The sequence below is a fragment of the Natrix helvetica genome (assembly GCF_964273705.1).
Source record: "Natrix helvetica genome assembly, chromosome: 1".
NCBI lineage: Eukaryota > Metazoa > Chordata > Lepidosauria > Squamata > Natricidae > Natrix > Natrix helvetica.
Genome location: NC_138548.1, coordinates 32,089,051 through 32,193,342, shown reverse-complemented (window position 1 = coordinate 32,193,342; position 104,292 = coordinate 32,089,051). Strand labels below are relative to the sequence as shown.

General features: G+C 40.3%; 1 protein-coding gene across 4 annotated transcripts; it reads right to left on the bottom strand.

Annotated features, from left to right (window-relative positions):
- Positions 1-19,461: 19,461 nt before the first annotated feature.
- LRRC9 (leucine rich repeat containing 9) lies at positions 19,462-99,529 on the bottom strand. Of its 4 annotated transcripts, none has more exons than XM_081957290.1 (33): positions 99,462-99,529; positions 96,367-96,460; positions 94,745-94,963; positions 93,122-93,262; positions 92,164-92,227; positions 90,988-91,058; positions 90,174-90,356; positions 88,415-88,600; positions 86,739-86,947; positions 79,480-79,611; positions 76,960-77,136; positions 75,474-75,585; positions 74,086-74,200; positions 69,543-69,716; positions 67,926-68,053; positions 67,124-67,336; positions 62,811-62,930; positions 59,967-60,158; positions 58,340-58,465; positions 57,546-57,677; positions 56,391-56,568; positions 54,910-55,130; positions 53,409-53,531; positions 52,270-52,400; positions 50,537-50,645; positions 44,226-44,365; positions 39,550-39,686; positions 37,336-37,553; positions 36,006-36,074; positions 32,276-32,401; positions 26,449-26,632; positions 22,913-23,050; positions 19,462-20,292 (listed from the first exon to the last, which is right to left on the bottom strand). In XM_081957290.1, exons 2-32 carry the CDS (start codon positions 96,421-96,423, stop codon positions 22,932-22,934), a joined length of 4,506 nt encoding a protein of 1,501 aa, XP_081813416.1. In that variant the 5' UTR covers positions 96,424-96,460; positions 99,462-99,529; the 3' UTR covers positions 19,462-20,292; positions 22,913-22,931. The 4 variants fall into 4 exon arrangements, with proteins under 4 accessions (XP_081813416.1, XP_081813418.1, XP_081813417.1 ...); XM_081957292.1 differs by having other exon boundaries at positions 57,573-57,677; XM_081957291.1 differs by having other exon boundaries at positions 67,148-67,336.
- Positions 99,530-104,292: the final 4,763 nt, after the last annotated feature.

Here is a 104,292-nt window from a genome sequence, read left to right as displayed (position 1 = left end):
TGCCGAATTCCTGGGCTGGATCGAATCCTGAGATTCTGAAGTAGCTCTCTTCGTGCTATCTGTCTCTCGATCCCACCTTCGTCGCCAATGTTAGATTCGAGCAACGAGAGAACAGACTGTGGACACGTAGTGACTTAACAGCTCTTTATTAGTAGTAATAGTGATCCAGCTTGCTCTGTGGCCGGAGGGTTCCCCTTTTATAGGAATCGGGTACGCCTCTCGACCAATCAGAACGATACCTGTTTCCCGCCGTCGCGGCGGACCAGAGAGGAGACTTGCTGCGATATATGCTAATATCTAACAACGGGTCTAAGGGATTACCAAATAATTGGGTGCCACTGAATGGGGAGGCTGCTAGGCACCACTTGGTACGGACATCTGCCTGCCATGGCTTGAGCCAAAGCAGATGCCTGGCCGTGACCGAAGAGGCCATGGCTTTAGAAGTGAATCTAGCAGCGGTAAGGGAAGAATCAGCCACAAATTCAACCGCTGCCCTGATCTTGTTGAGATTCCTATGTGATCTAGTGTCAGTAGGAGCGATGTGCTCCTGAAGCTGTTGAATCCAAACCAAGGCCGCCCTGGAGAAAAAGGAAGTGGCCGTAGAGGCCCTAACAGCCCAGGCCCCAGCCTGATAGTTTTTGACTAAGATTTGATCTGACCTTTTCTCCTCAGGCTTGAGTATCTCCTCAGGGGCTCCAGAGACCACAGTAGGTGAAGACAGGGCTGCAACCAGTGCGTCCACTGGGGGAGTCTCAAAGAACTTGGTGAGGTCTGGTGCAATGTTGTAGAGATGTTTGTCAAGGTTGGTCGGCTGTGGGCCCGTGCCTGGAGACTCCCACTGCTTCTGGATGACATTCAGAAAAATCTTGGGAACAGGGATCACCTCTTTTTCCACCGTGGGTTCGGTGAATGGGGTATTGGGACCCTCAGTTGAAGCCGGTTCTGCCAGTTTATCCTGTGAAGTAGAAGCTGAAGCAGAAGGTGGTAAGTTAGCAGCTTTAATGGCCTTAAGAAGAAGGGATTTGAAACGATCAGTTTTGAATAATCCGATAAAGGCAGGGGTATCTGGGGTGACCACCTCATCATCAGACAGGTCTGAGTCCCACAAGTTATCTTGGTCCCCGCCAATTGAGGCCTGAGAAGTAGAGACAGAGGGATCAGGTTGCTGACCTGCAGCAGAAGATTTATGCTTATGGCCATGTGATGGAGCAGGTTGGGGTTTCTGTTGTAGGCCAGCAACCATGACCTGTTTAATGGTTTCAGCAATGATGGTTGCCGTATCAGCAGGAGAGGTGTACATGGTGTGTAGGTGGGGGGGGGGGGCAGAGCCGTATGTAACCAGGAGGGAAGCCTGGTCAAAAGTGTGCTCACTATTGAGAGGGACAGCAAAGAAATTGCCTCAGTTGTCAGGTTCCATCGAAGACGAGGACTCCGAAGGAGACAATTCCCCTTCTGAATAGGCCAAGGGGTGGGGTCAGGGCCCATGGGAGACAAGACAGGTGGAGCTGGGGACGCCACTTGGTGATCCTCAGAAGGAGGAAGAGAGGGCTGGGCTGTTAGAAGATGTTGTTGTTTTTGGGTCCTCTGAAATTCTTTCTCAAGGGCCTTCTGCCTGCACTCTTCTGCCCTGGTAGTTGCTTTAGAAACCTTGGCGTTTACTCCTGAGGAAGGGTAGCTTGCCTCTTCCTGCTGCTCTTTGCCCCTGTTGGCCCTGCCTCCTCGAATCCTGCATTTGTATCCATAGGTGGATCAGCCATTTCCCCAAACATAAATCAACACCCCAATAAGATAGGCAATGGTCTCACCCGTTTGCTGGCCAGGTGCTCCTGATCCAGTCCACCTGGGGTGATCCTGCGTTGCTGGGCACTCCAAATGGAAGCTGTAGCGTTTGCGCCTTTCTTAAAGCATCCAAAATGGCCAACTTTTTTCCTCTGAGGCTTTTCCGAGCCTCAAAATGGCCACCGCTATCTTTGCGGGCGTTTCCAACCCGCGAAATGGCCACCAATACTAAGTGTAGCCAGGCGATTGCAGAATGGCCACCGGACTCGCCTGGAACCGCTGCACGCAAAACGGCCGGTCCCGTGTCCCTCCGAGTGCCCAGAATCAAGGAGCACTGTGGGGAAACAGCCGTGGTGGCGTAGCTTGTGAGCTGGCCGATCTGATTGCAAGGCAGGCTTCCTGAGTGAACTCGTGGCCGCAGGCAATCAGACGGCTGAGGAGAGGCAGCCAGAGATCAGTTTCGAATTTCCCTCCAATTTGTAGAATAAAGGATTATTTAAGGAACAAATTTAAAAAAACAACAAAAATGTTAATGGAAAATTCATCAATTAAAGATATAATTAAATAATTTGGAGGAGAGATCAATTCCCACAGCCAGTCCAGGTTGGACTGAGTCTGAAACTGGGGAGGAGCCACAAGGGCCCGATGACATCATAAGTGTAGACTCAGTCCGATTGGTTAATGGACGGAGCATATACAGTCTGGCTGCTGCCTCTACGATAACAGGAAAATTGAACCATTTATCTGTCACAACCTTGGCAGAAATAGCTAGCAAATTATGCCCAAACTTGGCAGGACTGTGCTAGACCAATTGGAGCTCTTATGGTAGAATCTACATTTCATTTATGATGCATTTTAACCGCAGAATATTTTAAGAAATAATTACAAATAAATCACATAATCAGCTGCATAAATATATTAGCATGAGCCAACAATCTTTAATTAACGCTTACTGTAGGCATTACTAGTAGAATGCCTTATTTTAATGCTTAATAGTAGCATAATTAAAGATAGGGATTGCTGTCACGTTTTTTAAAGTTCAGTATTGTTATTTGCTGTTTTGTCTATTTATTCCTTCTTTCTTTATACTTTTGTCTTTTAAAAAGTCTGTACCATTCCTTGCCAAACGATTAACTCTTTGCAGTCTCTGATTACTGTATATTACAATGAATATCTGTCGCTCTGCATTCATGCTTCGCAGCAGTGTGTTTCAATGAAAAGATGTACTGTTCCCTTTCCGAGAGTCTTCTTCCTGTCCTGTAAGGCAAACTCCTCCTAATATTCCATTCCATTCCTATATGGAGGAGCTTCCTGGAGGATGGCGGTCAGCCTCTGAGCTCCGTGTTTTCTCGGGGCTCTTTTTGACCGGGCTGGGTGCTGCTGGTCCTTTAGATGAACTGGAGGACCACGAACCTACCCAATGACCACCCTGGCTTATTTTAGGACCCTAGTGGTCCCCCAGGGTGGCCGGACGGCACAGGAGAGTGGAAGAAAGCAAATCGGTGTTTTTTGAAAATCTGTAGTGAGCCGGGAAATGGCGGTCGGCGTGCGGGCGCGTCGGCTTACTCCAGGAGACTGCAGGCGTCGACGGCTGCTGGAGCTGGCGTCTTGGCAGTTACGATCTGTTTGGCCGGCGTCTGCGGGCGTTTTTGCAAGCCACGACAGCTACGACAGCCCAAGGTGAGACCAGCGACGCCCTGAGCGGCTAGCGACGGGGACACGATGGCGTCCCATACGAGAGAAGGCGGAGGGAGGCGCTGGTGGCAGTGGCGGCCCGGAAGATCATCGGGGGCTCTAAACATCAGTCCCCCGACCCGCTGGACCCGCTGGGAGCCCCGAGCCTACCAGAAGCCCAGTGGAAGTCGTGGGAGGTTTGAGCTGGGCTTGAAACATCGGAGTCGCCGGAGTTGTTGGAGGGCGCCGGAGGCCGGCAGAAGGTTTGGAGTGAATAACAGAGGCCGCCTGAAATGGCGCGGAGGCGACGCTGGGGCTTGAAAGGTTCACGGGGAGCCGTCGACACCACCCCCCTGCCCATTATGGATTATCCGCTTGTCTTTGTATAGACTTTGAGAACGGCCTAACCCCTTACCACCTGGGGCTTGGAAGGACTGCGGGGAGCTGTTGAACCCCCCCCGCCCGCTATGGATCATCTGCTCACTCTCTTACGGATCTTTAAGAACTGCCTAACCCCCTACTATTGAGAACTGTAGATTATAGGCCCTACTTATTTTTTAGCCACTTCTACCTATTTCTTTACCCATCTCTCTCATCTTGTAATCTTGGTTGCCGTTCTGTCATGATTTTTAACGGGTAGACTTATTTAACACCTTTAGCACACAGAATCCATCTTTAGCCCGGTGTATTTATTATTTATTATTTATCATTTATCATGTATGCGAGGTCTGACCTTATTTTACTGCGGGAGTCCCCCCTCTCGCAGTTATGGCCTCCTGCCCTTTCAAGGGCCCACCTCGAGGATGGGTTCATTAACTCAGAGAGGTGGAGGAAGCGCACATTGAGGGTTTTTTTAATTAATTGTTTTTTAAAAATTGTAAGGGGTTCCAGGGGTGGGGTGGGGGAACAGGTCAGGAGGGATGGGAGAGCCAGGCACCTAGGTGTGGTCGAAGGAGGAGGGAGCGGAGTGGGGGAGGAGAGGGAAGATAGCATTCCTGCGCAGGGCTCCTTGATACCAACGGTCGTGGGGAGGGGCAGGTGCGAGGACAGACCAAGAGCGCGTAGTCGGTTGGGAGACCGGGGTTTTTGGTCATTCCCGGTCGTTTGTACCAACCCCTGCATACTAGGTGGTCAGGATCTACAGACCCAAGGCCTGAGACTGCTGTTATGCAACGCGAGGTCCGTTGTCAATAAGGCCCCCCTCACCCACGATCTAATTTTGGAGGGGGAGCCGGACCTCGCAGGAATAACCGAGACCTGGTTGGGCCACGAGGGAGGTTTACCCCTCGTGGAAATGTGCCCGCCAGGTTATCGAGCATTTCACCAGCCTCGGGCCCAGGGAAGGGGCGGTGGGGTAGCAGTGATTATCCGGGAAGACTTGGAGCCGAGAGAGTCCACTGTGCCACAGACATCCGGGTGTGAGTCCCTCGTCGTGAGATGGGGCCCAGGGAGGCAGTTGGGCCTGCTGATAGTATACCTGGCTCCTCGCTATACACCAGCGGCCCTGCCTGAACTCCTCGAGCTGATCTCATCGGTGGCGGTTGAGACCCCCAAACTTTTAGTGATGGGGGATTTTAATCTGCCGTCGATGGGAGAAGCGTCTGAGGGGGTTCGGGAGTTCATGGCTTCCATGACAGCCATGGACCTGACCCAGTTAATTCAGGGCCCTACTCACGAGGGAGGCCACACGTTGGACCTTGTCTTTGTCTCTGGCCAGTGGACGAGTGATCTGGGAATAGGGGATTCAATTATTACTCCCCTGTCATGGTCAGATCACTCACTTCTCCGGCTTGACTTCCCCGGTGCTACACCCCGCTGCGGGGAGGCGGAACCGGAAGGTATTAGATGGTTCCGCCCCAAGCGCCTGATGGAACCAGATAGGTTCCAGACGGAGCTTGGGCCACCTCCTGTGGACCTGACCCGCCCCCGAGTGGAGGACCTGGTAGACGCATGGAATAGTGCGACTACCGGGGCCCTAGACCGGGTGGTGCCTTTGCGGCCTCTCCTGCGGCGACGAACCACCCTGGCCCCTTGGTTTACCGAGGAGCTAAGGGTGATGAAACGCCACAAGAGACGCCTAGAGAGCCGTTGGAGATCCTCCCGTTCTGAATTTGACCGAACACAGGTACGAGCCTATTTGAGGACGTACCTTGTGGCATTAAGAGCGGCCAAACGTCAATATTGTGCCGCTCTTATTGCGTCCGCAGATAACCGCCCTGCCGCCCTGTTTCGGGTGACTCGCTCTCTCTTGTTTGAGAGACCGCGGGAAGCCCCTTTACAGGGCAGAGCAGAGGAGTTTGGGAAATATCTACAGGACAAAGTCGCTCAAATTCGGAAGGGATGGGCCCCTTTCAGTAGTCCAGCTGAGACGCCTGCGGCAAGTCTTGAGGGACCGCTTTGGGAGGAGTTTGACTCGGTTGCCATCGAGGATTTGGACAGGTTGCGTGGACGTCTGCGACCTACCACATGTTTATTGGACCCGTGTCCCTCCTGGCATCCTGGGAGGTTACACGCGACTGGCTCCTGGGCCTAGTGAACGCCTCATTGGGCGAGGGGCTTCTACCGACCGCCTTGAAAGAGGCGGTGGTGAGGCCCCTGCTCAAGAAGCCTTCCCTGGACCCAATGGACCTAGTCAATTATCGTCCTGTCTCCAACCTTCCTTTTTTAGCGAAGGTTGTAGAGAGTGTGGTAGCACAACAGTTCCCACGTCACCTGGAGGAGAATGATTATCTAGACCCGCGCCAGTCCGGCTTCCGACCCGGGCACAGCACGGAGACGGCCTTGGTCGCATTGGTTGATGATCTCTGGAGGGCCAGAGATAGGGGCTGTTCCTCTATCCTGGTCCTATTAGATCTCTCGGCGGCGTTCGATACCATCGACCATGGTATCCTGTTGCACCGGCTAGAGGGGCTGGGAGTCAGGGGCACCGTTCTACGGTGGTTTGGCTCCTACCTCTCTGACCGGACGCAACGTGTGTTGGCAGGGGAGCAGAGATTGACCGGGAGGCCACTCACATGTGGGGTGCCTCAGGGGTCGGTGCTCTCGCCTCTCCTGTTCAACACTTACATGAAACCGCTGGGCGAGATCATCCGTGGTTTTGGGGTGGGATATCATCTGTATGCTGATGATACTCACCTATACATTTCCACCCCGAACCACCCCAATGAGGCCGTCGAAATGATGTCCCGGTGTTTGGAGGCCGTACGGGTCTGGATGGATGACAACCGACTAAAACTCAACCCTTCCAAGACGGAGTGGCTGTGGCTTCCGGCCTCCCGGTTCGACCAGTTGCTTCCATCTCTGGCCATTGGGGGCGTGCAACTGGCCCCCATGGAACAGGTGCGCAATTTGGGCGTCCTCCTAGATGCCCGGCTGTCCATGGATGACCATGTAACAGCCGTGGCAAGGCGGGCGTTCCATCAGGTTCGCCTGATGCGCCAATTGCGCCCCTTATTGGACCGGGATGCCCTACGCACAGTCACCCATGCGCTAGTGACGTCTCGCCTGGACTACTGCAATGCTCTCTACATGGGGCTTCCCTTGAGATGCACTCGGAGACTGCAGTTGGTCCAGAACGCGGCCGCGCGGGTGATTATGGGGAGGGCGAGATACTCCCCTGTAACACCTCTCCTGCGCGAGCTGCACTGGCTTCCTGTAGTCTATCGAGTGCGTTTCAAGGTTTTGATTATGATCTTTAAAGCGCTTCATGGCACAGGACCTAGTTACATGCAGGATCGCATCCTGCCCCATACATCCCTACGACCAATCCGCTCACACAGAGAGGGACTTCTTCGGGTGCCGTCCGCCAAACAGTGTCGGGGGGCGACACCCAGGAGCAGAGCCTTCTCTGTGATGGGCCCAGCCCTATGGAATGACCTCCCCCGTGACATCAGGACTACTTCCGATCTCCGCTCCTTCCGTGTACAGTTGAAGACCCACCTCTTTCAATTATCTGGCCTGGCTCAACCGTAAATTTTTTCTTATTCCTCCTGACAGTTCTTTTAAATTTTTAAATTTTTAAATTTTAAATTGTGTTCTTACAATTGGGGTATTTTAATGGTGACTTTTAATTGTCCAATGTGATGTAATTTGTTACCTCCTCCGTGCATGTTATGTCCTGTATATATGTAGGTTTATGTGTTTGTATACATGTTTTTGTTTTATACTCCATTGTACGCCGCCCCGAGTCCTGTCTGGAAAGGGAGCGGCTAATAAATTTAAATTTTTTATTATTATTATTATTTATTATGAAAGCAAGTGAAAAAATAGAATGGGGTTGTATACTGTTGTGACCTGAATTTGAAGCTGGTGCAAAATACAGTAAAATTTATGGACTGATGGCCTATTGCCTTTAAAGCTCTGAATGATTTAGGGCCTGAGAGATTGACTGTGTTTGCTGCTTGATCACTTAGACATTTGGAAGACGTCCCAACTGCCAGAGGCTCATTTGTTTGGTACATTAGAACCTCTGGCCACAAACGCTTCTGACCACGACCAAATTGGGTTTTTTTGTTAGTGCCAAATTTCCTGTTGTTTACAAACAAGAGCAACCCACATGTGGCCGCTGCATTAATTTTGCTTTAATTTTGGTTAGGTTTGCGTCACGACCAAATCGGGTTGTGACCAAAGTTATGGAACAAATTATGGTAGTGACCAGAGGTTTCTACTTTATACAGCAGTGATGGCGAATCTTTTTCTTAATGGGTGCCAAAATAGTGTGCATGCATGCTATTGTGCGCGCACGTGTGACCACACCAATTCAATCCTCCCCAGGCTACAGAGGCTTTCCTAAAGTCTGGGGAGGGCAAAAACGGCCTCCCCCAGCCCTCCGGAAGGCTGAAAATCAGCTAGCTGGCACACGCATGCACGCCGGAGCTGACTGCTGGTGTGTCAACAAATATGACTCTGCATGTCACCTGTGGCACTCGTATCATAGGGTCACCAATATAGGTATGGCAAAAATGCATTCTTTTAATTACATTTTTAGTTGGTTCTATTTATTTTAATTAATTTTAGTTGTCTGATTCTGTTGTCATGGGGTTCCCCCCCCCTTGTATTTTGTTTTAGCAGTGAAAGTCAGGTTGTATGGCACTTACATTAAGTAGATACCCAGGTTCTAAATATAATGAGAACAACAATTGTGGTTCATTCTTCCATTTTATGTAGGATACAGCCCTAGATGTTGGTTATGATTGCTGTGCAGTGAACATTTGAAGGCTGGGCCAATAACTAAAATCTCAGGAGCAATCATCAAGTACCTTCATTACTGGAAAATTCACATCTATCTTCTCCAAAGTCATTCCTGGGCAACAATTGGCAAGGCACATTTACTGCCAAGTTAAGCCTGTCACCTTAATTCCTCTTGTGTTTTCTGTACCACTTTGCACTCACCCACTCTCACGCACTTTTATTTAAATTTCTTTTTAAATTAAATGAGCTAAAATTTAAAGGTTTGCTAACACAACTCTGCTGTTGTAATGGGCAAATGATTTGCTGTATGTATATAAAAACAAGCAGTACACATGAAAGGAACTGGTAGAACACTCGAAGGTGATTTTCAGGTTTGAAAAGTGAAAGAGCTACACAAACAGCAATCAGAAACAATTAAGAATACTGGAACAAATGCCTCATTCTTTTCTCCAACAAGCCCACAAGGGAAATTGCACTTTCCTTTTCTCAGCCTCATTGCATTTCAAATAAGGCTCCCAGCTAAGTCATGGCAGGTTTCCCCCCCTCCCCGCTCTCTTAAATCCAACTCCAATCAAAAGGTATTGCTTAAAATCTTCCTATTACAGCATGAGTGAAAGGGGTGATTGTCTATCTTGATGAATCTAGAAGATTGTCTTGGATAGAATTGGACAGTTTTTGTGTGCAGAGTGGCCTCGTTATAATGTTATTACAAGCCATGCAGAACACTGTTTTTTTAAAAAGATGAAGAATAACACAAAAGAGGGTTGAATATGTGTATGTGAGCGCATACACGCAGAATCATATGCCTATAATGTGAATATTTTGGTGCTGATGCTCATCATGTAGAAGAGAAACCACTGTACAATTTATATTACATCTTTAGTACAAAAACAATAGAGCTTTTCACTTTTCACTCTTTAACTTTTAAAATTATGAATTGTATATGGAGATAATCTTGTTCTTTGCAGCTAATTTTGCAGAATTCTGGAGAAAAGTATCAGAGATCATTATATCTACCCAATCCTGCTATATTTTTCCTTGGGGAAAAAATTGAGATTATCAACAGAAAGGTTGTGTTAGCCATTCAGTGTCAGCGGCAATAATAGATATGAAATAGACTAAGTTATTTTACATTAGTTTATATGCAGATGGCTGCATATAGTGATGCAGGTGGCTTTGGGATCATCTTGTAATAGAAAATCTAACTTTTAAAATAGAAAATAGTTCTAATTTTTTAGCATACAGTCTTTTGTGCTGATAACTATTACCATATTGCACTTTTTTGTCCAAGCAATAAAAAGTTACCTTGCATTTGTCCTTTCCAAATTTGCTTTTTTGATCTTTGCATGGTTCATATGCTGTTCCAAGCAGTGGACTCTGAAAAACATGCAACTTCCCAAATATGTAATTTGGGATGAAAAGCAAATGTAGATCAATTTATAAACATATATTGTAATTTCATATTAAACTAGGAATCATATTCAATAAAAAAACAAATTTACCACATTCTGAACCTATAAAGTTTGTTAATTTGGAATAACTTGTATATATTAGTATTTTTATGATTTTTTTAATTTTAATTTTTATTTGTTTATTAATCTTCCTGTCAATTACTTTTCTAGTATTAGCTTTGGAAACTCTTTAGTTTACGAGCAAGTTTTTAAATTCTCCAGAACTTTTCATTATGCTAGTGTAAACCAAAACAGGAATAGAAAAGTGTAAAATGTGTGTCTATTGCTGTGGCCACAAATAAGTTTCAGTTTGTAATAACTGAAAGTGTAGAACTATAAAGTAGTTGTCATTGCTTTAGCTTTGTGAAATATGTTGTAGTGGTTAAAAAGCTGGCTTAGAATTAGGAAGGCCCAGATTCAGACTTTACTACTGAACCTGAATTACTAATATTGCTATCCCTTAACCCAAAGTACAAGACAAGATAGTTAGATTATGTATGTTGCCCTGAGCTCCTAGACCTAGAGGAAAAGTGAGATGCAAATCAAATCAAACCAGGCAGTGAAACACCTTGGAATAATTAATTGATTCAATATGCTGACTTTCACTTTTTAAATTTGTAAAAGTTGGAGCTAACTATTTGGCTTCTCCCATTTTCACTGAATCAATGGTACATCATTGTCTAAGTCTTACTTAATTTCAATCATCTTAAAGAGTTTTTTGGATTGAAATTCCACTAATCACGATAATCATCACTTGATTTCGTTTTTAAGAGTTATATTTAGAGGATAGCCTGTTATGATGTTTTGTTCCAGGCGGAAAGTAGTCATTCTTCTGTCATACTTTACAGCTGCCATGCCTTTGTGAATTTGAATCTTATTTCAGCTTCACAAGGGATTCAGTGATAATTCCTTGTTGTGCCTTCCAAAATTAGAGAAATTATCAGAAATGTATGACAGCAATTGATTGATATTCTGAATAGAAAATCTCACTTTGGAGGCTCTAGGTAAATTAGATCTATTTTTATCTTATTCTACACCTGCCCTTTATATTTGGTCAATTTTTCCAGATCTTACAAAACCATGGGAGCTTCCAGAAATCTCAGAAGCATGACCCCACTGCTGCTAACAATTGCAGGGAATCTATTAATTTTAGCCTTATGGTAACATGAAAAAGAATCTGTAAATAATTCTTCGGAGCCACCACTCTTATCTTACTGTTGTAACATTTTTGTATTTTGTGTTCCTCTTCGCAAAAAAAAAAAAAAAGTGTATAGCAGAGTTGTACAATATTTAAATGAAGAAATAAGGCATACAAGTAATTATGCAAGAGAGGAGAATGGCTATTCATGGTTATACTGATTTTTAAAAAGGCAAATGTTAAGCATTGCAAAGGTTCACTGGTCTTATTTTCAAAATGCCTATTTTCCCCCCTCTCGGTTTCGTAATACTCTTTTGCCACACTTGAACTATTAGACAAACTTCCCTTACTTTTGATAGCTTTTTTTAAAAAATAGTTTCATTCATTCTTAGTGAAATGTTTTGGTTTGTTTTTAGAATATAAATGTTTTCTGGGTACCCAGCTTCCTCTTAATATGAGTAATACAGTAATTCTGCTGAATCAGCATTAGAAATAATTGTCACACTCAATGCTGAGATATAGTAGAAAATGACTGCCAGTGGTAAGACTAGATCCATAATTAGTGCAGGAATAAACAGGAATGTTTCTTTTCATAGCTTCTTCTAAATTTGTGGGATATTTAGGTTTTTTTATCTTGTTTATCTGTTACCTAGGACATTTATCATGGATGGATAACGTTATTAATTTGTTAAATTAAGCCTTGAGATATAGTAACAGATCTGTAATGGCAAATTGGAAGAGAAGTCACCAGACAAATAAAATAAAATATTACCAGTTCTGTCTGCTTTTAATGGGGGGCTGCCACTTGAACAAATCTTTTAAAGTAATACTAAGTGCTAGATTTTAGATTAACAATGGCTATCAAGATTTCTATATCAAACAAATCCTTGTCTGGATTTCCAATTGTTGTCGTCATTGGCATGAGACTCTGGCTTCTTATTTGGGTCCGACTGTAGCCATTCCTCCATCTTGATACTGTCTACAACCAGTCTTGACATCCAGATTGTCAAGGAAAGTCTTCCAGTATGTGATTTTTATATGATTGCACGCCATCTGTTCATTGCTGCTAGACACAAAGGAAAGTTGCGTTAATAGTCTTCTTGTGCTCCACTTTCCCCCTCCCTACAGGACATGGCATATTTGCTACTTTTTTCACTTTCAGGTTGAAATACCGAGGAATTAAATTTTTAAATAATTATCATGCCCCCTATATTCTTTTTATCACAAGATGTTTTGGGCTTTTGAGAAGGAAGTAATGAAAGACAAATAAAAGAAGTGGACATTAAATCAGTGTAAAGAAGGTTATAGAGATTTCTTGCATCTTCCATTTGTCTTTACAATCCAATTACATACAGTACCACATTGCAGTTGGCATAACAGGCATGTGATGGAATTATCTTGCAATCAGGTTGCCTTCAAGGACACCAAGAAGATGAGCGGTTTTATTTTATTCCGTCCCCCTTCTTTAAATCTCCTTAGATTTAAAAATGGTTTGGGCCACCAAATTAATTGTTTCAGAGAAAATCCTTCTTTACGGATCACACAGGATAAAGATAGGAAACATGCTTTCTGTAGACGTGAATCAGATGTTCTTTTGGAGTTACATTGATTTTTGCTTTTAATTCCTTGTCTTGCCGACATATACATTAAAAGAATAATGAGGGCTGTATTTGTGCACTTTAATGCTCTCCTTACCGATCCTCGTGTACTTTATCTTTGCATTAAGCCAGTGGAGAGGGCTAACTCCCTATGTCAGGTAGAATAAAAATAATTGCAGTACCATGTAAACAAGAAGAGAGTGGCTGAGCTGACATACTATTTGGACAGCTAAATAAAGTTGCTAAAATAAATGAATAACAGTCAAGACAGAGATGAAGACACTATCCAGGTACTGCACTGATGATAATGATGGTGATGATCCAAATAGGGTCGTCCGATTGCTTAGATGTCGACTCCAGTGATTCGGGTTCCAGTCAAGGATTTATGGAGGCAAAGTTGTAAAATATATGCTGTTTCATGTAGGGTAGTCTTGTGAAATGACAGTCTCAAGTCCAGTAAGTTTAATGCATCTCATCACCACCATCAATAATGCAAGAGAAGAAGTTTCATGTTCTGCAATGTACAGTAGCACATAGCAAAATAGTAAACTTAGCAGCATGAAAGAAAGCATTTTTTTAAATGAGACAAACTCTTTAATTAAATAATGTATTTTTTTCAGTTTTCTTTCAATTTTTATATCCCTACAGCAAAATAATACCAAAGTAGCACATTTAAAATAATTCCCATGCTAGTTAAAATACATAAGCAGAACAGTGTCCTCCAGACACATTGGTAAAAATATTCCTACTATTGTACTCAGCAAAATAAAAGTTAACCTGGGGGGTGATTGGAGTAGCTGCATACACACTCCCTGTTCATGTAAAAATACATTCCACAGAATAAAAGCAATGAGGAAGCACGTAAAATATTTGATAATCTCAACTTTTTTCCTAATAAATGATAATACAGTACAGCAACTACCAAGACAGTCGTAGAACAGGATAAAGCCACCAAGATGTTGACAGGTTTATCACCCACCCCACCATCATTACTTGAAACCCAGAATTGTTTATCAATTGGTATTGTTATATTTATGCAGGCAAAGGAGAACACACCTGCTACCTCCTCCCAGTCCTTGCTCTGACACTAGTCAAGCTATATGCCTGCATTTATATTGTCCTTGCAGGCTAAGTGAGAATTACATATATGCTGCGCTAATACACTCTTTTTTCAGGTCTTCTTAAAATCAGGTCGTCTTCAGTCTTTGCTATAGGCATCAAGGGCCAACTCAGGGTTTTGTTGCTTGATACACAGCAGCTAATGGAGCCCCTCCTCGCAAAGTCATGGTATATAATATCCAAGACCAAGAAAGTTGTTTTGGCAGCTGAGGCAGTAAATGTCACAATTGGGTCTTTCCCCCTATTTGGCAGCAAATACATATAGTCAAGACAAGAATAAAAACCTGCTAAGACAGCTGACTTGGTTTATCTAATGGTAAGGCTGGCTTTCCATAAACAACAATAAACATGGTTGCCACATCGCATCTATGTCGACTTTTAGAAAGCCATGGGACATATTTAGTGTTTTTAAAAATAAATTCCACTGAATGGAAAGCCTGTATCAGGAAGATGTCCTATCAAATATTTTGGACCTTGGTTTTTAGAGGAAGCCCACATGTTGCCTTTGGTAAATAAAATATCCCCACTTTCAGGCCACATGGGAGAGCCAAATGGATCAGTTATTCTCTCTCAGACACATCTCAAAATTTGCATCATGAGGTGACATTTTACCTAATGGTAGAAACATTCCTACTTTCCCTCAGAGCCTTGCTCCTGGTAACAAAACTTGAGATGTTGCAGAGAGGTTTCCTCAACTGAACCCAAGGAGAGAGCTCCTGAGCAAGTTTCAGTGAAATAGAAGTGCAGGAGACATTCTCCCTGGACCATTGGTCCTTTGCCCTTGGCCTTTTACTGCTTATGTCATTATCCTTTGGGCAATGTCACCACCCAGCATGGTTATATAGCTAAACAATTTCATTTTTGCAAAAGCAACATTGCCTAATAATTCTAGGAAGCACCGCAGGAGGAAATGGTGGCTATAAAAATAGAGTTATTTATTCCAGAGAAAGGATAAAGCAACCACTTGAAATGATGCTTTTATCTCTTTTTATAAAAGGAGACAATTCCTTACAAAGTGAATTAAACTACAAAATATGCCAATTTTGATTTCTAGCCCAGTCAACTATCCCACATTTATTTGATTCTGCTTTAAGCCCCTCTATTCTGTTTTTAAGCTCCCTTTTACAGAACTGCAGCTTCCTTTTCACCTTCCTCCTCACAGTTTAACACAGATGTCTAGGCTCAGCCTATTGTTCCAATTGTCTGTAGTTTAAAAAGGCTCTGCAGTATTTTACGGCTTCTATTGTATGCCTGGTTCCCTGAGTGCTCCGCTCACGGCATATTGCTTATCTTGGCTCTGTTTGCTAAACCCATTTATGGTTCTCCCTCCTCCACATTCAGTAGACACTTGTTCATCAGGGAGCTTAAATTGACTTCTCTTCCATTCTGTTTCCTTAACTAAAAATGCACCATTAAGGTTGATTGAAGTCTTTTGAAAACACTTCATGAAAAATGAAAGGACATAAGAAATGAGGCTACCCGTGTTTGCAAATACTTGTTTTTCAGATAAATTGGTGGGAAGAAACCTGAAAGAACAGGGAACTTAACAACGCAATTGATAGGTGCTGATATGTTCCACTTGTTTTTGCACAAATTGGCAAAGCATACATAAAAACATAGCTTGGGAAATGTAAAAATTGGGCCACTCAGCAAGTTGTTTTAAATAAAAGATAGACCGGCTAGAGAAAGCCAGATCAAATGCTTAGATTGCTTTATGCCTTTAGCCCTGAATAAAGCTGTATTTTTTTTTACTGTTTAGATACTATCCTCATCTTGTTTTCAACATTGGATTTCAAAAAAGAAAAAACGTTAAACAATCTTCACAGTGTTTTAATTAAAGTGCAAGTATTGCAAAATATTTCTATGTGAGTAAATTAATAGGAAATAATGAAAAACACAAGAAAAGAATTAGGATTTAAGGTTTTATTTTGAATGCATTGATTCTTATTATGTACTACATGTACTGTAATTGCACAGTATTAAGATAAATGTCTGAAATTTGGAGCATGTTTAATGACAAGAAGGACTAGTGAGAAATGCCAAAAATACAGCTTCTGTTGAATAGTTGTAAGCATGGAAGGGCTTGCTTTTGCTTTTTCCATTGGATTGTTAAAATGTGCAATTAGTATTATATTCTTTTTTCAGAATATAATACCGACCTGTAATTTAATAGGACTTTATAAAATGTATCTTTAAGAAAATATTTGATTAGGAATCAGGTTTGGTAAAGTAAATGACTAAATGCATAGCTTTAGAGAATTGTGGATGGTATCACAGTTATGAGGGGATGTGGGGGGCAAATGATGAAATGTGTATTGTGCTATTGTGATGCAAACTCTGTCCTGTATGTATGTGCGTATGTAATAATGTAATGCAAGTTTTAAATGATGACATTTTGAATCATGAGGCCACATTAATATTTTGTTTTTCTGGTGTCCTATAGTTGTTAGGACAGATGACAATGGAGGCTCTATGCATCCTGGTAAGTAGGATAATTTTCTATACTTCTAGATCTTTAAGCATTTAAATTTAGGGTTAGGGTTAAATATCAATATGCATATATTTGTGATGTATCTTTAACAAGTGAATACTCTCATAATCTTGATATTTTGATAAAACTTGATTTTTTTAAATTTTAAATACAAGAAGGCACTTTTAAAACAAATATTACACACAATAAAAAGACAGAGTGGTGTTTTATGTTTCTTTTTTCTCTGTCAATCAGAACTGAAATAGCCCTTTTTATAGTCTCAGTACAGGATAGTCTTACCACCAAAACTGGGACCAGAATTTCTGCTGCTAAGCAAGTTGGGTGAGCGAATTGTGCCTGATTTTATGATCTTTTTTAAAACCAACATTGTTAAGTGAATCACAAGTGGTGATCGCATGGTTTTGGATGCTGTAATGTTGCCAAGTGCCTGAATTTTGATCATGTCACCATAGGAGTGCTGTCATAAGTGCGAGGATCACTGTGTCAGTTTTTTTCAGTGCTGTTTTTGGTCACTAAATGAGTCTCATAATAGCAAGATTTTTTTAAAGAGAAGCCTAAAGCTTTTTGGCCCTGTGATGTAGATGTCTATGACATCTTTTAACAAAATGTGATGTACTGTAGATGTCTATGACATCTTACACACACAGACACACACACACACAGTGTGTGTGTATGATCTGTATGTATTATGTATAGACACAGACTCAGACAGACTCATCCATGCATTCCAAAGAGCAAAAATGTATTTGTAAATCATCCCAAGTAAAAGAGGAGGCAGCCAATTCTCTTCAATGAAGAGATTTGTAGAGCAGATCTGTTGTAAGATAAGGAAAATGCCTCTTATTGTAAAAGAAAATTATCACAAGGGATTACACAAAGCTTAAAAGCAAGCTAGAGCTTCCAAAGGATAAGTGATTAAAGAGAAAATGGCAGCCTGCAGCCAGCTCACGAAGAAAGCTAAGATGGTTATTTCTGTAAGGGTCTGGTCACCCCTGATCTTTTCAAACTGTCTCTCCGGATATAAGACACACATTGGCGGCATGTGATTATGACTTTTTCCAGAATTTAAAGATTTGTGCAGAAAGCCATGTGAACTGAGGGCAAGTGGCAGCCAATGAGAGACTTTTCGTGATGGTCCCTCACTTGGAAAATGTTCTTGGCAGTCAGGGAAAATTTTGTAATACAGACAATACATTTAAGACCTTCTGCTGCTGTCACTGCTGTACTGTTGTTGCTGTACTGGTTGTGTATTACTTTGGTAAACTCCTTAGATTTTGAACATTGAATACACATTAAATCATTTAAAACAGAAAAGAAAAAAGTCTCCATGTCCATAATACTACAATATTTAAAACAGCTTTCTGATAGCACGAATGATTTCTCCACGAATACATTAATCAGAGTAAATTTGTGCTCTAGAATATATACAAGTTTAAATAGCCACTTGTCTCCTCCCAGACTATTCATTGCCAGTAAATCATTATTTTTGAACAGGTGTAAAAGGAAATAGAGATACTGGATTATGCTATTCGTTGTCAACCATGTCTAAATCTGTCATTGAAAGTCTGATCTACCATTTTTAATAAAAAAATTGAAATCATTCAGAATTGGACTATATTTTATCGGCTGGTTAATTCTATTTCATTCACTTAAAAATAGAAGATCTATCCTGATTTTGCCTTATGAATCTGCTTATCATAAACATTCATTCTGACTAGTTGGTCAGTGATGTAACTTGCTATTAGTGAGAGGTAATTTTAATTTACGTATTCAATTTATGGGCTGACCATCTGCCCTCCCGCTATCCTTCTAGGATCTGATCTCTGCTCTGAGGTCCTGAATGCAAAACTTACATAAAGGTGTACGTACTTGCTACACTTCAGTAAAAAAAGGTTGGTGGCATCAAACGCTCATATTCCTGGTCAGGGTTAATGAAACCCTGGATAAGATACATAACACTATGTTCTTGGGAGCTGCCAGATTTTAAAAACGGGTCAGCAACTGTTCACCTCCTTTTCATTTTTAACAAAAGTGTTGTATTTTATTGTAATTATTTTAAGAATAATATGGGTATACATTTGTAATGAAGTATGTTCCTGACTGTTTTAAGTTTAATTTCAAGGCATTAAATAAACTACATTTTAAGAATAAACATGTGACTGCATACACGTTTGTAAACATACCTAGTTCTGAAGGTGCTTTGGATAAAATGAACTTCCTGACCCCGGGGAAGGTGGTGGCAGGGGGAGACACAGTATCAACCACCCAGGGGTTCCTGAGAGCAATCATTTTAATTTCCCAGAAGATCCCAAGATCTGGCATACAATCCCAGTCATGTGGCATATTAAACTGGAGGCTCACAGGGAGAATCTGCTTGCCCTGGGGGCCTTCAGGCAGATGTCAGCATTGATGAGCTTTACTTGTACACTAGTAAATAAATAACCAACACGATGTACTCAATTTGAGACTTATGGCGCCTAGGTGAATTGTGCACAACCCCTCCTCCCATTATATATATATATATATATATATATATATATATATATATATATATATATATGTGTGTGTGTGTGTGTGTGTGTGTGTGTGTGTGTGTGTGTGTGTGTGTGTTTTTGTATATATATATATAAATAACCTGCAGGAATTGACGGAGCAATAAGCCACGAGAAGAAGGACAAATTAGTTAGCTCTTTCTCTGCCTACAGTTGCCAAATGTTTCCTTATATTGGGGTCCCTGATATAGGGATATAGGGATCTGTTCCATCAATTCTTTTGCCTAAGATCAATTGTAAAGATGTTCACAGCTGTAACCTCTCCTTGACCCCCCCCCCCCAACCATTGGAAAGCAGTTTATATTCAAACTTTCCTCTACCTCATACCTTTTCATCTTACTCAGATGCAACAGAAACATGTTAAACCAGGATAAAATGAAACTTGGGCATATTTTTAGTTCAGCCTATTGTGTGAACACAATGATTTGTGAAAATTCCAAACTGTTTGTCAAACAGAGTTAGGGGTTAATGTTGTGTGAACCCACCCACAGAATCATTTCTAGTATGGCAATGTACCCTTTGCCAGGTTATTTTACTATGCTTTTCTGACAGGCTCCATCCTGTGGTAGACATGTAAGCTCTTTCTTCATGTTCTCTAAAACAAATTAACATATTTTTCTTTTTGTGAAATGCCGAACATGATTCATTTGAGGCATTGGGTCCAGAGATGTTACTGTTTTATAGTAATCATTTCATACAAGCCTTCTGTTTAGAAATCATGCTTTAATCCACAGATGAGATTCCAACATATGGTACATGGACATTTCCCAACTCTTCTTAATTGCACATATTATAGGAATTGATGGGGATATTATATTTTTTCTTTACAATTTCTCAAAAGCCAAAAATAAAATTTTTAAAAATCATTCAATCAGCCTTCTGTAACATATAACTTCATAATTTTGGATATCTTGTTTTCCTGCTTAACACATAACAGAATGTGTTTCTACCCTAAGCTACATAATACAGGGAATCCTGGCATATGGTGACACGAGAAAGAAAGCACTCTGCTAATATAATGAAATAATGAAATATAATGAAATAATGAGAATATTTCTATTAGCAACAGCATATTACATCTGGAAAATCATGGTTTGTAGTGGTCTTTTTTCTCTCCATTAATAAATAAAACTGATTTACAATATAGTTGGATGGAAATTCAAATGCACACAAGTATCAGGTGTTACGTTTTTATGTATACCAACATTCCTCAGTCTGGCACTCAAAATTGTCTCCAGTAATTTCCAGAGGAACAGTTCACTGTCCTTTCACTGCAGCAAAACGAAAATGTATTGTGGCACTGCAAAGACAAAATTTGTGGTGACATAAGCTTTTGTAGAATATATTTCATCAGCTGCTCCGAATATTACCTTGAATTATAGAGACAGACAGCAAATAGTAAGATTAGACAAAATATAAAAAACATTTGAATCTGATTGATGGGGATTCTATCCTATAACAGCTTATCTCCTAATAAATGTTTTTAGAATACTGACAAGACTTTATTGTTATATTCTGAGAAGGCTAAGCAACTTAAAATGTTACCGTTCCAGAGTAAGCCTATTCAAAGCTATTCTCCTAAAACTGTTTTTATTTTTAAAAAGCAAAATTATGAAGAAATCCATATATTTTTCCAACTCAGATGTAGGGCAGTTAAGTTGGCAAAGATCACCGGCTGTTTTTTATGTCCGTATTGGCTACACCAAGCTGTGAATAAAGACAGAATCTCTCATCTCCCAGCTGTTCAACTCGTGTACAAACTGTAAACGCTTCAATTTTTGCAGTTAACTCTTGGGAAGCAGCTGTTTGCCAGTTGTTTTGCACTAAAAAAATGAGGAAATCTACTGCCATGTTTGATTCAAGATGATATATTATGTTCTGAATAAAAAATAAAATAATCTTATGTAATCAACTTGAACGAACTGATAATTCATTTGTTTTGTTCCAAGTCAGCAAAATAGGTGAAAAAGTAGGAAAGCTGAAAAAAGTAATTTTTTTATACAGATGTCAGGACTATGGTTCATTTGTTCCTATAATAATTTAAACTTTTTTTCAGATTTGAAAGAACGTAGTATGAAAACATGAATTAAGAACAGTTTTTATGTAAAAAGGATTTCGAAGGGGCAGTTGTTAAACTAAAGAAAGCAGCTTTTTTTCTCCAAAAGTAAATCAGCCACTGGCACTGGATGGAAAACTGAGCAGTTGGTGAGGTCACTGGGCCTAGTCAAAGCCTCTGATGAGTGATTTTATAAATTATCAAAAACCCAAAATTCTGTGCAAATTTCATGTCAATGGAGATTCTCAATCATCCAGACGATGGTTGCCCCAAAGGTGCTTTTTTCAAGAGGCACCTGGACTTTCTTTGTTTTTCATTGAAGATATTTTGCTTCGAAATGTCCTCAAGGAAAAATGAAGGAAATCCAGTTGCCTCTTGCAAAAGCACATTTAGGACAATTGTCAGTTTCCCACCTCCTTAATCAAGGGTAGCCAATTCCATTCGAAATTAGTTTCCTCCCCAATAAATGTTCTACGTATATGTGTCTGTATATATATGTACTTTTCATAATCTACTCTTCATTAAAAAAACCACAGGAAAAAAATGTTGATTAATTACTGATTAGAATTAACCGTTTATAAAAAGGATTCAGGTTTGTGCTCCCACTCTATAAATTAACCTTTTTTCACTTACACATCAACTACTCCTACAGAAACCTTTCTGTTCCTCCTTCTAGTAGCAGCAGGAAAGAAGAAAATTAGGTGGAGATGGGATGAGCAGAAGGGGAAACTATTAGGAGGAAAAGAAAAATGGGAGATCCTTGCTGACAGGAAATAAGCAGAGGTAAAAAGAAACAGAGGGAAAAAGAAAGTACGTTAGGATATTACAAAAAGAATTAAATTTGCCAGGCAATCTGTTCTTCCAAGCAATAAGTAGTTACAAGTAATCCTCACTTAACAACCACAATTGGGGCTGGAATTTGGATTGTAAATCATTGTTACATGGACCACCACATGACCTGACTAAGTTTTGCTACTATTTTTGTGATGGCTGTAAAGCAAGTCACCACAGTTGTTAAGTGAATCATGTGGTTGTTAAGCAAATCAAGTGGTTGTTAAACAAATCAAGTAGTTGTTAAGTAAATCCATTCTCCCAAATGGGGGTATTTTGTCAGAAATGGGGGGGGAAATTGCCAGAAACTGGCAAAAAAAAAAGTCACAAATCATGGTCCTATGACCATGGGACACTGCAACCTATTGTAAATGCAAACTGGTTGCGAGGTGCTCAAAATGGAATCATGTGACCACAGGGATGTGTGTGCGGAAGTCATAACTTCAAAGGTGATCGTAAGTAACTTTTTGAGTCTGTCATAACTTTGGACAGTTGTTAAAGTGATTGGTCATTAAGTGAAGACTATCTGAGGATCAAGGCATCTATAATTTCTATCATGCTATCATCTGACCTTCTTGCCAATTTCTTTTAGTTTTAACAACTTCTATTCCCATCAGGAGAATCCATATTGGCATCATCTCTGAGTGACGTTCTTGCTTTCCCCTAACAATGTCTCCTTCCAGAAACAAAAACAAATAAAAAGCAAAATGGAAATTCCAGTCCAAATGTAACCCAAGGATTACCTGTAGTAGCTAAAATATTGGACCAAAACAAGATATATTAAATGTCAATATCCTGCTTTCTCAGAAAACTTCCTGAGTAATGTGAAGTCAGTCAGGATCTCATCAGTGTAATCTTCCCATTAGACTGTTATCAGTATAAATGAAAGAATAATGATCGCTATGTTGAATTATTTGGAGGCATAGAGACATAAAGCAGATAAGGTAATTAACAACCTGGCAAACTACAGTGCCACTCTGAGTTGTCGGAGGAGAGCTGCTGAAAATCATTAACGTGAATGAAATAAACTTACATAATTCAGCAAGGATGATCTAGGAGGTCCCATGGCTTGGAAAGTTACCCGATGTACTTTTGGCTTGCCTCATGGCTAATTCAGCATGAATGCTCCGAGAACTACACAATCCCAGAGTTGTGTTCTTTGGTTTCCTACCTGAAAATTAAACTGCAAAATTGGTATTTATCCAAATGTTGATATTTTTTATTATTTAAGGTAAAGAGGAGAAAAGTGAATTAAACGGGGAAAAAACTGAAGTGAATTATAAACAGCTTACTCCAAAAGAAGATAGCTACAGATCTGCATAATTATTTTCTCTAACTAGAACAGCCCTTTTCTTAGGACTGCTATAATTTGGATGACCACTAGTGGCAGCAAAGAACTTATGTATCTTTGTTGTCATTTCATAATCATCCACCTTCGTAGAACCAGATATGGCAGTTCCAATTGCCATACCTAGTCTTTTTTTTGGGGGGGGGAGGGGTTGAATCAGGGTTGACTCCTAGTGACTGCCTAAACTAGTCTCTGTAATTTTCTTGGCAAGATTTCAAAAGTGGTTCAGCACAGCTTGCTTCCTAAGGCTGAGTGACTAGACCAAGGTATCCAGCTGGCTTTGTGTCCAAGGCAGGACTAGAACTCAGAATTCCCTAGTTTTCAGCCCGGTGCCTTAACCACTTTGCCAAACTGACTCGCTCCATTCCATTGGTCTTGACTTAGATGACTTATAATCTACTCAGAGGTGGAACTTGTACTTTTAAAGCTGTGTTATTGTAAATTAACATTAATGCAACATATTTTTGCATATCATTTTATTTAGAAAGCTGCTGGACTGCAAAATGATCCCGGGCTGTTTTCATAATTAAAGGAGGAAAAAAACTCCCCAGTAAGAACAAAAAACACATAGTCAATGTGTTAAATGAAGGTAATTATTACTATGTCTGTATGTTCTAAAATGTGACATTTCGAGGCAGGCAAGCAACTGAATTAAGATCACGGAAAACAGAGGATTGGAGGAATGTGTGCTCTTGTCTCACCCATAGAAGACTCACATGTAAAAATATTAAAAATACAAGTATATATTCAAAAGCGAGATATAAAGGGGAAAGAAAAAACATAGGATAGATTAGTGAAGGTAAGAGAACAAGAAATGATACTAAATTATATTTGGGTTTGTGGAAATACCATCCCAAGAAAACATAAATGTAGATTTGAAAGAGACACCTATAACAATAGAAAAAGAAAGGGAGAGAGGGGGAAAGAATGAGAGGAAGAGGAGGGAAAGAAGAAAGAGGGAAAGAGAGGAGGGTGGAAGGGAGAGAAAGAGAAGGAGAGAGGGTAGGACGGGGAAGAGGAAGAGTAGGAGTAGGGGAGAGGTAAGGAAAGAAGGAAGGGGAAGGAGAGGAGGAAGGAAGAAAGTAGAGAAGGCGGGGGGAGAAAAGAAAGTAAAAATAAGGTGGTGTTACAACAGGCCTAAGGGATGGTAAATAAAGCAACCAAACTGTATATTATAACCCAGAGATTCCCAATCTTTTTCGGTTTGCGGCTCCCATAACACTTCGGATTTTTTCCGCGGCTCCCTTAATAGGTACATCCGATTTTTTTAAATTTTTGACTTTTTAAGGATTTGGAAATCTACTTTTTAGTTCGTTAAGGTTAGGTTAATTGAAAAATAAATTAAACACGAGCTTTAAATTCACAATTTATTGAACATCGTTTAATGATTTAAAATTATTAATGGGATGGATGGGCTTGTTGTTCGCTGCACAACTTCTCAAATCTTGGATCAGAAAAATAGCTTTTGAAAAGTAACTTAACCACCACACTAGCCCAGTGGTGGGCAACCTTTTTTTTCAACTGAGCCAAATCTCGCCAAAACCACGATTGAAATTTATTTGGAGAGCCGCTCTTGCTTAGCAACCAAAATTTTGGGCTCAATTGTGGTCATATGTTGTTTTTCTTTCTTTCTTTCATCTCTCTCTCCCACTTTCTTTCTTTTTCTTTCTCTCTCTCTCTCTGGCTCTTTGTCTCTCTCTCCCTCCCTCCCTCTCTGTCTCCCTCTGTCATTTTCTCTGGGTGTCTATCTGTCTCTCTCTCTCTGTATCTCTGTCTCTCTCTCCTCCTTCCCCCATCTCTGTCACTCTGTGTGTGTGGGTGTGTCTGTCTCTCACTCATTCACTTAATCACTCACTCTGTGTGTGTCTCTCTGTCTATCTTTCTCTCCCTCCCTCCCCCCCCCTCTCTCTCTCTCTGTGTGTGTGTCTCCCTCTGTCTCTCTCCCCTCCCTTCCTCTCTCTCTGTCACTCTGTGTATGTGGGTGTGTCTGTCTCTCACTCATTCACTTAATCACTCACTCTGTGTGTGTGTCTCTCTCTGTCTGTCTATCTTTCTCTCCCTCCCTCCCCCCCTCTCTCTCTCTGTGTGTGTCTGTCTGTCTGTCTGTCAGTCTCTCTCAGTCACTGTGGTCACCACAGTGTGTGTGTGTGTGAGTGAGACAGACAGACAGAGAGAGGAACAGAGAGAGGGAGTGAGAGAGGGAATCAGAGAGAGACTGACAGAGACGAATCAGAGACGTACTTTTAGCTACCTGGCAGCGGCGTTTTGCCTTGGGGGGCTCCTCAGAACTTCCCAAGACTTTGGAGGGAAGTTTACAGCCCTCCCTCGGAACGCTTCGGAGGGAAGCTTCTGCAAAGGCGAGTGGCAACAAGTCTCCCAGGCTTTAATTTGCCGAGCTGTGCGCACACGCCTGTTTTCCACGGCGTGGAGCAGCGGCGAGATTCTGCGCGGCGAGCAATGATTCCAGGGGCCATCCGGGAAGATGAGGAACGCGAGGGGGACCCTGCCCCCCCCACTGATGCCCCCCGGAATCATCGCTCGCCGCCCAGAATCTCGCCACTGCTCCACACCGTGGAAAACAGGCGCGCACGTACAGCTCGGCAAATTTCAGCATGGGAGACTTGTCATGCCCGGGCTTTTGCAGAAGCTTCCCTCCAAAGCCCGAGAGGAGGGAGGGAAGCGGGCGCCCGGCTTCGCGGCGCCCTTATGACAATAGCGCGGCTCCCCAGGGAGCTGCGGCGCACACTTTGGGAATCACTGTTATAACCTATTAAATGGAATAACAAATGTATAAGAATGACAAATGTAAAGAAGAATAACAATTATCTGAATGTATCATTACAATGGTATGTAAGAGAATAAAAAATAAAAAAATGGCAAAAAAAGAAGACTCACATGTACAAGATTGTAATGTACAATATTGTCCTTGCAACTATAGCCCTTGGACAGGAGGACATTTGCTTAACTCTTCTGCCCTGATGATTAGGAGTTATGAAATTAGGGCCATTAAGTTCCCATTCCAGTCACTATCTTATATGTCAGGCAGCTTTTACTTTAATCTTCAACCAATCAAATTTACCATCTCATGATTCCATTGCACAGTCCAAAGCTACTCAAAACCACCACAGTGAATTGGCCAAATCCATGAGAAATCATTGACAGGAGGCAACATTTTTGACACACAGCACAAAATGAAGCGTTAACAGTCCCCTTATACTTACTTTTGTTAGCCTCGCTTCCATTCACTTCATCAATAGTGTAGGGAAAACCAAACTCAGTCACATACGCATGGCTGATTGCTCCCGAAAGACTCATATTGGCTATCTTCAAGGGACATGCTTTGGGGAAAGCAGATAAGAGCCCAGGAAATCCACACTCTATTGGAGAACTGGCTGAAGGAAGAACCTACATGAGGAAAGAAGAAGAAATAAAGTATCACCTAGTCTTGAACATGCTATAAAAATAATTAAAATGTTGTAGGCCCATGCTTGAACATTCTGCTTTACAAGAAAGAGGGACCCCAACAATGGAAAAATATTTGAATAGATGTTGGGGAATACAAGGCAGGAAATCCTAGGGATCTGATTTACTGGCCAGTTTAGGGGGGGGGGAGGCAGTTTTTGTCAGTGTATTGGATTACTTTGATTGTTATGCAAAGTGGCCCTTTCAAGAAGGCAGCAAGAGATGGAATATTCAACTGAGAAAATGGAGTCTTGGGGTTTCCCTAGATTGCAATTCCCTTGTAGGGGTTGCCCTTGAGCTGTACTGCAAGCTGGTAAGGCGGCTCATATTCTTTGGTTTAGGTAGGATTGCAGGGGACTTTGGGGGAGATAACACAATGTAGTCTCCATTTTGTTAGGTTTATTTTCTCCACTACACTCAACTGAGAGTCAGTTTGGTCTAGTTCAGGGGTGTCAAACTCACGTCATCACGGAAGTGTCACGTGACGTATCGGGACCTTCCCCCCTTCACTAAACGGCATGGGTGTGTCCAATGTGTGATGCATCTGGCCCATGGACCAGGAGTTTGACAGTCCTGGTCTAATTGTTAAAGCATCACGCTAGAAACTGGGAAATTGTGAGTTCTAGTACTAACTTAGGCATGAAGCCAGATAAGTGATCTTGGGCATGTCATTCTCTCTCAAGAGGCAGCAACAGTGAAGCACTTCTGAAATCTCTAATCATCTTGTCAGGGACTTCTTTCAAAGTGAAGTCCAAGAACACAACTCTAATGATTTTTATTTCTTAACCAGAACTATTTTTTTCCAGGATTAGATGCAGAAGAGCCTTTTTAGTGATGATCTCTATTCTTTAAAGTTATCTATCAAGCCCCTACGGGTTTTCTTTTGCAACCTTTTTTTAAAGTACACTGCATTTGTTCTAATAAGCTTTTAAGTATTATTAACATCAGATGTTAGTGCTTTGTGTGCCATTGTATATTTCTGACTATTTGGGTGTTTTTTCACATTCTGAAAAAAATTAAGACAATGACTTCAAATATCTTCAAGCAGCTGATATTCCTTTAAAACTGACTTTTAATTCATAATAGTGAAAACAAACTCTTATTATTTTTAACAAATGTTCAAAAATCTGATCGGGCTCCCAGTTGCTATATTTTTGGATTAACATTTTCTTTCTTATAGGATTTCACTGCAAGGTCTAGGGACTGGAATTCTGCCTCAGGGCTTATTGTAAAAAAAAATGTACTTCTCACTTTTCTGATATTCTGCCCTAGAATGCTCTCAATGCAAGTTTGTCCTCTTTCTGACAAATTCCCATACTTTTATTTCTTCTGAGGTGGAGCATATTTTATAATTAACTAGATCAGTTTAAAAGCCAACTCCATAACAGGTTATTAGACGACTTGAAAAAATATCTATGCAAAAATGAATGAACTCCCTCTACTTCACCTCAGTTCCAATCCAGGAACCAATTCCTAATTTATAGAAAATTGTGAAGTTGCTGGGGCCTTGCCTTTGGCAGTAGTCCCATGCAGATGGAAGCCCTGATTAGAATAACAGTGTTTCTGCTGGGGAGAGAGACTTATAAAGAAAAAACAGGAAACTGGACTTTAAAGCCATCTAATTCAGCCTTGGTTAACCTGACTGGCATTAGCTCTCTTGATATTTCAGGCAAATGATGCCTACCTGGAGATGGTTGGGGCAGAACCTGGAACCTTCTGAATTGAAAACATCGAGTTTATCACTGAGTTGTTAGAGCAAGCACTAAAACAGCTTAATTCTGTGTTCTGACCCCAGTAGCTTTTGACAGTATTTCTTCTTCAGTTGACAGCAATTTCTCTTCAGTTTCAGCCGGCTACTTCATGCGCTATCTTGAACAACTGGATAAGAGAATTTTCCCCTTCTCTCACTGAAACCCTTTAAAAGGTTTTTAAAATCTGAACATTCTGTTAGAAACAGGCTATGCCTACATCTCATAAAAAGCTGAACTGGAAAACTGATAAAATGGATGAAAAAAGGCCACAACAGCATGCAAGAACAATTTGGTTCAGGAACCTGCTGGGACTCTAACAGAGGATATCCTGGTGACACCAGCCTGTACGTAGAGCAGACTGAAAATGGCAAGTGATGCCCTTTGAAATAATACTCCTCCTTTTGCCACTCTGCTGTTATTTCTTCAAAAAGTAGAATTTCCATTTTACAAAAGGAACCCACAACTATAACTTGAATACATGTATGTTATTAGCCCTCAGCGGAAGAAACCATTTGAGATTAGCTAGCCATAAAATAGAGTGAAATGGATTGGGGGATTATTAAATAAATGTAATGTTCTTTTGTTTTTGTTTTTCTTCTTCTTAGTGTTTTTCCCACCAATGCAGGGTTTGCCTGTTTTGGTTGTGATAGGAATTGATTACTGGTTATCAAAGTCTGATATTATGAGAGAGAGTGACTGGCCCTAAGTCACCCAGCTGACCTTTATGCCTAAGGCAAGACTAGAACTTACAGTCCTCTGGTTTCTAGCTTGGTGCCTTAACCACTAGACCAAACTAGCTCTCATTCTTTTAAATTATTTATTAAAATATCTCAAGTACCTGGCCCACCAAATAAAACACATATTATACAAGAGGCTTATTTAGATGCTTTTCTCCATGTAAAATTTCATTTGATATTTCATGCCAAAACCAAATTATTGTAAAGAAAAGAATAAGATTTTTTTCCCTTAATTTTCTACAAGCTCTTAGGGAAAAATAACTTGAGTGTCACAAAGAAAACGGAGAAACTTGTTCTACTTGTGGCAGACTAATGAGAAAATACCTCAGTTCTATTATAGCTAAGTAGATGATTTGCATTCAAACTTTTTGAAAAACAGAATATTTCACTAATAAGTTGGAAGCCTTTGCATTCTATTCCTAGCTGCACTAATGTTGTATTATAATTGATTTTTAAGTGATATCAAGTTTATAAAACAGACTTTGGTTTAGAATTAGAGCATTTACTGTGAGATGTGTGGCAAATAAATTTAATAATAATAAAATAATACTAATTTATAGGAAGCAATAATTGAGTTAAGAAGAATTGGATCTTCAAGTGACATAGAGAAACATGCTTCATTTGTTAGAAAGATGGTATAAATTTTTCCTGCTATGACATGTATGTCAGACATCACAAATCAAGGCTGTCAAATGCCCAGTTTATTAAAGTTATATCCTTTTCTCTATAACAATTTGAAATACAAAATAAACATTCAAACTTAGATGATCCATATTTTATTCCAAGGAGAAAAAAATCTGCAGCTTAAGAGTCAAGATGCAAAAATAAAACATTTTGCCAGTTTTCAATTAATTCTTCTCTTAATAATAGAAATTGTAAGGTGCTACTAACTACTAGATTTTTATTTCCACTGGAAATTTTACCAGTCTCATTCAGCTGGGGATTATAAATACAGTTTCCCCTGTCTTACTGAAAATGTAAAAGCTGGCTCATAAAAAAGGAAAGGATACTAAAGTCTCCAGGATATAGCGGCAACTGTCGTACAGACACTCTCATTTTAAACAATGTCCAAACCTTCAGAGTTAGTCTTATAATGGACTGTAACTGTCCTCACCAAGCCAACATGAGAATTTAGTATGAGCTCTGTAGAACAAATCAGGATTCCTTTAGCTGATCAGTAAAGATATATCAAAAGTAGCTTCTGAACAAGGCAATAAGACTGTCCCCATCTCTATCCTTTCCTTGTGTAATATATGTTTCTACAGCAGAAAAGTGGAAAAAATGCAGCTCACAAACTGCAAAGCTGCCCTGAAGTTCACTGTACATTGGTTACTATGTCAGCAGCTGTGGGAAAAACAGAACAAGAAACCAGGGGTGGAGACTTGTGGAAATTCTTATAAGTAAGGAAATGGCCCAACCACAAGCCAAGTGGAATTCCTTTGTAAGTTGCAACACAGAAAGCTTGCAATTTGAATTCTAGCAGAGATACTGCATTAAGTCCCTTTAGAAGTTCCATAATTATATATATCATCAAGGTCTGTGATTACGCAGAATCATGCCATGCATAATTCTGCGTGCTTGAATAAGTTTACATTCTATCTTTCTTCCATGATGCCACAAGATGGCATTCATCCACAGAATTCTGAGATGGTCTCTAATCCAGATACTGAAGAGGTCAAGGACAACTGACTTTCAATGGATCAAGAACCCTTACAAGTTATAATTCACCAAGCTTTTGCTGGTGTTAGGCTACTTATTCCTATAAGTGCACATAATTATGAACTAAAAATGTAACTGGAACACAAACACTTCTTGATTTATTTATTGGGAAAAATATGGTGTGGTTAAACCCAGGTTATGGCGTATTCACATTTTTATAAATGATTGTGAGATTTCAGATCCAAGGTAAAATTTGGACATATAAAGTAATGTGGGATTCAATTTTTTTTACTACTGGTTCTGTGGCTGTGGCTTGGTGGGCGTGGCAGGGGAAGGATACTGTAAAATCTACCCCCCTCCAGGGTAAGGATACTGTAAAATCTCCATTCCCTCCCTACTCCAGGGGAAGGTTGCTGCAAAATCCCCATTCCCTTCCGATTAGCTGGGACTCAGGAGGCAGATAATAGATGGGGGTGGGGCTAGTCACAGGTGGTATTTACTGGTTCTCCAAACTACTCAAAATTTCCGCTACTGGTTCTTCGTAACTGGTCAGAACCTGCTGAATATCACCTCTGATATAAAGTGGTAAATTTATCCCAAGATAGAACAGAGGCTATTCCATAGTTGTATGATGGTTTACTCATGTACTTTCTGCGTGCTTTTCTGCTGTGAATTTTTGTTTTATTTTAAACTGGTTTTAACATTTTTATGTATTGTTTTATTATGTATGTTGTGTATACAACCGTGACACAATACATAGGTAAAGAAATAAATAACAAATTACTTCTTTGCTTCCCAAATCCTCACCCATTCAATCTCTTAACCTTATACCCTATTCCCTTGCTTTTTAATTCTCTTCACCAATTATGTCTGTTGGAAATCACTCCCTGTTTTTATTTGCTTTCTCTGAATTAAGCACAGCGGGACTAACTTGGTTGCCTCTAGGTGACAAGGTACCATCAAGTATGGATTCCTTCAAAATAAAAGTGAGTCACAAGTGTACATTCAAAGTCATTTAGTGCTTCAGGAAAATAAAATGGAATAAGCTGACCTTGCCAGCCTCATCAGAAAATGTTATTTCAGGTCAATGAGCATATAATGATGATCATTTCTGAGCAGGTAACAGGGACCCACGGGGTAACAATAATCTTTGGAGTAAGATAGCTTAAGATAGCAGTATTGTTAAATAGACAATTGCAACTCTTATTTCTGATCTGTCATGATGCCAGCTTTAAATTCTTGATGAAACATGGCAACCCACATGCTGTGTGTCAAAAGTATGCTGAATTATGAAGAAAGGAAGGACAAAAGAAAGGAAAGAAGGAAGGGGAATAGAACTTTCTAAAGGCAAGTATTAAACAGGCAGAATCAAATCTGGTTCATCCTTCCCAAAATAGTAACAGCCCAAACCAAACTTAATTATAATAACCATGCTTTACTTGCTGTTCTAGCAAATGGAATTCAGCTCTTGCCCTCTCTTCTGGGCTAACTGTTACGCCATCCAAAACCTGAAGGTTAGGTAAGCGAAATATAAGGAGGGGGCGATGGGAAATTTTACGTGATACCTAAGAAAGGAAGAAGAGATGCAAAAGGTTAATCCAGGCATTAAAACATGGATGTCAAACTCTATCACATCATATGACGTATTACAACTTTTTTGCCTTTGCGGAGCTGGGCTGGGTGTGGCCTGTGATGTATCTGGCCCACGGGCTGCCAGTTTGACACCCCTGCACTATAGCATCAGGTTCTCCATATCCACATCCTTTCCAAAGGTCTAAGTCAATTATTGTTAAACTCTTTGTATTTAGGTTTACCACTTTATAGATTTCATTCAAATAGAGTATGTATGTATGTATGTATGTATGTATGTATGTATGTATATACATACATACATACATACATACATATATATATATATATATATACACATATACTCTATTTGAATGAAATCTATAAAGTGGTAAACCTAAATACAAAGAGTTTAACAATAAAAAGTTTAAAACAACTTAAAAAGATACTAAAATGATGCTCAGATTTCAAAGTGGAACACTAGCAGACAACTTTGTTTTCCAAAAAGTAGAGAAGGAAACAAGGGGATCAGCGATATTGGACTTAATTCTCACTAACAGAGAGGAAATGATAGAAGGTGTTGAAGCCATAGGAACCCTGGGGGCAAGTGACCATGCAATATTGGAATTCAACATTATGCAAACACAAGTAGTAGAACAAAGTCAAACTAGAGTCTTGGACTTTAAGAAAGCTAATTTCAATAAACTTAGAGAGAGCTTGGGAAAAATTCCATGGATGAGAATCCTCGAGGGGAAAACAACTCAAGAAGCTTGGGAAATTTTGAAAAATGAGATTACAAAAGCCCAGTCTAGCACAATACCAATGAAGAAGAAAAATAACAGCTCCCAAAAGAAACCAGCATGGCTGCATAAACAACTATCTGACAAACTGAAAGACAAAAAAAGTAAGTATAAAAAGTGGAAGGAGGGGGACATAACTAAGGCAGAATATCAGCAAATAGCCCGAGCCTGTAAAGATGAAGTGAGGAAAGCTAAGGCTCACAATGAAGAAAGGCTTGCCACAAAAGTAAAAATTAACAAAAAAAGCTTCTTCCAACATGTTAAAAACAAGAAAAAAGTTAAGGAAACAATTGGTCCATTGCTAGGAGAAAGTGGCAAGAAGGTGACAAGCAACAGGGAGAAAGCAGAACTATTTAACTCATGTTTTGCATCTGTCTTTACACAAAGGGATAAAACAGTCCAACCTATCAAAAGCAGCACCACAAAAATCAGATTAGGAACACAAATTGAAATAGGGAAGAAAATGGTAAGTGAGCACCTGTCTACCCTAGACGAGTTCAAATCACCAGGACCGGATGGATTACACCCCAGGGTTCTGAAGGAACTAGCAGACGAGATCTCAGAACCACTGAATTATATCTTTCAGAGATCCTGGAACACCGGGGAACTACCAGAGGACTGGAAAAGAGCTGATGTGGTTCCCATTTTCAAAAAAGGGAAAAAATTAGATCCAGGAAACTACAGACCTATCAGCCTAACCTCAATACCAGGAAAGATTCTGGAAAAAATAATCAAGCAACGAATTTGCGAACACCTAGAAGCAAACAAAGTAATAGCCAAAAGCCAACATGGATTTGTCAAAAACAGATCATGCCAGACTAATCTTATTGCATTCTTTGATAATGTGACAAAATTAGTGGACCAGAGGAATGCCGTTGATATAGTTTACTTGGATTTCAGTAAGGCTTTTGATAAGGTAGACCATAACCTACTACTAGATAAAGTAGAAGAATGTGGGTTAGACAGCATCACCACCAGATGGATTCGCAACTGGCTGACCAACCGCACTCAATGTGTAGTTCTCAATGGAACTGCATCTACATGGAGGGAAGTATGCAGTGGAGTACCCCAAGGCTCTGTTTTAGGCCCAGTACTCTTCAACATCTTCATCAATGATTTGGATGAGGGAATAAATGGGGAACTCATCAAATTTGCAGATGATACCAAGCTGGCAGGAATAGCCAACACTCCAGAAGATAGGCTTAAGATACAGAAGGATCTTGACAAACTTGAACATTGGGCACTATCTAATAAAATGAAATTCAATGGTGAAAAGAGTAAGGTTCTACATTTAGGCAACAAAAATGGAATGCACAGGTACAGTATAGGTGATACCTTGCTCAGTAGTAGTAACTGTGAAAGGGATCTTGGAGTCCTAGTGGACAACCATTTAAATATGAGCCAGCAGTGTGCAGCAGCTGCCAAAAAAGCAGTTTATACCACTTTATAATGCCTTGGTAAGGCCACACTTGGAATACTGCATTCAGTTCTGGTCGCCACGATGTAAAAAAGATGTGGAGACTCTAGAAAGAGTGCAGAGAAGAGCAACAAAGATGATTAGGGGACTGGAGACTAAAACATATGAAGAACGGTTGCAGGAACTGGGTATGTTTAGCTTAAGAGAAAGAAGGACTAGGGGAGACATGATAGCATTGTTCCAATATCTCAGAGGTTGCCACAAAGAAGAGGGAGTCAAACTATTCTCCAAAGCATCTGAGGGTAGAACAAGAAGCAATGGGTGGAAACTAATCAAGGAGAGAAGCAACTTAGAACTGAGGAGAAACTTCCTGACAGTTAGAACAATTAATCAGTGGAACAGCTTGCCTCCAGAAGTTGTGAATGCCCCAACACTGGAAGTCTTTAAGAAGATGTTGGATAGCCATCTGTCTGAAACAGTATAGGGCTTCCTGCCTAGGCAGGGGGTTGGACTAGAAGGCCTCCAAGATCCCTTCCAACTCTACTATTGTATTGTATTGTATTGTATTGTATTAAAACAGAAAATATAGAAAAAGAACTTCAAAACCACAGACTATAAAAAAATATTAAGTAAAATAAAAATAAAGCAACAATCAGAAATATGTTACACATAAACATATTAATGTGCCTGGGCAGTGAAGCATTTTTTTTCTCTCTAGTTCTGACATTTGGAGACTATTACAGGTAGTCCTCGACTTATGACCACAATTGATCCTCAAATTTCTGTTGTTAAGTGAGACAGATGTTAGAGTTTTGCCCCATTTTATGACTTTTCTTGCCACAGTTGCTAAGTGAATCACGCAGGGATTAAGTTAGTAACACAGTTGTTAAGCGAATCTGGCTTCCCCATTGTCTTGGCATGTCAGGTGGTCACCAAAAGGAGATCACATTACCCAGCAACATTGTAACCATCCTGAATACAAGTCAGCTGCCAAGCGCCTGAATTTTGATTATGGGGAAAAATGGTCATGTCACTTTTTTCAATCTGTTGTAATTTTGAACAGTTGCTAAACGAACTGTTGTAAACCGAGGACTCCCCATACAGTTTTGGCATCTTGAATTCAACTCATTTACATGGTTTCTCAAGAACATGTTGAGTGAAGCACACGTTCAGTGAACCGGTAATAAACAGGTTAGGAACCCACCACTGTATTGCGCTTAATATATTGAGTAAATTTGTAACAGTTTATGGCAAGTGGGTAGACACTGAAAGCTGCTTTGATGTTAATGTAGCATTTCAGCATTTTCTAAATAGGAAAATTAGGAATATTTAGAGGCGTGAAATAAACATAACTGATATTACTGTGCAAAATAGTATACTCACTGGATTTCCGTATATTGAAAGTTCTTTAATACAAGGAAGATATTCAAGTTTTTCAAGTTCGACCAAATCCTGCCCCCAAAATAAAAAATAAATTTTGTTCAATATGTTTTTACAGGTAATCCTCATGTAATGACCAATCCTTCAGTGGTCATTGTGGACCACCTGTGCAGCCTTCCCCAGCAGAACCACATTCATACCACACCTTGGGTACCACTTACACATTCTCCCTTGCCTGCTAGCAGCTATCACCAGCTCTACCTGCCTGCTGGCCTGCTTGCAAGCTATCTGAGACCCACTTAAGAACCTGCAATCCTTGCTTAATGACAACAACGGGGACTGCCAGAATTGCCATCACTAAGTGATGGTTTCATGATATGGTGCTTTAATAATTGCATCAAGCGCAATCCCCGCCCTCTCCCCTGCTTTTGGCCTGTGATGAACCCATTTTTCACTCTCCCTAGGCTCCAGAGGCTTTCTAGGAGCCTGGGGAAGGCAAAAACAACCTCCCCCGCCCCTCTGGAGGCCCTCCAGAGGCTTCCCTGAAGGCTCTGGAGGGTGAAAAACAGCCCTTCGGCAACCCGGAAGTTTGGGAACAGTGACTTCTGGTTTGCCCATAGGCCAGTTTTTCACCCTCCAGAACCTTCAGGCTTCCCTGAACGCTCCGGAGGGCAAAAAAATGGTCCTACGAACAATCCAGAAGTTCCTGTTCGTGCTCTGGAGGGCAAAAAACAGCCAAAAAAGAAGGGCGAAGTTAGCTGGCCAGCACTCGCATGTGTGCTGGAGCTGACAGGGCAATGCCTTGCATGCTCTAACAAATGGCTCGGTGTGCCACCTGTGGCACGTGTGCCATAGGTTCGCCATCACGGGTATAGATTTTCTGTAAAACATATATCCACACACAACATGGCGTATGGGTATATACATCCTAGAGAAGCAATGTACTGATAAAGGCATTTTAAGATACAACAATTAAACCAAAATAACGAAGAAACCCCAGAGGTGCCAATTTGTGGGGCATCCAATGTATCATCTTTTATCTAGAGTGCACTATTTTTTCTGTTTTTCAGGCACACATTCTGATTTCTGTTATAGTCCTTTCTGTCTTATGATTTCTAGCTGACTCATTCTCTTTTGCAATAAAGGAATGAAGAAAACATCACTTTCTATCTCAGTCAACCTTCTCCATCCTTATGCTCTCCAGATGTGTTGGGAGGAAAGCTTCCAACATTTTCACTCAGCTGATATGCTGGCCAAAAATTCAAGCAGCTACAGATTAAATATATTTGGAAGACTTCCAGGTGCAAAGGCTGAGATATAGGGCCTACTGTACCTGAATTCTGTTGAGACCAAGGAAAAGCTTCTGTAGTTTTCCCAAGGGAAGCAAATTGTTGAGTTCACGCAGACGATTCTCTTCCAGGTGAAGAGCCAGCAAAGAGCACTGTCTGGCAAAAGAATTCTCACTGATAACTTTAATTTTGTTATGATCCAGCACCAATTCCTGCAAAATCTGCAGGCCTTCGAGCCCTTCAATGTGGCTGATTTCATTTCCTGTTATACCAAAATCAAAAGTGGATAGGGAAAAGATGCAATGGACAAATGGACAACTGAAAATAATTAAAAGGACAAATATCTCAGAATAGTTATATCCTCTTCACTCAGCCCAAAACATAACACTAAACATCAGGTCTTGATAATGGATACTTGCAACCTCCATTGATTGTGGTACTTAATGTTCTTTTTTATGAAGTATCTCTGAATAAATATGGGGTTTATTTGATCTGCAATTGAGTCATACTTATATTTTTGTGAAATATATTGGGCTACATAATTTGTTTATTTCAAAGTTAGTGTGTCATATCAACTCAGCAGTTGGTGGCTTATTATGCTGAATCCAGGTTATTATAACAACTATGATTTAATCAACAAACTATAGTTACAATAACACTGAATTAGTTAAATGTGGTAAAACCACTGGGGATATGTCATGTGACGACAACATGACGTGAGTTTGACAACCCTGGCTTAGACAAATCCCTGCAGTTTTTGGTAAGATTTTCTAAGTGGTTACCATTGGCTGCTTCCTAGAGTTGAAAGAGTGATTGGCCCAAGGTCATCCATTTAGCTTTGTGCCTAGGATGTACTAGAATTCATGGTTTCCCAGTTCCAGCTGGTGCCTTAATCCTACTCCAAATTGGCCTTCTCTTTAATATTTAATAATTAATAAATTTAACATATTATTCTTTCTTTTGTAGTTCGAGTTTTTCCTACGTCACATTAGCTGCCTAGACTCTATCATTACAAAGTGGGAGTCCATATAAATTTAATAAATGATTAACAAAGAAGATATCTCCTTTGCACGTGGAAGCATACCAAATGTATATTTGCAGGAAGAACTGAAATGTTTTCCCAGGCAAAGGCTACCAAGCAGATATATTTTTTCACACTACTGAATAGAACCAGCGAAGATTCCTCCACGAAGGAGGAATTCCATGACTGCGACATCCTTTTTAAGGGTGCAGGAGGATCAAGGCACTAATGCACATTTCACACCCATGTTTCTGCTTCAACTTCTTCAAAGCAGCTATTAGCTCTGGGGGGAAGAAAATATGCTTTTCCACACAGGGAACAGCTTTTAAAAGATTCATATTGTGGAATCAGCACGAAGTATAAGAATTGTTCCTCGACTCACGGCTCAATCCTAATAGAAAATCTACACACACACTAACGCTCTTCAGAAGCTCTGTTGACAAAGGAAAGAATACAGGGGATCCAATCATAAAAATTCTATGTTACATTCAGTTGGATCAGAAGAGGTAGAACTTTTTCCAAACTTACCGCCATTCCAGTGGTGGGTTTCAATTTATTTTACTATCCCTTTGCTCGCGCATGCGCAGAAGTGTCCGGGTGGGTGGGCAGAGCATCCCACCACCGCCATTACAGGTTCGCCCGATCCGGGGCAAACCGGCAGAAACCAACCTCTGCTCCATTCACAGGTTTTGCTTATGTTAATAAGTCTGCAAACTTATTTTTTTTAAAAAACAGAGATAGCGTGGCCTAAAATAAAACTAAGGCTTTGGAGGAGAAGTATTTTCTGAATTTAGTATTAAAACCACCCATTTCCAATATTGTTTCTTTGAGAGGATATTTCTAATTTTCCAAAAGGAGAAGGGGGGGGGTAATATAGGCTTTTCCCCTACCCAACCTGTTTGTGATATTATGTGCCATAATAGCATCATAAAGGAACTTACCTGATGAAATACATTATCTGGATTAGTGATGTAGGCTTTATGATATGGTGCCTATAAAACATGTTATTATTTGATCTAATGGTGATCCTCCTTAAGGATTACTGTTAGGGATCACATTTTCATTTGGTATTCGAAATATATTGTTGCAGTGCATAATGTTCTTCTTTAAAGTACTAGACAGCCATGGTCTTTTTCAGGATATTCTGCTCCATGTACCACCTTATAAGATTTTTTTCTGCAAAAGGAAACTACAACTACATGATAATAATATTGAACTAGCTGCTATTGTTACTTACCCTGTAAAAACAAAAACTTCAGATTCTTTAGCCTACTAATCTGTAACAACACCAAATTTGTAATTCCATTATAGCCCAAATGGAGAACTTCTAAACTCTCCATTATTGGAGACAAGCTTTCACTGACTCCTGCATCCCTAAAATAAAAACAGAGTCAGAAAGAATAGCTTAGTAATTTCCACTTTATTTAGTGGAAATAAAAATCTGCAAAAGGTTTTCAGGACTGCGCTGGGCTTTTGAAACATTGTATTGAAAAATTGTATGGAAAATACATCTTGCTATATTGTGGGAAACGAGGCAGTAATCTAAACATGAACTTTAAGCAATGATGTGGAAATAGAACATCTCCCCCCCACTTAAGGAAATAGAAAAGCAAATGGGAATAGTATAAATTACTTTTTAAGTTTTGTAAAAAGGTTTGTGATGATGATCTCTTAGCAATATTTTGGCAATATGTCCAGCCATATGTTCTGGGCTGAGAATTTCTGAAAGATGCCAGTATAAAAGCTGTTGTTGACCTATAATGTCCTGGATATTAGCACATCCAGTAGATTGAAAGGCCGGCAATGAGTCATGTAATAACCTACAATGATATTTATTTTATTACTGAGCCAGGATCAATTGGTTCTGCTACTTAACTAGAATAGCCACGTCACAATTAAGAGTCTTTTCTTACCTAGCTTGGCCCTTTGGAATCAATGACCACTAAATTATGTCAGCCGTTCAAGGTAGATCAAACTAGGAATCCAATATCATGTATGTCAGTACTACTTTTTCTAGTAACAGAACCTTGAATAGAATAGAATAACATAGTTGGAAGGGACCTTGGAGGTCTTCCAGTCCAACCCCGTTCTTAGGCAGGAAACCCTTCACCACTACAGACAAATGGATATCCAACATCTTCTTTAAAATTTCCAGTGTTGGGGGGTGGGGCTTGACATCACAACGACACGACACGCAATCTTGAGTCTCCAGGATTGCTGTCGATATCTCTGTTTCTGGACGGTCCTTTTGGATCTAAACTGTTCTGAAGGAACAGTGATACAGAAGAACATGTCCTGCTGATCTCAGGGGCATCGCAAAGCTCGATTGATCCAGGAGAAAGCTGTTTTTGCCAGCTACAAGAGAAGCAACCAAAATGGCTGCCGAAGGTTGGGCCAAGCCTCTGAAACAGAAGCAGTACAGGAGTGTGTCGAATAAGGGCAAACCCAAAAGAATTGTAATTTAAAATAAAATTGAAGACAGAAGAAAATAAGCGGCGAATTAACTCTGGTCTAAGACGATTGTGTTATCTTTTCTACCTTAACTTTGTTTTCTATGGATGGACTCTTACTTTTAAACTGGACTGGTCTCTTTTTTTCCTTCTTCCTCTATACTTTCTCCATTTTTTGTATTCGTGGATTAAAAGCTTCTCTCGTAAAGCTGGGACGGAGTGTAATTTTTACACTTTCTTTTCTTTTCCTCGCTCAGACAGAGAGGCAGAAACAGATGGAAAAGAGGTAACACTGTCATCTAGTGGCTAGAGGCTTGGCAATATCTGATAAAGCTATAAGCTTTGTTTACTGAAAGGCTCAGTGGAAAATGTTTTGTTGATACAGGTGTTCCTTTGAAGGAAAGAGAAAGCTTTGATTTGAAAAACTCCACTGAATTTGTTTGACCTAAAAAGTTTTGGATGTTTTGGCAGTGTTTATAACCTGGAAAATGGCACAACGTGAAGAAGAAAAGGCGCTAACTTTGCAAAGAATTTTCTTAGAAATTCAAAAAGTCTTAATAATTACAGAGATAATTGAAAAGAGACTTGAAATTATAGATCAAAATACAAAAAGTACGGGGACAGTGATAAAGTTTGAGGACAGAGCTGAAAAAATAACAGAGACATATGAAAGTGATAAGAAAATTGTTGACATTGACAGTAAACTGAGAGTGGAGGGAAATGACAGGTGTGAAATATGGAAAGGAGAAATTGATGAACCGGACCTTCATTTCGGATGTCAGAAAATAGATGAAGAAAGGAGAGAAAATTTGGCAGAAATAATGAGAGCAATCTCGGCAAAAGCACTAATGATAACAAAACTGAAGCTGATAAAAAGAGCAGATAAAGGGTTTCGAATTCTTATAGTGAACAAGTTCTTAAGAGAAGTCCACATAAGACTTATCAAGAAAACATTTAGAATACAGACTTTACAAATGGCAAGAGATATTGGACTACACTATCTCTGGAGGGATACAGGATGATGAAGTGAAATGTCACAATAAATTTTAGTTAAGTGTAGTTAAATTTTGAGTACTATGTACAACATAATAATAGCTATAGTTAAATAAATGATGAATAATGATAACAAAGCATTTATATATACTAGATTGATAATATGAAATTTTATACAATACTGTAAGTGAGGATTTGGAGATGATGTTGAAAAGCCTTTTTATAAAAGTTAAACAATTTTATATAGAATAGAATGTAAAGATGTAATATCATTGGATGATTTCAGGATGATGTAATAAAATGTCATAATATAAATTTATTTTAAATTTAATATGATTTATGTTGAAAGGATGCAATAATAGCTAGGCTTAATGGATGTTTAATAATTATATCAATTTGTATACAAGTATTTAAGATTGATGATACTAATAATGGGGAAAAACATGGAATTGAAAATTATTAGAGAATGATGTCAATGCTAAAATAATAGAATGATGTCACAATAAATTTAGTTAAATATAGTTAAATTCTGAGTGCAATGTACAACGTAATAACAGCTATAGTCAAATAAATAATTAATAATGATAAGAAAGCATTTATATATACTAGATTGATAATATAAAATCTTACATAAACTGTAAGTGAGGCTCATGGAGATGATGTTGAAAAGCCTTTTTATAAAAAATAAACAATTCTGTCTGTTTTATGATGATTTCAGGATTATGTAATAAAACGTTATAATATAAATTTACTTCAAATGTAATATGCCTTATGTTGAAAGGATGTAATAATAGCTGGGCTTAATGGATGTTTAATAATTATAACAATTTGTATACATGTATATTAGATTGATGATACTAATAATGGGGGGAAAATGGAATTGGAAACTATTACAGAATGTTATCAATGCTAAAATGATTGAATGACTTAGAATAGGAGGAAGCATAACAACAATGTATAAAAAAGATATCTTGATTGTTAATATGTGAATTTTGATAAAATTCAAGTGAGGACTATGGAAAGGACACAGAAAGACTTTGTAACCAATCGACACACTGTGTGTAATTGAAGAGGCTTTTATGTTATATGTGTTGTGTGTTTGTGTTTGTCGGAAAATAAAAATTTTATACAAAAAAAAACTTCCAGTGTTGGAGCATTCACAAATTAGGGAGGCAAGTTGTTCCACTGATTAATTGTTCTAACTGTACTTGCAAGTTTAAATGCATACACGCTCGTTTATCTTCATGAGAAGTGGGAAAAGTCTTGTCCGAGCAATTTACTCAGGTTACCTTCCTGCCCTGCATTGTTCTTTTTTATCTGAATGTTGTCTTGGTAGCAGCTCTTTCTTCTGTCCCTTAAGGCCATTTCTTCTACCCTCTCTAATTATGCTTGGCCATGAGCATAAAATAGGAGTAAAACTGCTTTCCTTAGAACCCTGATTACATTGTTTATTTTTTTAAAAATCACCTTTTAATTGAATGTACATATGCTGTGCATAAGTTATTATATGTGATGGCTATTTTATTTTAGAGAATTATTTTTACTGTGATACTGTAATGTATTGCCAGGTTATAATATTTATGATTTTATATTTGTACTGCACCTAATTATAATCACATGCTAAATAACAAATAAAGTCACTACTACTGGTGGTACTACTACCATACTACTAATAATAATTATTTCCATTTCATCAACAGTTCATTGATCAGAAAACATACTCAAATATCTATAGCTAGCAACAATTTTCCTGACTCTTTTCCAGGCAAATGAATTGCAGGTAAATATAAACAAAACAGAAATCACAGCAATTGCTTATTTATTGGAGATGTGATCCACATAGCAATGAACTAAATACTGACAGGATATTATTTTACTTCTCAAGTAAGAATCTACTTAATACTTTGTTTAAACATTAAGGAATATATTAAACATTAAGTCAGCATGAATTATCAATTAATTCAAAAAGAAATGAGATGTACAGTAATAATGTCAAGCCAGTAATAGAGCCAACAGTTGCGGCATCTTGCCAACCATGAAAATTTTAAGTCAATTAGCAATTTTCAAACTTTGCTTAGGTGGTTTGAATTTGAAACATCCCATTCTGAGTTTGAAAAACCATTTCACATTCAAAACAGACTGCTTCAATTAAGGGGAAGTGTTTTGAGCTCAAAACAGTTTTGGCACATGGCTTATGCATCACACAGACCTCCTGTGAGCAAATAGGTAAGGTAAAATGCAAAATATTACTCAAGACGTAGATGGGATTGAACATGTGTTCATGGATGACCAGTTAACCAATTCTATGCTCAGCAATTTCCTGTTACAAACTCACAACATGGTTTTTCTCCCAGAGTTGACCCTAGAAGGAAAATGCTTTACTTGGAGACTACTTCCAGTTCCAGGTAGAGTTCACTTCTCTCCAAGTAACTGCCTCTTCTTTTTTGTTACTGATACTAAGGCTGTGTACCTGCTGCATTTTGAAGAGCCTTGCTGTCCATATCCACTGGACATCACTTTCTGATGTAGCAACTGTCTGTTTGTTAAGTGATTGGAAGGTTTTTGTCTGGGGAGAACGGACTCAATGTGATTGTAATTGAGGCAGAGAACCTGCATGAAAAATGGGATTAATTCTTCTCAGTTTAGATAATAAGCAGTAGGGCTAGCAATTAACTACTGTATGTGGAAACTTAGAGTACTAAAGATAATAATGATGACTTATATTTCTGCCCTGATTAAATATGCAGTGGCTGCTTCAAATACACCCTTCCCCAATTAGCATGCTAGGAAGAGCAGGAGTTGATTCTATCTCATCTAAAGGGAGAGAAGGTTATACAGTGGCAAAGGATCCTCACAGCGCAAATATAAACATGCAACAGTCACTAACTAGCATGTGTGAGGAAATGCAACGATTTCATTACACAAGAGAAGACTGGAAAAAGAGACCACTCAATTGATATAGGTGGCTATATGAATTCTCTACCAGCCTTGAACTCGTTCAGTGATTGCTATTTTTTTTATAATGCCTACTTTCCCAAAATTAGAATAAAAAATTAGTTCTTAGCCATTGGATCTAAATTTCTTTGGGTGTTTTAGCCTAGTTTACTACTATCCTGGGAAACCTGATAGTTTAATATTCAGATAACAAAACCATTTACAATCTTCATATAATTTAATTTTAGAATACATCTTAGGATGAACAGTATTATGCTTTATAATGATGCAAATGACACAAATATATTCCTACCAGAGTATCTAAGAGATAAAATCTGTACTAATGTATCTCCATCATACATAATTTGCTTCCAGAAAGCCTAAAGGACTAGTTAAAGATGGGAGAGTTTTATTACTGAAGAGAATAAGAGATAGTCCTGTGAATGCTGCTTGGAGGGGAGTTTCACATGAGAACTCAAAATTAAAGAACTCGATTTTTACCACAGGAAGAACAGAAAATCAATAAAATTGTGCTTATCTGTGGCCTATTTGTAGTTCTGGTAAACAATAAGACTACATTGTATTTTATTTTAAATGTATTTTTTCAATGTATATGATACCACATAGCAGTAGAAGTTTAATATTCTTGCTACCTAGAAATTTTTCCCCACATAGCTGGGCATTTTGGTGTTTTAAGCAAAATAACTAACTACATTACCCTTTCTAGAAGGAACAGCTTCAACTGAGCCAACTTTCAGAGACAGCCTTCATTTATTTTTTTTATATCTTTAGTAAAATAATGAGTGAGACAAAGTTATGGAGAACATGAGAAGATTATATCTTTTTTCATGCCAATAAAGCCAATAAAGGTTTTATCGATCACTTTGGATTTTTTTCATAAACACACTCTAAAGTCTTTTCTACAGTATCCTACCAACAATCCATTTTTCTGACATCTGTAATGTTGGAAATACTGTTTTACCTATGTTATCAGAATATTTTCTATTTCCTCTTTAATGTTGGAATTTCAGCAAGTTGAGCTAACTTTGGGGAAAAAGACAGCCTCAAATACAACATTTTCATATATATAACTTGGCCAAAATCTTTAAAATGCTAATAATGAATATACCAATAATGGCTTTGAGAAGGAAGGAGGATGTTTATTTAATAGATGCAGATTTTTAGGAATTAGAAGTCACTTGATAACAGAATAACAGAGTTGAAAGAGAGGTCTTCTAGTCCAATCTCCTGCTCAAGCAGGAGACCCTAGAGCAATGTTGGCGAATCTTTTCGGCACCAAGTGCCAAAAGGGGAGCGCGTGGGAGCATATGAAACCGGAAGATGCGTTCTGGGAATCTGAGCATCCACTTTCCAACATGCGCGTGCTTGCCAGGGAGCTGCTCTTCCGGTTTCCGGTGCTCCTGTGGATGCAAAGACCACCTGACACAACGCAGGAACCAAGAAGAGCAACAGGCAATGGCAACGTGTGCCATAGGTTTACCATCACGGCCAGACTGGCTGTCCAGTCTCTTCTTAAAAGCCTTCAGTGATGAAGCACCCACAACTTCTGAAGGCAATCACTGTGATGTTCAAGGTTCAGTTTGAAATTTCTCAATCTGGTTTAGATGTCGGGGGGTGGGGGGAAGCATGCTATGACTTAATCAAAATGTCATATAACATTTCCTGTGATCAGCTTCTGATGTTTGTCTGTGCTATACAGTTCAACCCAGGCTCATTTCAAGACAGATACATTTCTGAATATCTCCCTGCATTTTAAAGAACTTTTAAAGTACATTAGAAACTCTGCCATTGTTGAAGGCTTGTTTGTTTTATTGTTTGTTTTATTGGATTTATATGCCGCCCTTCTCCCAAAGGACTCAGGGAGGCATACAGCATTAAAAAACACATGTTACAAAAGTTAAAAGGAAATTAGAAACAATCCAAAAAACAAACCCAATTAATATAACACTAGCATTAAAAAAATTAGATAGAATTAACAGGCCAGGCCGGCTTGCTGGAAAAGCCAACTTTTTAGGGCGCGTCAGAAGGACCGGAGGTCAGGGATTATGCAAAGCTCCGGGGGCAGCTCATTCCAGAGGGAAGGTGCTCCCACAGAGAAGGCTCTCCCCCTGGGGGTCGCTAGCCGACACTGTTTGACCGACGGCACCCTGAGGAGGCCAACTCTGTGGGATCGCATTGGACGGTGGGAGGCTACTGGTGGTAGTAGGTGGTCTCGCAGGTACCCTGGGCCTAAGCCATGGAGCGCTTTAAAGGTCATAATTAGTACCTTGAATCGCACCCGGAAAACAACCAGCAACCAGTGCAGGCTGCCTAAAAGGGGTGTAACATGGGAGCACCTAGGTATCCCCATTCTGGACCAGCTGAAGCTTCCGGGTGCTCTTCAAGGGCAGCCCCATGTAGAGAGCATTGCAGTAGTCCAGGCAAAAAAGGACAGGGCATGAGTGACTGTGCATAGAGCATCCCGATCCAAGAAGGGGCGCAACTGACGTACCAGGAGAACCTGGTAAAGGGCCCCCCTGGTCACAGCCGTCAGGTGATCTTCGAAACTAAGCCGCGTGTCCAGGAGGACTCCCAGATTGCGGGCCCTCTCTGAGGGGGCTAAAATTTCTCCCCCTATCATCAAAGATGGAACAAGATGCACAAATCGGAATGATGGAAACCACAGCCACTCAGTCTTGAAGGGATTGAGCTTGAGCCTGTTCCTCCCCATCCAGATCCGCACAGCCTCCAGGCATCGGGACATCACGTCGAGGGCATCGTTTGGGTGGTTTGGGGTAGAGATGAAAAGTTGGGTATCATCAGCATATTGATGATACCGTACCCCAAAACCACGGATGATCTCACCCAGCGGTTTCATATATACGTTGAACAAAAGGGGTGAGAGAACCGACCCCTGGGGCACCCCACAAGTGAGGCGCCTCGGGGTCGATCCCTGTCCTCCACTCAACACGAACTGCGACCGATCTGACAGGTAGGAGAACCACCGTAAAACGGTGCCCCCCACTTCCAACCCCCCGAGTCGTCGCAGTAGGATACCATGGTCGATGGTATCGAAAGCTGCCGAGAGGTCTAATAGGACCAGGACAGAGGAGCAGCCCCTGTCCCGGGCCCACCAGAGATCATCAACCAACGGGACCAATGCCATCTCCGTGCTGTACCCGGGCCTGAAACCCGACTGAAACAGATCCAGGTAGACAGCTTCATCCAGGTACTGGGGAAGCTGACGTGCTACCACACTCTCGACAACCTTTGCTACAAAGCGAAGGTTGGAGACCGGACGATAGTTGGCTAAAGACGTTGGGTCCAGGGATGGCTTCTTGAGGAGGGGCCTCACCACTGCCTCCTTCAAGGTGGTGGGAAAGAACCCCTCTCTCAATGAAGCATTGGTAATCGCCTGGAGCCAGCCTCGTGTCACCTCCCGGGAAGCCGAAACTAACCAAGAGGGACACGGGTCCAGCACACAAGTGGCAGCACTGAGTCTCCCCATAATCCTGTCCATGCGCTCGGGGGTCACAGGGTCAAACTCATCCCAGATTGTCTCCACAAGATTCATCCCCGTCGGCTCGCCCGAATCTACCCAGTCAGAGTCCAAGCCTGTCCGGATCTGAGCGATTTTATCTTGCAGATACTGAACAAATTCTTCAGCCCTACCCTGCAAGGGGTCTTCCCCAGTTCCTTGGTTAAGTAAGGAGCGGGTCACCCTAAGCAGGGCGGCTGGGCAGTTATCTGCGTACGCGATAAGAGCGGAAAAATGTTGCCATTTTGCCGCTTTTATCATCACTAAGTAGGATTTAATATGAATTCTTACTAGTGTTCGATCAGATTCGGACCGGCTGGCCCTCCAGCCACTCTCTAGGCGTCTTTTCCGGCGTTTCATCTCCCGGAGCTCCTCGGTAAACCAGGGAGCCACCCGGGATCGATATCAGGTCAGAGGCCGCAAAGGCACAACGCGATCCAAGGCCCCAATGGCCGCCCTATCCCAGGCTTCCACTAGGGCTTTGGTCGAGTTGTGAGCAAGGGATTCAGGAAAAGTTCCAAGCTCCATCAGGAACCTTTCGGGGTCCATCAGGCGCCTGGGGTGGAACCATCTAGTCGGTTCCACCTCCCTGTGGCGAGGGGTAGCAGTATGGAAGTCAAGCCTGATGAGGAAATGATCAGACCATGACAAGGGTTGAATAGAAATATCCCCTAAATCTAGATCATTCATCCACTGCCCAGAGACAAAAATCAGGTCGAGCGTGTGTCCCCCATTATGGGTGGGGTCTTGAATTAACTGAGTTAGGTCCATAGCCGTCATGGAAGCCATGAACTCCCGAGCTGACTCGGATGTCTCGCCAATGGAAGGCAGATTGAAATCCCCCAGGATCATAAACCTGGGGAAATCAACCGTCAATCCAGCTAATACATTCAGCAGCTCGGCAGGGCCGATGAAACGTAGCAGGGAGACAGGTACGTAACAAAAAGGCCCACATGAACTCCAAGGCCCCATTTCACAAAAAGGGACTCACACACGCCTATCTGAGGCACAGTGACCTCCTGAGGTCTGAGACTTTCCCTAATAACCACCACCAACCCCCCGCCCCTGCCCTGGTCTCTCGGCTGGTGAAACACCTGGAAGCCTGATGGGCATAGTTCGCTAAAGGGAACACCCCCCTCATGGCCCAACCAGGTCTTCGTAATACACGCCAGGTCCACTCTACCCTCTTGTATGAGGTCGTAAATGAGGGGAGCCTTATGCACCACGGACCTGGCGTTAAGCGACACCAGCCGGAGACCAGGGTCCTGTAATCCCGAGCACCCGGGGGTGCAAGAAGGGCAATGAGGGTCGGAACGCGCGATCGCTCTTAAACAGCGAACCTGCGTCCCCCGAACATAATTTGGCCCTCGGCCCCCACCATATCTGCCTCTCCCACAAACAGTAGAGATGGTGAACCCCCCAATGGAATGGCTTAATGTCTCCCCCGGAATCCCGACCCTTCCCAGCACTCCCGACCCGCGCCCATTAGTTAGCTCTGGCCTATGCCCTGGCAGACTCCCCCCCAAGCCTGTCTGAGCCATCCAAATCAATCCCCCTGCCCCCACCTTAAAATTTGATTTAAAAACCCCTGTAAAAAATCCCAAAGAAATCTCTTCGCATGCCATTAGGCATTAAGGAACCTGGTAAAGAAATATCTCTGAAATAATGATCCAATGGGGTCATGAGTTGTCTAGCTGTGTGTGTGTCTGTCCGTCCGTCTGTCTGTCTGTCTGTCTGTCTGTCTGTCTGTCTGTCTGTCTGAGGGATGCAGAGAAAGAAACTGAAGACAATTCTTTCTTCTCAGTGCTATGATTGTAAACAATCTGCTCAAGTAAAAGCCTTCCAAGATGCAGAGAGACTCTGATGAAGGCATATTTGGAACAAAAATGGCCTGCTGTTTATCATTGCCAATAGTGGAAGAACTACCCAGTTCAGTGATATTAAATTCATGCACATCTAGATGATGTCTCTCATATTTAGGATAAAAAATACAGATAATTGAATGGATGCTGAATGCATACTAAAAATTTAGACAAGAGCTTGTTCCTGAGTCTATATACAATGTCCTCTCACTTCTCTTTAGAAGAAGCTTGAAGCAAGTACTGTGATTATTTCAATACATTCCCAGTATTTTTGTGGCACTTAATTGTAAATATTTTTGATAGGCAATATTGCTGAAAATCAATATATGAGGTAATAAATAAGCAATATGAAAAAATAATTGTGACAGTGGTATGAAGTAGCCCTAACATACTGTATCTCAGGGTCAGTACTATAAGAATATCTATTATGCATGATAGGAAACTCACCTTAATATTAGGTAGGAAGATCAAACCACTGAAAGAGGTAAGATTATTGTTCTGTAAATTCACACTAGTGATGTTTTTAAAATGGTCTGCTGGCACAAGATCCACCATTCTGAGACAGACAAAAAGGCATTTAGAAGAAAGAGGTGATAAATTAAATATAATGCTTTTTCTGAGGCACACTTTAGAGGAGCACATATAGAAACTTTTTATTTCCTTTTTTGCAGCTCTAATGCACTAAGATGAAAGAAAACACCTTCTGCCATTGCAGTTACTGTATCTGCTTATCCAATCTAGAATTGTCTAACTTCGCTGGTAGGAATGCTGCAGGTTCCAAGCAGATCACATTAGTACAGTTATACATCTGGATATTTTGGAATCCTCTGCATGCAAAGCCTGTACTGTAAGCATCTGTGATAATTTCAACTCCTTCTGAAGCAGTGTGAGGGTGGCAATTTTTAAATAGGAAATAGAATGACAGAATTGGAAGGGACCTTGGAGATCTCTTAGTCCAACCTCTGCTCAAGCAGGAAACCCTATATCATTCCAGGCAAATGGTTGTCCAATCTCTTCTTAAAACCTCATTTTGAAGCACCTTCAACTTCTGGAGGAAAATCATTCCACTGATTAATTGTTCTGTTAGAAAATAGGTTTTCAATGCACAGCAAGAAAAGGATTAATTTTGCTTTGAAGTACAATATTTCCTAAAAATCCCTACAGTTCTGATTACCCAGTTCCACATCCTCACAATTACATGAATAGAAAAATATTTTCCCCCAGGTTCCCAACCTTTGGTGGAAAGAACACTAAGGTAGGTGGACCAATAAACTGACGTTGCATGTCACAGAGCAGGTTTCTATGTTCATAAATCCATTAACTACTGATTGCATCAAATATTAGCACAACAAAGGGGGGTAATTCCTCCTTCATGCCTTGCTAGCAATCTTTAATGGCGCAAATAGAATACTCAATACTTTCAAACGCATCCAGGGAATTTAGAGCAGAACCGGCTTCAATGAAACTGTAGCTCATAGAAAATACTCCAAGGCCCCCTACTTTTCACAGCAGCCTGGGTATTTATTCACAATGATTCTGCTGTTTTGTGCAGATGTGAATTTAGGCAGCAGTATCAAGGGATCAGGAAAAGAGGAAGAGTAGAGATTCAGCTCGTTTGTCCAAGTTCTTCCAAAAAATAAAACACAACCTAAAGCAGCTGGTTAGTGCAGTGGTGGGTTTCCATTTTTTTTACTACCATTTCGCTCATGCACTTGCGCTCACGCACATGCTTCTGCGTATGTGCAGAAGCGACAGGACGGGTGGGCAGAGCCTCCCTCTGCCACCACTACCGGTTTCCCTGATCCGGGCTGAACAGGGAGCAACACGTCTCTGAATTAGTGGAAATGTTTTCCTGGAAACTTTCAGAAACTGTTGCACAAATAATTTTTAATATATAGTAGAACAAGTAAGTATTAGAAGTAAAGTGCTTTTTAAAACTTGGTTGACATCTCAGCCCCATCTTAATATATGACTGAGACATGTTCCTATTTCTCAATCTAATTTTAATCTCATACGTTAAAAAGCTGTTAGGAAGAAAAGAGAACCACCTACGTTTCCTGTAGGATAGCAGGATCAAATGCAATAATTGAACATGAAATTAGTATAAAATAGGCACTGATGGTACAGAAAGATGAATCACTGTAAAGTTCTTTTCACTTTAATATCTGAAAGCAATTCACCTGATCAAAGAGGCTGTCCAGTTTAATTCTTGCATTTTGCTGAAGTTTGAATGGCCCAGTCTTTCTGCCACCATATCAGCATTAAGTTTGCCACCAAACTGATCTTTCGCATTTTCTATTTCAGTTGCTTCCTATATTTAACAGTATTTTAAAATGTAAGCAGAAAATATATGTAGTATTAAATATGGCTAAGTTACAACCCCCAAGGAATTATGATTAATGGCTTCACTTCAGGTGGAGGGAAATATTTATTGGGATACCATCTCATTAGGCTCTGTGTTGGGCTTTGCGTTGATCAAGATTTTCATTAATGACTTGAATAATGGAGTTAAGGAGATGCTCTTCAAAACTGGGATGAACATGACTCACTTAATTCTCCACAGTTTTTGTCTGTTTTAACTTCCACTCCATGCATATAATCCATCATACTCTGATTTCTCTTCCATAATCACCTGTCTTTTTTCAGAATCTCATCAACTCCATTCAACCATTTGTTTACTGGACTTCCTCCTTCTGTGGACCTATTCAGTATTCCTTCATTTCATTATGCAATTAAATCATCTTCATTTTTTTTAATTTGACTATACCACCTCAGCATACAGTACTTTCTTCATTCTGGTCATTCATTTTTGTACTGAAACTAGTTTTATCCAGCATCTATTCATTCATGTTCCCATCTCATCTTATTTTATCTATGAGCACTTCTTAAGCACCCTATCCCCATTCCATTCCATTTACTATTCTATACTGCTTCTCTAGAGATCCCTTGTCTCATTTCCATGAAGCAACCTGGACAGAAATGATTTTTTTTTGTTCATTTCAACAAATCTTCATTCTTTTTAACATACATCTCACTCAATCTTTCTACCAGCATTTGCATATCTTAACAGCTCTCTGCTTTCTCATTTTTAGTAAGCAGTCTACCAAGGTATACAAATTTATTTACAATCAGTAATCAATTTCCAACCACAATTGGGACCAGAAAACTGGTTGTAAGTTATTACGGTTATGATTGTTGGAGAATACATATACATTTATTTATGTCTGTCTATCTGTCTTTCTCTGTCTATCTGTCTGCCTGTCTGTCTTCTCATTCTCCTCCTTGTTTTTCTCTTTCAAACTAGGCATTTGAAACTTACCACAGCAACACCGTCCAAGGCTTTCAGAGAAGGAATATGAAAAATGACAAAAAGGCGGTAGTTTTCTTGCTTCCAAACAATCAAATTTCCATAAAAGTCCAGTATAGCTAGATTATTTAGCCCCTAGGAAGCAAATAAATTAACTTTATATTAAATGTGCAATTAAAGAAAAGGGAGAATCCTAAAATAATGCTTTTGAAGTGGATTACAAAACATGAATGTAATAAGGATTACTGTTTGTAGTACAATACAATACAATACAATAGTAGAGTTGGAAGGGACCTTGGAGGTCTTCTAGTCCAACCCCCTGCCTAGGCAGGAAACCCTATACCGTTTCAGACAAATAGCTATCCAACATCTTCTTAAAGACTTCCAGTGTTGGGGCATTCACAACTTCTGGAGGCAAGCTGTTCCACTGATTAATTGTTCTCACTGTCAGGAAATTTCTCCTCAGTTCTAAGTTGCTTCTCTCCTTGATTAGTTTCCACCCATTGCTTCTTGTTCTACCCTCAGGTGCTTTGGAGAATAGTTTGACTCCCTCTTCTTTGTGGCAACCTCTGAGATATTGGAATAATGCTATCATGTCTCCCCTAGTCCTTCTTTCTCTTAAGCTAAACATACCCAGTTCCTGCAACCGTTCTTCATATGTTTTAGTCTCCAGTTTGTAGAGTCTCCAAACTCTAGTAAAAGAGTTTAGATGGAAGAGTTTATTTGGAATTCTCATACATTTTATGCCTCAAAATGTTTTAAGGGAATTTGTGTTTTAAGTAAAAATGGTTTATATCTCCTTGGCATCTACACAGAGACCAAAGCTGCTTACTTAGGAAACAATCTGCACTGCTAGCAAAAACATTGAATTCTGATGAGAATACTTTCTCTACAAACATGGTTTGTTACCATATTTTTATTACAATGGAATCATTGCTGCCGTCTACTATTAGTGCTTTGATAATAGTTAAAAAGGAGTAAGAAATGAATACTGAACTATATTGGGAAATTTTTTAGAATTATTATATTTAAATATTTTGCCAACACACCTCTATAGAGAACTGAAATTGATGTCTTCTATTTTTTTTCTTTTTGATTAAGAGGTAAAAAAGTGCAAAAGGAAAAATATTAAGGGAAAAAGTGGATGGGGGAAAATGCCACTTTGTATCTCAATAAAAATTGGGCTAGAGCGGTTTTGAACTTTAATGCAAGTATGCTATATTAACGTCATACCTAATGAAATGTTATTTGTTAAATAATAACTGCTCAACTCAAAAGACTTTATTTTTCTGACGTCACAGCTACATTTTAGGCCGTATCAGCCTTTTATGCACTTAGATGGATTGAGGCTATATTTTCCTAATTCTCAATCAGCATGCTGATGCCTGAATTCTTCATGTTAATTCATTTATAGGATGGCAGGTAAGAATAAGCAAATTAGAACCTGTCACTGCGATGATTTTTGTCCATAGGTTAAAGGAGCAACATCTTTACTTTAACATACAAATGTTACCTTTAACTGATATATTTCTTGGTTGGAGGACACATAGTTGTTGCTTATGTAGAGTTCAATGAGTGTATAGGCCTTTTGTAAACCTCCTAGTGACGTGATCCGGTTGTTTTCAAGAGAAAGGTAATGGAGGTGCGACAGGTTATCAAAGACATTTCTCTCCAGGCTGGTGAGGTGGTTGTTGTTGGCACTCAGTCGCATGAGTTTGGAGAGTTTTGAAATACCTGGTAATAGGAAAAGAACAAACCTTCTGAACAGATAGGAAATAGCAAGAGAACAGCATCAAAGCAGGTAGGGAACTGGTAGACAAGGAATCATGTTTATCTACAATTCATCTTCGCTAACTAATTATCCCAAACAAATGCTTATAGTTTACTTTTATTTACAGGATATATTTCCATCCAAACACCTTTAAGTTGCCTATATCAAAAACATAAAAAGTTCTCTCTCTCCCCCCACCCCTCTCTCTCACACACAAACACACAAAAACAAGAAGCAAAATAAAATGCAATAACACAGCCAATAAAAAGAATCAGTCAATGAAACTTCCTGAAGCCAAAATGCCAGGCAAAATAAGGCAAAAATATTGTGACCCAGTGGAAATTCTGTAATATGTGAACCACAAGAGTTGCAACAGCACAAGACAAATCTGATTTATGAACTATGAGCAAACCACCTTCTAATTAACTCCATTATCTCAGCTCCACATTCCCTCTACCTTTTCCTCCTCCTCTATATAGGAGATGAATACATATTCATGGGAAATCAGGTTAATGAGAGATCCTTTTTTTCTCAGATGTGCCTTAGTTACTTTTGAGTATGCAAATCAACAGAAGTTGAGAGGATGGCAATTGTTATAAGTATATGTGCCTTACAATTTAATAGCTTAATTTTAATTTGCTACATATTTAAACATTATTTCATGCTCCTGTACCCCCTTTTGCAGATAATCCCTGGTATTCCACTCAAGAACTGTTACTTTAAGCCTAAATTGAATGAAAGTTCTCAATCCTGTTCTGGTGGCAAGAAACTTCATCATCTCTGTGCAGCCACTGAAAATACTCTGTGTCCTGCATATAAAGCTTGTGATGTACGGTATTTGTTCCTTGCTCCATCTTAATATGATTATATTGCACTCCAAATAAGAAGAGTGGGAGCCTCCCTGAAGTTTCATGTGAAGGAAAATGCATAAAATAAACTCTCTAGTAGTCTTGCTACATTTCACAGCAGCTTAAGTTGTTGGATACCACTTTTCAAAATGACACCAATTATCGTATGCTCAAATGCCATCCCCACCCCATCCCCAGCTGTCAAAGCAAGATAGCATATAGTCCAAACAAAAAATGCACAGACCACGGTTAGAACTGTCTTTTGGAGAAATGGAAATATTGACATATGTAAATGAAAGCTGTGCAAGTTTTCAGGTAAAAGCTACCATATTCCCAAAGTACAGCTGTAGAGAATTAAAAACAGAAATATATTACCTTCAAGGTTTACAATGCAGTTTCCATCTAATGTGAGTTCCTCCAGATTAAGGCAATGATCTAAACCTTCTATTTTAGTCAGATTATTGTTGCTGAATGATGCCCATCGCAAATTCTCTAACTGTTCTAACCCACTGATTTTGCAGAGATGCTGTCCATCCAGATCTAATACTGTAATCTGTTTGGGAGAAAAGAGCCACACACAACTCCTTCTGTAACAAACGTTAAGTGACTATAATAGCAACTATAATGTAAGGGGAACTGGGATGGGGAGTGCTTTGGGAGTGTTGGGTGGTATGCCGTATCCCCTTCTCTCTGATCACTTCATTGCAGCCATTTTGTACCAGTCTGCTTTCTATATTAGTTCCTTTCATCTCACATTCATCCTATTTTTGACACCAACTTTTCCCTGGGTTTCCAAGAAGTTAGAGTACAGCAGACCAGTGGTGGGATTCAAAAATTTTTTACTACTGGTTCTATGGACGTGGATTGGTGGGTGTGGCATGGCATGGTGGGTGTGGCTTGGTGGGCGTGCCAGGGGAAAGATACTGTAAAATCTCCATTCCCTCCCCACTCCAGGGGAAGGTCACTGCAAAATCCCCATTCCCTCCTGATCAACTGGGACTCAGGAGGCAGGGAACAGATGGGGGTGGGGCCAGTCAGAGGTGGTATCTACCGGTTCTCCGAATTACTAAAAAAATCCTCTACTGGTTCTCCAGAACTGCTCAGAACCTGCTGAATACCACCTCTGCAGCAAACCAAGAATCAACCGATGTAATATAATCATTAAATTTTTGGGCATTGGCTGAGAAAGAACCTGGGTTAGTCAAAAAGTTTTCAGCTTAAATTTATCTCAGAAGGCTATTATGAGAGTAAAAATGGATAACACATGTGCGCTTTGCTGGAGTTTTTGGGAGGGAAGAAGTGAGGGACATAGGTGTATTACACAAAGAAGTAAAATTACAAGTAAAGGAGCAAATTTAGTAAGTGAACACAAGAGCAAAAGATGTGGCATCCTGCTGAAAGATAATATAGTGTGAGTGTAAAATTATTCCATGTAATGGAAATTGGGAAAAAGAAGTAGGAGGGACTGGAATATTAACCAAAGTGAAGCACTGTGTAGTGGAGTTCCCATTTCCCCTCCACACTCCTTACACTAGAATGCCAGTTGTTCTGACATACATCCACTTTGTTATTGCTTATCTGGCTCAAGATTTTGGCATATGGCAAGACACTAAGGATATGCAGCTTCTCCTGATCTGTCCGAGAATACTCTATCAGAGACATCTGGAGAATAAACACAATCAGATTAAATGGCACATTAAAATAAAAGCATATGTTGCACATTTCAATTACAAGATTATACAATTTAGTAATTTCCAGTGGCATTTTTTGCACCAAAGCAGAGTTATTACATACGCTGTTAACTCTGCCTTTAGTTCTATCTGTGAGGCATAATAAAATTCTCCACCAACCTTCCTTTATCTCAAAGGGTTTTTGCTGCTTTCTAGTTATGTATCCCACAGTTCTGAGATTACAAATGGTGGTCCCTATTTACAGACACTAAAAGGGAATAATTTTCTGAAATGGGTTGTTATTTTTGTGAATAATTGATTCCAAAATGTCTTAAATGTCCATAAAGAATAATATTCCTAGAAAACAATTACACAATGTTGAAGCGTAAAATAACTGAGTCAGCTATAGAATTACACCATGAGCAATTCAAACATATTCTTTCAAATAATACTGAGAAAAATATGCCAGCTAAGTGCTACTCCAGTTCATAAAGCTCAAGGCAGATTACATTATGTTTTCCAGGATGTCATTAAAAACCTTGCAGTTTTAAAAACAGCAGTAACCACGATGGCACTTAAAACTAGATTTCGATTTGCCTATAATGTTGTAAGCAATGTGCAATTATCATTTTAAGAAACAAAGAACCATCAAACCTCGGTGATTTTGGAGTCTGTTATATATTGAATAGCAGCTGCTGCCTCTTCCCCAGTAATCAAAATTCCATCAAGGTGTCTCAGAGCTCTCAACTGACCAATCACACTCAGGCGCACAGAGGCTGGCTTTGGGAGAAGAAAAACAGGGAATGGATGCTGTGCTCTAATTTCAAACTCTTCAATGATCACCTCTGCCTGGAGTAATCAGCTTCAGGTTACTTCCACAGCTTGTTTCTCTTTCCTTCTCACACCCTACGGCTCTCTGGTTCTGCTTACACCAAAATCTTTCCAACAGTCTTCCCTTATTAACACCAATATTGTTTGTTTTGATTTCAGATTCCAGTTCTAACTTAATTCCATGTCACACTAGTTCGAATGACTCTTTGTTGTTTTTTATTAGAAAAATAACTTCTGGAAACACACATTTAAAATTCTTCTGTCTTTAGAAATGGATGGAGCTGAAACATTCATTGCCTGATACACCTATTTTAGTCTTACATTCTTTTAAACAGGACAAAATTGTGTAGCTTAAAATTACCAACAAAGGGATAGAGTGCTGCATGTGTCATCTGCTCAAACCTGCATTTTATGGAAACAGATAACATTAAGCTTCTTTTAAAGAGATATTGATTGCCTTGATTGCTGAGTGCAAATCCTCTGCTTTATTATCATGCTTCTAACTGTAGAAGACTTTTTAAGACAATTGTTCTTCCAGAAGAGTAATAGGCAGTAGACCCAGAAATGATTGTATTCATGAAAGTGTGAAGATTTACCTTGTCACATCAAGGAAGCAACTTTCTGTTTACAGCCACAACCCCTATCCTCCCATCCTGAGATACATGTGACTCTAATGCCTCAATTTTTCCTGATGCTTCTTATGACCTGACTCTTTTCCCAGACTTCAAGTTAGAGTTTGTGGAGCCCTGGTCATTTTAATGTTTTTTTGGGGGGGGTGTTATGCGCCTTTGTCTATATCAATGTTGGTGAACCTTCTCAGCACCGAGTGCCAAAACAGGAACACGCACGGGGGAGGGGGAGGGGGCAGAGCGCCGGAAACTGGAAGAGCAGCTCCCCGGTGCACATATTTCCAGTTTCTGGCATGTGCATGTGTGCAGGTCACCTGGTCTTTCGGTTTCTGGTGCGCATGCGCACACAAAAACCAGCTGGACAGCGCCCATGTACACACCAGAAACTGGAAGCGCAGCTCCCCGGTGCACATGTTTCCAGTTTCTGGCATGTGCTTGCACATCAGTCATCTGGTCTTCCGGTTTCTGGTGCACATGCGCACATGAAGACCAGCTGGACAGCGCACATGCACACTAGGAAGTTGCTCTTCCAGTTTCCAGTGCTCCCACATGCGCAAAGATCAGCTGGTGCGCCAGGACCCAGAAAGGCAATGGCTGGCGTGCCCGGAGAGATGGCTCTGTATGCCACTTCCGGCACACGTGCCTTAGGTTCACCATCACAGGTCTGTATGGTCACTTTTCCTCAAATCATGATTTTTTTTTAATATTGTAAGCAACTCAAGTCTTTTTGGAATTGAGTAGCCATGAAATCCAATGAATAAACTCTGATTAAGGCAGACTTACATGTAATGCAGTAACAACTGCAGCTGATTGAAATGTACCTTATGCCATGGATTATGCCTGATATCCAAGCTGAGCAACATCGGTGTATGTTTACGCAAGACACCAATTTCTTCCGCTGGCTTTTTCAGCTGATTCCAGCTCAAGTCCAAATACTTTAGTTTGGTTAATCCTCTAATGCCTTCGAGAGTTATGACATGGTTATGGCTGGCATCAAAATATTCCAAGCTGGGCTATAAAGTATTCAAAATCAGTGGTAAATTCAATATTTTTATCATGATAGCTTTCATAACTTTTATTTCCCTCTCTTCCTGTCACCTCTTCCCTCAGCCTTTCTTCACTTTCCTTCCCAATGTTGCTAGCCTTTCTTTTAAGCCACCTCTGTTGTGACTTTTATTCTTTTTTTCTGCTAAGACTAAGAGAGGAATGTTGTCTGCATATAATGTATTTCTGTCTGTGTTAAAATGATTGGCATATGCAAATGGATAAAAATCAATTTTGTAAATTAGGTATCTTACTTTACCAGCAGTTCATAAATAGTTATTTATTCAATTAAGAGGAAAGGGTGGAATGAAGTATATTTAGTGTTGAGAAGACTGCCCAGAGACCCAAGAGCTATCTTTAAGCATGTGAAGGATGGTCATAAAATATATTCTAGAAACAATGGGTATAAATTAGAAGAAAGTAGATTATACGTGGACATTGGAATAAAACTACTAGCCATAATGGAACAGACTGTATTCAGGAAGGCTGATGGAATGGCGAGTGGCAGAAGTGGGTTCCTACCAGGCCGAACTGATAGTATGCCAGCCTAGGTCGCAGAACCGGCAACGACCCAGGCTGGCCACACCCCCAAACCGGTTCCCCAGTCGCCACCGTCATCAACTTTTCAAAAAGTTCTGCGCATGCGCAGTAATGCCAGCCAGAATCCACCCCTGGGGAGTGGGGAGAATGCCTTTAAGTCACCAATCCCCACCAATTTTTCTTTTGATTGCTGGTTAGGGTTGAACTCCTGATTTCCAGTTTCTAGTACTGATGCTTTAATCACTACACCAAACTGGCTCTTGCTTTCAGGAATTACTGGATTCTTGACACTTCCTGCAAGCACCAAGGTGAGTTTACCATTTGTTGACTTTTTGCTGGGTAGGAAAACAGTTTTTGTAAGGGGAGTTGCTGCTGGATGCTGGATCCGGCCCAACATAATCTCTCCTGAACAAAGGAGATATAGTTGATTTTCAATGTATCTAAAATATATAATTTTGGGGAAGTTATGCAGCAAAAGAATGAATTTTGGAAATAATGAATTAAGGAGTCAGAGGGATTTGTAATGACAGTTTTGAATTATTTAGAAGATATTTTTTCATGAAAAAATTGAGTTAGCTTTCATTTCTTTTTGATAAGGCGTCCTTGAAGGTTGGACATTAGAGACCAAAGGAGAAAGAAAACGGGGCAGAAATTTTTAGTGCACTTTTGAATACCTTTCAGCCACGTTTTTAGACAAAATGGATTACATGCTTGATAAAATTGACAGAGCATGTTCTAATGAAGTTATTGACACAGTTGACAGACACATTCTAATGAACAATAATAAGCTGCCATGGATGCCTATGAAATTAATTTGAAGGGGATTCAAATGCAATACAAATGGATCTAATGGATGACTCATTCCCTATAGGAGATAAACAGATATCAAATCAAGAAAGTAAACTGGATTTTTTTTCCTTTGGGTAGATAGACAAAAGAGCTCTGCTAAGATTTGGAAGGACTTTTTTAGAAGGATAAATTTTACTTATTAGTACAAAAGAAGTCTGTTAAAGTACTTAAGGATTTCTACACAGATGAGCAGCAAATTACCTCTAAAACCTTTTGAGGAAGGGGGTTATTTTTTAAAAAAATCAGGGGAAACTTATAAGATAGGTTTATTCAACCAGAGTTAAAAGAAAAGAGTGATATCAAGTTACCCTTACTGGACTTTTTTTTGACAAAGATTAATTGACATGGCATTTGGACCTTATTTTCCTTATCTAAGCTATGGAGAGAAGAGATATTATGTTTTATTTAGTGACAGTGATAAAGGTATTAAAATTGTTTTTACTTGCTGTGATGAAGTTGAGACCTGGGAACGATATATGCAGGACTTGCAGTTATTGAGCAAAGCAGTCATGTGACATGTCACTTAACAACCACTTTGCTCAACAACTGAAATTCCAGTCCCAATTGTGGTTCTAAGTCAAACTGATAGAAAACCAAGAGTCATAAAAATGAAACTTTCAATAGACTGATGATCTACAATATTAGGCTTGCAACTAAAACCATATGAAGGCTATGGAAACCAATGCTTGTTCTTAAAACAAGGCCTGTATCAAAGGTAAATTTTTGATAAGGTTTGTGTGTTACATTGTACTGTAGATAATTAGGACAAGGATATGGTATTTGGTTCAAGAAATATACCGTATTTTTCGGAGCACTAGATGCACCTTTCCCCCAATAAAAGAGTGTGGAAATGTTGGTGCGTCTTATACACCGAATGCAGCCATTTTTGGCCTCTCGAAGCCCTGCCCCTGCAGTCTGAAAAATACGGTACTTGAATCAAACACAAAATCCATCTTCCAATTTGGGTGCATATTCCAGACTCATACTTAGCAAAATCAATTTTCTTTCACCATAAGTCACTTGCAAATACATGGAATTAAGTTGCTGTTTTATCCACAAAAGAATTTTGGGGAAAGATAAGCAAAAAACATTTCTTGGTGCTGCTACTATCTTTTCATCCTCATTTCACCTCCCCCAAATTTCTCATCATTTCTCCCCCCGCCCCATAATTTTGTCCTTTAGAATAGACAGCAGCATTCAAAAATTTTAATGAAAAAAAGTTTTTTTCTTACCAAGTGGTAAACATCATCTAAACAAGTAAATTCATTAAAACTGATAATAAGCTTGCGAAGGCCAGTGAGTCTGGAGATATCTCGGAGTTTGGTAAGCCGGTTTCCATGTAGATTCAGAACCTATATTAGTAGGAAAACAGGAATTGTTTATTGATCTTTTAGTATTTAAGGGATGATGGTTGAGTGTTGTGCAAAGCTTTCAGAACCATGCTGTTTAAAAACAACTATAAAAGTTTCCCTAGTCCATATATATGCATGGACATGTAGGAAGCTACAGTGAAGTAAAACAGTTGTCATGTCACAGGACTCATGCTGATTCTGAAGAAGATGTTCCAGTTGAACTGGGGAATGTCATGAAAAACAAGAATCACCTAAGCCTGATTAAGTTCTACATGAACAGCTGGACCAATCTTATAATGACAGCGTAAGGCTTCCAAGCCCTCACACCCAATAAGCACAGCAGAGAGCAGAGAAAAGACATTCTATGTGGCTTCTTGCCAAGTAAGGCAATAAACCTTGATTAAAGACAGCTCAAGCAGTCTGATGTAGGAGGCAAGCCTGATGTATGTTCTGTTGTTTGAAGCAATTATCTGATTTGTGGGCCTTGTATAGATGCAGCCTTGGTAGCACAGAATGCTGTATTGCAGGCTAATTCTGCCAACTGCCAGCAGTTCAATTCTCACCTGCTCAAGGTTGACTCAGCCTTCCATCCTTCTGAGGTCGGTAAAATGAGGACCCAGATTGTTGGGAGCAATATGTTGACTCTGCAAACCACTTAAGAGAGGGCTGTAAAGCACCGTGAAGCAGTATATGTCTAAGTACTATTGCTATTCTGCTTATGAAACTAACCTCTGGAAGACTGGCAATCTTAACTTGGCTCTTGGAATTTTGAGCTGGATTTTGACTATTCTTCTATGTGCTCCTGTTAAAAATAAAACTGCTCAGGCAAGCTTCCTTTTTTGGAAAATCTGTTTTCGTTTACATGACCTTTGTTTGTTGTCCCTTCAACCTCTTCAACCTTCAGTAAACTGTTAATTGCCATAGCAATTACATGTGTGTAATTGATACCTAAAGCAGGTCATAACTGTGCATGCAATGCAGACAGGGTGATGGTGGTACTTCAAGGCAGCTATGCTCTTGTGGATGTAGCTACATTAATGCTTCAGAAATAGTGTTTTGGCCACACCAAAGTCTTTTACAACCCCTCCCTTTCAAATGTTTGCACAGCTATTTCTTAAAATTATTTAGATATCATACTTCAAAAGAATTGCTATCCCTAATTTCAACATTTGAATGATTTATGTTGAAAGAGGTAGTGCTTTTCCAAAATATAATTCCAATAAATTTTATGCATTCTTGGAATAGTTTTCTTTTCTTTTTTTTTGAAAAAAATTTTCATTGGTTTTTACAAATGTTTTAAGGGAAAAGGTAAGTAGGTATAAAAAATTTTGACAGCTACATCATGCGGAAGGTAGAAATCCCCCCAAATCCCACAACTTTTACAAAAAAGAAAAAGAAAACATCAAAATTTGAATAAACATTGGCAGTTTTTGATTTTACATTAAATCATCAATATATTCAATCATCTTTTGTGTCACTTCGAACGATTACATTATAACAACAATTGCAATAACGTTTCAACCTCATTTTTGTGACCTGAGTCTTCTCACTGTTGCGTCCTCCCCCCTGTCTGCTGGCAGAGCCACGGCCCCTCCATCCTTCATGTCTTGTGTACTGTCCCGTTTCGTCTAGGAGGGCACTGTGTTTTTTAATGAAGGCCTCCGCCTCCAGAACTGCATTAATTCTAATTCTGCTGCCCTCCCAGAAAATCAGCATACCTTCTGGCAATAACCATCTGAACCAAATCCCTTTATTATATAATTTCTTTGCTAAAGAGGAATATTTCTTCCTCTTATCTCTTACTTTCTTCAGAATTTGTTTAAGAATGGTTATTTCTTTGTCTTTATATTTTAGTGGTCCCACCCTTTGAGCTCCTAAGACCTCATCTCTTGTGGTCTTTCTAAGAAATTTAACATGTATTTCCCTTGGAACGCTGTGTGTTCTAGCATATGCTGAGTTGATCCTATAAATCAAATCAATATCCCACCATAGCTGTTGTTTATCTCTTTTAATGTATTCTGCTAAAATTGTGGTCATAATCTCCTTAAGATCTTCATTCTCTGTTTCTGGCAAATTTTGAAATCTAAGGAAAACAGACATTCTTTCAAATTCCACCTTTATCATGTGATTTTCAAATTCTATGTTCCCCTTCTGAATTGTCTTAACCTCTTCCCTCAGCCCAGTTGTGCCCTCCTCCAGCACACTTATTCTCTGTTTATTTTGTGTTGCTTGTTGTTGCGTTTCTCTGAGCTGGTCATTTAAGTCTGCCAGTTGCTTTTTCAGTTCATCCTGTCCCTTTATAATAGTTTGAAACATTTGGGCAACAGATAAATCCTTTGAAGTCTCTTCGGATGCTTTAGGTTGTAAAAATGAAGCCAATTGTGTCTGTTGAGAAATCGGGCTGGACGTAGAGGATGTCGGGGCCGAGGATGCCTTACCAGGTGGTAATTTTTTAGGGCCCATATTAAGTTCAGAGATAGCTATAAGTCTGTACAAAGAAATGGCGTCTGTGGAAAAACACAACCGGGGGAGATTGTGAGGCAAGCAAGGCCAGAAGAGAAGGTTAGTCTTTCTATAGAGCTCCAAGCCAAGTGATATGAATCAATTGTTCCAAATCCAAGGGAGATACGTGGAATAGGAGGCTCCTGGAGATCTCTAGGGTGCGAAATAGTAGAAAGCCAGAAATTCTTTCAAAAGGGAAGCTTCATTCATAAAGGCAAAGAAGAAGGAGGAAGTTGGCCATCTTGGCTCAGCCTTCACAGGAGGTTAGAAAGCAACAAGTCAAAAGTTCCCATAAAGTAGTTTATAAGAATCAACTCAGCAGTCATCTCTTGCAACTGTATCAAAAGGTCATTCTCCCATTTCTTAGAGGAAGTGAAAGTGAATTTTAACTCTCTTTCTCCTCCGAGAGAGAGAGAAATTCCAAACGCCGCTTTTCCGAGGGGGGGTAGAAACCCCCCTCTCCAGTCTTAACACTTGACATCAAAATTTAAAAAAAGACTGCTGTTCATCAATTGAGTTAATTAAGAAGAGATTGAGGGAAACCTCCCAGCTCACCGCACTTCAGCTGTAGCGTCTGATTAGATGTTTCCTTCCAGGCTCCGCTCGGCAAAGACGCGCAGCGACATGACAGCGTCGCCACACACCCCCACACTCCCCGGCTCCTAAGGCGAAGTTGGAGACCCCCCTGCAGCCGCCGCCGATCCAGGGGGTCCCAACAAACCACCCTATGGCAGGGAGCCCCTCCAAGGCCCCCTGTGCTCCTAAAAGGAACCCACCGAGAAGACGAGCAGCGGACGCGCACGCCCGTCACCTTCGGGGACCGGAAGTCGTCTCCTTGGAATAGTTTTCTTGATGTATTTTCAAAACCAACATTTTAATGTCAAGACCTTGAACCTCATTTGGAAGTATTCAATTCATGAAAGAAAGGTAATTTCCTAACAAGTGTTCAGGTCTTTAAAAAGATTCAAGAGAATCACTTTACCCCTACAATTTAAATAACCAAAGTAGCTACTATTGGGATTAAAGTCCAAATCACATAAAATAGGTACAAAGGCAGGTTTACTTGAATCTATCCTTGAGCTTGAGAATGCAAAAACATTCCTTTGTACTTCATCCTTCTATTTCACATCATCCATGTGGGTGGAATGAGCTAGCTTCGTACTCTTCAGGTGCCACTTGGTAGCATTGTTTCTTGGAAGGCAGCCAAACATACCTATTCTGCCAGAACCTTTGGGTTAGCAGAGGCAGGTAGCATTGCAAGAAATTAGATTGTTTTTTTGTGAGATCCCCCCCCCCTTTATCTAAACATGATCTGAACATATTTATTCTGTGAAATCCCCATATGTCCTTAATTCTATCCCCAGTCCATCAATGAGACAGACTTAATTTGCCCTTAATTGTACTACTGTTACAATACCATTTTTCCCATATTCCTTCTCAAGACATCCCAAAATGCATAAGCATTAGCCTTTCCCATCTACTACCTTGGAGGGAAATCAGATGATTGGCAGCGACTGGAAACAGAAGCAATACAGCCAAGATAACAAGTAGCATCAGGGGCAATAAATTTAATGTCAATATTGTATGCTTTTCTACCAATTCAGGGTACTGGATAAACTTCAAACCAGCAGTGGGGAAAGGCAGAATCTAATTTTCATTCTGTATCAAGGCAGATGAAAAAAGCTACTCACAACAATCTGACTATAAGTGTTGACCTTTGAGATTGCCATCACAGTTTTTTCATCCAAGCAAATAATTTTGGGCTTGGGCTTAATTATTGGCTCCATGCTTAACACATCATCATCATGTTGGAGATCCCGAGAAAACACAAAGCCGGCTGAATTTCGCCTTCCATCCTCCCCAATCACATTGCTGGGTGAGGAGAATAAAGCCTCCACTTTGACCTGCATAAAAGATCAGAAAAGATTTTTCTAACATGCTTGGTCAACCGGAACATTTTGGACACCATTACATATAATAATGCAGAAAATTTTAAAGAGTGATATGCAACTGATGCCAGATTTATTTGGAGCGGGGGGGGGGGGGACTGATCTATAAACAGTTGGAAAAAAATGGAACTTTGTTTTTGTGTATGATAACTTTACAGAAACTATTATCAGCAGCTATTAGTAGCTGGAAAAAGAATCATATCCTTTGACACATAGTTTCTTTATTTTTGTGTCTTTCTCAAAGTTTGTAAGTTTTTAAAGAATAGGACTGCAATATAAAACCTACTGTATATATATACTGATCACAAAAGATTCCAGTTTCTGAGATTATCTTCTTCATTTCTCTGAATAATCTACTATCTACCTGTACCCTGGAAAATATTGTTTTTATTAAAGAGATCTTCTCCAGTATTAAGATGAAGATCTCTGTAAGAAAATTATCTATTTCATTTTACTACATAGCAATGCACATTCATAGTTAATCTAATTAATTCTATAAATGAAATCATAATTAGTGAACTGATAGCTAATAGACATTCCATACCTGTGTGATGTACTCAAATTCAATGACGTACTCTGGCAAAACAAGCTCATGATCAAACACAAACCATTCACACTGTCGGAGGCTACAGTCACAATTCTTGCATTCCACAGAAGAACATGATTCGGAAGCTAAGGAAAAGGACACAATATGGTTCTCTTGTTTGCTTTTACTTTTATACAGACAATGTAACTTAGAAGAGGTTAGCAGGGATATTTTTACTAAAATTCAAAGAACCACTAGATGAAAACCTCTAGCTGGGAGGTGTAATTTATTTATATACAGTTCAAGGCAAAGAACATATGTAAAGCTCCTTCTTCTTCCTATTTTCTCCACAACAACAAGCCTATATATTACCTTAATGTCATTGATTATTAGACCCAGTTTGGTCTAGTGGTTAACCAGACCACTAGACAACAAACCAGGAGACGTAATATTACATCATACATACATACTTACGTACCAGAGGTGGTATTCAGCAGGTTCTGATCAGGCCTGTAGCGGAAATTTTGAGTAGTTTAGAGAACCGGTAAATACCACCTCTGACTGGCTCCACCCCCGCATCTATTCTCTGCCTCCAGAGTCCCAGCTGATCGGGAGGGAATGGAGATTTTACAGTATCCTTTCCCTGGAGTGGGGGAATAGATATTTTACAGTATCCTTCCCCTGCCATGCTCACCAAGCCATGCCACACCCACCAAGCCACGCCCACAGAACCGGTAGTAAAAAAAATTGATTCCCACCACTGATACATACATAATGTAATATGTAATATACATAAAATTTTATAAAATTATAAAATAAATAGTAATTGATGACTTATAGGTAAAAATTAAGAAAAGACTTAAGACTTTTAAGACTTAAGAAAACTAAGAAACAGAGTGCCTCGGGATGCATGCTGAGCTTCAGAAGTTGTTTCAAAATTTTGAAGCTCACCATGCAAAAATGCCTCTAAAGTTTCAGTATCTAGGATTCCCAAGGTCTTCTTGATGCTCCCTCAAAATATTTCAAATTGTTTTGCCATGACAGAACCAATACTTGAAAAAAATCTTGGGGAACTATTTCCATATTATAGCCTGTTTCCATCTATTTTCTTAAATGCAGCCAAGAGTGGGCCACTCTTAAGACTTTATCCTGACTACATAACTGTGACCAAATTGCAGGACACTGAAGACTAGGTGGAAATATATATTGCAAATGCCTTTTTGGGTTTCAGTTTGAATTTAGTATGCATATGTTTGATTAGATTGCCATCTGGTGGTTATTCATGTTCATGCTGTACTTTCTTCTTAGGGAGGAAGATAAGTTTATCTTTTCAAAGCTTTTGGGAAATATGCAGTGTTGTCTTCATATTCTTTCAATAATAAATCTTTAATCACAAGGTGAAGAAATGGGTAAAGTGAGGGACACTTATCTACTTCGGAAAGAACAGAAATGTCCAAGAAATTATTGAATAATGTTGATTCCAACTGCCAAATTCTCCAACTTAGAAATAAGAACAATCTCTAAATCTTTATGTACCTGCACATATATATCAATTATACTTATTATTAATTTTCAATACCAAAACATCATGAAGAAGCTGTAGAGGTGGAACTTCAGCTGGAGCCACTAACTCACATTTGGCTTTGTCTGGTTCCCCAGTCCCATCGTTGGGTGTATGAGGGCTGTTTTGAGATGATCTGCGAGGCTTGTATACACTGTCGATCCCAGGATAGCTGGCTGGGGTGACTAGATCTGTATCAGGGGCTCCAACACTATGCCCAAGAAAGACTTTGGCAATTATAAGTTTCCCTGAAAAATGAATAAAAGCTCTTATTTATACACTCAATCTATTGGAACTCTAATGGAAAGCTCCAAACAAGTGAAATGGAATACATCAAACCACGTAATAAAAATGTGTTTAAAAAGCTTCCTGCTTCCTACTTCAGTCAAGATGTTAATATATATTTTAGCATTATTAATATGTGAAATGGTAAACTAGTCAACATAGTAGCCAGTGTTTCCAGAACAACCACTGCAACTTATATTTCTAACTTGGACACAAATCAATACAGACTTAAACAAACAGACAAAAACAAAACAAAACCCCAGAGTTAGTTGGAAGGCATGAGGCCATAAATCAGTACTTAGCTTGCTAAATCCTGTTTCCCTATGTTAGAATTTGAGGTCATTCACTGAAACTAAATGCAGGGAGATTCAGGATTCACAGAGAAATACTAGTTTTACGTAGCTAAGCTGTGGGATTCCCTACAGCAGTCATATTAATGGCAGCCAATTTGGATGGTACTAAAAGCTGATTGAACTGTTCAGGGAGGATCGATGGCTGCTACACAGGAACTCCTTGGTTAACAAATACTAATTCAGCAACCATTTGAACCAGCAATGGCACTGAACAATACAATACAATACAATACAATAGTAGAGTTGGAAGGGACCCTGGAGGTCTTCTAGTCCAACCCCCTGCCCAGGCAGGAAACCCTATACCGTTTCAGACAAATAGCTATCCAACATCTTCTTAAAGACTTCCAGTGTTGGGGCATTCACAACTTCTGGAGGCAAGCTGTTCCACTGATTAATTGTTCTCACTGTCAGGAAATTTCTCCTCATTTCTAAGTTGCTTCTCTCCTTGATTAGTTTCCACCCATTGCTTCTTGTTCTACCCTCAGGTGCTTTGGAGAATAGTTTGACTCCCTCTTCTTTGTGGCAACCTCTGAGATATTGGAATAATGCTATCATGTCTCCCCTAGTCCTTCTTTCTCTTAAGCTAAACATACCCAGTTCCTGCAACCGTTCTTCATATGTTTTAGTCTCCAGTCCCCTAATCATCTTTGTTGCTCTTCTCTGCACTCTTTCTAGAGTCTCCACATCTTTTTTACATCGTGGCGACCAGAACTGAATGCAGTATTCCAAGTGTGGCCTTACCAAGGCATTATAAAGTGGTATTAACACTTCACGTGATCTTGATTCTATCCCTCTGTTGATACAGCCTAGAACTGTGTTGGCTTTTTTGGCAGCTGCTGCACACTGCTGGCTCATATTTAAATGGTTGTCCACTAGGACTCCAAGATCCCTTTCACAGTTACTACTACTGAGTAAGGTATCACCTATACTGTACCTGTGCATTCCGTTTTTGTTGCCTAAATGTAGAACCTTACTCTTTTCACCATTGAATTTCATTTTATTAGATAGTGCCCAATGTTCAAGTTTGTCAAGATCCTTCTGTATCTTAAGCCTATCTTCTGGAGTGTTGGCTATTCCTGCCAGCTTGGTATCATCTGCAAATTTGATGAGTTCCCCATTTATTCCCTCATCCAAATCATTGATGAAGATTGTGGAACAAGTGGTACTCATGACTAATCCTCAAAGTTCCAGTCACTGCAGGGCCCCTGCAGTCATGTCATCCAGATGCTCAATAACTGGTCCAGTTTTCTGGACTTCCGGTTCCGGCGGCTACGGCGACAGGCAAGCCTTTGCCTGCTCCCGCTCTCCCGGTGGGCTTCCCCCGCTTCTGGGGGGGCACAGGACGCCCCGGAGAGGTGTCCTGCCGAGGGAACGGCTCGCGGAGGGTCCTGGCGTCGGCGGCGGCTGGCGGGGGCTCCTCCGCTTCGTTCTAGGCACCGGGGAGCAGTATCGGAGGGCGCCCGTGTGCGCGCGCCTCGCCCCATGCCGATCGGAGAACGCGCTATTGAACGAAGCAGCGGCAATGTGGTGAGAGGCTGCCCTTCTCCATTCCCTCTATCTTAAATTTATGGACCCTTCAGCATCTCTTTAAGAAAAAAAGTTAAACTTTCGGACTTTTGCCAGAGGTGCGGCTAGAGGGAGGGGGATTTCCCCCCCTCCCTTGGACAAGCGGCTTGAGAAGATTTTGCTTTCGCCCTCAGGGGAAGGAGGAGGGGGGAGAGCCAACTAATGATGCCTCACCCTTATAAAAGTGACTTTCATTGGACTTAGCTCCAGAATCTATGGGTGAACTGAGAACTTTTTGAATTTTTAAAACTTTATTATGCCTCTGAGCCCAAAGCTGGCAGGGCAAGATGGCACACTTCCGTTGTCTTCATGAACTGTGAAACCTGACTCCACCTCTAAAATTCAGGCTTCCGGTCTTTGTCTCCGAGCCACCCAGAGGAATCTCTTGTGGATTGTTCTTCTTTGAACTCTTTGGGGAAAAAATTTTCATCTACTGCTAGACTGACTAAAGAAATCCCCATCTGTTTGGATCCTCTGCCTTCTGGATTCGCCTGCCTGCTCTACCTCTCCAGCTGCCCAGTCTCTATTTTGACAGATTTCCTTGCTTTAAAAACCATGCCTCCAAAAAGACCACCTCCTGGAAAGCCTGGATTTGCTACTTCTGCCCCAACGTCTGCAACGTCTAGCCCAGCTACACAGTCAAAGATAACAGAACTGATGCAACCCAAGACTACAGAGATAGACTTTCAACAAATGCTTCAACAAATTCTACAGGGCCAGGAGGAAATTAAGAAACAGTTAAGGGAAATGAAAGATGAAATTAAACAGAACCAAGCCCAAATCTTTAAGAACTCACAGAGACTGGACCTTGTGGAGGGTGGGGTGGCGGAGGCGAGGGGGGGGGTAGAGGCTTTACAGAAGGGGAACAAAGAACTTGACATCCAACAAATGAAAATAGAGTTTGAGAGAATGTCCTTTTATCTTAGATTTCAAAATGTAATAGAAGCAGATGGGGAAAACATAAGGGACATTATGACTAATATTTTAGCTGAATACATACACAAAGATAAACAGCAGATGGATTGGGAGATAGACCTAGCTTATAGAGTGAATTCAGCATATGCCAGAACACATAATGTACCCAGGGAGGTTCACATTAAATTCCTTAGGAAAACCACAAGAGATGAAATTCTGGGTGTGCAAAGGGGGCAAACATTGACATACTGTGACAGGGAGATAACCATTCTAAAGCAGATTCCCAAAAAAATTAGGGAAAAAAGGAAAAATTATTCGCAATTGGCGAATAAATTATACCAGAAGGGTGTGTGGTTTAGATGGTTGATGCCTGAAGGTATGCTAATATTCTGGGAGGAGACAAGAATCAGAATTAATACACCCATAGAGGCACAGGCCTTTATGGAAAAAAACAAAGCCAACCTAGAAAAAATAGAAGATACTACAACGGTCATACAGGACACGGGAGGGGCCGGAGCTCTGCCAGCGGGGGGTGAAGGGGCAACACCAAGAAAGCTCAGATCACAAAAATAAATAAGGAAATCACAATGTTATAAACAGACCGAAAGTAAAAATGAATTTATAACTAGACTATATATTATAATTATATAAATTGATTGAAAATTATTTTTTCTAGAATTAAGATGCTGACTTTTTATGATTATGTATTAAGATTTGATATTTTGATGTAATCTAGGAGTTTGGAGGGAGGGGGCGTCTGCCACATTTGCAACTGCCAAAATTTGTAATTCCACCTACCCCTTTTCCACATAAATGTTTTTAAAAAAACCAATAAAACTTTTTGAAAAAAAAAAAAAAATAACTGGTCCAGTTTTCTGACCATCAAAGCATCCTGTGATCGCATGAACGTGTGACTTTCCCTCCCAGCTTCCCATAAACAAAGTCAATGGGGAAGCCAGCAGTAAATTGGACGTTCTGATCATGTGTGGTCCTCACTTAGTGATAACCTTAATAACAGGAACAGGGAATGCTTGAGATGATGTCACTAAGGGTGACACATTGCTTAGCAACAGAAATTTCCATAATTAAGCCAAGACTACCTGTACTGATGGTGGTTTGCTACCTCCCGAAGCACAAGATGCCATGCTCTCAGTACTCACTACTGAGAAAAAGCGTACGACCCATTAGTTCTGTAACTTCTAAAATGCATCTAGATTGCCACTGTGTGATATAGACATCTGTGGCATAATCAATGGGACTTTTCTTATATGATTCATTTATTATTACATTCATACCCCATCTTTATTTTGTACAACTTCAGGCAGTGTAAATAATGCACCACTGGGTATTCCAGCAGTATTAAAATCTGCATGTCACTTCTTACTAATTTTAACTGAATCTATACTGAGTCTTGGGTGTTTTTATTTATTTGTTAAAATTTAAATAAATCATTATTAAAATTATGTTTAAATCCATACAGCAACATCTTAAAAATTACCGTATCTGATTGACTCCTCAAAATCTCCTTTACTTTGGGATTGTTTTTGCAGGATTTCAATTCTTGGATGTTCACAGATACTTAGACTGTTTGAGAGTAAAAGGACGTCATTTTCCTAAAATAACAGAACAAAACAAAACAAAAACCAACAGCTCGCTAATCTGACTGCCTCACACAGAGCTTTCCAAATATTTAATTAATAGTTTTAAAATTATCAAGTGTTATGAGCACGTGGAACATATAAACAAGTACAACAGAAAGGTAGATGAGAAAACTGACAAATGTTAGATTACAGATTGTGATCTTTCAGTTTGTAACACTTCTGCATTAAAACTGAAGAAGATTTACTATTGACTAACCAATTCACTTCCTTTATTTCTCTCTCTCTTTTTTAAGGAGCAGATTTCTAGCTTTTATGGCACTAAGATGCAGAAAAATAAGAGTTGAAAGGGATCTCGGAGGTTTTCTAGTCCAACCCCCTTGCTCAAGTAATCCAGTCTAGATTGATTCTTTCAGTCCAGTCTTGCCAGATTTACAAATTGTATGACTTTTTGCAGCACTTGTTAAACAAACATTGCAGTGACCGCAGCAACCGTTAATGCACCTATGGGTGTTTTTTTTTTTGCTGGAAACTGGCTAAAAGGGTATGGAATTGACAAAAACCATAATAAATCACCGCAAAAGGCTATAAAGATGAGCTAGTTATCAAGCAACTCAAAATGTGGTCATGTGATTGTGGCATGTGCGTGCGTGTGCATGCACGTGTAGCTATCAAAACTTCAGAATTAGGTCATAAGTAACTGGGGGGAGGGAGGGCAATGTTAAATGGATATTAAGTGACCTGTAAGTCAAGGAACATCTGTATTTGCATATGGAGCGTGACAGGAGAGTTTGTTTGCCCAATTAGTTTTTATCCAGTTCTTTAACTACCATAAGAGAAATACGTAAAAACAATTTACGTATGCAATTCCTATTTATTCAAATTACCAAAAAAATCTTTTTTAAATGCACACAACTGGAATTTAAAGGCACAATTGTTTTAAATATAAATAACATAAAATGTGTGGAATGGCAGAAACCTCCTTGAGACCATACCATTTCAGAAATAATGTGAATGTTACCCAATATAAAACAACACTACAGAAAGCTATGAAAGCATGTTGGGACAATGTTATTATTCAATAATGTTTGTATTCTTTCCTATAGGAAGGCATTTTTGTTTCTTTTTAATAAAGGAAGTACCAATTCATCCTTAATTAGTCCCTTATCTGCATTGTTTCATGATGCATCTGATTATCCAGATAATTTTTTAATAAAATTCTCTCATAGGAGGACATAAACAGGAAAAAAAGAATGTTATGTCCTACTGTTTTGGAACTTCTACTTACTGTTTTTGATTCCTGAAAACCTTCTTCCAGAATGTGGATTAATTGCTTTTTCTTCAAAGGTATTTCAGGGGGAGATACATAGAAGAGGTACTCCAACATCTTCTTGAAGTTTCTGAAGGGAAAATGGAAGACAGGAAGAGAAAGAACAAAGACATAAAAAAATTAAACAGTAAGGGATGTAATAATTGAATCCTTGACTAACAGATTTATTCTTCTAGAAAAGAAGGACCTACATTAGCTCCACCTAATTTATTATCCTGTCTTATACCAAGGCTTCCTACAAATGATAACATTCCTTCTGTGTTTGCTCCAAGTTACTGAACTACAAGAAGGCATTACGGTATTATCATGGCTAATAAGTATTTATAAAGCCATTGGCATCACATCTCTCCTAGGTGGAGCCAATATTTGTTTTGGACTCAACAAAAAAGTACAAGGAAATTCCACTGGAAGCCTACTCAGCTTTTCCCACACCACACAGTCTCTCCCAACTCCTAAACCACTTGTTCAAGCAAATGGAATTTGGGCCAGAACAACCAATGAGCGGAAGAGCAAAAAAATAAATGATCCACAGGCAGGGAGAAGAAACAACTAGGAAGATACCTAAGACAGCTAAAGCCAAGAAGAAATCTACAAAGTGGCAGAAATGAGAGTAAGGATTGGCAAAATGGTGGCAAACCAAAAAATAGGTGGTTCTTATGCTAGAAGACTGGAAAAGGATGGGTTAAGAAAAATTGGCAATAGTAAATTTGGCAAGGCAGGAAAAGATATCAGCATTCCTAAGTTGTGCTGTAAATAAAGGTGGGAGGAGGGAGAAAGGAGCCAAGACTGGCTGTCTAGTCTCTTCTTAAATGCCTCCAGTGATGGAGCACCCACAAGTTCTGAAGGCAAGCGATTCCATTGGTTAATTGTTTTCACTGTTAGGAAATAGCTCCTTCGTCGTAGGATGCTTCCCTCTTTGATTTAGTTCCCATCCATTGTTTCTTGTCCTACCTTCTAGTGTTTTGGAAAACAGGTTGAACATCTCTTCTTTCTGGTAGCTCCTCAAATATTGGAGCATTGCTGTCATGTCACCCCTAGTCTTTCTTTTCACTAGACTTGACATATCCGATTCCTGCAATTGTTCTTCATATGTTTTAGCTTCCACCCTGTAGGATTTGCACCCTCTTTCTCACATAAATTCCTATTCCAGCTCATAATACTCTTTAACTAATGAAATGCTTGATTATGGTGTAAACATCAACATGAAGCAGATTACTGGGTGACCAGATAAATTCAAGCCCCATAAAATCACAATATATTCCTACTCTCACATGTAATAATATTTATTGGGTTGAACGATTCCTTGCAGTAGGTCCACTGCGATCTGAACTCATTTTTCAGACAGATAGGTTTATTATGCAGACAACACCCTCAATAAAAGCAGAAAGAACCAAAGTCCAATTAATTATCTTTTTTTGATTAACTTTCTTTAAAATCAACTCACATGGACTCATTTAACTCTTCTTTATCCAAAAACTTTTGGAATTTCTCCTCAAAATTCAGCCTCAAAATTCGGTTGTGCACCCTAATAACACGATTTACTTTCAATGCAGTGATGCCATATACTTTGAAGTCCCAGGCACAAAATCGGGATAAAATCAATTCATAGCATGAATTAAACCTATGGTTAAGAAAGAGGACTTGAATCACTATAATTACTCAATACGATACCCTGCCCAAATAATTAGACAATTTTTTTTAAAACCTCTCCCTCCATTAATTACGTTACAATAAAATCTAAGACAATCTCTCAATTTTGAAGATAATTACTGTCATTTTCAGATAAAAACAGCAGGAAGATTCCTCAATATTTTACTGAAAAAGATAATATCTGTGAGCTGGTGAGAAAGCAGCTGAAATTCATATTTAATTTGCTTTCAAACTTTATCATCACCTTACACTAAATTTATAATCCTTTGTTTTGAAAGCAATGGATTTGAGCACAAAACATACAGTAACAGTGGAAGCTGCCTTCCAGCAAATCAGCTCCTTAGTTCATCTAATACTGATTACAATGGCCAACATTAACCTTCAGAGTTGAAAAGTGATCTTAGCATGCTTGTCTGAAGATGCTGGAGACTGAACTGGAGATATTCTAGTATATATACTTTTTCTGTCTCAGTTCTCTGAGAAAACTTTGCTTTCCTTTGAATGAAGTAACCTAGCAATTATTGCCATACATATTATTTGAAGTAAATTACTTCTTGGATTTTTTTTTTTGCATATCTTATTTTTAAAATAATCCATCATTATTATATACAGTTAACTCTCGATTTAAAATTGTTCATTTAACAATGGTTTGGAATCATGATATCCACAGAAAAGTGAGTTATAACTTGAAGGATACCCATCCTTCAAGTTACGATTCTTGCACCATCCCCATGGTTACATGATCACAATTCAGGAACTTGACAACCATTATGCATTTATGACGGTTGCAACATCTTGCAGTCAAACAATGGTGAGATGCATCTTTCCCCACAGCTTTTGTCAAGCAAAATCAATTGGGGAAGCTGAATTTGTTTAACACCTACGTGAGTTACTTAACAGTCATGGTAAAAATGGTTGTGAAATAAGGTGTGTTCACATGGTAAGTCCTTGTGCTCTCTTGATTTGGTTGTTTTCTTGCCAACATTTCATTAGCCAAAGTAGGTAATGATAAGTCGCTGTCAAGGTTCCGCTTTATAACTGCACTGACATGATGGAAATTCCAATCTCAATTGTGCTTATAAGTCAAACACTACATGTACAATATCTCTTCCAAGCACAGACTGTAGTAGTGATAAATCAGCAATGTGATGTCTATGTGAGATTCGGTAAAGGAGTGAATGACAATCTGTAGAGTAGTCCAAAGCTGTTATTTGATACATTAACATTTACTGAGAGAGACATAGCAGAGCAGAAACATGTTGGTTGGATATAGCAGTGATGTAAATTATTGCTTTATTGCATTTTGGAGGGGTTTCCTGTACAATACATATTGTACAAGGCTGTATATTATTTTCTGCTTCCTCATGAATGGAGCTTTTCTTTCTCTTGTAGAAATCGGTCTTTTCATTATAAGTAAATCTGTGGTAACAATATCTGAATCTTTCTATCATGCTATCTAGGTAGCAAAGCAAAGATGAACTGCAAGCTAGATCAAGTGGCACACAGTTCAAGAAAGGGGAGATTTATATCCTGCTTTTTACTCTATTTAGGGTAGTTGTCAGATGCAAAAGACCTGGTTCACATGGGAAGTTCCAATTAAACAGATTTTTTGTTGCTGCCTACGCACAGGAATATTTTCAATTAATGATTAGCACCTGCTATAAGTTAGATAAAGGTCATGGGAATTCACAGTAGATTGGACTTAGTATGTGTCTAGCTATGTAGAAACTCTAGGCTGGTCCCTTCTTTGACACCACCCACAGGCTCTGCCATTTCTTCTACAGTTGCTCACATTTCATTTACTTTTTGATTGACCAAGAGTACCTCTTAATCTGCATTAACCATGTTTGTTTTCCTTTATCTTGTGTAACTTCCTCCCTTCTGTTTTCTATACAAAATAGTCAGTTTCTTTAAATTATAGGTTGTTGTGATGTCCCAATTGCCAAGACTGTATCTGGAACATAGAAAGTTGTATTTTACAAGCCACTGGGCCACTACATTTCTTATTGCTGAGACTGGTCTGCTGTCAGTTTCCCTGGTTTTAGACAACCAATAGCATCTAGATCAGGGGTGTCCAAACTTGGGAACTTTAAGACTTGTGGACTTCAACTCCCAGAATTCTGGGAGTTGAAGTTCACAAGTCTTAAAAGTTCCCAAGTTTGGACACCCCTGATCTAGATATATCATGAATGCATGCAGATATGCTCCACAGCCAGTGGCCTCAACCTCCTTCTACTCCTGCTGCTTACTTGGAGCTATTAGAACACTGCAAGATTGAAGATTAACATTTTAGAACACTGCAAAACAACTGTACCAAACATCATTTGGTGAGCCCTCTTCAAATCGTGTGTTTCCCACAGATTCCAGTTCAGTAAGCAAAAACTGTACTGCCAAATTGCTGGTTTTCTTCTTCTTCTGGACTTCCACTTGATAAATCGATTCAATTCTGCAATATAACACACAGGATACAACATAGCTGAAAGTTGACAGTGAATGACCATTGTCTTACCTGAAGGGTCCTTTTCAGGGCGCTGCAACGGAGAGTCCAAAGAAGGGTTAAACACAGCCAATCTGCCCAGAACTGAATTGAAACTTTAAGCCACGCCTCTGGTGCCGACTCTCCTCAGATTTATTCAATGAAGACGTGGAACAGTTGCGCGCTGAAACTTCAACTGGAAGTCTAATATGGAACAAGTCAAAAATAGTCCAACAACAATAACAGAGACAACAAACAACACTGTGACTTCACAAACACCAGCGGAGAATAGACCCCAGGGCGGGGTGGACTCTCCGTTGCAGCGCCCTGAAAAGGACCCTTCAGGTAAGACAATGGTCATTTTCCAGGGCGCTGCTCTGGAGAGTCCAAAGAAGGGACATGCCCAAGCTAACTGTCACTAGGGCGGGAAGGCTCAGCCATCAGGGTCGCTCCGCTGGTATGGATGCCCTGAAGAACACGCCTCCCAAAGGCCCCTTCCGCCGATGCAAAACTGTCCAGTTTGTAATTTCGGACAAATGGAGACAGAGAAGTCCAGGTGGCCGCCTTGCAGATCTCTTCAATCAGTGCCTGTGTAGACCAGGCAGCTGTGGTGGCGGCGCTTCTAGTCGAATGTGCTGTGATATTGCGAGGCACAGGAACGGACTGTAAAACGTGGGCAAGCGCAATGCAGGCTCGCAGCCATCCGCCGATGGTAGATGAAGAGACCTTCTTGCCTTGAGAAGCTGGTTGAAAGGAGACGAATAGAGATTCGGATTTCCGAAAACTGGCCGTGCGCTTGATGTATCTGCGAATAGTCCTGCGCACATCCAGCATGTGCCAGCGCTTTTCCCTCGGGTGCCGAGGATGCGGACAAAAATCCGGAAGGACCACCTCCTGCGCCCGATGAAACCCGGAATTGACCTTCGGACTGAAGGAAGGGTCCAGCCTCAGGATTACTCTGTCGTTACGAATGAGACACAAGTCCTCTCTGACTGACAGGCAGCCAGTTCCGATATGCGACGAGCAGACGTGATAGCGACCAGAAAAACCGTTTTGAATGTGAGGTGTCTGAGACTGGCCGTCTTAATGAGCTCAAACGGGGGCCCGATGAGGGACCGCACACTACATTGAGATCCCAAGATGGGTATCTGTGGACCACTGGGGGTCTCAGGTTGGTCGCTCCCCTGAGGAAACTGCGGATGGTCGGATTCCGCCCAAGAGATGCGTAGCCCTCAACTGAGAGGATGGTTGACAGGGCTGCCGCCTGGCGCCTCAGGGTGTTAGGTGCCAGGCCCTTGTCCAAACCTTCCTGCAGGAAGTCCAGGATGACAGGAACCGAAGCAAGGGGCGCAGACGTACCATGAGCCATGCACCAGCTGGCGAAGGATTTCCAAGTGGCGTCGTAGATGCGCGTCGTGGACTGCCGTCGTGACGCTTGGATGGTGCCAATCACCTTGTCTGACAACTTGCCTCTGCTTAGGAGATCCCTCTCAAGTGCCAGACGGCCAGCTGCAGCCACTGGGGTTCTGGATGTTGAAGGGCCCCCTGGCTGAGAGAGATGTCCTGTGGAGGAATCCGCCACGGTGGTGTGATCGAAAGACTCACCAAGTCTGCAAACCAGGTTCTCCTGGGCCAGTACGGTGCTACCCGCAGCACCTCCGCCTCCTCTGCTAGGATCTTCCTGATGACTCTGGGAAGAAGAGGTAGCGGGGGAAAAGCGTAAAGCAGACCTTTCGGCCACGGGCCGTGCAGCGCGTTGACTCCTTCCGCCCTCGGGTCGTGGAACCTTGTGAAGAACCGCGGAAGATGCGCGTTGGCCGCGGTGGCGAACAGGTCCACCAGCGGGAGGCCGAACCTCTGGGACAGTTGCTGGAACAGCAGCGGATGTAGACGCCACTCCGAGTGGTCGACTGTGGATCTGCTCAGCCAGTCCGCCTGGGTGTTGCTCGTGCCCGAGATGTGCTCCGCCTGAAGAGAAAGGAGATACCTCTCCGCCCATCGACCCAAGAGCTCCGCCTCCTTCATCAGGGATCTGGAGCGCATTCCCCCGTCGATTGATGTGCGCCTTGGTGGCGACATTGTCTGTCATGATGCGCGCGTGGTGGCCCTGAACGGTGCTCTGGAAGCGCTTCAGCGCAAGCCTGACTGCCCTCAGCTCCAGCCAGTTGATGTTGTGAGCGGCTTCGGAAGGGGACCACCTGCCCTGTGCGAGCTGGTTGTGGCAGTGGGCCCCCCAACCGAACAGGCTGGCATCCGTTGTGATGGTGAGCCTGATTGGCTCCTTGAATGGCGACCCCTTTAACAGGGCCGGAGACAACCACCACTTTAGAGAGCGACGTACCTCTGCTGGAACTGGAATCAGTGTTGTTGAGCTGCTTTCGTTTGTTCTTTGATATGGAAGCAGGAGCCACTGAAGGGGACGGGAGTGAAGTCTCGCCCAAGGCACGATTGACAGGCACGAGATCATCTTGCCGAGGAGCTGTGAGAGCTGAACCACCTTGACTAGACGTGACTGCTGCACCTGAACGACCATCTCCCGAAGGCTGGCCACCCTTTCCGGGGACAGGGATACTGTGCCCGAGGTGGTGTCGATGACGGCCCCTAGATGCTTCAGTCTGGTCGTGGGAACGAGATGACTTTTTTCCAGGTTGATGGTGAACCCGTGGTCCCGGAGGTAATGGAGGCCCATGTAAGAGAACCTCAGGAACTTGCGGTGGGCTTTGCGGATAGGGATGTGGAGGTAGGCCTCTTTGAGGTCTATGGACGTTAGTATATCGCCTGGCCTGATGCCCCCAAGATGGACTGGAGGGACTGCATCTTGAACCTGCGATATGTCACGTGGTGATTGAACCTCTTTAGATTTAATATCCCCCTCCACCCTCCTGAGTTTTTGGGGACCAGAAACAGGATGGAGTAAAACCCTCTTCCTTCCTGGCCTGCTGGGACAGGTTCTATGGCCCTGATCTCCTTGAGGTGCCTTATCTCCTGTTCCATGAGGGATCTTTTGACTAACCCTGAGGGAACTGGACTCCGGATGAAGTGGCGGGGAGGGGGGGACCAGAATTCTAAAGTGAGACCCATGCGGACCGTTTGAAGAACCCACTGGTCTGACGTGGTCTGCTCCCATTTGGCGTGGAACAACTGCAACCGCCCTCCTATGGGAGCTGACCTATGATGGTCATTTATACCTCCTAAAGGGTCGGGAGCCGGAGCCCCCCCGAAATGGCCGCTTGGAGAAGGGCTGCTGGCGACCTCTGTCTCGAAAGGACTGACGGTCCTGAGACCGCTCACCCTGCTGGGGATACGCCCGATGATAGGGGGCGGAGCTGGTGGAGGGCTCATTGTTCCGAAAGGCCTCCCTCCTGTAAGAGCCAGGACCTTTACGATCAGGCTTTTTGGTGACTGATGGCATCACTTTCTTTTTGTCCTTGTTTTCCACAAGGACTGGATCAAGGACCTCACCAAACAGCTTGTCCCCTTTAAAGGGGGCAGTAACAAGCTTCCATTTGGAGCGCATATCCACATTCCAGTGCCTAAGCCACAGGAGGCATCTGGAAGTAACATTAGACGCTAGGGCACGCGAGGCAAACTTAGCAGCATTCAGAGTGGCATCAGCAGTGTACTCTGTGGCTGCCATGATTTTATTGATATCCTGCCTGACTTTAACGTCCTTGGCAGGTATCTTCCTCAACAACTGCCTCAGCCACAGGAGAGCCGCCCTGGAGAAAAAGGAGGCCGAAGCGGAGGACTTAATGGCCCATGCAGCTGCCTGATGGGTCTTGTGACAAGCAGTTTCGGTTCTCTTGTCCTCAGCCTTGAGCCCCTCCAACAGGTCAGGAGGGAGCACAGAAGAGGAGGTAAGAGCCGCTACAGGGGGATCGATAGGAGGGAGCTTGAGCATCTCCTCCAGGCTGGCATCCACCGTATATAGCTTCTTGTCATGGCTGCTGGGGGTAGCCATGGTAGCTGGCTGCGCCCACTGTCTTTGAACTAAATTGAGGAACATCTTGGGTACAGGAACTATTTCCTGGACCGAAATGGGTTCCTCAAAGAGATCCCCAGATAGATCATCAGGGTCTACAACCACCTGAGCTGGGGGGGTGGACCCCATGTGAGTTGAGATCTTAGCCTTATCTAAAATGGTTTTGAAATTATCCAAATTAAATAAGCCTGAAAAGGCCAGCTTTTTGGCGGGGCTTGCCTCATCCCCAGAGAATTCAGCTTCCTGCCTAGGAAGAAATTCCTCTTCTTCCTCCCAGTCTGACTCATCAGAGGCCACTGAAGAATGCAGGGACGGAGGTGGAAGGCTAGGAGTCATCTCTCTGGAATCCTCCTGGGGTTGCAAATGGTGGGTCTTGCGAGTGCGCTTGCCACCTTTTCGCATGCCTGCCTCAATGCCCTGGGAAATGGCCCTGTTAATTATTTCCTGCATTTCAGTGGATAGGTTAGGCCCTTGGGCCTCAATGGGGCGAACCCTTTGAGTGGGCCCGGGGATCGGCTGTTGAGGGGCTAAGGGCCCCATTGGAGCTGGTCCCTCCTCCATATCAGAGGGACAGGCAAAGAGATCAGCCTGATCAGCCATGGAATGGCCTGGAGAAGTTGCCATGGCCAAGGAATCCCCTTCCTCTTCACTATCAGAAATGGGGCCTCCCTGGGCTGGAGGAATTTCCCTGGAGGGCTCCCCAGGAGACACCGAAAGGGAAGATTGGGCCTGCTGTTGGGCTTTGTTTTTCTAAGGCCTTCTGTCGCCTTAATGCATCTTTGTCTAGGCCTGAGCCCTGCTTGGGGCCATGCCTGGAGTAAGGCTTACTCCCTCTAATGGCCTCCCTGGCAGCTTTCCCGGCCTGTCTTACAGGGGCTCTGGAAGAGACACCCTCAGAAGTCTCAGGGACCTGATCTGCCATGGTAACAATCACTGGTTGGGGCAGTAGGGGGATGGGAAACCACCACTCACCACCTCCAGAAAGCCCACCGTAGCACGATGCTCCTGAGGAGACAGAGAAACTGCAAGGCCTGAAGTAGCTTGGAATTTCTTAGGCGCGAGCAGAATTCGCTCCCAGCGCCTGCAGGAGAGTAAAGGAGGCGACCCAGCAGGCCACGATCCCACGCCGCTATCACTTGCTTGGATTGGGGCCCAGGTCGCCGGTCACACCGGGCAAGTCTGACTCCACGCGGCTCCTGCAAAGAGCCAGGCACCAGGCAGCTGCGGCAAAAAACTTTTAAAAGTAAAGCCGGAAGATTGCGCAATCCAAAATGGCGGCCGGAACTCACCGGAGCTTTGTGTGCCAATTTTAAAGAGGGAAGAAGCCAAAATGGCTGCCCTGGAAGCCCACGCAGCAATTTGACTTGCTAGAAGCACAAATTGCAACGGAGGGCTTCCAGTGGGAATCGGCCCCCAGTAGGGGTGCCCCAACAGCGCTGGCGTCGGCACTCCGACCCACGCGCTTCCCCCAACAGCTGCCTGCGGCTTCCAGGAGCCAGAGCAAAGCCCCGGACTCCAGGAGAGCCGAAAGGGTGAGAAAAACCCAATTAAAAAGGGAAAAAAACAAACTTAAATTTAAACTCACCAGCCTGCTCTAAAAATCCTTAAATATACTGTTTTAAAAAATTATTCTTCCTCTGGAGAGTCCAAGGAATCAATCTTAGAACTGGAGAAAATTTTAAAGCGCGTCTACTGGGCTAGCTGAATTGAAAAAATCTGAGGAGAGTCGGCACCAGAGGCGTGGCTTAAAGTTTCAATTCAGTTCTGGGCAGATTGGCTGTGTTTAACCCTTCTTTGGACTCTCCAGAGCAGCGCCCTGGAAAATGGCAAAGTACAGAAAAGGGCAATGATCTCAAGAACTGCATAGCAAGCCTTATGAATATGCAGGACCTCGGAGCCAAGGTAGGTCCTAATGAATTTTTTTTCTTGCTGATTTTCCAACTTTCCCCCACTAAAACACACGTATCTGTCTGAGTTAACTTAAACAGATACAAAGGAAACACAACCAGTATTCAAATTCTATCAAGTGCGCTGCAAGAACCAAAAGTGTGCCTGCACTCCATTGCATGTATAAAGTTGCTATAATAAAATAATAAGCACAAGGTCTCTTTTTTAATGTTAGATTAAGGATGGTGTTAGTTAAAGAAATCCAGGACTTGTCAAAGTTCAATGTTACTCCCAGATAGAATTAATGTATCCTTGTATCTGAAAGAAGTGTGATCCTGAATTTTAGAACATTCATGCATCCCTGAAATTATCAACCTTACTCATCACATTCCATTTTTCAGCTAATGGAAGATAGTCCTCCCATTACAAAGGACAATTATTTGGGGAAATACCCATTTTCCTTTCAGGTAAATACAATATTTTTGCTTTCATCATCACGTTAATGTCCCAAAGGACACTATTTCTGAAAAGGCAAAAGGAGCAATGTTTTTTTTCCCCGCAGAGGGCTACTGACATCTATGAATGTAAAAATATCAACATGAAAATCATTCATGTAAAAAAGAAACCCGTTATCCTTCCAATTAGGAGGACTTTTTAACGGATGAAACAATTTTGTTAAGTTAAAACAAATCTAAAATATTGAGTACTTTTTTAAAAAGTACTGCAATTAAACTTTCTCATTTAGGTTCTAGATCAGGGCTGTCAAACTCGTGACCCCTAGGCCAGGTGTATCATGCGCTGGCCATGCCCACACCCGGTTTAGCAAAGGGGGGGAGGGAAGTCCTGATACATCCTGTGACACTGCCATGACCACACGAGTTTGACACTCCTGTTCTAGATATTTAGTATTGAGTTTATACACATATAGCCGTTCAAATCCTAAAATCCTACTTTAAACTTTATTTACACAGAGATAGCCTTTCAAGTCTTCAAGTCCTACTTTATGGATTTCCTGAATACTTCTCTCCTTCCTACAAATTCCTTCACAACGACATAAACACAGCAGAGCACCCTACCTGCCTCTTCCAGAGGACAGGCACGTGTGAAGGAACTGAGGACCAGCATGCAACCCCCAAAGTGGATCTTATCTCAAGCAATGAATTCAGTGTCTTCAAGTCCCAAACCTGTTCAAACAGCAGCCCTTGCACCTTTCACAAGATGTACATACTCCTGCAGTTTCTTGTTCCAGAAATTTATTCTTCTTTTGAGGGCATCTAATTTATGAAGAAATAGTTGCTCCAGACTGGATTCTTCTGTGGTCTCATCTGGACTCTCAACTTCCCCATCTGATTTTTCATATTCAAAGTTCCAGCTAGAAGAAACTTTACTAGCTTGTATTTTTCCACTTGCTTGAAGTTCCATCAATTCACGTTCCAGCTGTTTTAAGACAGAAAGCAAAAGAAATGCATTAGTTTGACTGAAATGTACGAAGGATAGGAACATTTAATGAAAAGCTAAAGCCCAAAACGGTATACACCAAACAATGTGCAAAAATAGGACAAGAACAAACACATGTGTGTTTTGCTGCACATCACTGCATAAATAAGAAAATATTTCAGTTGTTATTCCACAATGAAGAAGAAAATATTATTCCACAATGAAGAAAAATACTACAACATTTTTAGCAAAATTATGCAATATGCACCAATTCTAAAAGTATATCTAATATCCATCTTTTTTTAAAAAAAAAAGTAGTCATGTAAGGTCATGTAGATTGTGATGCAGAGGAGACAGGGAGGGAGGGAGGGAACACTTTTTCCTTCACATACACTTTCCATGCAAAAATGTCTCTTCCCAAGTATTTGCTTCCACAAAAACAAATTGGACTTTTAAGAGCAATAGGCAGTGAGACTAGTCAGCAAATAGCAAGCACAGGAAGGAAAGAATTAATCTCCCTTCCCCTTTTATACTGTGGTATTGCTCTGTGTTGGGACTCCATGTGGATACTTTTTCTTGGATAGTTTGTTAAGACAAATTTGAATTTTGTTTTAAAGACTTGGTAAACATATATTAAGACGTACTGATTTATTAACCAATTGCAAAGGGGAAGTATGTTTCAGAAACACTCCAAATTCTATTCCATTAGGTTGTATTTGGAGTTCAATATTAAACCAAGGGGACATAGTACTTTGCTCAAATATTATGTGTGCTTTTATTTATTATTTATTTATTACATTTTTATGTTGCCTACCTCCCTTATGAGGTGACTCTGGGCAGCATTTATTGAGTATTATTAGTGTTGTTTGTCACTCTGTCAACCAGATGTTTGGATTGGATTTGGCATTTTTGTCACCTATTGAGTCCTTCCCAAGGGCCTGTGATGATTATTAGTACCTGTTTTGATTAAATAACTCACGTCATGAGACTGGATTAGTCTATAAAACAATTTCTTTTGTATTGATTTATTTGATTTCTATAGCCACCCATCTTCTAACCTTGGGCAGGCTATATCATAAAAACATAATTAAAAATACAAAATAAATATATATGGTTGCCAAGTAAAACTATGTATCGATATCTTTAGGGCCCTTAACACACTTGGACCTGGCAGGTAACAAGGACTTCACAACCGTACAAAAGGTCAGATGGATCAGAATGGTCCTAATCTCATCCTAAACTCTGATAATTTCAACCTGGGATTGAATCGGGAACATTCTGGGTTGCAAAGCCTGCATTCTACCAAGACTTTTAATGAAGAAAGGCTCACTACTGAATTCTTGCCATCTTACTTCTGGGGGAAGTAAGTAATTCCTACTTGGATTTACTGAAGGTATAATAGATTGTGGGCAGGCGCTTGAAACTTCAATGGTAGCATTCAAACAACAGGATTCAGCCAAAATTTACTTTGGTGATGGCGGGGTTTGCCTTTCTTACATGTTTCACATAGCAGTTGAAATGTTTAAGACGATCTTCTGGCAATTTCTGTAGTTTGTTCTTTCTTTCTCTTAGCTTTTCAAGCTCCTCATTCAGCTGTCTATGAACACTCTTGATTCGCATATTGTAGTACATCACTTTTTTCATCACAGTTGTCTTCAAAAGATAAAAGAAAAACTCAGGAAGGGGCTGAATGTTGGCATTTAAGGATACAATAATAAATTAAAAATTCTAAAATATCATCATGCCATTCTTGGATTGTGTCTCCCAAGTTTGAAAGGTGGACACGATATGGAACAGCCTCGTATAGGAAAGCGTTTCAATGTCCATTCTATACTTTCTCTACTGGAACCTTCAGCACGTCTATTCCCACACAATGGTAATGTTTTCACCATTCCTCAATGTAAATAATCTGCTCTTCTCTGGGTAGAGAATCTCCAATGCCTCTACAGCAAGCAGCCCCATATAATGATGACATCAAGAACAGTTAGTGGATTAACACTAATTTATTTATCAAATTGATTTGCTGGCCAACTTGCAGTTCAGGCAACTCTGAACAGTAACTCTGAGTAGCTATTATAAATATATCAATGTGTGGATTGTGGATATTCTAAGGTAAAGGATGGACAGTGTTAAGAGAAACAGTCCTTTTGAGAGGCAATATGAGCCATCTGTAGTTCCAAGGCACAGAGGCTAATTTCTTTCTGATCTAATTTAAAAAAACCTTGCATTTCAGCAAGATGTCCATTAGGATCATTTAAAGAAAAAGAAACAAGTAAAGTAAAATGCACTAAGGTGATTTGCTATAACACATATCCACAAAGTTGCTAACACAATTTCCAAAATTTTGGAAAACCAGAGAATTAACGTTTAATTTTAAATAATATCAGGTGAGGGTCACTTTCCTGCCATACATGACTGAATTTGGGCAAGATTCAAAATGCATCCTAGGAGATAATTATTCCTGTAAGCTTTCTACATTTAGCAATAGGGATGGTCCTATTAACATAGTTCTTCTCCTCTAGAAAAGGATTCTTCTATCCTATTCAAACAACTGCTGAAATTAGAATTAAACTATAAATTGGATAATCAAGAAAATTTATAATTAAATGAAGAAATATTTTATTAATTTAAATAATAACTGAGCATTAACCTCTATAATTATATTTTTATATTGCACACATACTCACACATAATATTTATATTTCTCAGCTAGTAAGTGTTATGATGTGGATGATCATATATACAAAGAAGAGGAAACAGGTTTTTTTTTACTCCTAGGATGGAATACTAATCAGGATGGATAAAAATCGATTTTTTTTTAAAAAATCAGAATCAGATTTTTTTTATTTTTATCAAATTTATTTTAATAAAATGCTTTTGGAGTAATAATCTATCTAAAGATAGTTTTCTATTTAAGATACATTAATACTTTAGTTCATTCAGCATGAAATGAAGTTTAATTATGTAGCATGAGGCTGTATATTCTGCAATATTGGGACAGTCGGTGAGTCAACAGCAGGTCAGAGGAGGAGTTGCTGCGGGACAGAGATGATAGTTTCTCTTTAAAAATTATGACTTAAATCAAGTTGATCTAAATCAAGCCTTTTTACTAAGTGATTTAAATTGTGATTTAAATCGACTTGATTTGAATCAAATCCACCCTGATACTAATGTAATTAGCTAACAGTAACCTCTTTCTTTTCTGTGTCTTAAAATCTGTACTCACCTCTGCCAGCTCTTTGATTTGTTTAGAAGATACATCGTAAGTGTCAAGCCTTTGAAGCAAAGGAATGTGATATAGCACATGTGTTGCATAATTGCACAGGTGACAAACAGGGTTAGCTTCATACTGGGGGTCATTCAAACACAGGTCTGTTAAGTGAGGTAATCTTGCCAAATTGGTAATTTCCTTTGCAAAAGAAAAAAAATGAAAAAGCACCACTTTCAAATATATCTAATATCAAGAACTATTCTAGGCTTCACCATTCAGAGAAAACCTGCAGAAACCTAGGAATAAAATAAACTTGGAATATTTCAATGTTACATTTTCTTAACAACAAATAACCTTTCTCCATATTACCCTGATCCTCCGTGAATTGCATTGTTTGCCAATTTTGTCTCTAGGTCCAAGTCAAGAAGCTGGTGATGGTTTATAAATCCTGCATTGCATGGGACTGTGATATTTGAGGGACCACCTCTCCCCAATCATATCTACATGTCTCATCAGGTCCAGCACAAAGGATATATTTTAAATCCCGTCAGCCAGGGATTGTCATCTGGAAGGCCCAGGAAGGCAGCTTTTTTCTGATGTGCTTCCCCTTCTTTGGAACATTATCTCCCAGAAGCCAGATTGGCCCAACTTTCCATACTTTTTGTTTTTAAGTTATTGTATTTGTGTTGTATTTGTATTACTGTTTTTATACCCTTTTTGTCATGAGTTGCCCAGGCATTGAGATAGGTAGCTTTACAAATCTGAATAATAAAATAGATTAATAAATAAACCAATTAAATCAATCAAGCCAAGAGAAGGCAACACCTACTTTAAACGAGCGTATTCTGTTACCAGACAAATTTAATTTTTCAATGCTTTCACTTGGGTCCAAGCGGTTTCCTAAAAGAGAAAAGGAGGGAAATCATTCTTGAACTTTTCTCTCTGTTTTGGTCTTGGTTGCTATTAAAAAAAAACTAAACAAGGTCAGATCTGGTCAGAAAGCCACATGGAAATACAAGGCTATAGGAAAGATTGAAAAAAGAAGAAAGCGGTCTCATGTAACTGCTATATTGTTGCCAAGAAAACAGCATGGCTATGCCCATGGAAGAAATAGGAAAAAAGTTTGAACCAAGTCTTTTTTCTTTGTTTCAAGGATTTCTTGTGAATTGTAATAGTATACAAGTAAATGCAATAGAACAATGTCTATAGAACAATACATTTCTTTATACATGGGCAAATCTTTTTAAAAATATTGGATCTGCTTGCCAATCTTATATTCTATTTTCCACAATAATCAACAACTACCTATGGAAGTTCATCGGATGACCTGAACACAGTAGCCCTCTCCCAATGTAGACTAAAGAAGATGACCTTGATAGAGACATACAAGATCTGTTGCATTATCTTCCTTACTCTCTACACCCATTAATGTTCCTGTGCCAATAATATTCAGAAATATACACCTCTGATCCAGAATGGTTATAATTCCTCTTTTGCACAATTGATGTCAGTGATTACAGCAACATCAGAGCCAAAGGTCAAAGCCAAATAACTTGGCCAAACAGTTGACTGATGGCTTAAACCCAGTATCAATGTCTGGGCTGAAATAGCATGAAATAGGGTGAAATGGGATTGATATTGTTTCTCACAATACTTTTTCTCTTATTATTAGTGTCAAAACATGATGTGTCACAATGCTTGTGTTATTATTTGTACACATTGAAAAAATTGGGTAACAAAATGAAACATACCCTAGTAATAGGTCAATCACTTGAAAACTGTCCTATTGTCACTAAAATCTCACCTAAGTAAAACCATTAAGCTTAGCATCTAAAACCTTAGCTATACTACTGTATTGCATAGCATGGAATATAAAATATTTCTACTGTAAATGACAAGCTACTGAGCAAGAGAAGAGTTCCAAGGTAGAAAATCTATTCACTGTTGTTTTCCCCATTAATAATATGCAAAATAATAGATATGCAAAATACAATGCATCTTGTACCAATTTTACTAATATTGTTATCTGCAAGATTGAGTTCTTTCAGTCTTTGCAATGAAGTCAGCCCCTGTAAAAAATACAGATTATTATATTTAGAATTATATAATGTTGCAAACTTTTTAAAAATGTAGCTATTCTTTAAAGCATACGTACATTAGACTATGTTGCATAAATCAAATGGTTTTGGAAAACATTTTAAACCAAGTTGTATTTTGTCTCATTTTCTGTGTTTTTCCTGCGGAGTCGGACAAACTACGACCATTAACAGCAGACCTTTTACAACTATTTTATTTAGCAGATTCCTAATAATTTTATTCCTTGAATATGGCTAATAGCATTGCAATTCTGGCACTCTCCCTGAAGATTAAGTTCAGCTAGCTCTTATGCTATTTTGTTTTAAATTACAGTGGAGGACATCCTTTGTTCATCTAGACAGTTGCAGAGTTATTACTATAGAACAAGATCGTCTTGCGAGTATTATTTTCAAGTGAATATTATTTTAATTTCTGGTTTGGTGGTGATTTTATTAACTTGTTTTAGAACAGGTAAGTTTAATGTTGATTGTTTAAATCTTAATTGTATCTTCTAGTTCACTATTCATCATTCCTTCAGAAAGAGGGGGGCAGGAAACAAAGAAGAAGAAAAAAGGGAAAGGGAAAAAGAAGGAGTCTTTATGATTATTGGTGGATTGCGAAATATAATTAATCACTTGTACAACTGGGATACCTAAGAGCTTAGTATTGCTGAGATCATATTTGTATTGTTGCCAAATATATTGATCAGAAACTGCTTTTGGTGATAAAAGTGATTATGTAATAAAATGGAATAAAATGGATCAGCTGTTTTACTGTTTTTTACACAATTTGTAATGATTTAAATAGCATCTTCTTCTCTCCCATTTACTTATTCGTACAAAGAAGAGATAGATGAGAATCAATAGCTCTTCAAAACCGAATCTTACCTGTATTTCTTTAATTTGGTTCCCATTAAGCCAAAGTATCTCCAGCTTTTGTAGCATTTCCAGATTTTCAATAATGGAAATCATATTGCAATACAGGTAAAGTTTTTGCAAAAGGACACATTTTTCCAAACCAGCAATTTTCTGCAAAGAAATTAAAGTCACCAATGAGGAAATTTAAAATGTCTTAATGTTGCAGTAGATCCACAATTCATGATTATCAACCTTTCTTTCTAATGCACAAATATAAATTTGAAACAAAGGAGAAGTTAGTTTTTCCTGAATCAAATTTGATTACTGGAAATTTCACAAACATAGGCATGTAGTATTCATGGCAACAATACAGTAATAGTTCAATGCTGCTTTTTTCAAGCAACTAAGATTTACTAGTGGTTTTCCGTCCAAGTTCTAATCAAATCTGGCCCTGCTTTTCAAAATCAGCCAAAATTGAGCAGGTATTAGCGGGACAACATCAAATAATACACTGAAGGTGATGTATGAGTTAGATGTGAAATGGACTGAGACATTTTACTTGGGCAAGACTTCTCTTATCATTGCTAAAACTGCAATCAGACTTAAAATCTAATAATACAAGCTGAAGCTTCAGAGCTATATTCTCTCCAAAAATAGATGAGGCCTATAAATTCATTAAAACATTGTGCAAAATATTACGTCTTAGAACATTCTGATCTTGGAAAGGCCCATGCTAAGGTTGGAATGGCCTGCTTTTCAATTAGAACATTCTGTGACAAAATATTCTGCTCACTTTGTATTGCAACCAAATCTTGTTAATGTAACAGAAGGGAGAAATTATTAAAGTAATGTTTTTGACTATACCTTGTGTTATGTAAAATTAAGAAAGTTGGTCTTTTCACTGAAGTGATTTTGGAGGTGTTTGGGGTATCTTAGAAAAGAACTTTCACAATGCGTTAACTTACTTGTGGTAACTTGGAAACTTAATTCAAGCATGATTTCCTGAAAGGATTAGGAATGGGGTTTGCCATTAAGAAAATACTGGTGTTACCAAGCCCAGTGTAATTATCATGTGAGGTGGAGGTGTTATAATCACCAAGACAGAGAGCAGTTTGAAGAGGCTTTTTTTTCAAACTGGGACAAAAAAATGATGGGAATAAGTGAATAATAAAGAGTATCATAACACTAATAAAGAGTATCATAACACTGAACTGAGGAGAAACTTCCTGACAGTTAGAACAATTAATCAGTAGAACAACTTGCCTCCAGAAGTTGTGAATGCCCCAACACTGGAAGTCTTTAAGAAGATGTTGGATAGCCATTTGTCTGGAACGGTATAGGGTTTCCTGCCTAGGCAGGGGGTTGGACTAGAAGACCTCCAAGGCTCAATATTTTTGTGTTTAATTAAAAAGATTTTAGCTATTCAACAAAGTGTTTATTCTTATGATGGAAAAACATAATGAATAAAAAGAAATGAAAAAGAAATTAAGTATCTTTTCATTCATGTACTACTTTTTCTAGCGCAGTCCTGGTTGTACCACTCAAAGAGTCAGATCCTTCCACCCAGAAAAAGGTGCAAAAGAGCACACGTTAGAAAATGAAGATTTCCTTATCCACTGGAAATTAAAATGCCAGACTTCAGTTCCTACTTACTTTCAAACAGCATTCAGCTATCCATAATTCTTTAAGAAACGGACAGTTCTCTAAATCGGAAATCCACTGGATGTGCTGCCTAACCAGAGTTAGTTTTGTTAAACTGGGGAAATGAGACAGTCCTACTATTCTGGGGTAACCTGAGAAAAACATCTCCAAGCTTCGTGTTGAAGGTCCTTCTTGCTCAAGTCTTTCATAAGCCAATCCATTACATGTACACTGGAAGAAACAGTTAAAGATTATTAATATTTTCCCTTTACAATTGAAAGATAAAACTATAAGTAAACTCCAAATAGCTTTGTATTATGACAAATTTATCCAGAAGAACTCCATATGTATTTATTTTGGTCTAATATTAATTCCAGGGAGCCCTTACATTACCTATTTCACTGGTTGACTTTTTTTTTTTTTAAATGAATTTTATACTGCAATTTACCAACTGGAGATTTGATCTACATCCCTTTTGGCTGCCCAGACTTCAAGGATTACATGCATCTCAATGATTTTCATCTTAGCTAAGAAAATTCCATTTACAACATGCAAGGCTCTGCCATCTACTCTGAGTGGCGAACAAGAGTAAAAATACCATAGCATTATCAAAAATAATTAATGCAAAAAAGACAATCTTGAGAAAAGACCACACCATCCCATTAACATTTTAAGAAGAAAATCTGGAAAATTGCATTTATTATTGATAACCTGATTGTTAATAATAAATAATCATGATTTTCAAAAAAATGTGTTCACATCACATGCTGATCAATCATTTACTTAAGAGTTTATAGAACTAATCACATTTAGCATGTCATGCAAACACAGTTAAGGCAATACTTGTTCATCAGAAATACTACAATGAAATCAGGGAAATGAATGTGACAATTATGGCTGCTCAAGATCAGTGGAGTACTCAGTTGTATTTCCTGCTCCTCACAATGACAAACAGATGCTACTAGGATCCTTACAAGGAAGAACAAAAGCACATAGACCAACAGTGTTTCCCAGTAGCTTCTATTAAAAGACTTCAACTGGTGAACTTGCAGCATTTATATAGTACTTATAAAAATATCAAGGCTATCATATTTGCATAGAATGCTGAAAAATATTCTTAAGATTTCTTGATTCTATATTCCTAAAGATTCTCCTTTACAGATTATGCAGTAACAAGGAACATTCCTTGCAAATGCATGGTTGCAAACTACAACACTGATAATCAAAACATATGATTGATTGACAGAATCAATTTAATATTGTAAAAGGCACAGATTAACCTATTAAATAATGAAATGAGGTGCCAAGTTTTCCTATTAAATCAGAAAGGTAAAGAGATAGAGCAGTGTATATAGCAATAATGACAAGAGTTAACTTGCTTCCTCTGTACTGCCAATAAAGCCTGCATGTGATATGTATTTAAAAGTTTGTTCATATACAACACTGAGAAATAAATATTTAATAACCTTACACAAATTCTAAACAGTGAATTGAAGGGTTATAAGTGGGTGACAAATATGATAATATTTTTATAGGCCCAATTGTAAGATCAGAGGGGTAGATATTGTTTATCATTCTGTTGATAGCTCTTATAGCATTATCAAAGATGTTTTTCAAAACAAACCAAAACTTACCAACTCTTTAATTATTTCATCAGAAGCAATCTGGTTTTGAGAATCACTCTGTATCATTTTCTGAGCATTTCAGCTTAAAAGACATAGTTCATACCTAGACATAAGAATTAAAATGCAATATCTTGCTAAGAAATTAATTATGAACCCAGGATTAAGCTGTTAATGGATGATAAGAGAGGACACATATGTTAAAAGATAAACTTTAAGATATCTAGATCCCAAGCTCCAAAGCATTTCAGAAATTTAGAGCCGTGTTTCCCAATGTTGGCCACTTTCAGATATACTTCAACTCCCGAATTTTCAGTAGCTACCATCGTTGTTGAAGAATTCCATCTATTGAAGGCCAGGAAGTTGCTAGGGTTGGAAAATACTGCTCTAGAAACAATTTTAAATCAGCTATAAATGTTTGCCAAGCCAAAACAAACAAGAGTAATATGCTCTACCAGCCAACACCCACTAAGTTACCTTCTTAAGTTTCCTTATATGGAAGCTCTGAAATAGATAGTCTATTCCAGGGATTTTCAAACCTTTAGGATGAGCAGGCATTTCAGAATCTTAAAATATTATTACAGTACTCTTGGCAAGTGGTTACCATAATAAGTATACTCACAAAATATTTGCCAAATTCAGCAAGGGTTATCACAAAATACCCATTTACAAAGAAAATGAACTGCAGATTGTTTTTTCATATATATATGAAACACACATATATATACACATATCATATACATATGTGTGTGTATGTATGTGTGTGTGTTGTATTTGTGCTGATAAATAAATAAAGGGAGACTAGTATAGATCCATTTCAAGCTATTTAGCTCTCATCAGCTAGCCATACCCTTACTGGGATTGATAGCTGATGAGAGCTAAATAGCTTGAAATGGATCTATACTAGTCTCCCTTTATTTATTTATCAGCACAAATACAACACAAATATAAAAAGGCAACATTAAAAATAAAAATATGGTTTTCTGCCTGGATGGTTTTCTGTGATGAGCCGAAGGACAGAAAGAGGGAGTAGTGAGCTTCCTCCCATATTTGGGCATACCAGGGGTTGTAACACAAATACACACACGCACGCACGCAGGCACGTACGTGTGTGTGTGTGTGTTGTATTTGTGCTGATAAATAAATAAAACAACACAAATATAAAAAGGCAACATTAAAAATAAAAATATGGTTTTCTGCCTGGATGGTTTTCTGTAATGAGCTGAAGGACAGAAAGAAGGAATAGTGAGCTTCCTCCCATATTTGGGCATACCAGGGGTTGTAACACACATACATACATACATACATACATACATACATACATATTTTATTTTAAAAATGATTGTAATAGTAAATATATGTTTCCTAGTATGCTTATAAAACATCATAGAAACTAAACTTAAAGAAAAAATACCTATAGAACCAGTTTAACACTAGCACATTACTCCGTCCCACTCATTCAGGCAGGGATGCTGCAGACTGTCAGTCAAATAATTTCAACTGGTGAGGTTGGAGGAAGAAAGTTTTCTCTGCCACTGCCACTGCCACTGCATTGTGGAGCATCTTGCCCTCAGAGGTGAGGAAAGCTTGCAATCTCTTGGCTTTCTGCAAAGGCATCAAAACTACCTGGAAGTCACTAAAAGTATAACTGCATACAGATCTATTCAAAAGTTTGTGTGTGTGTGTGTGTGTGCAAGTTGCAAATAATCCAAAGCATAGATTGCCTCACAAGATTTTAGCACGCAAGTTCTAGATTCTTTCTAATAATGACTCTCTAAGAGAATCATCTTTTGATGATCTGTAAACATTACATTTTCATTCCCCTCCCCCGATAATTAGGATGCTATGTACTAATTTGAGAAAAGAAGTAGACTCTTTTTTTACTACTTCTGAATGGGTTGCTCAAAATTGGAAAGGTTTGGAAGAAATTTACAGAACACATCTACACTGTACTGGTTATGTGAAATTCCTTATTAACATGCATTTGCAAAACAAAACACTGATTTTAGATGCACGACTCAGTTTTCTTCTATAAAATAGACAAAACCCTCCATTGTTTGCTGTTGTCAAATTTAAAAGTTAATTGGTGTGAAAGGAGTTGTACCCATAAAAATGCCAAGTGTTATTGTGACTAGCAAACAATACTTGTAGGATATAAGAGAACATGTGAAAATTATAATTTTCAAAAAGACTCTTAATCAGAACAAATTCTATATAGAGAGAATGTGATTCCAGACACATTCCCCACAAAAGAGGGATACACAACGAACAATGAAAGATGAATGCAACACAATAAATCCCAGATCTAATTTAACAAAATGCTGCATTCAAATAGCATATTGAGCACAAATAGCATATTAGTTCAATGTGATAGTGTGGTTCACCTAACATAATATGTTACAGGAATGTGTTTAAACCACTACTTGCCCCCTTAAACCACAAATTATCCACAATCAATTTCTGCAAACCCAGACGTTGGGTGATTTTGAGCTATTATTCCTCAGCTTTTGGGGAGGATAAAAGGATAGGTAGGTAGGGGTGTGTGGAACACAAACATGAACGTTGTTTCATGAAAGATCACAGGAAATACAAGGTATTTCCCATTCTTCTATGCTAACAATATGGGGTTCAAATATAAAAGAGCACCTAAGCAGGGGTCTCCAACCTTGGCAACTTTAAGCCTTGTGGACTTCAACTCCCAGAATTCCTCAGCCAGCAAAGCTGGCTGCGGAACTCTGGGAGTTGAAGTCCACAAGTCTTAAAGTTGCCAAGATTGGAGACCCCGACGCTAAAGCAAGCTAAATAACCCGCCTCAAGTCATTTTAATTAAGCTCTCAAAGAAGAACGCAGTCCCAGTAAAGGTTGAAGAAGAATTCCAGAATAATTTATGGAGCGAGGAAGGTGCTTCTCTTTTGCGGGGGTGGGGGGCAAAAGAAGGCACGTTCCCAGCCTTCAAATTATTGCAGAATAACTCCATAGCCTGGGATGATCGGAATCCTAGCCCAACCCGTTCGAAGTGCACCTGTTCGGGAAAGGCGACGGAGCAAGGACGATTCCACTGGTAGGCAAGTGCCCCTAAATCGTCCTCCCCAGCGGCCATCACTCACCTGCCTGGAGCCCTAAGTTGCTGCCCAAGTAAGTCCAGGCTGTGTACAACAGAGGCCTCTCTTGTCACTAGGCAACCACATTTTCTCGCTCATTGCCAAGCTCCAGCCAACCAGCGGAGGCGAAGCCACAGCCTGATAACACGTGACCTGGCTCCACTGTGAGGAGACATTATTCCCCACCCCCGTGGAATTTTCATAGAGTTACAAGCAGATCCCGTCGGGATATCTTCGGTCCGCGCAGGCTGAATGCTATGACGCGCTTTGGGGGGGGATGTTATGTTTTTGTCTTAACAGTGGTTTGTTGCTCATTGCAGTATTGAGGCAAAGATGTCTTGTTGCGATAAATGCCAAACCCTGCGGTTTCATGGAATACAGTAGGGCTGGGCTTCAGGCAAGGGGCTTTAAACATGGCTGGAGTTTACACTGTCTTTAGGGAAATAAAATCTCAGTTTGGCTTCAGAGAGGTGGTAATTAATTAAATATAAACGTCTGCGTCCTCTCTCTTAGTGCACACATTCTTCGAGTTTTGCTTAGTCACATTTGCTTTGGAGTAAGCGTAGATTTAATTGCACATGTCATCAGTTTGTATTGATTGGATTTAATTCAATGGTGAAAAGAGTAGGGTTCTACATTTAGGCAACAAAAACGAAATGCACAGGTACAGTATAGGTGGTACCTTGCTCAACAGTAGTAATTGTGAAAGGGATCTTGGAGTCCTAGTGGACAACCATTTAAATATGAGCCAGCAGTGTGCAGCAGCTTCCAAAACAGCCAACACAGTTCTAGGCTGCATCAATAGAGGGATAGAATCAAGATCATGTGAAGTGTTAATACCACTTTATAATGCCTTGGTAAGGCCACACTTGGAATACTGCATTCAGTTTTGGTCACCACGATGTAGAAAAGATGTGGAGACTCTAGAAAGAGTGCAGAGAAGAGCAACAGAGATGATTAGGGGACTAGAGACTAAAACATGAAGAACGGTTGCAGGAACTGGGTATGTCTAGTTTAATGAAAAGAAGGACTAGGGGAGACATGATAGCAGGGTTCCAATATCTCAGGGGTTGCCACAAAGAAGAGGGAGTCAAACTATTTTCCAAGGCACCTGAGGGTAGAACAAGAAGCAATGGGTGGAAACTAATCAAGGAGAGAAGCAACTTAGAACTGAGGAGAAACTTCCTGACAGTTATAACAATTAATCAGTGGAACAGCTTGCCTCTAGAAGTTGTGAATGCCCCTACACTGAAGTCTTTAAGAAGATATTGGATAGCCATTTGTCTGAAACGGTATAGGGTTTCCTGCCTAGGCAGGGGGTTGGACTAGAAGACCTCCAAGGTCCCTTCCAACTCTGCTATTGTATTGTATAGTACAAAGGAGTTGTTTCAACTCCTACCCTCAAAACGACACTATAGAGCATTGCACACCAAGACAACTAGACACAACAGTTTTTCCTCCAACGCCATCACTCTGCTAAACAAATCATTCCCTCAACACTTATCAAACTATTCATTAAGGCTGCATTACTATTATTATTATTCTCATCATTCCTATCACCCATCTCCTTCCACTTTTTTTTTAAACAACGTTTTATTGGTTTTTTAAAAAAATTTACAAGGAAAAAGGTAGTGGGTAGATACAAATTTTGACGGTTGCAATGTGCGGTAGGTGTCCCCTCCCTCCATACTCAAGGTATACATTTGCAAAAAAATTCATTGCTAAATAGTTACATATAGTCAGCATGTAAATTCAATTAATAAATTCGGTCAACTTATGTCAAGCAAATTTTCTTGTTCATTTTTGTGATCTGAGTTTTCTCAATATCGCCCCATCTCCCCCCTCTGGCAGGGCTCCGCCCCTCCCGTGTCCTGTATATCTGGTGTAGGATCATCTGGTTTTTCTAAGAGTGTTTTGTTTTTGTCCATAAAGGCCTGTGCCTCTATGGGTGTATTAATTCTAACTCTTGTGTCCTCCCAGAATACTAACATACCTTCAGGCATCTGCCATCTAAACCACACCCCCTTCTGGTATAGTTTCTTCGCTAACTGCGAGTAACTTTTTCTTTTTTCCCTTACTTTCTTGGGGATCTGTTTTAGAATGGTTATATGCCTGTCCTGATATTTCAATTCTTGCCCCCTTTGTGCACTCAGAATCTCATCTCTTGTACTTTTTCTGAGAAATTTAATGTGTACCTCCCTGGGTACATTATGTGTTCTAGCATACGCTGAGTTAACTCTATAGACCAGGTCTATTTCCCACCCCATCTGTTGTTTCTCTCTGTGAATATATTCAGCCAAAATACTTGTCATAATGTCCCTTATGTCTTCATCATCTGCTTCCACCACATTTTGAAATCTAAGATAAAAGGACATTCTCTCAAATTCTGTTTTCATCTGCTGGGTATCAAGATCTTTGTTACCCTTCTGCATCACCTCCATCCCCTCCCTCATCTCCACAGCACGGAGACAGCCTTGGTCGCGTTGGTGGATGATCTCTGGAGGGCAAAGGATAGGGGTTGCTCCTCTATCCTTGTCCTATTAGACCTTTCGGCGGCTTTCAATACCATCAACCATGGTATCCTATTGCGCCGTCTGGAGGGGTTGGGGGTAGGAGGCACCGTGTTGCGGTGGTTCCGCTCCTACCTCTCTGGCCGGACGCAATGCGTGTTGGCAGGGGAGCAGAGGTCGACCCCGAGGCCCCTTACTTGTGGGGTCCCACAGGGGTCGGTCCTCTCGCCTCTGCTGTTCAACAAATATATGAAGCCGCTGGGCGAGATCATCCGTGGTTTTGGGGTGGGATACCATCTGTACGCTGACGACACGCAGCTGTACATTTCCACACCAAACCACCCCAACGAGGCCGTCGAAGTGATGTCCCGGTGTCTGGAAGCCGTGCAGGTCTGGATGGGGGACAACAGGCTCAAGCTCAACCCCTCCAAGACAGAGTGGCTGTGGCTCCCGGCTTCCCGGTTCAACCAGTACATCCCATCTCTGGCCATCGGGGACGAGCAATTAGCCCGGGTGGAACGGGCGCACAATTTGGGCGTCCTCCTAGATGCCCGGCTGGCTATGGATGGCCATGTGGCAGCCGTGGCAAGGGGGGCGTTCCACCAGGTTCGCCTGGTGCGCCAATTGCGACCCCTTTTGGACCGGGATGCCCTGCGCACAGTCACTCACGCGCTGGTGATGTTCTGCCTGGACTACTGCAATACTCTCTACATGGGGCTCCCCTTGAGGTGCGCCCGGAGATTGCAGTTGGTCCAGAATGCAGCCGCGCGGGTAATTATGGGGAGAACGAGGTTCTCCCATGCAACACCTCTCCTGCGCGAGCTGCACTGGCTTCCTGTGGCCTACCGGGTGCGCTTCAAGGTGTTAGTTACCATCTTTAAAGCGCTCCATGGCACAGGGCCTAGTTACCTGCGGGATCGCGTCCTGCCCCATACATCCCTGCGACCTATTCGCTCGCACAGAGAGGGACTTCTCCGGGTGCTGTCCTCCAGAGAGTGTCAGAGGGCGGTGCCCAGGAGTAGGGCCTTCTCTGTGATGGGCCCTACCCTTTGGAATGACCTCCCCCCAGACATTAGGACTACAACTGACCTCCGCTCCTTCCGTATGAAACTTAAGACCCACCTGTTCCGACTAGCCGGCCTGGCTTAAATTTAGAGCTTTACCACCTCTTGGGCATTTTTAATTGTTAATTTTAATTTTTAAATTTTAACTGTCATTGGGGTTTTAATTGTCTTAAAGTACTGTAATTTATTTATTTATTTTCCACCTCCTCCATATTATATTGTTGTGACTGTTGCTGTTGTATGTCGCCCCGAGTCCCTGGGGGGAGAGGGGGCGACTAAGAAGTCAAATTAAATAAATAATAAATAAATAAATCTCAGCCGTCCCACCCTCCAAAAGATCCAGTCTCTGTGAGTTTTTATTAATTTGGGCCTGGTTCTCTTTGATTTCTTCTTTCATCTCTTTCAGTTGTTTTTTAATTTCCTCTTGTCCCTGTAGAAGTTGTTGAAACATTTGTTGAAAGTCAGTCTATGTAGATTTAGGTTGTATTAAAGTTGATATCGTTGATTGTGTACTGGGACTAGTTGCAGATGTCGGGGCAGAGGCAGCAAAGCCAGGCTTTCCAGGAGGTGGTTTTTTAAGAGGCATTGTTTGTAGAATAAGAGAATCAGTCAGTACAGGGAGTGATCAGTCAGAGAGGTGAAACAGCCAGGAGATTCCAGGAGACAGAAGGTCCAGGCAGAAGAGGATTTTTCTAATCAGCCTGGCAGCAGAGTGAAGTTTTCCACTCCAGGAAGATCAAAGGGTAGCAATCAAGAAGAGATTTGTCTGGGTAGCACGGAGACAAAGACCGGAAGCCTGAAGTTTCGAAGGTGGAGTCAAATTTCAAAGCTCATGAAGACAACGGAAGTGTGCCATCTTGCCCTGCCAGCTTCAGGTTTAGAGGCATAATAAAGTTTTCAAAGTTCCCAATAACTTTTCAGATCATCCTTCCATTGTAGCTTTAAGTTCAAAAAATTCACCATTATTAGGAGCGTGGCATCCTTAGTTGGCTCTCCCCCCTCCTCCTTCCCTTGGGGCTGAGAGCAGGATTGTTTCTAGCCGCCAGTCTGAGGGGGGAGGGGAATCCCCCTCCCTCTAGTCGTGCTTCTCCAGCCAAACCAAAAATCAAGTTTAAACTGCTGGCAATTTTTCTAAGTTGATGAAAGGGATAGGAGGGAGTTGTCGCCTCACCGCACCGCAGCTGTGTCCTTCAGCTCGTCTTTTTCTTTCCGGCAGCATCACAGCGAAGACGCCGGAGCGTCCCCCATCATGCTCCCCGATGC

Bases quoted from the DNA above. Each gene is read 5' to 3' on its own strand.
- LRRC9 (XM_081957290.1), bottom strand. From the start codon at position 96,423: ATGATACAGAGTGATTCTCAAAACCAGATTGCTTCTGATGAAATAATT. The intron at 93,263-94,744 runs GTAAGTAGGAAC...ATTTCTTTGCAG, and splicing joins TAGCTGAATGCTGTTTGAAA to AAAATTGCTGGTTTGGAAAA. The intron at 39,687-44,225 runs GTACACAGCCTT...TTTTTATTTTAG, and splicing joins GGCTCTTCAAAATGCAGCAG to GGATGCAGGAGTCAGTGAAA.